Genomic DNA, 144179 nt, shown 5'->3' with positions numbered 1-144179 from the left:
CCTATCTTGTTAAGGAAGACAGTGAGCATTTACCTGGAAGAAATATTTTGTTTCCTTGAGGCAACTACCAAAAACCTGGCATCCAGGGGCATCTCATCCAATAACCCAGCCATTTTCTACACATATGGCACAAAGTACCACAGAATAATTCATTTGGCATGGAAGATTTCATAGGATTAGAAAGTTCAATTGGATGGGCAGAGAATCCCTCCATGCATGAAACCAGAGTAAGATTATTGACAATATGCATGAAACCAGTGGCAGATTATTCACAGTTTGTAGGGAAGGATGGCCCATGTTAGTACATACACATTAACCGAATGATTTTGCCTTGCTCTTCACAGAGCTCCTGGGAGATGGATAGAGGATTGTTCCATTGACACCACTGGCTAGACTGCAATAGAATCAGCTTAAACATATGCTGTTCTTGGGGGGGGGGAGGACAAATTTGCATTATAAAGATTTCACAAATTACATGCAATGGAATCAGAGAGATTTGAACTCCTCACCCCCTCCTCTTGGTAAGCTTATGCACAATTTTAGGGTAATTCTGTTGAACAGATTGGCATCAAATTCAAAACAAGCAAAAGGGTATCTTTCTAACCACAGCATTTAATTTACTTATGGAATTCATTAGTGTAAGATGTAATAATGTCAAGAGATTAAATGGCTTTTTAAAAGTAGTATTAGGCAACTCCAGGCAAGAACAGTCTCCCTCAGAATAGCAATAGCAATAGTAATAGTACTTAGACTTATATACCACTTCACAGTGTTTTTACAGCCCTCTCTAAGCAGTTTACAGAGTCAGCATATTACCCCCAACAATCTGGGTCCTCATTTTACCCACCTCAGAAGGATGGAAGGCTGAGTCAACCTTGAGCCGGTGAGATTTGAACTGCTGAACTGCAGCTAGCAGTCAGCTGAAGTAGCCTGCAGTACTGCACTCTAACCAGTGGTGGGATTCAAGTATTTTAACAACTGGTTCTCTGCCCTGATGATTTCTTACAACAACCAGTTTGCCAAACTGTTCAGAAAGTTAACAACCAGTTCTCCCGAAGTGGTGCGAACTGGCTGAATGCCACCACTGACTCTAACCTATGCGCCACCTTAGCTCTTTTTGCTATGCCATGAAACAATAGGCCCATCTTTGCAGCCAAGATACCCCAATTCACAGTGCCCTTCTTCTCCACATGATCGTATCTGTTGATCCTTCTCCAACCTGATACTCTTTAAATGTGTGTGGCGTTTGCAATTCCCACCTTCCACAGCCAGGTGGCTAAAGAATGAATTCCAAAAATGCAAGTTGCAATACATAAGGGTGAGGGTAGTTTTAAGAGGGGTAATCAGATACAGAGGCCATCTTCATACAATGTTCACTTGCACATTTAAGCTTGGTTAGCTTTAACTTTCATTTTAAAAAAAAATACTCTGGTGTGCAAATCCAAGCTATATGATTAGTTCCTAATACAATGAATAGTGCGAATCCAGAATAAGGGCTAAATCAGCAACCAGGATAAATACATTTCAAAACACAGTCAGGAAAAAAAGAAGAACCAGATGATTGGTTCATACATAAAATAAGGTGGTACAGTTGTGCAGCTGTGAATTTGCCTGCATTTCTTTTAGCAGCTATAAAAATGGATTTGGTACATGGCCTGGCCAACTTGCTGTATCTAAAAAATCATTCTCCCTACCGGCTGTTATCTATATATTTACATACCATATGCAGAAAGTAAGGAATGCCAACCAGCTTCCCTATCTCTGCTAGATCGAATAGAAGATAGGCTAGAATCTAGCCTATCTTCTATTCGATCTAGATAGAAGATAGTCCTTGATTTACAACTATAATGGAGCTTCCCATTACAGGCAGATTTACAACCTTCTTTGTGGTGTCCCAAAGGTGCTTTTTTCAGGAGACAACCGGACTTTCTTGTTTTTTCTTTTGAAGACTTTTCGCTTCTCATCCAAGAAGCTTCTTCAACTCTGAGCGGGGAATGGAAGGATTTATATTTCTTGCAGACAACAGGTAAGCTGCATCCTTTTAGTGGGTCATTGAAGCACGTTGAGGTTTATCTGTGCCCTCAGTAGTGCTGCTGGTTCATGTAGTCTGCAATTTTTCCTCTGGAAATCCATTCCTAGAATGGAAATCCATTCCTAGTCCCACACCATTCAAAGGGTGTTTATCCCAAATTGTATAGCTAAAGGTCTGTACTGATTCTCAGTCATCCAGGTCATGGTTGTCCCAAAGGTGCTTTTTCAAGAGGCAACTGCACTTCCTTGTTTTTTTCTTTTAAAGACCTTTTGCTTCTCATCCAAGAAGCTTCTTCAGCTCTGACAGGATAGTGGGGAATTTATATTTCTTGCAGACAATGGGTAATCTGCATCTTTTTAGTGGGTCATTGAAGCACTTCTTTGTGGTGGTTGTTAAGCAAATGCTGTGTTCCTAAAGTGATCTAATTCTTCACCATAGGCCAGTTTGCCCAAAATCCAGAAGTAGCAATAGCAATAGCACTTAGACTTATATACCGCTTCATAGTGCTTTTACAGCCCTCTCTAAGTGGTTTACAGAATCAGCCTATTGCCACCCAACAATCTGGGTTCTCATTTTACCAACCTCAGAAGAATGTAAGGCAGAGTCAACCTTCAGCCTGGTGAGATTCGATCTGCCAAATTGCAGGCAGCCAGCAGGCAGCAGAAGTAACCTGCAGTACTGCATTCTATCCACTGCGCCACTGCGGCTCTAGTAAATGCTAGTTTTGGGTAAAAACTTGTAACATGCAGTCACATGACCATGGGATGCTCCAATTGATTGTAAAAGTGGGTCAGTTGCTGAGCGCCTGACCTGCAGTCATGAGGTCATCATAACTTTAGAGCTGGGTCATAAGTACCCTTGATGAAGTCCATCATAACTTCAAATGGTCAGTAAGTGACCTATCATAAGTCAAGGGCTACCTGTACTACTACACTACAGAATATTCTAGCACTAGATTTCCTGCCTCAAGCATAAAATTAGACTAGTTTGCTTATAAAACACCGCACAATTTTATCATTTCATTGGATAAACAGCAATTTATCAATTGCTTCCCAGAATAATGACTATTAAATTCACCAAAACAGGAGAGGCATGGTGGCCTAGAGGTGAAGATGCTTTCCTTCCATTTGGAAGGTTGAGAGTTCAATCCTAGGCAGCAACAGATGTTTCTCTTATCAGGGCACAAAGAGAAAATATCTGCTGTGAACTCTGCATAGGCATCAGGAAGGGCATCCAGTGAGTAAACTTCAGTCACCCCCAACTTCACCCTGATAAAAAGGGATTATTAAAACAATAAACAGTAATAAAGGATTATTGATATTAGGGTCTGCCCTCCAACTCTGTTCTTTAACTATTGGCCAGCTTGAGAATTGGAAAGCCACCTCTTATACCTTTAAGATGTAAATACCTTTACACAGGTAAACTGACAGACATGTCAGATTCACACATATATTTCTTTCTCTGCAAACATTCTATAGCAGATTAGGGCCATCTGAAGCATTGGAAAAAGTAGTACCCTATATAGAAAGCAAAGCACCACTCAGGCATAAAAGTAGCTGCCTCTTTCGGAAGGGCTCCCATTTTTGCTTCAGAAGCTGTCCTTCCTGTGGGACTGCAAGTGAATTAAAGAAGCCATGAATGCATTCACCATATGCAGACAAAAGGGGACATCCTTTGACACAGCTGTATGAGCTCTCCAAAGAATGTGGCTGCTTTCATGTTTCAGTAACTACTTTGTTCTTATTGAAAACCCAAACAAAGAATATAGTCGCTTTTTTCTTTGGCTTCTCTATGCAAAGCAATTATTTCCAATGCTTTTACAATTTTACTACAGATTCATGAGTGTCTAGTGGTCATTGAAAAACAAAAAAGCAATCTTAATAGTCATGTGATCAGCTGAATGGATGGAACAGATTGCTCAGTTTCTGATCATTAGTATCAAGAAGGAAATGGATAGGTTACTTCCTGCCAGCCAGTAAGTTAGGTGAGCACAGCAAATGTGAATGAGACTTATTCTAAATCAGGGGTCTCCAACCTTGGCAACTTTAAGACTTGTGGACTTCAACTCCCAGAGTTCCTCAGCCAGCTCTGGGAGTTGAAGTCCACAAGTCTTAAAGTTGCTAAGGTTGGAGACCCCTGTTCTAAATAGACAAAGATAGGGTTGATCAACTAGTTTTTAATAGTATACTTAGGATTTTTTTTTAAAAAAAGCAATGATATGGCAAAAGATATACTTTCCCCTTTCAATTCGTATAGAATTTATTTAGGCATCAGAAATTACTTTCACTTATATTGTCTAGTTGTCCATTTTCCTTGTATCCTTGCAATTAACAGTACTCGAGACTCTTGTTCTCCTTGATATCTCTTGAAGAACACGGTAAGTTATGCTATTTGACTCTCAAATGATCCAAGACGCTGGCAGAGGGACAGTCATCTTTCCTCTCATCCATAAAAAAAGTTCCAAGGTCACAAATCCTTTGACTGTCTTACTTGAATGTATGGTTTTGGTAGAAGGAAGTCCAACCACTACAGTTTTACCAGTAGACATTTGTTGAAACATTGCAGTTCTAATTTCCTAATATCTCACCCTGGTAAATAATGGCTCATTTTTCTTTTCGCTTCTTGTTAAAGAAGAGTTATCATGCTTCAGAGCTCGCACTCTAGAAGCTAATCCTTTGGGGAGCTTTCTAGCACATAAAGAACACTGATCACAAAACATTGGGATACCATTTGATATATAGCAGGCAGAATTGCGTCCCCTATAATTTGGAATAGTACTAGTTAAGTGGGGACATAGAGTGCAATACCTGTGACATAAGAACTGAAGTGTTAAAAGATCATTTTCATTTGTCATCATGAAACAGTGAAGAGTGTGTTGCAGACAGTATAAGCACTTGAAAATTGCTGCCCAGAATAATGGCTACTAGACTCACCAATGAATTACCTCTAGATGTATCAGGCTACTGTTCCTATAATTTCTCTTTACCTTCTCTTCATTTTCAGGCTCAATTTGCGTGATTCGTTAAGTCTTTCTCTACAGAAAACTTCATCGCATCTGACTATCACCACCATTATAGATTCATAGCAGCTATTCCTTCCATACAGAGCAAAGTCTGAGACCCTCTGTGCAACCCCCCACCCCAGCTCTCCCAAATAGTACTGCTTGACTACAATTCTTAATGTAACTGAAGAAAAAAAATCACATGTGAAGATCAATACCATCATTTAATTTTCTTAATTTTCAACCCAAGTCTAAACTTTGACTTTCATTCAAGGTTCATTGAACCTCCTTGTCACCGTTCTGGTCCAACTTACTTGTCACTCAAAAGGCAAGTGCCACCTCAGTAAGATAAGCTAGGGAGCCCTCAGACCTCTAAAGAAGCTCAAACAACAAGGCCAATCTTCTGCATTTCTCCAGATGCGTTTTAATTCCCATGCCATTTCCCAGTAATGAAACACACCACAGGCACCTATTTAAGCCATAAAAAGACAAGCTTCTGACTTGTACTGTTCAGAGGAAGAAAATGATCTTTTATTGTTCTGGTGTCTTCAGATGAACCCTGTGTGGCTACTTGGAGACTTCCCAGCCTTTCCTCCAGCTTCCCTTGGCAAACTTAATTGAAGAGCCAGTTCTGCTAAAGAGCAAGGCTTCCTGGACCTTCAAGGTCATTCTAATTGCTCCCTTGTGTCTTAAACAGCCTCTGTTTCAACCCATTTTTGCAAGAATGATAGAATTTCTCAGTTCACTGGTTCAGATAATCCCTCTGGTCTCAGAAACAAACAGCAGTAATAAGAGACTGTAATGCCCTAGGAACTTATTTCAGATTTCTCAAACTTTCAGCAGGTTTCTCATTTCAGGGAGCCAAAATGAGAAGCAACTAACCTTGAAGGACATTCTTGCGGCACCATCCCTTGTTGCTTGGGAGGAGAGTGGCGATTTCCAGCATGCCTCCTGGTTAGTGCTGAAGCGGGCATATAGTGGCATCCATCACAATCGCTCCTTTGGGCAGCAGCCAGTCCCCCCCCCCCAGCTTAAGTGCAAGACAAAGGGAAATGGATCAGAATCAGGTGAGCAGGGATGAGAGGGAAGCAAGCCATGGAAAGAGAGGTCAGCCAAAGTTTTTCCCTTTGGCCCTGCAATGTTGGCTTTAAGCCAGTTTGCCCAGCTGCCGTAAATCAACCACCCCAGCAAAATGAAGCTAATATTAGGAAAGCTCATTCTCATTTTAATGTAAGCTTACCTCATTCCACGCCTCCGGATGAGCATAAGAACTGAAACCATCATTTCTACTAGCTTGTTTCACAGTGATGATGCCAATTCTTTTTGTTATTTGTAGTAGTTTTCTTGAACTTAGTTGAAATGGAATTGTTATTACCAATAATGTAGTTGTTGTGATATGTTAATTGTAGCATGACTGTTTTAATTGATGGAATTAAGATTCGTTTCATAAACTGCAGAGTTTTGTTGATATCTGCCAATCAGTAAATCAAAAGTAGGACTACTGTATATGGACTGAAAAAGACTGGACAACAACTAGATGGCAGAGAAGAGGTGTGTTATATACCCTTTACTACAAGAGTGAAATCTACTTACCTTCCCTACCGGTTCGGAAGTGCACGCGCACGTCATGTGTGATTTTGAACCCTCTGCACATGTGCAAAGTCTTCTATACATGCGCAAAGGGTAAAAACAGGTTACTTCCTGGTTAAAACCAGGAAGTAACGACATACGGCCAGGTGGGTGGAGCCTTGCGCTGCCACTGCCACCGGTTCTCCGAACCACCCGCCACCGCCGCTACCGGTTTGCCTGAACCAGTGCAAACTGGTAGCATTTCACCCCTGCTTTACTACCATCTAGTGGTCATCTGGAATTCTGAGTCGAGGATTGCTCTATAACTGAATTGCAGAATTCATTGTTGTTTAATATACATGGGTCATCACAAGTTTCGTCCTAATTCAAGTAATATATGTAACAATGTTAAGGATTTTTTTCATTGTGGCTTGAGTATATCTTCTGAAAAAGAAACTTCTGTTTCTCAGAACAATTGTAAAATCAGACCAAATGTGGACCATTCATTTCACATATATTCAGAAAGATGTACAATGGACAAACAATAAACAATCAGGCTGAATGAGAGCTCTAGACTGTGACTGTTATGAAATATTTCTTTTCTCATGATGTAAGAATTATCCCAAATCTGGGATACCAAATTGGAGAAAAGTTGCTATTCCTGACCCAGGAATAGAACTTACGTCATGAGAAATAGTTTTTTTTTTTTCTTTATCAGAATCACAGATTTGGATGTGTAAACCATTGTTTATTACATTTATGGCCATTAAGCCTCTGCAGACTTCAGAAGTGACATTAAAACAGCTGAACCTTGTTCAAACTCCTGCAGAAGCCTGGGAAAAGCTGCTGCTGCCGCTGCTGCTTTAAGAAATCCACTCATTAAGCCTGAAAAGGGTCTAGCTGCTCTAATGAGTAGCAGAGATCTTGTCCTTGCATATGGTTCAAAGCATATCCTTCTGAATCATTTTCAAAACAGCCGTAATAGCCACCATTTTCTAGGACACTGGCATAAAGAATACAGAATTCTGGGCTTTAGTTTGGTTTTTGTTTTGTTTTGTACACCAGTGAGTTTTGTTCACCAATTGATTATATCCACTTATTTCAGCTGTCTCACTCTTTTTTTTATTGATAGATGATTGACAGTTGCTGCTGCGATTTTATGCAGCCACACCATAATCACCAGGATTTTGCATCAATTGATTATCTCCACAGCACTCCAAAACTTTTTGGACATGAGTTTTTAACACTAGCATTGGGCAAAAAAAAAAAAGCAGAAGCCCGGATGTTTTCCTACCTGTTATCCTTATGACAATCCTGTGAAGTAAGTAAGATGGAGGAACGGAGAACAACATGTTCCCTGTGAATGACATGGAGATAAAACTGAGATCTGAGCCTAACTTCTACTTAGCAGATTCTAAATCAAGGATTAAATATTGTGGAAAGAGGTTCATCCTTTCTGGATGTTGCTTATTGTTCCATCTTCAGCTTTGTTTAGACCACAATCTCTAATTCAGATAGACACGACGGTACAGCTTTAGTTGAGAACTGATGGCTCATGTGATGAGCAGACTTCTCCAGTAACTGCATTTCATGGATAGGACTGTAAATAATGGAGAAACCCCGTTCTTCTCCGAATATATTCTTTGTTAAAGAATCTTTGTAGGGAGATGTTCTTCTATTCAAGAGGGGATGTAAGGAAACAATACTGCACATGAGTACATATGTCCTGGAAGGCTGTCAGAAGATGATGAGACTCTATTGCCTACTAGTGATGATATCTGGGTCAAGCTACAGCTGGTGCTGCTGACAAGTTTGGAAGATGAGCAAGTCCCTCCACCCCATAGCTGCCTCAACCTACTGGACAGGAATCCAAAGCTTCCTATGATATCATCACAAAAAGCAGCCTTTTGCATAGGAAATGGCACATGCAGATCAGAGGTGGGTTCTAAATTTTTTTACTACCGGTTCTGTGGGCGTGGCTTATTTTGTGGGCATGGCTTGTGGGGGTAATGTGATGGTGAGCGTGGCCAACTTTTTTTTTTTTTTACTTTTAAAAGCATTTTTTCTACAACCTTAAGAGGTTGCAGAAAAAAATGCTTTTAGAAACCTCTGACGATCAGGCAAATCAGCTGGGATCGCCAAAGGCTTTTAAAGGCTTTTAAACCTCTTCAGCCGAAGAGGTTGCAGAAAAAAATGCTTTTAGAGGCCTCTGAGATCCCAGCTGAGCTGCACAACCATCAGAGGCTTTTTTTTTAATTTTAAAAGCATTTTTTCAGCCGAAGAGGTTGTAGAAAAAATGCTTTTAAAAGTTAAAAAAAAAAAGCCTCTGATGAGGTGGGTGGGGTAAGTGAGCGGCGACCGGGATGGGGACCAGTTCGGGGGTGTGGCCAGCCAATGTTATTACCGGTTCTCCGAATTACTAAAATTTTTTAATACCGATTCTTGCAAATCGGTGCGAACCGGGAGCAACCCACCACTGACGCAGATCAAATATTTCTGTACTTCTATATGCATTGTACCAGTGGGAATTGTTCAGACAGGAGAGTCACACCTGAGGGTTGAAGCAATGCCTGGAGGCCCATCTGTCTGGCATCTTACTGGGAGTGAGTGCCAGGAAAAGTTGAATGTTTTCTTTGATCCATTAATCAGCAAATTTAATTGGCAATAACAAATTTTAATCTGCAAGGTAGAAAGTTTAAAGACACACTGATTGATATTAAAGCTATTTTAATTTGTAGTCCACCATGGTACTATAATAGCAAAATGAAAAAATAAATTATAACAAGGCCTTTTAACAATGAAGAGTAGCCTTTCTTTATTAAATGGTTACTTTATCTTAAGATTTTTTCCAGCATGCTAAAAGGTTTAGATGACATGAAGATTCATTTAAATTTAATTGATTACTTTAAAGGCAGGGATTAATAAGCAAAATCTTCTTTGATATTGGCTTTGTTATAAACATTCAGTGACTGAATTGCGATTATTGGGGGTAGTACTATTTCTGAATATTGTAGAGAAAAAAAATCATACTACCTTTTTAATTAGCTGCAGATTGAACGTATCTCACTGATATCTCTGAGGTTTACCTCTAAAAAGTTTCAAACTGCATTTGGAATTCATTTACGAGGGAAGGTCCATTGAACACAATAGGACTGATTTTTTTTTTAATTAAATATGCATAAAATTGCAATCACCCTAAAATGGGGATAGAGGAATGGAATGATGGATTGTCTTAATGCTGCATTTGAATAGCATCCAGGCTCTAAGATCTATTTTTAATGCCTAGTTTCAACTATGTAACATGTTAAATAATATATTTTTGAGCCCATGAAAACTGCCTGTCTCAGTGAGACATTTGATTAGTTAAAACGGTTTAATAGGTAAGGTGTGACATTCAGACAGGTGAAGGTCACTCTGCTCTTCATTGTGCAAGTACATCCCTTAATGTCAGTGCCTGGCATGGGTTTGTTTTGTTTTGTTTTCTATAAATACAGTAATCCCCTCTTAATGACAGTAATTGAGGCTGGAATTTTCATCACTATGCAATGCTGTTCTAAAGCACAATGTCACATGACCATATGCAGCTTAGTGATGGAGATTCCAGCAGTCCCCAGTTATAATCATTAAGCAAATCTCTGTGGGTCTTAAAGGAAGAGCCTTAGGTGACTGCAACTTCCAACTGACTTCCTCATTGAGTTTGTTGTGGGAAACCAGCAGGGAAACTTGCAAATTATGAACATGGTGATGGTCAGAAATCTGGCCCAGTTACTGAGTGCCTGGATCATAATAATGTGACTGCAAGAGTGCAGTGATGTCCAGAACATCAAGATTGGTTGTAAGTACCACTTGTTCAGAAACAAGTCTAAAACAGTGGTGGGTTCCTCCCAGTTCCGCCCGGTTCCGCCGAGCTGGTAGCAGTGATGATATGACATCACTGAACCGGTTCGCCCCCCTGCCCCCCCACCCCCCCCCCCCCGCATTATTCTTACCTTTTATTTGGCCCCACCCCCAATCTACTGCTGCCTCCTGAGTCCCAGCTGATGGCTAGAGGGAAAAAAACCTGTTTAAATTCTTGCCACAGGGCTTCATTAGCCCTACAGCTAATCAGTGTTAAAAGAAAACAAATGAGTAGACTGGTGCCTGCAAAAATAAACGGGTAGACCAGTGCCTTCAAAAATACATGAGTAGACCGGTGCCTGCAAAGATAAATGGGTAGACCAGTGCCTGGAAAAAATACATGAGTAGATCAGTGCCTGCAAAAATAAATGGGTAGATCGGTACAGCTCTGCAAGCAATTAAAAGCCTGGTAGACCAGTACCTCTGCTAAATCCTAAATAATTGTCAATGACCATCAAGCCACGCCCACAAAATAAGCCATGCCCACAGAACTGGTAGTAAAAAATTTTACAACTCATCCCTGGTCTAAATGGACACTGAATGAATAGTTATCAATGAAGAACCGCTTGTATTTTCTTTTCATTGGTTTCACATTTGGTTTTCCTGCATAATTTCTTCTCTGCCCAAAGAAAAGGGTGAATATTACACCAACTGCCAATGGATAACAGAGCCGTAATTATCTCCTAGGGCTTTTAAACCAATTTCCCCCAGTAATCCTGCCAGTAATCCTTGCTAACAAGACTCAGGTAGCATCACCGACAAGCAATGACATATACAGTAACTTATCAAAGTATTTTCAATGGCCCTGCTATTCCTGGTGCCTTTAAAATACACAGAAGGATGCTAGACCTTCAAAAGTTCAATAATAGAAGACAACTATTCAAAGCCACTGCTCTCATTGTTATACTCAATCCCACAATGATGAATCCTTAGAGCCCAAATATTATGACTGCAAATGCTACATTCAACTTGACTAGAAAAGTGAAGAGCTGGGGTTACATTATAACTGTGAGGTTGCTGTAATGTATGGCAGTGTTTCTCAACCTTGGTAGCTTGAAGATGGGTGGACTCCAACTCCCAGAATCCTGGGTATTCTGGGAGTTGGAGTCCACCCATCTTCAAGCTACCAAGGTTGAGAAACACTGATGTATGGGAAGTTCAGCAGAAGAACAAGTGATACAGAGAAGATATGCTGCTAGCCATCCGTTACAGCAATGCTGGGTTGTGCCTTTGGAAATATTTATGTATATATTTATTTGTCAAATTTATACGGTCACCCATCTCCCCTACACTCACCCCTGCTCTTTTCTCTCTGCAGCTCAAAGAAAAACAAAGTCCAGTTGCCTCTTGAAAAAGCACTTTTGGGATGGCAGTTAAAGGGGTCTTTGGTTATTCTGCCCTTATTTACCTTGTTCCTGTTTTACAGCCAGCACAATAGCTAATTTAAAAAAAAGTTCTATATATCCATCCCAATTTGCGCAATGACAAAAGAAGCCTATTCACATTCAGGATCTTTCTATCCTTTTTCAATATAGCTGCTGTAAATGTAGAGTCTTAATTACTTGACAACATCTGCTTAGCAGTAAATCAATGCACCCATATAGTTGATTTAGTCAAAGTCTCTGGTCCTGGAGGAACAGTTTCAAGGCACACTTGCCAGAGCCACTTATGGGCCAAGCAACATTAAAAGTCCTCCTGCTCATCCTGGGTTACCCAAAGGCGTCGCGTCGTAGAATAGGAATCAGTTCACGAGCTTGAAGTCAGCTTTCCCCATTAGAAATTCCAGATGTTTGTGCTGACAGATTCTTTTTATTACTTTTAATGGAGCCCAATTGAAAAAAAAAAAAACCTCGCCTCCTTCAATAGATTTTTAAAAGAGATTGGAAGTCAAGCTGTTAAGCGAAAGTGCCCTTGGGTTCAGCACAGGAGAAGTTGGGAGAGGGGTATCTCAGACATCTGTCAAACGCAGACCTTCGATAGCTTTTATCTTTCACAATCAGGTGCTTTGCTATGAAATGTCGTTCGATCTTTCATTTTTCCTGCCTCATTAATTCACTACGTACAGGCATGTGGCACTTTCCAATAACGGATCTTGAGAGATCTCTGCCCCGAAAGGTTTGCAGTTTGAAACAAATGCAGAAAATAATAAAAGAATGAAAATAGAGGCGTGGGGAATACTGTCTGATTGAGTCTTAGTTGATGATTGCTTAATTTTGGTTTGTTGTTTAACCAGGCAAAAGCCAACACTGACCTCCACATTTCAATGGTGTAATAACACAAAGACACAACTATCATCTCAAAGGGCCACAGATAATTGGAAGAAGCAAGAACAACTAACAATCACATTGCCCCTCTACAGGGAAATTGGAGCAACATTTCCTAAAAGAACACATTCTGAGCAAGTGCTTTTGTATGAAAACAACTTTTTATCAACCTCAGATTAACAGAGTTGGAAGGGACCTTGTAGGTCATCTAGTCCAACTGTCCCACCCAAGCAGGAGACCCTACACCATTTCTGACAGATGGCAGTCCAGACTCTTCTTGAAAGCCTCCCGTGATGAAGCTCCCACACCTTCTGAAGGCAAGCTATTCCATTGGTTGATTGATCTCACTGTCAGAAAATTTCTCCTTATTTCTAGGTTGAATCTCTCCTTGAGTCAAACTTTGCTTAAAGCAAACTTTAAGCAAACATTATTGATGTCAAAAGCTATGCAAATTCAGACCAAATTGACCTCTGGATGGGAGACCAACAGGAAATACCAAGAAAATATGTATCTATGTAATCCTCAAGTCATCTAATTTGGCTAGAGGAAGATTTCACCTTTTCCCTAAAAATGAAGGGACTGCAATCTTCTCTTAACAATTTATCCTCAAAATTAAGATCATTCTCAAGGAGCCTTACTTCAACATTTGTATAGTTAAAAGTGGGGCATTTTATCCCAATCATATAAAATACATTCAAATGGAATCTTTTTCTTGGCATGTTCTGTTTTCTTGTTTACCTTCTCTATGGTAGATCAATTTCACTATTATAGAACTATTAACTGAAAATGGACAATACCTCTGCTTGGAATAAGTATGGGACACAGTTGTTTACAATACAATACATGCAATTATGTACTCTGTGATCTAGCCAATGCAATTACCATATTGTGTGCATATTGGGGACAGAGTAGATTTACATACATGTAGATGGCCACATGTGTGGTTTGCATTATTCTGATTGTTAGATAAAGAATAACTACCCATTTCCTTAGGGCTCTTGTGTGTCTGACCAGGACTGAAGGCTTTCATCTGATTGGATGCTGTGAACATTGATCATGGATTGATGAATCTGCACTGTCCCACTGAGTAATTACAGGCCATTCCACCGAGTAACATCATCCATCAATGTCCTGATACAGTAAAGAAAAAAAAAAGCATGCTTGGAAAAAGCTTTTTCTTCCTTGTCCACATTTTTTCTCCTTCCTTACCCTGGCCAATCTAAATACATTTACTCTTCAATCATTTTATCCATGCAATTTGAATATATTTCTGAGTCTTTTAAAAGTAGGTTGGTTCATGCAGTGATCCACCTAACTTTGAATTCTGTGGTAAGAATATAAAATGACCCCCATTGGATCATATCAAAGGCTCATTTAGACCAGGATTTTATTTCCATAATGGGCAACTAAACAGTAGCAGGAAGTCCACAAATCTAGGGCTTGAGGACAATGAGGCCTGTATTTCCTTAGTGATTATAACCTAGAGATATTGGCTATTTCCAGTAATGAACAGTTGTTATAAATAAAGTCCAATGAATCTGTCCAAACTTTCCCAACTGATAACTATTGTTATATTATAAAGAAGCAAATTTAATAGATTAATGAGGTACTATGCAATGCAGTCATTCCTTGATTCCTGAATCTTTCATCATTGTACTGGATGTTAGTATTATTATGTAGTAAAATTTGCTTCTATTCCCTTTTTCTACCATAATCCTGACTCTGTTCCCAGGCATATGATATTTTAATAACTTCAAAAACTTCAAGCCTTGATCATTCTGGTCAACCTTTTCTGAACCCTATCTTTTTTTTCTAGCTCTAAATATATACTTTATGAGGTAGAAACTAGAGTTGTACTGAAAGCCATATATATTATACATACATTTATATTATAAATTTATAATATAAATATTATAAACACTATGGAGTTGCAAAGCTGGGAGTTTAATCTGTTAAACGATCGTTTCTGTCAGATGTAAATGCCTTATTCCCTAATGTGTAAATAATGTATATATGGGACATCGGGGGTTAACTTATTCTTAGATTCCTAATGTATTCACATTTCACCACTCCCATTCTTAGCTCCACCCTTTGTATATATAAGGAGCCACCTTCACCATTTTCCTTTGCTTCTATCTTGAATATTCAGCGAATATAGAATGCCTGTTATGATTAAAAAGAAATATATTTAAACCTCTAATTCTTATTATCATTATTGAGTCTGATCCTGAAAATATTGCAACAAGCTGGTAGCAGAGGATGGTTAATTGACTCAATAAATACTTAAAGATGTCTAAGAAAGATAGGCCCAACACTAGGGCCTACAGCAAAGAAATAGAAACTGAACAAGAAATAATCAACGAATCCACAAACGCGATTTCGAGAGAATCCGAAGAATACACCACTGAAGAAGAAGAACTAATAAACGAAAATAATGACCAGGAGGAAATCGAAATAGAAAATAACGAACTCAGGTCAGAGATATTGAAGCTATTAAAAAGCCAGAAGAATGATGAAAGCCTCATCGCGAATCTCCAAGAAATGCTGAAGAACAGCGGAGCAGCGAGAGAGAAAAACATCGCTAAAGAGAAATCCAAAGACCAAAAAACTGTGAGTGATATGACTACAGAGAAAGTCATTATGAAAAAGAAAAGATGTGATCCCGCGTGAAATTTTGAATGGCAGCCATCTTGGTTCCAACAAACCTCCAAAGAGAGCGAAGCAGAGCCAATCAAAATGCTCAGTTCAAAATTTCTGGCGCGAAAAACGTTATCAGACAACGAAAGTGAAAAGGAAGATTCAAACTCTTCAGAAGAACCAGAATCAGAAAGCGAAGACGATTTAACGAAATCCCAAGTAAAGTCAGCAATGAAGACACTTTTTGCTGCATTTGGGCCAAAATTAAAAATTTCCAAAGCGACAACGAAGAAGCAAGAGAACAAGCCGATACCTCAAGACCAGCACGCTCCCATCCTGACTTCGAGAACGACGACGCCCGAGCCCAGAGAACCATGTCGATTCCGCCCCACACCGCAAACCGGATCAAATACCAACGCACTCAAAAGAAAGAGAAGAGCAGTCGCCATCATCAGAACTCCTAAAACCGAGCCAGAGACCGACTCGTCTGAAGAGGAGCGGAGCGAGCGAGCTGCAATGGAGAGAACCTTCCACGACGACGCCAAAGAAGAAATGAGCAACGCGCATGTGCGAAACCACGTAGACGGTCCGGAAAGACTTGAACTGGCCAGAGAACCACGCAGACTCGTTGCGAGCATCCCCATGCCGTTTTGCAATTTCCTGCACTTGCGAGACCACGGACTACCTCAGGTTGTAAGTAATGGACAAAATAATGTGGGAAATTTACCCAGTGACTTCCCAAAACTTAGAGTTGATGGCATTAATTTGCAAGAATGGTATCAACAGCTCCAGGTTGTCTTTATGAAAGAAAATTTACTATTCTTTATCACTAGTCCTCCAAGAAGACCTTGGACTTTAAAAATAGATTGTTTACATCATAGAGCATTTTTCTTAATAATATCTAGCGTGTCTCCTGCAATGTATCATAGCATCAAACCAAACCTAACTGTCTCAGAAATAATTCAATGCATGTTTAACCTGTTTCACAGCGATAGTGTAGCTACTACTACAAGAATGTCTAAGGATTTCTTTTCTTCCAGAGTAAAACCAGGGGTTTCCATAAGTGAGCATTTGATATCTCTAAACAAAATAAGAGCTGAGCTGCACTTGAGGGGGGAAGTGATTTCAGATCAAACAATGAAAAGTGTTATTATCAATTCACTTGATTCATCATGGGATAGTTTTATGTCACACTTAGACACCATCAATCTAGGATATTTATCCATAGAAAGTCTATCTAACAAATTGATAGCAGAAGACAATTCAAGAAAAAATCGTTCCAGTAATCACACAGAACACAAATCTTTTAGGAAGGTAGCTTTCCAAGAAAAATATAATGAAGCTTTTAAATGCCATAATTGTGGGTCCAGGGAACACAATAGAAGAGACTGTCCCAAAAACTTAAAGGAGAGACATAGGCCAGAATATAGGAGCAGATACAATTATAGACAGTCTTCCACAGATAGACACAAATATAGAAGCCCACCAAATTACAGAGAAAGTAGAGGGGGTAGAGAAAATTCAAAAGAGAGAAAATCTGGGTCACTAAATGGATTAAATAAACAAGACAGCACCAAAACACAACAAAATGAGAACAATAATTGGCTTATTGATTCTGGTGCAACCAATCACACCACTAACAACAAAAATATATTGTCTTCATTTACAGAAGATAAGTTTGTAATAAAGGTAGCTAATCAAGAAAAGGTTCAAGTACTAGGCAGAGGAAATGTGACCTTGCCTGGTCTAGGAAAAATAGAGGGGGTATTGTTAATCCCAGAAATACCTCATAACATACTAAGTGCCATAAAACTAAGCAGAGATTCTGACATCAATATAGTTTTCTCAAAGGGGAAAGCAACTTTAGAGAAGGACAAAACAAATGTAGGCACTGTGATGATTAAAGGAGGCCTACCCTATCTGATAACAAAAGAAAGATGGTTACATAACATTGACTCAAATATGGAAGATTGTATTGAAGCAGATGATGAAAAAGTTAGTAACAGTGACAATGATGAATGTAAAATATCTCATGATCACAGAAATACACACAATGAGAAGAAACCAAGAATAGGTAAACCAATTCATGATGAGTGTGCTCACATCTTACATAGGAAGTTAGGACATGCAAGTTTTCCTGTAGTACAAAAAATGACTGAACACGCAGAAGGTGTCAAAATAAAAAATTGTGAAAATTATTTGGAATGCTCAGTATGTAAATCCACCAAACTAAAAACTAGTCCCAGACCAAAAAAATCCAACAGATCAGCTAACAATATTTTTGACTTAGTGCATATGGACTTAGTTGGTCCATTAACTCCATCAATTACCTATAGAAAACGTTACTTCCTAACAATAGTAGACGATTACAGTCGCTATGGTTTTGTTTACACATTAAAACACAAGGATGAAACCTTTCAGAAATTTAAGGAATTCTACAAACGCATAGAAACACAACATAATATCAGAATAAAACAAATTATGACAGATAGGGGATGTGAATTCATGTCTAAAGAATTCTCCCAATGGTTAAAGGATAGAGGAATGCTACATTTCACGTCTAGTCCATTTTCTGCGTTCCAAAACGGGATTGTAGAGAGAAAGAATTCCACACTACAAACCATGATTAGATGCACATTAGAGGATGCTGGTTTAGGCAAACAATTTTGGTCAGAAGCCTTACATTATTCAAATTACACTCAAAATAGAACCTGGTCCAGTATTGTGAATAAAACACCATATGAGGTGATGTATAATAGGAAACCTAAATTAGCACACATGCACATATTTGGAGTCACTGCAGACGTACACATACCTAAGCAGTTGAGAAGAAAGGGAGAAAACGTATCCAGAAGATTAAGATTTATGGGATATGAAACTGGCACCAAAGGGTACAGATTCATTGATAATAATAACAAATTTATAGTCTCCAGAACAGCTGTGTTCCATGAACAGGCCAATTGGTCTAAATTACATCTTAATGAAATATTTCCAAATAAATGCAAAGATACAAAATCTTGTGAGGAAGGGACAATAGAAAATCAAAATACCAACAAGAACAAAAACAAAACCAAAACTTGGACAAATAGTCAGCATAAAATAAAGACAGACACATTAACAAAAAAGGAAGCAAGATATCTGCATGACAACCATAGCAAACCTGAAAGAGCTATTAGAAACAATAGAAATCAAATACCAAATAAATACAGAGATTACATAATGCATATGGATGGTGAACAAATAACACCTAATACATATGAGGAAGTATTAAAACTCCCTCGTGAAGAAAAAGAAAAATGGGAACTAGCTATGAAAAAAGAGATGGAAAGTTTGCAAGGATTAAATGTATTCACACCTGCGATTGCACCTAAAGATAAAACAATTATAGGTACCAGGTGGATTTATAAAATTAAGAACCTAGAAGGAGGCAATACTCTATACAAGGCTAGACTGGTTGCACAAGGTTATGCACAAAAATATCCGGAGGACTATACTGACACATACTCCCCCACGGTGAGAACAGAGAGTGTTAAAACAGCTCTAGTAGTAGCATCTGCACTCAATCTTGATGTATTTCAATATGACATACAGACTGCGTATTTACACGCAAAGCTAGATAAGGAAATATATGTAAGAGCACCACACAGTCAATACACTAATAGGAATGAAATTTGGCTATTGAACAAGAGTCTATACGGATTAAAGCAATCTGGCAAAAGATGGTACGATTGCTTAGTAAAAGTACTTAAGACCATGGATTTCAACGCCACCACTGCTGATAACTGTTTCTTTGTAAAAAAGAGTGATGATCACATTGAATTTGTATTAATTTATGTAGATGATATTTTATATATAGGAAAACACAAGGAGAGAAGAGAAACCTTTGTAAATAAGCTAAACGAACACTTCTCGTTGAAATCTCTAGGTAAAGTAAACAAATACCTTGGTGTACAAATTAACAAAACTAGAAGGGGATTCAAACTTACTCAGAAAGATAAGATCATTGAACTTCTAAACAAATGTAATTTAAACAATGCCAAACCCTGTGACACTCCTATGCAAACTGATTTCCTTAGAAACACTGATGAATCTTCCCCTGAATTTAAGGATAATACATTTTATAGATCAGTCATAGGTTCACTCCTTTATATATCTAATTGGACCAGGCCAGATATTGCATTACCTCTCAATTTATTGTCAAGACATGTTAGCAAACCAACCATGTATCATTGGGAAGCTGTCAAAAGAATTCTAAATATCTGAAAAGTACATTAGACTTTTGTTTAGTATTAGAACCTAGTAATGATAAAGAACCAAAGCTTACATGTTACGCAGATGCAGATTGGGCTGGAGATACATCATGCAGAAAGAGCACTTCTGGTTATATTTTTCTATTAAATGACTGTCCAGTTTACTGGTACACTGGTAAACAAGAACTGGTAGCCACTTCAACCACAGAAGCGGAATATGTTTGTTTGTCCAAAGCTGCAAATAACCTTGTATGGTTCAATGATTTGATTTCAGATGTTTGGAAAAAACCTGCCTTACCTTTTGTTATGCATGAAGATAATAAAGCAGCCATTGAAATATCCAGATCCGATGCCATTGGACAAAGGTCCAGGCATATAGATATAAAATTTAAGCACGTGAGACAATTGTCTCAAGATGGATTCATCAAAGCAGTGCATTGTGATACCTCTGAACAATTAGCTGACATATTGACGAAGCCTTTACCTTCTAAACAGCACAAATATTTAACTTCTAAATTATATGTCTTATATTGTCCTGAATCTGAATGTAACTGGTGTTGTATAGCGAACCGGCATTTAGAGGGGGATTTGTCAGATGTAAATGCCTTATTCCCTAATGTGTAAATAATGTATATATGGGACATCGGGGGTTAACTTATTCTTAGATTCCTAATGTATTCACATTTCACCACTCCCATTCTTAGCTCCACCCTTTGTATATATAAGGAGCCACCTTCACCATTTTCCTTTGCTTCTATCTTGAATATTCAGCAAATATAGAATGCCTGTTATGATTAAAAAGAAATATATTTAAACCTCTAATTCTTATTATCATTATTGAGTCTGATCCTGAAAATATTGCAACAGTTTCTAAACTTGTTGCCATCACACTTCCCTTTAGTATAATCTTAATATACACCAGGGGTAAAATCCAAATGTTTTCCCTACCGGTTCTGTGGGCGTGGCTTGATGGGCGTGACAGGGGAAGGATATTGCAAAATCTCCATTCCCACCCCACTCCTGGGGGAAGGATATTGCAAAATCTCCATTTCCACCCCACTCTGGGGCCAGCCAGAGGCGGTATTTGCCAGTTCTCCAAACTACTCAAAATTTCTGCTACCGGTTCTCCAGAACCTGCTGGAACCTGCTGGATTTCACCCCTGATATACACACTTTTAAAAATCCAAACCAAATGCCAAAACAAATCAAATGAACAATGAAAACAATACAATGAAACTTTGGGAAAATAGGTTTATTGTAACAATCTAACAAGAAATTTCTGCACATTTCCCCTGGACTCTTTTGACATCTATCCAAGGCAGGTATGTCCCACACTTTGGAAAACCCTGTGTTAGTCCTTCTCTTGATGCTATTTTCAAACCAATTGCCTTTAGGCATTTCCCTTTCCTGGTCAGTCAGTGGGAACTCAGATCCAAACTGCATGTGTGTGAAATGGGGATTGTTGTTCCAAAGTGCCTGCTTTATTATGTAATTAAATGTTAAAAGTTATTCCACCAGTTGGTGAGATGAGAATTTTTCTAAAATGTATCTGAACCACTGTCAAAAAGGAATAAATAACCTTTTCAGCTAAGACTTTCCAGTCTTAGTTATTTCTATTAAGAACTTATAGAACATCAGAATTGGAAGGGACTTCGGAGGTCTTCTATTTCAACCCCACTCAAGCAGAAGACCCTATCATCTCAGACAAATAGTTGTCCAGTCTCTTCTTAAAGGCCTCCAGTAATGGAGTATCCACAACTTTTGAAGGCAAGCTGTTCCACTGGTTGATTATTCTCACTGTCAGGAAATTTCTCCTTAGTTCTAGGTTGCTTCTTTTCTTGGTTACTTTCCATCCATTGCTTATCTTACCTTCTGGCACTTTGGAAAATAAGTTGACTCCCTTTTCTTTGTGACAGCCCCTCAAATATTGGAACACTGCTGTCATGTCATCCTTTGTCCTTCTTTTCATTAAACTAGACATATCCAATTCCTGCAACCTTTCTTCATATGTTTAGCCTCCAGCCCCCTAATCATCTTTGTTACTCTTCTCTGCACTCTTTCCAGAATCTCAGCATCTTTTTTATATTGTGGTGAGCAAAACTGGATGCAGTATTCTAAGTGTAGTCTTACCAAGGCCTTATAAAGCAGTACTAACACTTCATATGATCTTGATTCTATCGCTCAGTTAATGCAGCCTAGAATTGCACGGCACACTGCTGATTCACATATAAGTGATTGTCTACTAGGACTCCAAGATCCCTCTCGCAGCTACTGTTATTGAGTCAAGTTTCACCTAATCTGTACTTGTACATTTGGTTTTCCTTGCCTAAGTGTAAAATCTTGCTTTTCTCTACACTGAATTTCATTTTGTTAGATAGGGCCCAGTGTTCAAATCTGTTGAGATCCATCTAGATCTTGACCCTATCTTCTGGGGTGTTGGCAATTCCTGCCAGTTTGGTGTCATCTGCATATTTGATGAGTTCCCCTTCTATTCCCTCATCTTATGAAGATATTGAAGAGTACTTGTCCTAAAACAGAATCTTGGGGTACCCCACTGCTTACATCTCTCCATGTAGATCTACTTTCATTAAGACTTACACTTAATCACTGCTTTGGTATTCGGGTGTTCTTATTGTTTTAAATTAGTAGTTTCCCTAAGTGCCCTATTGGCATAAATGCAAGATATACATTGTAACACCATTTATTCATATATTCCATTTGTATGGCCCCACTGCTTGTGCATTGTGAATCTAGCAGCTAATATCAGGTTAAAACAACAATTAAAAAATGTCTCCAGAAAAAAAATCACAGCATATCCAAAACCAATCCCACTCCAAGCAATATCCTTTAAAAAGGATCATCAAGTACCCTGACTCAATGTGTAGCATTTATTTATTTGTATTATTTCTTTATTTAACTGACTATATGTCTAACTATGAGATTTCTTAGTAGTTTACAATAAAAAACAAAACCACATTTTAAAGCAGACGTACCCAAAGCAATTAGAATAGCACTTTAGACACAGAAAGCCAACCATTAAACTCAGTGCTGAAAGACATGGTTTAAAAAAACATGTCAGGAGTCTTTTTAGTAGTGTGCACAAAATAAAAAATATGTTTTATTTTGAGTGTGGAATGAAACAGACAAATCAGAAGCATTGTCTTTAACTGAGCCCCATTGGAACAGGTCTCAGAATGTTTCCAATATTCTGGTCTTATGTAACAATGGAACTTGAAAAAGTTTAGCAGTAGATGAAGTGGAAATCCCTGCTGGCTCCTATCAGCCACTAATTGGCCAAAGGGATTATTTTTAAAAATATCAAGAAAATTCCCTAAAGAAAACAATAAGAATATAGCTATGGTCTCATCAATGATAAGTCAGTGAGTTTTAATTAGCTCCTCTTTCCTGGTTTTTATTTCAGTAGAGGAGTATTTTCATTTTTTTTAAAAGCCTGGAGATATACAAAGTAGATAGTCATATAAAAAAGTAGTCTTCATTTCTATAGTATTTTGTTTTAATATTTTTTAAAATTGTATTACAGTGCCGTTCTTAAAAAGAACAGTATAACACTATTGCAAAAAGAAGCAAGACATGCTGCCAGATTTTAGCCCTAAATTTTGATTTTGCAGAAACTTATTTACAGCAAATGCTCAGAGGGATGGATGGACACAGGTAGAAAAGCACATACAATCTGCCTCTTGCAGAATCCCAAAATCAAGCTCTATTTGTCTACCTACGACCTATCTACTGTATCTTCTCCAGAGTATAAAGTCTAATTACTTTTATCCCATCACTTTGAGTAAATAGACATTTGGTCCTTCTCTTCCTGACCTTGAGAATGAGGAATACCTGTTCAATGTTTACATAATGGTTCAGTCTAGCCTGAAAATCACTAGATTCCACCTCATCAGTCCCAGCTTTTACAGAAATAAAAAAAAAATATTGCCACATTCTTCAACTAATGAATAAATTTAAATATATCTAAAAGTCACGAGGATAAAATAATAATAAGAAACCTCAGCAACAATATATTCAACTCAAATAAAATCTTTACATTTATCAACTCACTTAGAACTCAATAAGGCACAAGCAACATGCATAGGATGCTTTGCCCGAAGTTCAACAAAGCATCCCAAAACATTATAGGAAATGTGTACTTTTACACATGTACTTTGTATTTTTAAACACAAGTTGAAACTCAAGAGGCCAATAGAGCATGCACATTGTGCACATGAACACAAAAAGCACAACAAATCAACTCTGCATTAAATAATTTTTGCATTATCACAAGTTTTTCATTGTGAACAATACTTGTCCATTATGCAAAGTACTACAGCTGTACAGACAAATCTTCACATCACTTGCTAACAAAATGAAAAGAAAAAAAAAAAGATACATACTACCCATCCACATAAACTCTGATTTCCCCGTATCACAACTTCTTTTTCAATAGCCAGAACTTGTCAGGAAGGCAGCTAGTCATGCAGCTGCAAGTAACTTTCTGTGCTTAACTCAGGGGTGAAATCTACTTACCTTCCCAACCGAAAAGTGCACATGCACGGACCCTCTGCACATGCGCAAACCCTTCTGCGCATGCGCAGAGGGTAAAAAATAGATTACTTCCTGTTTAAAACCAGGAAGTAATGACGACCGGGTGGGTGGGTGGAGCCTCACGCCGCCATAGCTACCGGTTCTCTGAACCACTGGCAACCATCGCTACCAGTTCGGCCAAACCAGTCCGAACTGGGAGCATTTCACCCCTGGCTTAACTGCTTCTTTACCTTTAGTGAATCTTGTATCACTCCATCCAGTCTAAACCTATACAATAGCAGCAGGAATAGAGCAGATTTTGTTGCTATATTGGTGAGGCTGGTAAAAAAAATGGGAAGAAAGTAGCCAGTCACAAGTCACAAGACATGAGCTCTAGAAGAGATGGAACAAATGAAATAAATATAGCTCAAAACAGCCCGGTTTGGTTCTTGATTGAAATACAACAGATGTTTCATTCTGACCTTGAATTTTATTTTTATTTTTTTAAAACCCTTTCAAACATTCACTTTTTGATTCAAGCTTGAAACACTTGAAGGACAGGGATGTTTTCATAGTGAAACATTTTGCATACCGCTTTGGTTTAAAAAAAAAAAAAAAGCAAATCAAGAGGCTAAACTCTTCCCCAAAAAATGTTCTCTTAGGAGTTCTGAAAGGAAGGGCCTTCTTTAAACATTCTCCAGTATTCACAAACATATGAGGCTTCAGATTTCTTAAGTGCTGGAGCAGGTGTGTCAAACTCAAGGCCCTTGAGCCGGATCTGGCCCCTGGGGTGCTTAGATCTGGCCTGTGGGACCACTCTGAAAACAGTGAGGGACCCTCCCGCGCTCTGTTTTCTCTGGCAGAAGATTGCAGGAGGCCATTTCAGCCAGAAATGGAGCTCGGGAGCCCGTTTTCACTGGTAGAGCACTCGGGCTGCCACAGGCGCCACTGACACGAGTGACATCGAGTAGGCCATGCCCATTCTGGCCACACCCATCCCGGCTTCCTGAAGTCAAGCGCAAGCCTGATGCGACCCTCAATGAAATTGAGTTTGACATCCCTTTGCTGGAGAATCTGATGAGGCAGCTTTTCTGGCTTTTGTAAGGGACAAATGTAAGAGACATGGGGAGCCTTGGCAGATTCAGTAGCGCAAAGCTTTGTAAAGGCTTCTGATCGCTCCACAGTGGCCGGCCAGCAGCCAAACCGAAGCATGGGATATCACTATCAGCCTCCTGTTGCTAATCCATGGCAACATCCCCTTTTTCAATAGAGTTGGTCTTTGGATATTCAGTTTATAATTCCCAGTAAGTCTCTCCCTCCATGGATTTATGGGTCTATCTTTTCATGTCTTTTCCTAATCATTTGCCATGACATTTGCTGTTCCAAATGTAGTCTTGAGGTTGGGTTGACTTTCAGCTGTACCTTAAGATAGTCTTTGAATCAAGCAAGATAATCGCATTGACAGGTTTCACAACAGGAGTAGATTGTGTCTGGAAAAAATACAGGGAGTACAAATCATAGGGGAAACCTCAGTTATCTCTTCTGCTGTTGCCACTGCATTTGGGGGAAAAAAAGTCTTTGGAAATATCCTACAAACATCTGACAGTAGAGTCCTTGGTCTCTTGAATAGTTTGTAAATGTTATTTATTTCTATGGATCAATTGATGGCTGATTTGCCTGAATGCCAAGCTTCCAGGAAATTCCTAGCGTTTTGAAGTTAGCTTGGTCTAAGGATGCTCACAGTTTCCCAGCTAAAACTATGGTTAGGATTAGTCTGTAGATGTGTTCCACAATTTTTATGGAGTTTTCATTCTGTCTTCTGATTGCTAGTTGGTATTCATGGATGTGTTCTGCTAGTTTTCTACCTGTCTGTCCAACATGGTGTCTGTTACAGTGTCTGTATGTCGTGGATGACTTTTTTCTTTTTCTTTCTTTATTTTCTTTATTTTTTATTTATTTAGTTTGTCAAGAATGTATGAGAAAATAAGAATAAGTATGAACATAACATATATACATATATAAATATATACACAAGAAATGACTACGAATAAATGGGAACAGTAGGACAGGGACGGAAGGCACACTGGTGCTCTTATGCACGTCCCTTACAGACCTCTAAGGAATGGGGTGAGGTCCACGGTAGACAGTTTAAGGTTAAAGTTTTGGGAGTTTGAGGATGTAACAACAGAGTCAGGTAGTGTATTCCAGGCATTGACCACTCTGTTGCTGAAGTCGTATTTTCTGCAATCAAGTTTGAGCTGTTTACTTTGAGTTTGTATCTATTGTTTGTCCATGTATTATTGTGGTTGAAGCTGAAGTAGTCATTGACAGGACGTTGTAGCAGACAATTTTGTGTACTAAGCTTAGGTCAGACCGTAGGCGGCATAGTTCTAGGTTGATCAGGTCCAAAATTTCAAGCCTGGTTGCATAAGGTATTCTATTACGAGCAGAGGAGTGGAGTACTCTTCTCATGAAATATCTTGCTCAATTGTATTAATGTCCATTATACAGTGTGGATTCCAGGCAGATGAGCTGTATTCGAGAATTGGTCTGGCAAAGGTTTTGTATGCCCTGGTTTGCAGTACAATAATACCGGAGAAGAAGCTTCACAAAATTAGGTTAACACTCTTAATACCTTTTTGGCAATGCTGTTACAGTGAGCTCTGGGGCTTAGATCTTTTGAAATGAGTACTCCTAGGTCCTTGACAGAGTGAGTGTCATCTACGAGATCATATCCACCCAGTTTGTATTTGGTGTTCTGATTTTTGTTGCCAGTGTGTAAGACAGAGCATTTGTTCATTGAGATTTGAAGTTGCCAATTGTTCGACCATTCTGACACATAGTCAAGGTTGCTTTGTAGGGCAGCAGTATTGTTAGTGGTGTTAAATAGTTTTACGTTTTCAGCAATTTCTTCAGCTAGTGGATCATTTGGTTTAGTTAAGATGTTTTGGAGGGCTTTAGTTTATTTGTGTGCTATGATGATGCCATGTGGTTGTAATAGTCTGTTCAGATGTTTATGCATCACACATTTACACACTATTCAAACAAGAAAATAAAATCCTAAGAAGGAAACAAAGGTAGTTTTATTTTAATTAGATATGGGCCAAACTATTTAATATTTTTTAAACTGTTTTTAAATTTTATATTTGTGTGTTTTATGCTGGCTGTACACTGCCCTGAGTCCCTTTGGGAGAAGGGCGGTATATAAAATAAATAAATAAATAAATAAATAAATAAATAAATAAATAAATAAATAAGGGAGCAAACTCCACACTCACTACCACTGATGATGTTATCTAGTTCAGGGGTCTCCAACCTTGGCAACTTTAAGACTTGTGGACTTCAACTCCCAGAATTCCTCAGCCAGCTTTGCTTTGCTGGCTGAGGAATTTTGAGAGTTGAAGTCCACAAGTCTTAAAGTTGCCAAGGTTGGAGACCCCTGATCTAGTTGGTTAATGAAATGTCTGCAGGCAAACTGCTCAGAGAGCAGCAAAGACTCCACAGTTCAACACTGAGTTACTTTTCTATTGAAATATCTGACAGCCTTTCAAAAGATAATTTCTACTTAAATGAACATTTATGTGCCTTTTTTAATGCTATTCTTTCCCCTGGTCTACAAAACAGCGTTAAACTATCTTCAGTTTTTTTAAAAAATCCTTAAGGAATTAAGTGAATTAAGCTATGTAAAGCAAGACAATAAAAACAGCAAAACAATGTTCATTTAAAATATTTGAAAATGTTCTGTGGATAATGTGGGAAGAAGAGCACTTTTCCATTAACACCATTCCTCTGCTGAACCTTTTGAAATTATGAAAGAAGTAGCACTTCTTTTTAAGAGCTTGTGCTATCACCTATGATGTTTAGAAAAACTTAAGAAAAAAGTGACTAAATCCATCAACAACATTCTGATCTCATATTCCATGCCTACAACATTTATCCACATGGGATTATTCTGACTGCAGTCTGTAATTAATGCTTGTTTCCACGATCATGCAGAGATATGTGAGCCATGCCAGCTTCCAATCCTATTCCCACCTATCATCATCCCTGGTGCATTCCGCCAAACTGCTCACATTTCCATTCCATCTGCCCCAAGCCAATTGCACTGGCTCTGGAGTGGAGTGACCCCCAGCTCCTGGCAGGAGTCCTGCAAATTAATTGTGCAGCCTTAATTAAAATTAAGTAATTTTTCATTTGTGGCTGAGCCGGTGCTTTCCTGATGATTTATTAAAGCAAGCCACGGGTAAATTAGTCACACTCTGACTGTCGTTTCTGTGTGATGGATGGGGTGGAACGAAGTGAGCACAGCAAAAGAGGGATGCAGGCCACCAGGACATAGCACGGCTGATCTTTCCCCTTCAAACAGGCATCTCTTTCTCTCCTGCCTCTTGCATATAATTGGATGGGACCTGCTTCTAAGGTTGTCTTCCACTACTCTGAGGCTCTGAGCAAGTGAGCTAAAATTTCTTGAAGGGTTGATACTCTGATAGTTGCATCCCACTTTGGATGCTACTAAGGAAAAGGTTATTTCAGCTCTGAAGGAAAAGACAGTTGTGGGCTGCTCTTCCTCTAGGATAAAAATTCCTACTTCTCAGCAAAGCTGACTTTTTAATAGAATACAAGTTTTTATTGGCCAAGTGTGATTGGACACACAAGGAATTTGTCTTGGTGCCTATGCTGTTAATGTACATAAAAGAAAAGATGCGTTCATCAAGAATCATAAGGTTCAACACTTAATGATAGTCATAGGGTACAAATAAGCGATCAGGAAACTATACCAATATGAATCGTAAGGATACAAGCAACAAAATTACAATACAAGCAAGAGTCCTGGTGGCGCAGCAGACTAAAGCACTGTTATTAACACCAGCTGCCTGCAGTTACTGCAAGTTCAAATCTCACCAGGCTCAAGGTTGACTCAGCCTTCCATCCTTTCTAAAGTAGGTAAAATGAGGACTCAGATTGTGGGGGCAATAAGCTGACTTTGTATAAATATACAAAAGTATGAAGGCTATTGCTTAATGCATTGTAAGCCGCCCTGAGACTCTGGAGAAGGGCGGCATATAAATCAAATTTAAAAAAAAAATTACAATCATACAGTCATAAGTGGACAGAGATGGGTGGTAGGAACGATGAGAAGATTAATAGTAGTGCAGACTTAGTAAATAGTTTGACAGTGTTGAGGGAATTATTTGATTAGCAGAATGATGGCATTTGGGAAAAAAACTAATACTTTTACAATGCTCTTTGAATACAGTATATTTCATATGCTGGATTATTTTTCCCTTGCATTAATTATACTTCATGTGGGTGACGATTCAGGAAATGCATACCTTTCATAAATAATAAATTACATGACATCAGACAGATTTGTAATAGCAGCATTCAAGTCCTGACTTGAATACACAATTGACCTGGACAATAGATCTAAAAGAATTCACATAAATATCTTGTATAAATCTAATTTTTATTGGTTTCAGCATTACTCAAGACACAACTAGATTGAGCAATCATGTGCTATCACATCAGTGTTAATTCTTAGCGACCAAATAAATATACCTTCTCTAGGACCATCTATACTCAACTAGTCCCTTTAGGTCTTCTAGTGACGCACTCATTATCACTCTGACTGGATCTATTCACCTTTCTGTTAATCAGCCTTATTTTCCTCTTTCCTTCCATCTTTCTCAGTATTATAGACATTTTCAGACAGCTAGGTCTGCATATAATGTGTCCAAAATATATCTGAGCCTGGTTTGTGCTTCAAGTGAGAATCCTGGATTGATTGGTTCTGTAATCTGTTTTGTTTGTTTACTTAGCTATCCATGGTATTTTCAGGAGTTGTCTCCAATACCAAAGTTCAAAATTGTCAATATGCTTTCTATCCAGCTTCTTCAAAGTCCAGCTTTCATTTCCATAGAATGTCACAGATCCTGATCTTTGAGGATATACTGTAGACATGTCACAGTAGATGAACATATATTTTTTCAAACCCTTCATTGCTACTTGATCAAGTGCTAATCTGCTGTGTATTTTTTGACTGCTGGTTGTTTGACTATTCATAGCTGAATTTAAAAGGCAGAAACTATCTACGGCTTCAGTATGTTCATTGTCAGTTCTGTATTATTTGCTATACTTGTGATTAGTTCTGCTTCTTGATATTTATACCAGGGGTGGGTTCCACTTACCTTTACTACCAGTTCGTAACAGGAGTGTACATACGGACTTGCTTAGCTCACTCACGCGCATATGCATGCATGCACTTATGTGCATGCACAGATCGTCTATGATGACATCAGGACGGGTGGCCTCCCACCGGTTTTACCAGTTCTATAGAACCGGACCGAACTGGGAGCAACCCACCACTGATTTACACTTGTAGTTAATCTAGACCTTGCAGATCAATGACTGTGCTGTCATCAGCATCAATGTTTCTTTCTCCAGTTTTAAAATCATGATAATTTTTTCCAATCCAGCCCATGAATAAGGAGAGAGAATGCTTCATTTACTCCTTTGCAACTGGAGTGAATCTGTTTCGCCATGTTCCATCTATTTTTTTTTTTATTTGATTTATATGCCACCCTTCTCCGGAGACTCAGGGTGGCTTACAATGCATTAAGCAATAGCCTTCATACTTTTGTATATTTATACAAAGTCAGCTTATTGCCCCCACAATCTGGGTCCTCATTTCACCTACCTTTGAAAGGATGGAAGGCTGAGTCAACCTTGAGCCTGGTGAGATTCGAACTTACAGTAATTGCAGAAAGCTGGTGTTAATCACAATGCTTTTAGTCTGCTGAGCCACCAGGTCCAGTGTCTAGCAGTGATCCCCAACCTTTTGGGCACCAGGGACCGGTTCTGTGGAGAAAGGTTTTTCCATGAACCAGACTGGGCATGGTTTTGCTTGCTGCTTGCATTCCATGGATGGATCTTTGCTTGTTTGTATGGACTGTTTGCTGGCCTGCTGCAGCCCGGTGCTGGTCCATGGACCAGGGCTTGGGGATCCCTGGTATATAGCATCACAGCAGGTCAACCAGCATTTCTGCAATTCCCATTTCCCTAGGAGTATTCTACACCTTGATATGGTGAACTCAGTCAAAGTCTTTCTATCATCAATGAAGAATATATTAACATTTTTCTCAATTAAGCTTTCTCAATTATGCAGTTGCTATCAGCAATAATGCTTCTGATTCTTTGCCTTGTCTAAAACCAGCATTTCCCTTTCCAGCATCTTCCTTTCATTATCTACATTGAACGATTCTAAACATTATCTTGCTATTATTTGAAAGCTTGCTCACTTTGTTAAATCTTATTTCTATTTCTAGATTTGCTGGCATAATTTTGTTAGAACCTTTGCTGATTCTTCTGCTGCTTGCCATATTTCTGTAGATATTCCATCAACCCTTCCAACCAGTAGTGAGTGGTGTGCTGATCTAACTTCATCTTCTAGTACTTGAGGTTTTTATAAATAGGGTATATCTTCTAAGGTTTCTTGAATGTTAAGATCTCTATTGTACAGAATTTTAATGTACTCCTTCCAAGTATTTGTTTGATACTTGGATCAATTACTATTAGTCCATTGGCATTTTTTAGCGTATCAATGAAAGGTTGCAACCTCCCTCTGAGTTTAGAGATCTTTTGAAAGACTTTCCTTGTTTTTTTGTATCTGTTTCCATCTTCAGTGTCCTTACAGAAGTTGTAATGCTGACTCCTGTTTCTTAAATCCTTTGTTAAGTTCCTTCCTGATACTTGTTTTTCTTTCTGGTTTTTGGCTTCCCTTCTCCTCTTGGCAATTTTTACTCTTTGTTCTAACATCCAGCAATTTCTTTTGTTTCCTGGTCTGTGGCAGTCCCTTTTCAAATTCATCCTAATAAATCCTTCTTTGATTTCATTCCACAGTTCTCTGGCTCCCTATCCGTGTGATTCAGAACTTCAATATGATTTCTGACTCTCTCTTTGCAAATCGTAAATATATGCTAAATATCATACTACGGAAACTGGTTAGCTTCATTCTTTCGCGGTAGCTTGACTTGAAGTTGCACATGAGCAGTTTGTGAATTATTCCATAATCAGCCTCTGGCCACTGTCATAATTGAGCTCTCCCATCTTCTTATGCCAACAATATAGTCATTTTTTTTTAAAAAAAATCCACATATTCCATCTGGTCATGTCCATATATATAGGCATTGTTTTGGTTGTTTGAAGAGCATTAACAATGAAGAAATAATTAGACAGGCAGAAATTGATAAATCATTCTCCTATTTCATTTCTGTTTCCTAGGCCATACAACTATCTTTCCTACTTCCTTCTTCCAACTTAAGAAATTCAGCCTCTAGTCATGCACACAGCATGTTTTCTGAATATGTTCTGTCACTTTCAGATTGAAGTTGACCATAAAAACCTGCCAGTTTCTTCTATTTTTGTATCAATAGATGGAACGTTAATTTAGGTAGTCATCATATTAAAGGATTTCCTAATTGGTATGATGTGGTTCACTGAATGCATTTGTTCCCAAGTACTGTCTTTGCTATTTCTTTTCTGATTATAAACACAGTCCCATTCTTGTTTGGCCTTTGTTTTGTTTGGGTTCTGGCTAGTAAACAGTATGATCTTCTGACTGAAAGGGTTAAAAATCCAATCCATTTTAATTCATGGATACTAAGATGTTAATGTGTGGTTGATTCATGCAATCTTTCATTCTGTTGAGCTTTCCTGTGTTCCTACTGTTTCCATCCCATTTTCCCTGTATAATTCTGCCTTTGTAGCTTTGGATTGTCTTTTCCTACCTGTCAATAGCAGGAACTAGATATCCTAAAGGCTTTAATCTCAGTCACCCCATAAACACCATGATTTTAAATATTTGTTTGCATTTAATGTGTAAAAAAAAAAAGCACATAAAACCACGAGCTTGTAAGCCAAAAAAAAAAAAAAGTATTGGAATTGCCATGCATGGAAGAACTATTTAACCCTCTCTGCCATAAGTAAGGGCTTAAGGTGAATTCCTGCTCTTCTGCAATTTAGGATGGTATTTTAAAGTCATTTCTGGACAGGGGTGACTTAGCTACAATACAGGGGTGAAATGCTCCCGGTTCGGACCGGCTCGGGCGAGTAGGTAGCGATGGCGGTGGGCAGTTCGGAGAACCGGTAGCAAAAATCCCTGCCCCCACCCCCCATGCCCGGCTGAGCCGCGCGATTATCAGAGCCTTTTTTTTCTTTTAAATGGCTCTGACGAGCCAAGCTCTGACAATCCAAGCTCTGATTATCCAAGCTCTGATTATCCAAGCTCTGACGATCCCAGCTGAGTTGCTTGCCGATCAGGCAACTCAGCTGGGATCGTCAGAGCCTTTTGAAAGCATTTTTTTTACATGTTTTTACATGTAAAAAATGGTTTTAAAAGTAAAAAAAAATTGGCCACGCCTCCCCAGTCACATTATTCCGCACCCCCCCCCCACCAAGCCATGCCCACAGAACTGGTAGTAACACATTTTAGATTTCACCCCTGCTACAATAGTTTATGTACTGGTAATCTTACAGTTTAAATATGTAATGCATAGTAGGTAATGCTGATTTTATACATGGTACAAGTACAGTAGCTATTGCAAGATGTATCTGCTAGGTTTGCTGTGTGTTCAGTCTAACCTCAGCTTTGTTACAGTTCTGCACTGGCTACTGATCAATTGTATAAGATTTTATATTAACTAAATACACCATAAAGCAGATAATGTCTTACCCAAAGAGTAACTTTCAACCTAACTAACAACCCTGACTCCTGCAAACCTTGCAACCTCCTATTCATGTTTGCACCTTTTTGTATATTCACTGGGCTTCATTATTGGGAAATCCAGAATGCAGAATACTTCTCTCAAAAGGAGAAAGCAGATAGCCACCTTATTTCTACCCTGTTTCCCCGAAAAGAAGACCTCTCCCCCCAGAATAAATCCTCCCCTAAAAATAAGCCCTTCCTGAAAATATTTAAATGCATTTACAGCTGGTCCCCACCATTCCCTATGGTTAGGGTTAGGGAGACAGAGCTGGAAATCAGTTAAGATGGAAGGAGGAGTCCCTTCTTGCTCCACATGCCCCAAAATGATAAGACCTCCCCAAAAATAAGGCCTAGCGCTTATTTCAGGGATCAAAAAGAAAAAAGAAAGGGTCTTATTTTCAGGGAAAGACAGTATTTAGGTGCATGTTTTTATTTACCTAGATGGATGACATTTCCTTATAGTCCTGTCTTATTCATGGCCAACTGATTTGTTTGTTTTGTATCAATATAATAAATAGTAAGATTTAAATGAGCTTTATTTCAACTTACGTAATAGTTACTTTAATATTGTACATTGTCTAGTGCTGCAGTGTTTGAAAAGCAGTGTAGAAAGATTTCAGATAATTAAGTTATGCCATGGATATGAATGGAGAACTTTTTCAAAATATACCACTCTGGAGAATGAAATTTTCTCAGCTGCACGTCAGTGGATGAAAATGGTGTATTTTCACTCTGCAGTTGCTATGAGCCTTAGCCCACCACAAGTGCAACTGCCATTAAAAGACTATTTAGCAACATGCATGGTTAAGTCTTCACTTCTCCCAGGCTTTGAGGCCACAGCAGGAGTGATAGCAATCTCACTGCTAGAAGAATGGTCTACTCTACATAGCACAGAGTTTTGCATCTTAGCGTGAGATTTTTTTCTCTACATCCCACACTTCTGCCTTTGTGTTGTTCGTGCAATGAATATTTAGTGTGGGAAGAGTCTGAGCAGATGCATTGTCAGGGCACTTTAATTTTTTTTAAAAGGAAAAAAATAATCAGTCTGCAGAATAGATGTAAAAACTGATCTGGGCTAGAAGTAAGCTCTACTACACTAACAGAGACAGACAACATAAACAGTGCAAAGGAGGCTCATGATTAGCACATAATAGGTAGGAAATAGAGTGGCTGGCTTTTCAGTCCTCTGTCTGAAAGCTATCAAAAGATCCTTCCACTGTTGAGTTACTTTCTTCCAGTTCTTGTGTTTGAAGGCGGAGTTCTAAAACAAGGAAGGGATGGAGGGCTCTCAAAACTACCCATTGAATAATATCACCTGGACAGACTGAATAGGCAAGTGTCCAAGCCACAGTGCTAATCCTCACAGCCAAACAAAAAACTAAATCAAGTTTTGCTGGCCCTCCTGGCATGAGGTACAGTAAGTATACAGGGCACATCTATAAATTAGTGGATTTCCTCAACTTTATTTCTTTTATTTATACGCCCCATCAAATATCACCAGACAGCCAAAAAACATCCACCAATCACTTTCTTTAAGTGGGATGGGGCTGGGGAAGAAATGAGTTTTATCACATGGCTACAGAGGCAGATTTAACACACCCTTTAGGATCAAAAATCACTTTGAGTTTGCACAAGTGTTTTGCTTGCATGCATTCCAAGTGTTTAGTGCTATTCCAGAAAAACAATAAACCCATGTTCCAAAGCAGCCAAAACAACAGGTCATAGGCATGGAGGAGATGTGCTATGATGAAATAAACATATTTTCTACCTTTAACTTAACTGTGCAGCCTCCTTCAAGCTGCTGTTAGGCTGATCCAGGTCTCTAATGTGGGATTTGGCTCAGGGAATGATGGGTACAAAGGGGAACTCCAACTCTTACTGCCCAAACCAGAAAGGTCCTGGAGGATGGTCCCCAGGATATGCTGCACCAACCTAAAATAACCCATAGGATCTGGGCCAATTCTTATTATAGGAGTAATCTGCCTGTATCAGCATCAGAATGGTTTATAAAGCATGCCAGATTGTATTGGGTAAGAAAGACAATATTACTTTAAGACTGAAGCAGCTAAGCATGACTTACAATTGCCTCTGGTATGGATGAGGACACAATGAAGGCAACCCCAAGAGGTCACAGCACCAAAAAAAGAGCTTTCTGGGAAATGCCCATGTCATGTTTAGGTACGTTAAGAAAAACTCCCAGTTTCCCTCATCAACAGCAAAAGTATTGAATTTCTACCAAAATCATAGCCATTCTTTCAAAATGTTTATCTATAAATGTAAATAAACATGTAAATTGTTGGTTCATTTTCTCCTCCTTGGCTTGAATATTTCTGGCATTTACAATGTGGTATTGTTTGCTAGTCCTAGTCCTTGCTTAACAATCATTCCCTTAATCACAATGTTCAAAATAACAACCGCCTTGGAAAAGTGCTTTACAATCTGTAAAGCACTTCTGATCATTGCAAAACATCACACCATATTTCCACGGTCACGTATTCCATCTGGATGCTTGGGACTGATTCGCATTTACGACCAGTTGGCAAGCACCTTGTGTTTATCTGATCACCATTTGCAATTTTCTCTGTCAGCTTTCCCAGAAAGTCAATAGGGAAGTTGGCAGGGAAGGTTGCAAGCTGCTGCCGCCTACTGAAAGAATTCCTTCTTATGTTTGGGGGTTGGCTAAAAGAACTCCGTCAAAGGATTACAGCTCCATGCAAGCAGACACACAGTTGAAATCATTTTCTTCCTGCCTCTTCATGCCCTTGGAGATGTAGGAAGAGAAGGATTTTGTGTCTGCTTGGATATCAGCTGCCAGAGAAAGTACGTGAGTCACATACTTTCGGGGGGGTGGGGGTAGTGAACAGGGCAAGCAGGCCGAAGCCTTTCTGGGCCTAATAGGGTGAGGAACAGGCTGGAGCCTCTCAGACTTGGTGGGTTAGGAACAGGCTGAAGCTCCTGAGCCTGGCTGGGGGAGGGGGGGAGGGCTGGCGGTGCAGGGACGGGTTGAAGAGTCCTGGGTTGCAGCAGTATCGCCCCAGCTCACATGTGGTCTGCACCAGGTCTTCCTGAACTCCCTTTCCCCCCTGTACCACTTAACTTCTCTTAACCACCACACAATCATTTAATGACCATAATTGGGAGAGTCAGGATTGCAGTCATTGAGCGAAGCTGTCACGTGATACCTTGCTTCATGACTGCTTCACTCAGCAACCAAGATTATGGTCCCAATTGTGGTCATTTAAAGGAGGATTATCTGTAGTAGGAAAACAGCCTTTTAAATTTGAGACGATACGCTGAATTTGCAGATTTTAGGTGACGTAAAAAACTCAGCAGTTCAAAAGCATGCAAATGCAAGTAGATTTATAAGTACCACTTTGGTGAGAAGGTAACAACATTCTGTGCACCTTTGTCCAGAGGTGGGTTTCAGCAGGTTCTGACCAGTTCTGGAGAACCGATAGCGTAAATTTGGAGTAGTTTGGAGAACCGGTAAATTCCACTTCTGACTGGTCCCGCCCCCATCTATTCTCTGCCTCTCAAATCCCAGCTGATCAGGAGGAAATGGGGATTTTGCAGTAACCTTCCCCTTGAGTGGGGTGGGAATGGAGATTTTACAGTATCCTTCCCTTGCCATGCCCACCAAGCCACACCCATAGAAGTGGTAGTAAAAAAATTTGAAACCCACCACTGCCTTTGTCGTATAGCTATGCTGGCCACATGACCATGGAAATTGTCTTCGGACAACGCTGGCTCCCTTGGCCAAGAAACGGAGATGAGCACTGTGCCTAGAGCTGGACACAACTGACAGGGCAACCTTTACCTCTTTTTTTTTTAAAACCATTATATATAAAGACATCCTAAACCCAGTGAAATAATGAGCTTCATTCATGGTGGGAAGCATCACAGAATTTCATTTGTTGTTGCAGAAGGTTGCAAGATCCATGGTATTTGAGAACCCTAAATAAGACATTATTCCTATTCCTAACAGTTGTCCAAGGTGGCTCTTTAAGAAGAAAGCTATGTGAATGTTCATATATGGAGAGGGAATATTTTGCCTTTAGATGAGAGGAGACTAAAGCGGCTGGCCGCCGCTCGCTTTCCCAAAAACCTCCTGCCTACTCTGTGTGTTGTGCTGCCTGGAACCTTTCCCATTCCCCACCTGTTTTGATTACCATTCTGCCACTGTAAGCAATGCTGATGAGAGCACAGCACTGTCAGTTGTGAAATATGGCATTAGACAGCTTAATGGCACAGAACTCCTGCAGCACTGTTTGAGAAACCCCATTAGCTGACTGATAGAAATGTAAGATTATAAAATAACTATTTATTTTGAGCCCAGTGACACAATTGCAGAGGCAGAGATAGCAGAGGGAAAGGTTGGCCCTTTGAGGAATAGCACTGGGCAGGCAAACAGATGGACCGGAGTGAAACATTCCTGTCGGAAGACACCACTGTGCCTCCTAATGCTGCCTCTAAAATGCACTGGATTTCAACAGGTGTTGCAGCGTGTGCAGATATTGTCTAGTTCAACACATATCTTCAGTAAAATCACTATTTTCTGGGCCACAGGTTTCTGGACTAAAATCAGTGCTGAGCAACATTTAGGTGACTGAAAATTTGAACAGATTTAGACAGAATAAGAGCCGTGGATAGCAAAGGGGGTGATCTTACATGCATACAATTTCCTCTTTTTCTATCTTGGGTCCATACACTGAAGGCTTTCCTTTTTTCTTAGTTTTATTTATCCCACTCTAGATCTTACTATAACTGTTTTATTATGATTCCCACCTACAAACAATGGGAAATCAGTTATTTTTAGCAAACATAGCACCAAAATCTGTCCCTGAGACAAAAGCAAGCCATGTGTGTACTTCCATAGCTATGAGGAATTAATACTTAGTCCAAAAATAACAACACTAGATTTTGTCACAAGATATCAATCCATCTGCAATGAGCTCACTTCATAAACCGGTCTCTTGTTTTATCATTGGCAGATGAACTTAAGGACAGCCCTTCCCAACAGACCATGGCTGAGAATCATATTGTGGAATTCCCTTTGACTGATGCTCAACGGAGACCTTGGGGTAAAAAAGAGACAGGAGAATCTATGGCTAGTAAATCAATGTTGTATGACAAAGGAATGGAAGCAGCCTGCTCAGACAGGTGCTACAAGAATAGTAATGAGTGAAGTGCAGTCACTAGAGAATGAGAGTAATTATCTGTGTTTTACTGTTCACACATTGCTGCTAGGTTAAAGCTGTGGTATGGCTGGCTGTCTTCTGTGAAGTTAATCAGCTGCCATGTGGCCTTATTTCTCTAACTTACCGAAATTCTCTCTCTCTCTCTCTCTCTCTCTCTCTCTCTCTCTCTCTCTCTCTCTCTCTCTCTTTCTCTCTCTCTCTCTCTCTCTCACACACACACACACACACACACACACAGCTCAATCATTCTCTTGTTGTTTTGAGTGATGGAAATTGTATTCCAAATATAAGTAATATATTTCAAATATAATCTAAACGGGCAAAAGGCCACAGTAGTTGAGTGCAATCCTATGAAAATAAATATGCTTTTTTGGGATTTTCTGCATGTTTGCAAATCTTTGCTAGTTAATATTATGGACACTTCAAGTGTGTGTATCAGTGTAGGTATGTCGATATGTCCTTTGATTATCAGAAGTTTTTTAAATTTATTTTTATTTATTTATTTGTCAAACATGTATAAGATAACAAATTTATTTATTTATTTATTTATTGGTTCGATTTATATGCCGCCCTTCTCCGGAGACTCAGGGCGGCTTACAATGTGTTAAGCAATAGCCTTCATACTTTTGTATATACCTGCTTAGTAGGGCTTTCGGCCCCCCCAAGCGGTGTTCTTTTTTATACAAAGTCAGTTTATTGCCCCCACAATCCGGGTCCTCATTTTACCTACCTTGGAAGGATGGAAGGCTGAGTCAACCTTGAGCCTGGTGAGATTTGAACTCGCAGTAATTGCAGGCAGCTGGCAGCTAAGTGCTACTTAACAGCACTTTAGTCCGCTGCGCCACCAAGGCTCTTATATAAGTATAAACATGATTATGAATACAGGAAATGGATACGAATAAATGGGGACAGTAAATTTGACAGAGTCAAATTTAGGGATGAGAAGTATAGTTTGAATAGAGCAGTCAAGTTTAAATAGAAATTAAGTAGAACCAACTCAAGGGCATCAGGCATAGTACACTAAATTAAAGTGGAAACCCACTAAAGAACAATCAGGGCCAAGGATAGCTCCAATACCACCCCCTGCATGGTAAAAGACAGCTGAAACCATACAGTGAAAGCTATTGTTTGAATGAAGTGAGCTTCCCAGAGGAGAAGCCAGTTGGATTGCTGAAGGGCCCTCACCTAATATCCAATTTCCGTGAGACTGGAGAGATGTGATATCTACCATAATTTCATTCTAAAAATCAGAAGATAATAGCAAGTCTGCATCATCTAAGCCAGAGGGACTGTCCATTCCCCAAGGAAGCAATTTCAGCAATATTGTTGTCAGAGTTTTCTGCTACATGATGAAATGTCTAAAAACCTTGAATCATGGCAGTGAAAGACAGTTGTGAATCATTTCATCAGACATTGCTTCTCTTTGAAACTCAAAGTAACACTCAAATAGGCATCACAGATCATGTCGCTGAATGTGTAATTGTAACCCTCAGAATGATAAGATATAGAATAGAGAGAAACTTGTTTGCATTATATGTGAGAATGTTCTGCTATATTAATGGCATCAGAAGAAAAAATATATTGGGAGGGACAAAATATTAGTTAGATTGGTAGTTGTATATTTCTTGAATATGGATATTAGAACAAATATCTGTACCACTAACTCTGAGGACAGCAAGCTAGCTAGTGGGCAAGTGATACTTTGATTGTCATACAATTGCAACTCCAGCAACTTCCATCTCCCAGAATCAACAATTTAAGACAGTGTGCTGGTTGGGGAATTCTGGAGTTGAAGTCCACACATCTTAAAGTGGTTAAACATTGATCTAAAGTAACTGTTTCTTTAAACTAAGATGAATATTGTACCGTAATCTTTCTGTACATCACTGGAATGAACCCTTTCCATGCATTACTATTGGTTTATGGATTGCAGTTGATTCACTTCCGCTTCTGCTTTGCATCATATAACATAGGCTGTGCTCATTAAAGGTTCATATGATTTAACAAATATTAGCCAGAGGGATGTGCAAGTATTTTTTTTTTTTGCAAAAAAAATATTATTTTTTTAAACAAATATATAAAAAACAAATAAAAAAACATCTTCAAGGTAAATACAAACAGTGTGTCAGTTGGTTACAAGTCTTTTGTGCATCTTCACTCTATTCACATATATCCATATATTATTATCTTCATTAATCATATGTTTAACTATGGCTATTTCTTCCCTCAGTTCATACAGAATAATCTAAGATTTAAGTTAATTTGTATTGTGCCCTTCATTCTCCTAAATCATTCCAATAACAATACATCTTTATATTGTATTTTATATAATTCTACATTTCTTGCATTGGAAAAATCTCTATCATAATAATAATAATAATAATAATAATAATAATAATAATAATAATAATAATTTTATTTCTATACCGCCCTTCTCCCGAAGGACTCAGGGCGGTGTACAGCCAATTTAAAAACACAAGACACAACAATAATTAAAAATTAAAATAATTAAATAAATTTGGCCGATTTAAAACCCCAAAAATTTCATGAAATCATATTTCATTTCCATGACTTTTTATCTAACCATTGGTAAAATAGATCCCATATTTCATAATATTGTTTATCTTCTTGTTCTCTAATTTCAAATGTCAATTTACTCATTTCTGCAAGGGATGTGCAAGTATTGTGGGTTCCTTGTGGAAGGTTGTAGGCAAGAATAACACACAAACTGATCGCCGTGACAATTTCTTTTATCATATTATCAGTGAGTATAAAAAATTTAGTAAAGTAAGAGGATGACAACAAGGAAAATTATTAAGAGAGAAGACTTTTTCACATATAAATGTGATGTAAATATTAATAGGAGGCACGATCCGAGTAGAGTACTGCTTCATATCCTTTAGTGTCATCCAGACTTTTACACACCATAAATGGCACCATAACTGGAAGGATGGTTTAGTTCCATTTTCAAGTCATACTGCAAATTCCTCCAGTGTTAGAAAAACCAGCTATCCCAATGAAATCCTGTCATACTAGAATAGAATAGAATTCTTTATTGGCCAAGTGTGATTGGACACACAAGGAATTTGTCTTGGTGCATCTGGTCTCAGTGTACATAAAAGAAAAGATACTAGGTAGTTTGATTTGCGGTGCTCTCAGAGCCATGTCAAATAAAACATTTTTTTAAATATAGGGTAGTAGAATTATTCTCATATGGTGTAAAAAAAAAAATACATGTCTTGAATGGACCCAGTAATGTATCATGAACACACACCTTTCTATAAGTTTGAAGCACTTTCCATAAAGAAATAGATTCACTAATTACTTGCTACAAATCAAACAGAAATGAAACCCATAATGTATGAAGTAGATCTTAATTCTGTTTGAATCAAACAGAACAAGAAGGAAGGAAGGCAGGCGTTGCAGGAAAAACAAATCACAGGAGGTCATGACAACTTTGCTTCCGTAAACTAATTTCCACCATCATCTGATGGTTGGTCTATAGCTATTTGTGGTGTGCCTTTTCCATGACAGAAAGCCTGGGGAAGTGATGAGCGTATCTGAAACATTTGACAGCAGAGGGCAAGTTGTAACAAGTAATTAAAGGGAAATTAAAGTTTTACTTAGGATATTTCAAACTAATTATTGCCTTTCTCCAAAGATATTGTAACTCCAATGACAGACACAATAGAGAATATCCTGTTATTCTGTTAGCTCTATAGGCAGTGACATGAGCTGGATGCTACAAAGATGGTTGAACTGGTCAGGCAAATGCTTCACTTCAGCAGCATGTGCAATGGAAGTACAACCCCCTATGCTGTTCTGTCTGCCACTTAATCAAAGCCACCCATCTTAGAGAAATATCAGTGATGATGTCACAGATACATAAGGTAAAAGTAAAGGTTCCCCTCACACATATGTGCTAGTCATTCCGAACTCTAGGGGGCGGTGCTCATCACTGTTTCAAAGCTGAAGAGCCACCGCTGTCTGAAGATGTCTCCATGGTCATGTGGCCGGCATGACTAAACGCCAACGGTGCACGGAACGCTTTTACCTTCCCACCAAAGGTGGTCCCTATTTTTCTACTTGCAATTTTTACGTGCTTTCGAACTGCTAGGTTGGCAGAAGCTGGGACAAGTCACGGGAGCTCACCCCATTACACAGCACTAGGGATTCGAACCGCTGAACTGCCAACAAGCAGTTGATGATCGACAAGCTCAGTGTCTTAGCCACTGAGCCACCATGTCCCTATCACAGATACATACAGCTGCCCAAATGATGAGAGCCAGTAGAAAAAAATAGACTTGTAATGGTGGATTAAACCACTTTTGGATTAATATACAACAGACTTATAATAAAATCAATGGGGGAGGCTAGCAAAGGGATGATACAGCACTTCCTTTTTGAAATGTTAAATGCTTGTAACTATGCTGGGGTTTTGTAATTAGACAGGGCTCTCCAACCTCAGGTATACGGACCAATACCAGTCCATGGCCTGTTGGAAACTGGCCTGCACAAGTGGTGGCCAACTAGCCAAGCATGTAGAACTCCATTTGCACATGCACAGGATTAGATTGCATGGACGAAACCATCCCCTCCCTCCCCTGCCATCTGCAGGTGGTCCTCAGACCTGGAAAGATTGAGAACCACTGTTGTAAGATAGAAGCTGGCTTCTAGTTCAGGAGTCTCCAACCTTGGCAATTTTAAGGCTTGTAGACTTCAACTCCCAGAATTCCTCAGCCAAGCAAAGCTGAAGTCCACAAGTCTTAACATTGCCAAGGTTGGAGTTCTAGTTGGCTCAGCTGGTGGAAGTTCAAACATTGCACTTGGGCTCAGTTCTGAGCTACAACTTCACCCTGTATGGTTTCTCCATTGACTATAATGCAAATTTTTCAAATGCTTATATAGTCTGGGGAGAGAGAAATTTGCATGCAATTTTTGGGCTTGATAATCTCTTCTGGAGAATGAAGCCTGCCAAATGTCCAACTGTTGTAAAAGCGGTGTGGGTTAATATATCTTTTCAGGTTGTTTTATTTTAGGTTTTTTAAAAAGAAAGTTAATGAATGCCTTTGGGGATGCTTTGGAATATGAGGCAAGACAAAATTCACCTTCAGAATGGAAAAATATTTTAATATCATCTGAGCAAAGTCATCCCACTGTTTGCACCCCCAGTAAAGTTTCAAAATAATTAACGAATGACTGAGCAATGTATTTGAATATCTACGATTGAATTCCCATCACATTCACTTTGTAACTATTCTTTTTCCCATTTGCCTGACAACATGTGAATAAAATGTGCCTTATCAGTGGAACAGAAACAAGTACTTCTGTTTCGATCTGCCTGTTGAATTTTTCATACCCACCTTGTAAGGACAGCCATGGTAATCTCTTGTAGCAGAACATCAGGATTGTTCTAAGTCAGCCAACATCTTCATGGCTTGCCTAGAACAATGCTTTCTCAACTCTTGTGCCCAAAGCCCTCTCTTGCACAGTACTTGAGATTCATTGATGACATTTTCATCTGGACCCAAGGGAAGAAAGCTCTCATCAAATTATATCATGACTTCAACCATTTTCATCCCACAATCAACCTCAGACTATTGTAGACCTTTAGAACAAGTCTACTTTCTTGAAGTAAAGCTACACAAAAAATAGACACAAACATCATGTTATACAGAGAACCTATAGATTGCCAGGCATCCCCATATGTTTCAGCTTCCACCCAGAACATACCACTAAATCTGTCACTTATAGTCAGGTTCTGTGCTAAAACCACATTTATTCTGACCCACATGGTAGAGATGCTAAGCTGAATGAATAAAACCAGACATTCAGGATACTCATCCAATAAGATCAATAGAAAATTAACAGAGCCAGGCGGATTATCAGAGAGGACCTATTAAAAGAGGACCCCAAAAGCAACACAACAGAACACCGCTAATTATCACTTACAACTCGAATCACTCATATTATTAATAAACTACAGCCCATATTGGACAATGACCTTGTTCTTTCTTTCTTTTTTTTTTAATAAAATAATCTTTATTAAATATTTACAATAAAATTAACACACAATAATGGTTGAAAAGCAATATAGGAAGTGAAATATAGAAACACATAAACACAGGACTAAAACCAAACAAAAACATGACTAACCGAGAGTTAAGCTCACTCTCCAATTAATATTAACTAATATCATCCTAGCCAAACATTTAAATGCAATCAAGTTCTTTTTACTAACTACAAAACAATTGGTCTGTTTTTATCAAAATTATAAAGAGTTATAAAGCCTAGTAAATATCTAGTTAATCTAATTAGACAATCTTATCACCCTTCTCCTAAATTTAACCTTCTTTGGCATTTGCTGAACTGTGGAAAGAATCAGATACGCCCCCTGACCATCTGATAATAAACAAGATTCTTCGATGTGCTGAGATGGACAGGCTAACATATATCTTAAAAGACAAGAAAGATTCAGTATATAATAGAAGTTGGGACAGATGTTTTGTTTGGACCTTGTTCTTTCTTAGACATTGGGTAGCAGGCTTATACGTGTAGGCAGACAACCACTCAGCTTGAAGCAAATTCTCACAAGCAGGACAAGGACAGGACAAGCCTTTCAGCATTCCAAGATAGTCTTTTGCAGCTATGTAAATGACTGGAAAAACAAGACTTTAAGAGCATCACTGAGCAAGAGATTGCTGAACATCTAAAAACAGCCATTTTGATGCTGATACATCAAAAGGTTTTAGGCTATCTCAAAAGTCTCAACAAAATAGGTTTTTAGTATGTTAACAATGTTAATTGAGAAGGTACTTATGATCTATCTGACATGTAATCTGCATTTGCACAACTCAGCTGTCTCCCCTTCTCCCATCTCCCAACTATAAATCCTACGAACCTGTGAACCACTCTATACCAGTGGTGGGTTGCCCCCGGTTCAGACCAGTTTGTAAGAACCAGTAGTAAAACCGGCGGGAGGCCCCACCCATCACCCCGGATATCATCATCGGTGATCTGCGCATGCGCAGAAGCAAGCGCGTGCGCGCGATCCCGTTGCGAACTGGTAGTAAAGGTAAGTGAACCCACCCCTGCTCTATACATCTAATGAATTCAGCTGCAGTTGATGAAAGTTATGCTTTTTAATAAAATGTGTTAGTTGAAAAAAGCACTATTTGACTCCTGATTTTGGACGCCCACCTAGGCCAATATCTCTAAGTCTTGCCACGCAACCCATGACATTTGTCCAGGACTTCACAAGCAACGAATCATGGATGAAGGCAGTCTTAAATTGTGGCAAGGCTGAACTAATCCATAGGAATTCATACTCACTGTAAAGTCTCCCATTTCGATCCTTTAAAACAAAATATGTATCATGTTCTCAAAATGAGTTTAAATGTATTAAGCAATACATTTTAAACCCCACCAGCCTAAGAGAGTTATAAATATATTTCCTTTGAAAGGCATTTCAAGGGAAGCATTTCCTGGGTGGTGTTATACCCTCATCTTTAGCTATAGAAAAAAAAATTTTTTTTTCCGAAAATAATATATGCAAAGTGATCTTCAGGGTGCTGAATATGAAACATGCTGATGTCAGGTTTTGATGCCGCAAGTCGTAAAGGCAAGGCGATTGTTCAGAGTCTTTGAAATGAACACACTGAAAAGCTTCAGCAGCATCATGTCTGTCTTAGGGGTGGGTTCTACTTACCTTTACTACCAGTTCGCAATGGGGCCACATGCACAGAAGCTTCCTGATGATGTCAGGGTCGGTGGGCGAAGCCTCCCACCGGTTTTACTACCGGTTCTATAGAACCGTTCCGAACCGGGGGCAACCCACCACTGGTCTGTCTAGAAAAATAAGTGTTGTTTTTCCTTCATGTAAAATAAAATAGTATAGTTGCTCTGGAAGAGAATTTTTAACTTGTACAATGATATGCAAAAGGCAGCTTGAAAACAGTCCACTCATCTTGGATTGTGATAGCTGATCACTGCGTGTCTCACGGCATTCTGGCTTTAGCTCTGCTCTGTTTGTATCAACTATTATTATTCCATCAATAAGAACTGAGGAATGATGCTTACAGAGATGATTGGCTGGGCTGGAAGACAGAGAAAGCAATTTAACACTGAAATTAATCAAACTCCACACAGGAGATCATCCTTAAGACAGAGCATTACTTCCTTCTCTTCCAAAAGGTGAAATGAAAAAGCAGTATGTCTTTCCCAGTCCAAGTTCTTTCATCAGTGAAAGCAGATCGATCCTTGCAAGAAGAAGCCCTTGCCTCCCACTCCCACTTAAATCTATTAGGAGGAACAAGAATTTAATTACAGAGTACTTTATCAGGAGTTTGAGTTGTGGCCTATGAAACACAACAGAAGAGTCATTGAGTAAGAGAGATTTATAGAAATTTCTGGGTTTCTTTCTCTAAAAAAGAAGCTGAGAAGACACCAAAAGAACAGGATGAAGAGAGGAAAATGGCTTTTTCAGATTTGGGAGTAGAAGTTGGCCACCATATGCCAGGACTGCTTAGAATAACATGAAGAGCACAGCCTGATCAGACTGCCTGCATGTAGTTCAGCATTGTACAACAAATATTCTCAAAGATATGCATGGAGTCTTCATCATATACAGGCAAGACAGATTTTTGCTGGGGATGCTCCAGCCCACAATTCCTATAATGAGTGGGAAATTTTCTAGGTAGTCCAGACAATAAGCACACACAAATGAACTAATCCTACTGTATTGTAAGATTACAATAATAGAATTTTGCAAAACTTCCCTCCTTTATTTTTTTTCAGAAAACTAGGGGGAGGTGTCTTTTCTGAAATACTTCCTACACCCCTTTTCCTTCTGTGGATCGGGATACCTTTGGCATGATGTTTGTCTAGACTACTACTCTTTCTCCTGTCTCCCAGGGTCATTCCTGCAAATGATTACAGGACTTTCATCTCTGTATTTCAGTGGTTAGTTTTCTTTTTATGGTACTCAAATGCCAGGTGATTTAAACTAAGAAGTAATCTGTAAAGGGTGAAAAACCTGCCCTGGATTAAATAAAGCATGTTTCCAGTTGGTCTGGCATGCAAATAATTGCCTCTTTGTCTTCCATTCATTTTCATACAATCCATTTTCCATATCACTTCTAAGTTTTGTTAAAGAGCAACTGAGTTGACTTAAGTTGGAGTGCTTTGTTTTATTTTATTTTTTTAAAATCTCTTTTTTGACTGTTTAGTGCAAAAAATGTGCAGGTGACCACATGAGTTTTTGTATCTGGGTTGCTTCAATCCAGATGGTCAATGATGATGAGAATGACGATGACGGTGATTAATTAAATCCATGGTTTAGGACCTAGGTACTTACAGGACCGCCTTCTGCTGCCGACAACCTCCCACTGGCCAGTACGCTCCCATAGGGTGGGGCTCTCCCCCGGGGTGAGGCATCTCAGTGGGGGCTCCTGCCCTCTGGAACAAGCTGCCCCCGGAGATATGGAGGATCCCGGACTTGCGCACCTTCCACCGTGCCCTGAAGACTTTGTTATTCCAGCAAGCCGGGCTAGCCTAATTTTAACGGTTTTAAATTTTAAATTGGATTTTAATGGGATGTTTTTAATTGTGGGCCAAAGTATTTAATCTGGTTTTAAATTGTTTTTAACTTTTATATTTATGTATTTGATCTTGGCTGTTCACCGCCTGAGTCCTTCGGGAGAAGGACGGTATATAAATATAATTAATAAAATAAATAAAATAATAAATAAATAAATAAATAATTGACACTCAGCTCTCAAGGACTCCAGGAAACTCACAATAATCAAACAAAGAAATTTCAATCAAATCAATAAAATATAAAGATGGCAAGTGCAACAGACCAGATAGAATGAAGTGAGGGGCTTCACTCTCCCTTGCCAAAGACATGGGTGAAGATGCCAGGGGCATTGCTACAGGGAACTACACTTCAGGCATCCTAATACATGACATTGTTTAAATTACCAATGTGTACCAATCCTGGAGTATCAAACTGGCTGCGCAGATGCTGTAGGAGACAGGGAGTTGTTTAAGTAACCACTCTGTATCATGTATAGGCTGGTCCAGGGGTCTCCAACCTTGGCAACTTTACGACTTGTGGACTTCAACTCCCAGAATTCCTCAGCCAGCATTCCTTAGTCAGAGAATTCCTCAGCCAGAATTCCAACTCCCATCAATTCTGGGAGTTGAAGTTCAAGAATTGATGGGAGTTGGAATTCTGGCTGAGGAATTCTCTGGCTGAGGAATGCTGGCTGAGGAATTCTGGGAGTTGAAGTCCACAAGTCGTAAAGTTGCCAAGGTTGGAGACCCCTGTGCTGGTCAATAGAAGGCCTGAACTACCATTGTTCAATTTAACATACTCGCATCAAAGAGGACTTGAGCCTCCCTTGTGATATAGATGCCACCCGAGATGAAAAAAACTTGCTGAAAAGAAAAGTAAAATAGATCACACAGATGATGTTGCAACTTTACAATTTAGGCAAGATAATCTTTTATGCTGGCATTACAGAAAAGATAAGTAGTTTTAGGCTCAAAGCCTAAAGCTTTGGCGGATGGGGGTCATGTATATATTACAACTGTCATGTTCTACAAATACAAACATATGGAGCTCTCCTCCCAAAAAGGCATCTGGAAATGTTTGGCACCATTTTCCACAGCCAGGTCTACATATCTTCTAGCCCTGGTGCCAGCAAGCCAGATGGTCTGAACAGAGCACCGCTAGAGGCACATGCTACATTAATGCTGCGGTGTCTGCATTATTTTTCATATTCCTTCAGTAACAGTTTGTGGTACTTCTTGATTGATAGAGCCCACAGCAACCAAACCTATCTAGCAGCCGCCTCTGTAAATTTACTCTCATTTCTAACTCTGAACAAGTGCGCCCTCTTGAGGCTAAATGCATGACGTTAAGGGATCATCCCTAGCAAGTAAGGCAATGTTTCTGGTAGCTAAATAAGTAGACAGCCATGGGGTTTGGGGCTCCCTTTTCTAATTAGGCTTTGTTCAGCTGTAGTTGTGTTAGCTGTTAGTCAGATATTTTCTCTCTGTATTGCGGGAACCCTCCCATTTGGGATTCTATGAGGTTATTCAACGGACTGAAAGAAAGGATTGTTACGAAGACCTAACCATCATTATGAACAGCTCCTGTTCCATAAATGTACTGCTCAGCATTTCCAGGTTGGCATTATCTGAATATACTGTATTGGATTATAACTTTTCAGTCTGTTAATATAGTTGGAGGGATATAGTCTCAAGAAAGCAGCAGCTGTTTTTGAAAATATGCACACTTTCCTTCTTTCTTTGAACACTTGTTCAGGAAAACAGGCTATCTCAAAGTTAACTTTGCATAGAGTTGCCAGAGTTTTGTGCACTAACTTCAGAGAGAGCACAAAATACTTCGAAAGACTGTTGTATGATTTTAAAACTAACAGAGAAATACAGAGAGAGAGATACAGAGAGAGGGGGGAGAGGGGGAGAGAGAGACATAGAGAAAGATACAGAGAGAGAGGGAAAGAAACAGAGACATACAGAGAGAGGGGAGAGAGGGGGAGGGAGAGACATAGAGAGATACAGAGAGGGGGAGAGAGGGAGGGAGGGAGGGAGAGAGAGAGAGGGAGGGAGGAAGGGAGGGAGAGACATAGAGAGATACAGAGAGGGGGAGAGAGGGAGGGAGGGAGGGAGGGAGAGAGAGGGAGGGAGGGAGGGAGGGAGAGAGAGGGAGAGAGAGAGAGAGAGAGAGAGAGAGAGAGAGAGAGAGAGAGAGAGGGATGTCAAAGGGGTTTTTTGGTTCCCGGTATTTTTTAACAACCGGTTCTCTGCCCTATTGACCGGCTGGGTAGGCATGGCTAGGGGTCATGTGACTGAGTGGGAGTGAGTGACGTCAAATTGGCCATGCCCACCCAGGTTTTGTGGCTCCCGGTGTTTTCTTTTCTGTGGGAAATGGGTCCAAATGGCTCTTTGAGTGTTTAATGTTGCAGACCCCTGGTGTAGGTTTATAAAAGGACTAAAATGGAAGTCAGAAAGTATGAAGCTGTGTCTTCCAAATTGTAGGTATGCCCTATAACTTAAACCCCACATATATTGCTATGGAAATGATTTCTTTTCAATGGATTGCATCAGGAGCTGCACAAGTGCAATGAGATTTAAGGGACTTGTAGTCAAACCAATTAATTTCCCAAAAGTTTGTGCTGGCTAGATGCTCTAGTTGACAATCTTACATTGGAGTTGCAATGTGTAATTTTATCACACTGACTGCCATAAGAAGGTTGTTATAAGTCACACCATTAATGTTAATTCAAAAGTTAACATTTCATGTCAAAAGCAAATCAAACAGTTTATGGAATGTACAGTATATGATTAATTTCTAACCAGTACAATTCTAAGTTTAGCATGGAAACCAGATGATAGACAATCCACATACTTCTTATTAGCGGTTCTTCCCAGTCTTATCCAATATCTGAAACTCAGGTCTCTCTTCCTTAAAAGATTGCTGTCATGATGTATTGTAGGTGTCATGATGGAACCTGGTGATGTCATAAACCACGCACAATCCATCTAACCTTTCCTATTTAAGGATCTGTGGAAGGTCAGGGCCTAGACTGAATCTGGATCCCTGGGAATTCAAGAAGAAGAAATGAAGTATTTAGAGCTGGTAACAACAAGAAACATGGTATCTGCTGCTACAGGAGCTGGGGCTATTTTCCTGGTGGCCAAGACCATCATGGAAGGGATCAAGAGTCCTCCTCATAATCCAGAGCCTCTTCCCTTAGCCAGTGAGTAATATGGATTCAGGGAGATGTCAATGTATTTTGCTCCGTTTCAGAAGTGCTTGTGATAAACAGTTATTTATCTATATGGCAGTTTCTCTGAAGACTTGGTTTAACAGTCAGCTACCAACCAATTGCACCTGTGGCTGTGCTTCAAATAAATAGTATCAAACTTTGCCAAGCCATATGAAGTGTGATACCATGTGCTATGAATCTGACATAAAATTGATTTTTGGATTATTTACCAAAAATTGACTCAATTTAGGCCTTTCCCTTTCCCTATACAGGTAGTCCTCGACTTATGACTACAACTGAGCCCAAAATTTGTGTTCTTAAAGTGAGACATTTGTTAAGTGAGTTTTGTCCCATTTCACGACCTTTCTTGCCACAGTTGTTAAGTGAATCACTGCAGTTGATACGTTAGTAACCCGGTTGTTAAGTGAATCTGGCTTCCCCATTGACTTTGCTTATCAGAAGGTCGCAAAAGGTGATATACGTGACCTTGGGACATAGCAACAGTCATAAATATGAACCAGTTGCCAAGAAACTGAATTTTGATCATATCATCATGGGGATGTTGCAAAGGTCATAACTGTGAAAAATGGCCATAAGTTGCTTTTTTCAGTGCCATTGTAACTTTGAACGGTCACTAAATGAACTGTCGTAAATCGAGGACTACCTGTACTGAAGCTGATGATTTACTATCTGAATCACATCTATACCAGTTTTTCTCAATGTAATTCATCCCAGATGTATTTAACTATAACCATCTCCAGATAGCCCATGATCAATATCCATGTGTCAGGGACAAAAAATCAGGGACCAGGGATATTCAAATGAGTACAAGTTTTTTCTATGCTACCTCTAAATAAGAATCTGAACTATTAATGGTCAAGGCAAATTGGTGGCAGAGAAAAGTCAATGGAATTCAAGGAGGGCTGGACTTAGATCCCTTGTGGACGACGTGAAGGGACTCCAAACTAATGATGTATTTGACCCTTCCTCAAGCTCAGGCTGATCATTTCCTACACTCCTTTTTGGAATTGCAGTCCAATCCATCTGAATACTGCCAGATTGGACAGAGAACATTAATATATACAACCTCTAAAAGAGAGCAATGTGGTTTCTTTTATAGCAATGATTCTCTCTCAGGTTATGTATTACATTAGGGCATGGTCTAGTACTGTGATGGCGAACCAATGGCACGCATGCCACAGGTGGCACATGGAGGTATATTGGTGGGCACGCGAGCATTGCCCTAGCTCAGCTCCAGCGTGCATGTGTGTGCCGGCCAGCTGATTTTCGGGCCTTCTGGGCCCACCGGAAGTCGGGAAACAGGTCATTTCCTGCCTCCAGAGGGCCTCTGGAAGGTGGGGAAAGCTGTTTTTGCCCTTCCCAGACTCCATGAAAGCCTCTAGAGCCTGGGGAGGGTGAAGAAACGGGCCTACCAGACCCACCAATAACTGTTTTGCCGTCGCGTGCTAAAAGCGGGGGGAACGTTGAACTATGGGTGTGGGCACGCATGCATGCGACCCCCCCCCCCCCGCACAACCCCCACTTTTGGCACGCGATGGCACAAAGGTTAGCCATCACTGGTCTAGTAGTTCCTCATATTCTGTTGCCTAAACAACACTAGTTCAGGTCATACATAGAGCAATGTTAGAATCATGGGTTAGAAACTATTCTTCATGACATGGAAACATAACTAATTGTTGTTTATTTAATAAACTCTGTTTAAGATGCTTCAGCATTTTGTGTGAACTCAGTGTTGATTTTATCTTAGTTCTGCCCATCACTCTAAATGAATCTGCTTTGTTCTGCTGCTTAGAAATTATGCAGTCCAACATGTTGGGAGGACACCAGGTTGGAGAAAGCTGATCAAAGTATATCACCAGTTTTACTGAGTCTCATCTATATTCCATTCAGTTCCACTTAAGTTCCCTGATCACTTCTCATTTTTGTCTTCCTCCTACTCTCCTCCCCTTTTCACTCTTAGAACTTGCTTTAGCTCACCAGAGTAAAGCTGAGGTGGATTCTGGAGAACTCAGAGGACTTTTGCTGTCTCTCAATCCAAAGCTAGATGCTTACTCTAAGAATATGATACTCCATGGAATCACCCGTTGTGTTTATCTATTGGAATCAGAGGTGAGAGTCCAGAATGATAAGGGTATAATACAATGATGGAAGACTGAGCCAATTGGTAGGGTTTTTTTTTAACTGACATAGTTAAGCATAATTAGGCAGAACATTATTTATTGTTTGCTGCATGAACTCCCTACTTCTTGAACTCCATACTTCAAGAAATTTATTTCACAGCTATCATACTATCATAATTAAAAAATAAATTTAGTTGGCAAGCTTCAGACTTCTGTTCCTTAATTTGTTTGACTCTTCTCATCTTTCCTATTACCTATCTCCTTATCTTTTTATGATTATAACTTGGTTGCTTATATCTTGCGATTTATAGTGTTTATTTAGTAGCCTAGTATGATTTATGTTGATTGCTTATTTAGTATCCTATGACTATCATGAAGTGTTGTATCTTAAGATTTACTATGAATGTTTGGAAACCAGAATAGCTGGTTAAATAAATAGGTAATAAGAAATAAATAACTGGTTACTTCACATATTTTAAAATTTTAAAAAATCGGGTCATTATTTGAATGTGAAAAGTTACGAAGTATTAAATGGAATTGAATATACTTTCATACGCTTTGATTTAACTTAGCAATACATGTATTTATACACACACTAATTCTGATTTTTTTCCCAGGCTTCTGCATGTACTTATGAGGATATTAAACTTGTGGCCTCATTCCTGGATGATTTGGATATGGGTGTCAAGATTCAGACAATGCATGCTCTCAAGGCTTTTGCTGGCATCTGGAAATTTAGAATCAGAATTCAGGTGATCATTTATATAGTACTGTATGTCCATGCTAGACACCTACATATATCAGTATCAATTCACATGTGAATGATTGTCATTTGATATTATGGTCATTGTCATCTATAAGCTTAGAGCTACACCTGTGAATTTTCTCCAAAGATAAGCATACAAAATACAGAAGAGCTGTGAACTTGCTGGCCACAAAATTTGATCAATGACGGTGTTTTCATTAAAAACAACTAAAATAATCACTATCTATTTATCAGTTCATTTGTAGGAAATGCAGGAAGCCAGCACTATTTGAAAGTTGTTGGCTGAGAATACCTGTAAGAACCATTCCATAAAGAGAAAGAATCTCTTTCTCACTTCAATGGTATCAAAGTCATTTGTAATGGATATAACATCAAAAGCATCAATTAGGAGACCCACAAGGTAGTTGTGAAAGAAACCATGGACATATTTGAAAATACTGGTTATTCTCCCCCACATGTCTCTTCCATACCTGTAATATGATTGCTAACAGGGGTGAAATCCAGCAGGTTCTGACAGGTTCTGGAGAACCGGTAGCGGAAATTTGGCCCCAGAGTGGGGTGGGAATGAAGATTTTGCAATATCCTTCCCCCTGGAGTGGGGTGGGAATGGAGATTTTGCAGTATCCTTCCCTTGTCATGCCCATCAAGCCACACCACACCTACCAAGCCACGCCCACAGAAAAGGTAGTAAAAAAATTTGGATTTCACCACTGTTTGCTAACCATAATGAATCAGTCTTTCCTTACTATGGAAGAAGATCCCACTTGCTATTCAGCCCCTGGTTAGATGTGTCTTCTACACCAAAGCTGTCAAACTCCCAGCGTGCGTCATGTGCTGGCCACGCCCACACCCAGTTTAGCAAAGGAGAAAAAAGTTCCAATACATCACATGATGCCACTGTGATGACGTGAGTTTGACACTCCTGTTCTACACTATATACTGTAATACTAGGGTGTACAGTTTGCAGTGGATTTAGTTTAAATGCATTAAAAATCAAAACAAAGCATTTAGCATACGAGTGACATAACTTTTTTTTTACTAAATATGTCTAATACAAGAAACATTTAGAAAGAGACATTTCCAACTGTAATTAATCTGGCAACAAATAGGTTATGTACAGTATGGGAAGTTTGATTCTTTTTTTCAGCTATTAAATTATGTTTTGAACTCTCAGAAAAATACAGAGTTTTTTTCCCCACAGCAAAAGCAGGACATGCAGGATATCCTTAGGAAATTGAAAATTGATCAATGTTCATAATATATTTGGAATACAAATAAAATGTTCATGGGCCAATGACTTAGCAACAAATAAATTGCTGGGGGGTGGAAGGGGAGGGAGGGATGTTTGTTTATCTCCCGGAAAAAAAACTATCCAAATTTTCCAAAGGGATAGGCTAGTTGCTGCATGAAGAATAAATCATAGAAAGCTGCATGATTTTAATCTGCATAATCAGTAGTTAGGCATAACATAAAGTACTCTATCACCAGAAATTAGTCCCAACAAGAAATGTCAAATTGGTTTTGATTTCAACCTTACAATTTGCAATTAATGAACCCTGCCCTTTATTAATTGAGCTCACAAGTACAACTAGAAAAATATTACATCAATAAATCATACACAAAACACTTCTCTAAATCTTGGAATCTCTTCCTCTTTCAACTGGATGGGACTGTTAGATTCATCATCTGGTCTGCTTAAGATTTATTCATGATAAATCCAGCTATGATCCTTGGTCACTACAGCAATGACACTGAGAGAAGAGATCTACCATAGCTTTCTTGGGGCAAGTTATAAGATGCTTTATGTATAAATGTGCCAGAGTAATGCACTGGTTTAACCACTGGCTGATATTGGAATGAGAGCCCCATTTTTGTTGATCTGGTTTATAGGTGACAAATATTTTTTTTTTGCCAAAACCTTAGTGTTTTTTTGTGTCCCACAAATATCAAACTTGGTGACAGCTAGAAAATGACAGCTGTAGGTGCACTGTGGTTTACCCTGCACAGCTATTGTCTTTGCAGCTTCTCTCAAGAACAGGAAGTCCTGTACCGTCCTAATACCCTGCATATTTTCAGAGTCTGCAAGAGTTTGTAAGTTGTTTACTAATGCCATTTATTTTACATGGTCTTGGCATTTTTGTTTCCTTTCTGGCTCAATGGAGACACTGGTGCTGCACTTAAATTGTGGGAAAACACTGCTATTAATGTCCCTTCAAGGAGCTCTTGGGTTCTCCAAAGAAATCACTCCTTTCCTTTCATCACCCAACTATAAGGAGGAATAGATGATGTTGCAAGATGAGTTGCTACATTCCTCCTGTGGGATTCCATCTCTTTTTCCCTTCTTTTTCTAAACTCAACTTCAGAAGCTGGTGTTAGAAGGATACTATTCTTCTCTAGAAGGTGAAACCAAGAGTGGAAAACATGTTTCCTCCCAAAGGGACAAAAAATAAATTCCTTTTCTTGGCTTGTTTCTCACCTGAAATTAAACTATTCCTCTGATACTCTCTGGTGCTCAAGAATTGTTCTGTTTATATTTTATCTAACACTCACCTGGAATAGTAAATAATTATTAAGCAATGAAACAATTCCAAGAATAAGATTTATTATAGGACTGCACAGCTACTATAATGCACTCAAAATGAATCATCCAGTATGTTTATGCTTTTTTTTGATTTTGGAAAAGAAAACTCTTTTTAAAAAAACAAAAACCATTATTTATAGTAAAATATTAGTGCTTTAATGATTTAACAAAAACTGAAAGCATCAGTTCTTATACAAATGGTGTTTGCAATGATACATAGTAAGAAATATATAACCTGAGGCTCACTATCAGTGTATGCAGCATCCTCAGAGAGCTCTAAATGTTATCAAATTGTAATTATTAATCTGATTGAAGGGGGAAATTATGAAATGCATGACTTGAGGGTAATCATATTAACTGTATTTAATTAGAATGTAAGTGAAATGAATCCAGTTTTATTTTTTTGTTCTGATCTCGCTCACTACTTTTTGCAATGCAGCCTCTGGCTCAGCACTTAAAGGCTACTTGTAGCACACCTCTGAAACAAAGGATTTCTGCCCTATTACTCACAAATATAAAAAAAAAAAATGCTGTTTGGTCTTTGCAGGAATTCATGCCCAAGATTCTTGAAATGATCACTGAATTCTGGGACACCGATATACATGTTGCTGGACTGAGATTACTGAATGGATTGCCATGGCCAAGTCACATGCAACCTCTCCTGAAAAAGCTCTTGCCCACTTTAATGGACATTCTGCAGATGGGGACCAATTTGGCTCAGGTACTTTGGTTCCTGGACTGTCCAATATGCTCTACTCCAGGGATGTCAAATTTGATTTCATTGAGGGCCGCATCAGGGTTGTGTTTGACCTCGGGGGGACAGGGGGACGACTTGGGTAGGCATGGCCAGAGTGGGCATGGCCAGCTTGACATAACTCATGTGGGGGCATTTCTGCTGGCCCGAGCATTCTGCCAGCAAAAACGGGCTCCTGAACGCCATTATCAGCTGCGACGGCCTCCTGCCGCCCTCTGCCAGTAAAAATGGAGCTGGGGGGGGGGCACGTGCAGCCCTCCGAGCTCCATTTTCACTGGCAGAGGGCGGCAGGAGCTGATAACGGAGCCTGCCCTCGTGGAGCTGATAACGGAGCCTGCCATATGCGGCCCTCCCAAGCTCCATTTTTGCTGGCAGACGCATGGGCCAGTCCTTTGCTATTTCTAGGGTGGCCCCATGGGCCAGATCTAAGCATCCCACAGGCCGGATCCAGCCCCTGGACCTTGGGTTTGACATCCCTGCTCTACTCTAAGCCCAAACTCCTAATATCATCAGCTTTTGGGGGGCCATAATGAAGAAGCCATGGTGTACATAAGCACCCCTACCTTTACTGATTATATGGTCTGAAAGTTTTTGTGGTTTTTTTTCAGGTGCAGATTCTAAAATTCCTTAGCACATTAGCCCAGAAGGAGGAACTGTTATTTGATATCATGAATTGCCAGGTAAAGATTTCCTCCCTGCCTCCACAGGGATATTTGGGAGAGGAAGTAAAATACTCAAGATCAAAAGTAGATTTTAAGGAGTTATTTAATCAAACAGACAGAAATAAATATGTAAATGGAAGGTACCCTAATGTGTGTCTTCCAAACATGCCGACATTGCAATTCCCATTGCAATCTGCACATTCTAGGGATTGCATCCCAACACGGAGTATGTCAGATGTCAGAAAACAAAATACATCTTTCCTGTCATGAGATAATTTCTTATAAAAGAATCTGAAGTCTGTTACCCTCAAAAGATGAAATCAATTAGCCAGCAGGACATGAACAGTCTGTTAGATACTTATTTTATCTTTTTCTTTAAGGTTTACATTTCATGACGTTTCCTTTTTTTAAGGTGCATCCAGAATTCCTCAGCCTACTCCAACCTTCCCAGCTGGGAAGCCTGCTCTTTGAGCTGCTCGTGCTCGTGGAACGGCTCTGTGAGGGTCGCCTGACTCCCCATTACCAATCAGGGCACTGGCAATACAATGAGTTGTCACTCCATGAGGTCCTTTTTGGAATCAATTCTCGGCTAGCTGATTGTCTTCTCTCCCTCATCATTCATCCCGAGGAAGAAGTGCAGATTCAAGCCTGCAGAGTTATTCTGAAACTGCAATTAAATGAGGAGGGGGAAATGGCTGGTATCCAGAGCACCAATTCTTCTTTAAGCAAATTCTTCTGTGAGATCAACATTGACGGCCCCAATGCTGAATCTATCTATTAGATCCTTGCAGAATTTAACACAGAATTAAATTATCTTTAGAAATATAGAATGAAAATAATTATTTTGAAAAGATAAAATCTTTTAAATTGGAAAGTGTATATAGGAGAAAAGCAGGTTGATATTCAGTCAAGGGGCCAAACAATCCTAGTGGCCTTGCACCAGTAAAAGCAGAAAAACTCTTCCTCAATAGTAATATCCCAGAACAGAGCAATATTGACAGCATCCCTTAAGGAGGTCCAACTGGTAGAACCAAGAAGGGCCTTCTCTGTGGTAGCTCCCTCCCTGTGGAACATCATCCTTGCAGAAATAAAATTGGTCCTCACCTTGACACTCTTTCAAAAGGCCCTGAAGACCTGGTTTTGCCATTGGGCCTGGAGACCTCATGGTGGTTGATTTAATTGTTCTTGCCAGGGGGATGAGGGTTTATTGGATGTTGTATTGGGGTTTTTGTAAGACCTGGAATCACTGTGAATCGGGTGGTCGCATAAATTGCCTTAATAAATAAATAAATATGACCTCCAGCATAAAAACATAATCAGCGTAAACCAATCACAGACACGTATTCCTATGACTGAGAGTCAAAGAAAATGTAAAGCTACTCTAAAGCTACTCAAGATGCAAACATGGAATTTCCCTGTCCCACCATTTATATAACATATAGCATGGGTGTCAAACTCCTGCTATATGTTATAGTCACGGCAATGTCACTTGATGTATCGGAACTTTTTCCCCCTTCGCTAAACCAGGCGTGGGTGTGGCCAGCACATGACGCATCCAGCTCATGGGCCACAAGTTTGACAGCCCTGCCATATAGTATAATCCATCCAGGCGGAGGATGACCTGGTGTTTTCACTGCATGAATTAATGAAGGACAAATAGGAATAAAGCAACTAGAAGTTCTCATACTTTTAACACTTAACACTTATATTCGTCCCAGCCCATGCATATTTCCTTTGGATTGAAAAACAGAAATGGAAGAACAAGCAGCATAATACAAGATCTGAAAATTCCTGTAGTTGGAGGTTTGCATATAGAATACAGTAAAAACATGAACCTCCTGCTCAAAGGCCGCCTCTTTCATAATCTTCCAAACTGATATGGACAGAAAGAATAAAGATTAGTCCTAATCCAAGATTTTTAACAAGATACTTGTCTTTCCTCCCTAATATATTCCATCTTGAAACAGTCCAATGTAGACTTTGTGTATTAACTTCTGATAAATTAAAATACTCATGGGGCAAAGTAAGTTCTTTGAGTTGACCTCTTCAGAAATCCGTATGCATTATGTTTATAAATTTAGCATATAACTGCCCTTTTTGTGCCTCAACTATCAGTGATGTTCCTATTTTTGGCTATTTCACTGGCAAAGTTGCTTTGACATGCAGATATTTTAGTGTGGAAGTGCATCAACATATCTATAGAGTTACACGTTTTGTTTGTGCTTGGGGGGGTGTCACTTTTCCACACCCCTGTGGTTTTCTAGACAATGTATCTGGAAACAGGAAAGGCTTGTGGTGTTTTCAAGAGCAGCTATTCAGAAATCTTCTAAATACATTGACAAATCATTTCATTTCAGAGTCCATCTCAGGCAAGAAATTTCCTCTGCTAAAATAGTCCAATCAGATATTTTACATTAGAACATTTATTTCTCAGAGAGAAAATATAGTTTCAGACAGTCAGATTATAGTAGGTAAAATTAGCATTTTTCTTTACAAGCATAGATTTTATTACCTCTTATTTCATCTGATATAAACAGTTCTAGAAAGCAAATAAACTCACTTTCTACAATAAATAGAGCCATCTGTGCTTTACAGCAGACTGACAAGTCACGTTTAGGTCCCATAGCAACAGCAGGATATTAGCCAATTCAAAACCTTAAATTGTAATTTTTTTAAAAAAAAATGGAAGAAATTAAAATGCAAGATCTTAAAACAGTTAAACATAAACCACAAGTCCACAGCCAGGCTACAATCTGGGAAAATGTATGTTTCTTTAAATTAATTATATTGTATGCATACAAAAGACCCAGCAACACAACTGAGGACTTAAAGATTAATAATTGGCCTGAATAATTTAGAACAGTAGTTTACAATTATGTACAAAAGTTCCTTCTGTAACCACACTCTTGAGATATTAACTATTTTTTTTTAAAAAAGATTCCTATTCATGTTCTGTATGTTACAGATATTTCCAATATCGTGTGGTTTTATGTCCCAATGTATTAAGATGTGGTTCTTGAAAAAAAGACCACATAGAAATGGCAGTGATTTTCTCACAATAACATTTGTCCCACAATCTCTTAATAAGAAAATAACAACAATAATAAAGTTAAAAAGGGAGGGGGGGGACAATGATTTTCAAATTACAATCTTGCTCTGTACCTTTGGTTTGAAATTCTTAAAGAAAAAAAAAACTTCACAAAATCAAACGTTACCTATGAAATGCACTGTCAACTTGCAAGGTTCAGCTCTTCCTCTTTTTGTAGCATATGCAAGTTGGAAAAAAAAATAAGTTTCTCCAAGGGGTTGTGCTCTATTTTTAACAGATCCCAATAACGGAAGCTCAGAGAGCATGAAAGCAAGCAAATACTGAAGTGTTTATGGGGTGGCCAAGAGTGACGGTAGGGAATTCCGGTGAATAAGATGACAAACACATTCCAATTTAATTCTCATTTCTTCGGGTAAAGGGGAACCATGGTTCTACATGATTGCCCTAGTCCAGAGCTGCATATGTCAAAGTACATATGGCACTCTATATAAGCAGATACTTACTACTGAAAGCTGGAAAAAGCTCTAAATGTGCAATGTGATGCTTAATGGCCCAAACCTAAATAGGGTGATGCATATAAGGAAGAAATTTTTTATGCATGTTCCCTTGTAAATAAACAAGAGGCTGCTTTCATGCCTAGAAATCCTACAAAATGGACAGGATGCTGTGATTTTCTGAAGAACAGACATGACAAGTGGGACAAGGCTTCAATGTCATTGTTCATGAACAGGGGCAATGTGGGGGGGGGGAAATGTTTTCGATACCATAAAGATTGCTTTTTCCTCATTTCACAATAAACCTTCATATCTAGCAACAACATTCTAGCAGCATAAGTATTTGTAAAATAACATTTAAAATATTACTTTATCAATTTTCAGAAGTATACGAATCTGAAATTGAAATGTAAAAATCACAGAAAATATCTCCCAAGGGGTTTCTTCATATTTAAAGCTCTGTGAATGTGAGCATGAGGCAAAATCAGGAAAGGGGCATTACCCCAAAATATTCTATCTTTCTTTTTTTAATTGTAATCTCTAACATAAAAACATATACAAATTTAGAGACTTCTACACAGGGTTGCAAATATAATTGCATGGGGAAGGGGACCAGTGTTTTTCAAAAATAACTTGAAAATATATGGTGAATATTAGTGAACATTTGGCACCCGAGAGTCATCAAAAAGACCCTCAATTCATAACAGAAGCAATAAGCTCCACAGCTGCTTCAGGACTAGCTGAAGTTTAAAAACTCAAGAGTCTGGTAGGGCTTCTTGTCCAATCAGCAAATTATCTAAGATTCTGCCAGGGTTGCAGCATTAGAGTGTAGCTGCTCCTGACATCTTCTTACTAGGTCAGGCTGCTACATCACTTCTTTCACTCCTGGATCCTTTGGGAAACATGTTCAGAAAGAAACCAGGCAGACTTTTTGGCACATATCAAGTATGTAACATGAACTTTTCCTACTGTTAGAAATACCCTGTCTCTACTAAGAATGCAAATGTGGCAATTACATCTTCTTGCAGGCAGGAAAATCCCATATTCCTCAGGTCATAGTTGATCTACTTTGCCTGTAGATGCAGACCTTACTTCCTACAGGATGGGTAGAGCAAATTTCCTACAGATAATTGGGTGTGACGAAAGGATGGTCTCCCCGAACACGGCTCATATGAATCATTGCACGATCATATGCAACCTGGACAGACTTGCGGATACTGGTTTTCCGTCCTTCCAGCATCTTGAGTTTATCCACAGTGTCATCTACTCCAAGAGGAAGAACTTTTTCTCGCGGAAGCCACTGCCTACAGAGAGAAAGAGAAAGAGAGAGAGAGACAGAGGGGGGAGAGAGAGGGGGGGGGAGAGAGAGAGAGAGGGAGGGAGGGAGAGAGAGAGAGGGGGGGGGAGAGAAAATGTTATTATGGAGACAATGAAGAAATCAAGAGCATTAAAAATTGTACAAATCAACCCTTCTATGACTTTTAAATCTTCAGGTTGCACTAATGCCTGATAAAGAGTTAGTAAATGTAAATGCAAAAATAAGCTAGAGTGCTTAGTGGAGTTACAAACAGAAGACATACTTATGATTCACTAGAAGAAGAATGAGTTCTTGGCTTGCTACTCAGTTAAATAGACCGAAACTTCCCTCAATCATCAAACAAGCTTGCTACATTAATTAAAATAAATACTTGATAGTCGATTGTCCAAAGAAAATAAGTTATTTGCCTTCATTGGCTTATTTTACTCACCATGTCCTCTTGTTGTCAAAGAAAAGGACAAGGAAAAGTTTTTCTCCAGCTTCCGCTTGCTTCTGCTCACCTAATTTTAGCACTTCCAGAGGGGGGACAGGGATTGGGACTCCATTGTGAAGGAGGCCCTCTTGCGGCATTTCAGGATCAATGATCTAAAAGCAAAGAGCAAAACACAGTGGTGATTTAACACAAGTCACAAAAATTTAGCTCATAGTCCTTTGTTGTAAAATCCCAGGATGCTTGAAACAAGAAGCTTAGATGGCATCTAGGTTTTGGTGGTAACATGGGCATTTTGTTTTGGCGAGCAAATCTTAAATATTTTTGCACAAATTAGACCAGCGTTTGTTTACTGCTTAAAGGGGGAGAATGTATTTCTCTAAGAACATATTTCAAAATTCTTGGCGCCAGCATAAAAAACAGATTAACCCTGATAATCCCTCTCTTGTACCATGAAAGCAATTTATTGAAATTGTTGTATAAAATATCATTCGTACACACATATATATGAAGCGCTTATGTATATAAAATTTTGTTGTAATAATTTATTTTATATTTTCATTTTCACATGGAACAAGGCACACTTTTACATACCCTGAATCTAATATCTTAGATTTCTGAGATTAAATCATGGAATTTAACTGGATCTGGGAACTCACTTGAAAGTATTAGCATTTATTAAGTATTAGCATTAAAACATGGAATGAAGTTAAAAAAGACATATTAATATGGGAGAAATTACAATTGTTAGGGAGAATTTCTGTGATAAAAATGAATGACTTGTGTAGAATGATGTTTTTGTTTTAGATAATATCCGCTTTGACAACTAATGCACCATTTTAAACAATGGCAAAAGGATATACCGTATTTTTCTGAGTATAAGACATACCTTTTCCCCCCCTAAAAGGGGGTGAAAATTTAGGTGCGTCTTATACACCGAATGTAGCCCTGCCTACCCACTGGCCCCTACCCTTTGGCCTGTGCCTTGCAGCAGTCACCTCCTTGCAAGCAAATAGCAAGAAAAAATAGCTCCTTTCAGCTTTAGCATAGACTAATTAGCACAAGTTGATTAGATCAGCCTCCCGACTCTCAGCTGATTTGCTCTCAGCTGTTTTGCAGGGCTCTGCTGCTTGCTGCAAAGATTGCTGGAGCAGATATTTTTTTCCTTGTGCTAATCAAGCTATGGTGAAAATGAAACTGAAAGTAAACCAGGCTGTTTGCTGTAAGAGGCAAAATTAGGCAGAGGCAGAGGGAGATTACTTTTTTTTCTTTTTCCTCACCAAAAAAGGTAGGTGCAAACAATGGGAAATTTAGGGCAAAAGAGGAGAGTTCAAGATTTTAAACACAAAAGAAAAAAAGGAGAAAGAAAAAGACAAAAATAAAAATGGGAAGGGAGAAAAAGAAAAAGAAATGAAAGATAAAAATGTTATACATATTTAGAATTGAAATATGAATAGTAGTAAGAAATAAATGGGAAATCATGATTGTAAAAATGAAATGAATAATAATTGGAATATTTATCTTTGTATTTTTGAAATCTAGACAATGATAGATTATTTCTTTTAGAAATATGAATAAGTATAAACTGTAACAATTGAAATACCTTTAATGGTATATGATGGTGAAAGTAAAAAGGATTAAATTATAGCTTGGATAACAGCTAGAACATTTTTAAATAGGGAAATTGTAATGATTGAAATATTTTTAATTATATATTGTGATGAAAGTAGAAATAATTAAGTTGTGATTTGGAGGATTATATGGGCAAAACTATGTGGGTTATTGGAAGAGTTTAACATGTGAAAATGAGTAACATAAGAGGGAAAAATTATTTGGTTTATTATTATTGGTAAATATAATTAATTGATTTGTAAGATATTGGATTGCATGGAAATAATTGGAATATTCATGTTCATATATACAAAAAAGATAGTTATATAACTAATTGATTTATATTAAAATGTTGAATTTGTATTAAACAATTGTAATATTACATAATTAACCAATGTGAAGATGGATATAAAAATAGATGACAATGGGAAGGGGTATAATATAGAATAGAAGGGAAAAATTGAATTTGATTAAGATTAGAGATGAGGATGAAGGGTAATATTGGTTTTTAAAAAAAAATAGATGAGGAATAAATATGGCAAAAAGGAAATATAGAAATTGTAATTTCTATATATTTCAATTTAATTGAAATGACTAAACACTGTTTAAATTTGTGAACAAGCCAAATACTCTGTTCAAAGAAAATACATTGTACATTTGTATGTGTGTTTGTCTAAAAAATAAAAAACAACTTAAAAAAAAACAACCAAAAAAGGTAGGTGCATCTTATACTCCGTGCGTCTTATACTCCGAAAAATACGGTATTTAACTTTGTGTGGCAGGGGGGGAAACCAAATGTTAAATATATGGTATTAGAAGATGCAAAAGAGAGTATTGGATTTGTAATTGTATTTTGCAGCATGGCCGCAGCTGAGAAATAGAAGACTTTTGGAGTTAGAAGGACATGACCTGAGATTTGTATTATTTGTTATTTGTAGTACAATAAAATCAAGACTAATGTGGATCTTAAAAATTGTTATGTTAGATATGCCCTGTTGAAAATAAGAAATAGAGTTAAACCCACAGGTTGTGTTCAAAAACACCTTTGTGAATCTGACACAAGCAGCATTTATAAATGAGAAATAATAGGCAAATACTAAAAATTCTTGATGGGCTTTTTGTGCAAAACAGAATAAAATGAATTTATGGTTTATGGTTTTGATGATAGGCAGGGCAGATTAGAGAAAGAGAATCACGATGTAACTTTAGAGAAGTTTACTTAGAGAAGATAGACATTTATAATTATATTTATAACCGCTATAAAGAAGATCAGAAGCCATTTCTTTGTATTCTTTCTTGAACTTTAGCTTTTTTATTTTTCTTTCTTTCTTATTTTATATTAGTTGTATTAGTTTTTATCTTTATCTTTTAAAACATTTAATAAAATTATTTTTTTAAATAAAAAGTATTAGCACTGTATGCTCTCTGTACTTCTTCTCATTTATGGTATTGGAATTTATATAATGTTACATCATCATCTACCTTAAGGCAGATATTATTTCAAATCTACTTTGTGAAAAGCAGAGTAAAATATTATAGAATAAATGAGTTAATCTGGCATTTTGCTGTCATGATCATGTATGTTTTAAAGTAATATTTTAAAATTCTAGAGACTTAGAGAATGAACTATTTAGTAAACATAGAGAGAACTCTAACTCAGAAAAGTTAAAAACAGTAATACATCTTATAAATATTAACTCACAATGTGCTAAAATAATAAGAAACACAAGTTAATTATTAATAATTTAATTTACTATTTATTATTTAAACTCAATATATTTTGAACAGAAAAAACATTAGTTATATATATAAAATGGAGACTTAAGAATATTCAGCTACATATATGATTTTTAAATTGAAGGAGAAAAATAAACAATTCATAAACACAAGTAATAGTTAAACTACCAAACTGAATTCTGAAAATTCAGATCTAGCCCAGATAATCTTAAAATATTTAGAGGCTGTTTGATGTTTCAAAGTAGGTGCACTATTTTGCCTTTTAGCATGAAGTAAATACAAAAATACTTAAAAATACTGAGTGAGACTGTTCTTATGCACAGTTCTTCAATAGAATTAAAAAGAAGTTAACTTCTTTTTCCAAGAAGAAGTACTGCTGGCTTAGCCTTAAATACATACCAGGGCTGGGTAAGAAGGATACCCACGACATTTTGCCCACACAAGCTCCAGAGGTTCTAGGTCAGCGTGTTCCTCAAATGACATCAGCAAGTTTCTTCCTAAGAAGTGATAGTAACAGACAATTTAGAATTATGTTGTGCTGTGCCAAATTCATCAATCGTAACACTGAAGATTCAGTGCTATTGCTATGGAAGCATAGACTGTACACAGACTAGACTGTTCTAGGTCTTACATACTAATTAAAAATAGATATAATAAAACAAAAATTGAACAAAACTAAAAATAGCATATTAGGGAAAGAAGGCAATAACTTATAAATTATCCTACCATTTTCTTCTTGTAAACTGATAAAAGAGTCTATAATAATGGATTTGGTACAAAAGAAATATACTGCAAATTAGGCAGGACAATCCTATTATGTTATGATATGTCCCTACAATGCCAGTGAAACAACTGCCCTATTCAAACCATCCTTAGTCTTCTAAAAGGAGAACAACACAAGATACAAATCTTCTATAGCACAGGAATGACTGATAAAAGAACTGTCTTATGTTCTTGTATATATAACCAACATTTTCACCTACAAATTTGGAACTACAGTTGGTCACCAACTTACAACTGACCACTTAACAACAGATTCAAAATAAGTTACTTGCAACTTGTCCTCAAAGTTACAACTGCCATATCACTCCCACAATCAAATAATCACATTTTGGGCATCATGTTTTGCAACTTTTTTTCTGGCAAAAAACACCCATTGGATAAGCTGGGTTTGGATTTATGACCAGATAATTCACTTAATGACTAACTGTTTTTGCAAAGTCTTGCAAATTTCTAATTGTTTAGTATAGTAAAGCATTTTGTACTGTGAATACATTGAATAAGATTTTAAATGTCTTTCTTCTGCATTCCTATATCCGTATTCTGTTCCCCAAAGTAACTATATACCACAATGTATTCTGATTATATAATGTGGAATACCTAAATGTATCAAGTAAGGGGATTTGGGAGCTGAAGCTATGTCTCCTGAGATCCTTCCTAACAATATCATAGGCCTCTGCTGGAGCAAAGGTAATTTCTCCCCATCCCCTGCTGTCCTTCTGAGATCACTCACGTCTTCGCCTTCATAGCAATAGCGATAGCACTGAGACTTACCGCTTCACAGTGCTTTACAGCCTTCTCTAAGCAGTTTACAGAGTCAACATATTACCCCCAACAATCTGCGTCCTCATTTTACCAACCTCGGAAGGATGGAAGGCTGAGCCAAGCTTGAGCTGGTGAGGATCGAACCTGGCAGCGAACAGCGAGTTAGCCTGCAATACTGCATTCTAACCATTGTGCCACCAAGGCTCATGACAAATGGCTGAGAAGGGTAAGGAATTCAGAAATGAATTCTGGTACCTGTTCAGGGAAATAGATTATACCACTTGCTTCATTTCAGAGGCTGCAAGTTCTGACATCGCTGGTTTAAAGAATCAATTGACAAACTGTTCTTATAACTTATAACTATTCAAAAGCGAGCACCGCTGAATTTGGTAGTCCTTAACGCCACAGCAGTATGCAGAGAACCTATTCTCCTGTGGCACAATCAACATGAAAAATAGCACCCATATCTTACTCATATTAATTTCATGTGCAAATTTGATCTCACCTGAGTTGCTATATGCCAAATCTTTATTTACACCATCCAGAAAAGGGACCCGTATAAGAGCAGGCTTTCCTCGGCTACGTTTGTGTGGTGGCGGACTACTGTGAAAAAAGGAGGCATGACAAGAAAGTGAGATACTATAATACCATTTGATAGTTAGCTTCAGTTCAGTTCACATAATGTCATGAACTAAAGGAAACTAAGGAGCCAAGTCACAAAGGAGTGTTATTTTCTGGGATGGTCACCATGCTAGTGTGAAAGCCATTCCTCTGGGCTTGATATGCAATTTCAGCATCCTTCTCCAGCGGGCCACAAGACCTTTACATGAGATGGATATCTGCAGGGCAACTGAAACCACATGAAGGAAAATAAGGGCAAAATAATTGCCGATTGATTGAATATTTCCTATTTCTAAACTGCTCATTTCCCTCAGAGAGGGGCTCTGTTATGTCTTTAAAATAATGATTAGCTGCTTCCAGGAACTGCATAGGAAGAATGAGGAAGCAAGCAAATGCCAAGGAGGCTTCACATTGTTGGGAAAGATAAAGAAAGACGAATGACAAAAAAAGGATTTAGATGTCTGCTGGACGAGGCAAACCATTCTTTTTGTAGGGAACTTTCCTAACATTTGAATTTATTCTTGACCTTACAGTACCCATATATCTTGAAATCATCAGGTAAGTTAATTTTAAAATACTAGTGCAAAATGAAAAAAGGATCAGAAAATAAATATGCTAAATAGGCAGGGCTTCCCCAACTTTCTGCCAAACACCTGCCATCACATTTCCCTTTAGTGTAATCTTATTTATTTTATTTATTTATTTTATTGAATTTGTATACTGCCCTACTCCCGAAGGACTCAGGGCGGTGAACAGCCATGGAATAAAACATATAAATACAAAATTTAAAATAAATTAAAATGAATTAAATAATTTGGCTGAACAAATTTAAAACCCCAATTATTTAAAACCAGATTTAAAATTTCCATTTAAAAAGGGGAAAGACTTAGGTCAGGCCGGTTTGGTGAAATAGGAAGGTCTTAAGCGCGCGACGGAAGGTACGCAGATCCGGGATCCTCCGTATCTCCGGGGGGAGCTCGTTCCAGATAGTAGGTGCCCCCACAGAAAAGGCTCTCCCCCTGGGGGCCACCAGTCGACATTGTTTGGCCGACGGCACCCGGAGGAGCCCCTCTCTATGGGAGCGTACTGGTCGGTGGGAGGCTATTGGTGGTAGCAGGCGGTCCCGTAAATAACCAGGTCCTAAGCCATGGAGCGCTCTAAAGGTGATAACCAAAACCTTGAAGCGCACTCGGAAGACCACTGGGAGCCAGTGCAGCTCGTGCAGGAGAGGTGTTACATGGGAGCGCCACGTCGCTCCCGTCACCACCCGCGCGGCCGCACTCTGCGCCAGTTGGAGCCTCCGAGTGCTCCTCAAGGGGAGCCCCATGTAGAGAGCGTAATCTTAATGTATATACACCTCTTATCAAAATCCAAACAGAAAAATGGACACAAATATACAATGAAAATAATACTATGAAACTTTGGAAAAGGTGAATTTGTTGCAACCATATATTGTAACTAAAGGGTTCTTCATTCCTCCCCTGGACTTTGTCTGTACCTTCCCAAGGAAGATATACCTTAGACTGGGAAACCCTACTATAAGGTAAAATGTATACTGCACATATGAGATCCAGCACTACTACTGAATTGTATGTTGCCCAAAACATAAGCCAGGAACAATCACCTTGAAATCTGCAAAACCTTCTACAGGAAATATATAAAATTAGTAGAATTCTAATTATTTGAATGCAACCACCCAAAAGGGGTCTTACCTGCAGATATCAAATGAAAGACCGCTGCCACGTCCAGAACTACATTCTGAGTCAGACCCACTTTCTATATGCTTCCTGAAGCCATTGGTCACAGCTGCTGAGAAGACAGATGAGAATAAGTCTAGTTACACATAATAGTCTTCTTCAAAAGATATTCAGAGATTCGTCAAGGAAAACTCAGAAACACAGTTAGACATTCCAGCTAATGAGATTAGTTGAGCACGTTCAGAATGCATTTAAGATTTAAGGTGACAATTGGCATGACCTTCCGAACGTTTGTGCAGAGTGGCAGCCCAGGAACATTTTCCATCTGGATATGTGCAACTATTTTTGATTCTAGAGAACTGGTTGTGCAGTAAAATGAACTTAATCTAGCTGTTTTGGCAGCCAGAGAAGTGTTTAGGAACATACACTATTACAACTTCATCATGCTTAAGGAGACTCCTGTGTGGGCGTAGGAGAACTTATAATGTTGCTTTAGCTTTTCAAATCTGAGCCAGATTCACCAGCATCCAGTGAGTTCTGAATTTCATTTATGATGCCATTGCATTGAACCCAATAAAGCTTAATGCAGTTAACATGTAGATTGTGTTAATCCAGATAGAGTAACTGTTAAGAAAAGTGAAATATACGTAAGAACCCATTTATTAAATGATGCACATTAGACTCTGGGGAAAATGTGAGCAATTTTAACTCCTTGTCCTAATTGCAATATAACATTTGAGTATGAAGCCTGATGGAGATATTTATCAAAGTAATTATTCTAGGGACAATCTGATTAATAGAATCCTACATTCCTTTGATCCTCTCAGATGGTATTTTTCCAAATTAAGTTAAGAGGATAACACTTTTAGTTTTATATGCACATTTTGCTTTTCGCTTTATTTCCCAAAAATAATAAAGAAGCCAATTAGTTCCAAGTTATCCCTTCAAACTAATAGAACTCATTCAAAATACATGTTCACTGCGTTTTCAATTGCATTTTTTTCCCCAGCATAAAAGTCACTTCAAGGTAATTTTGTCTTTCTTCATGTGCATTATTATAATAGAAGAAGTACAGTAGTAGAATAAAACAGATAATTCAATACAGTAGGTTAGGGGGGTATTTCAAGGATTATATTCTGCAATTTTATGCAAGTGCCTGATCATTAGGGGAATCTTGCGTATACTGAACTAATGTTGAATCATTTGTATGTATATTAATATTTACTGTCTTTCTGTAAACATCTTTTAATTCATAGAAAATATGTAAATCATATTTTCTATGAATTAAAAGTTATTTTGGACCCAGATAACTAAAAGAGAATGAAAACATATAGCATGCAAACCTAACATTATATGGATTATAGGTAATCCCTAACACACAATTTTGAGCATTAGTTTTCAGTATGATTATAAATATAAAGAAATATAAAGAAATACAGTTCATATTGAATTGTATACTTAATGTTCTACATATAGGTTTATTTTGGTTTTGCCTGAATATAATTATCCCATAAAAATAGTACTGTGTATCAGTAATTCTATCAGTCTCTCATAGAATTAATTTTGGAATGGTCTTCATTCCAACCATTATCCCATGATTTTTCAACAGCTACGTCTTTTATCCCTATCCTTTTAAATTGTTGTATTAAATTTTGATTCTTATATCCATTCACACAAGAATCCCTTAGGCACCTCATTACTTTTCTTCTGAGAATATGTATTCGTTTTAGTCTTTATTTAATCCCAATAGATTATTATGCATTTGTATTATAACAAAGGTGCTACTTTTCTCCCTACTGTCATTTCCTTTATTGTGACGATTCTAAAGGGAAAAAAAACTGTTTAGCTATCTTCTATATATTCACTAATACCTGTTATTATAAGCATTATAAGTATAAAGGTATAAAAAGTAGTAATATTCTTGGTTCTAGAAGAAGGAAGGCTGTACAGAGGAAGAGAAATTTTAACATGAAAATGATATAAACATATCTTCACTTTTGAGCTTAGTTCTTATTGAATAATTCTTATCCAACTAAAGACACTGAAATTGGGAATAAAATTTACAATGATGCTACAAAAGGAAATCCCCCTATAAAAGCAGTTGTCTTGGGAGTGATTAATAATAGCATCACCACGTTCTGTTTAACTGCCCTATGTAAAAGGAGTTTAAATGCTTTTAGAGATATCACTAATGCCTTATCTGCCTGATCTGTTTGAGGTTTACATATGCTAAAAGTGTTCCAGACCTACTAAAATGACAATCTTTGCCATTTTGTTTCAGGTTGTGTATGATCTACTATGTTTTATGATGATAATGAATTTTATTTAACTAGAAACAAGATTGAGCAGTAAAACTGCCAAAAAAATTGCCAACACCAAAATTATTCCTCTGATATAAAATGCTCCAAAAGGATATCTTTAGATGTGGTGAATTAGCAATTAAATGGCGAAAATGGTTCAAACCATCATAAACTGATTAAACATTAGATTGAACAGGAACGCAATCTCATGGTCATAGATAATTGTGGAGTAACAATCAGAGGGACAAACAGAAACTTGGCTCCCAAATAAAATGCATTCATTGAAATACATCAACCTCAAGAAGACTCCCTATGGATGTTATTTTTTAAAAGAAAGGTCCACATCACCCCCTCAAAATATAAGGATGAAATCATTCTATTTTGTAAAGGATTACCATTGACAGTAATAAACTATCTGATCTTATTTTCTGCCAATTAGTCTTCATTCTTTTTCTTAACAAATGTGTCCTTATAATTATTCATGAGAAGAAAAGCAGAAAACTCCCTTTTCTTCTATATAATTTTCTATTCACGAACAAAAAGATAAAAAGGATGGAGTCTAAGGGGGAAAAGTCTGAATGAAAACAGTTTTCAGCAGAATATTAGAATCTTGTAGTAATCACTGAGCTGTCACACAAATGCCTCAAATGGGAAAAATAACCGCTGCGCTTACTAGTCAAACTAGAATATGAAACTACCCTGATAGTTTATTATTTTTAACAAGAGCTGCTATGTAATCCTAACACACACCAAGATGATTGCATCTGAACTCAAAAGCAAACAGGGTTAAGCTTAATTAATATTTGGACAGGAGACCTGCAGGTGATATCAGAGCTATTGTGCATAAGCTTTTGAAATAAGACTACACAAATGTATAAAACATGGATGCAGGCACATAACACACATCACTGATTATGTGACCACCATATATCATTGTTGACTCTACGCAACCACGAAGGTATTCTCCATGACAATCTGTCCCTAATATGCTCCTTCAACTCTTCCAATGGCACCCTCATTGTTACACAACTGAACCCTCAACAACCCAAACACATAAAAATCAAAATACCTTGGGATATACCTAAGTGGGAGATTTCACCTGCTACTAGTTTCTCAAAATTGGATGCTCCCGAAATATGAGAATTCTCACAAAACGTAACTCTCTGGTACTAGGTTGAAGAAGACAGGCCCATGACTTTAACATTATTTGCTGCTACTTAAGAAAATGCTGCATGCACCAGTTATCAGAGATACTGTATGTACTACCAGTACTTAAGAAAACATGTCTTTGATCCTGCAATATATTAAAATTACTGATATATATTTTGTCTCTTTTAAACAGTTTTCAGGGGAAATTTTGTTATTCATAGGATCATTCTGTTGCTTTTTACTTGATTATTGTATGCCGCCTAGAGTCACATCTTGTGATATGGGCAGCCATATAAATTTGATAGACAAATAAATAAAAGTACTCTGTGGAGCACATAGGTAAAAATATTGCTTTTGGAATGGTTAAGGATAATTTGATTCTCTCTCTTTTTAAATATTGAAATAATATAATGGATCACAGATCAATGTTCACTGTGTAATGATTGCAGCATCAAATATTAACTGCCACATGTGAATAAACTATTAAACATAAGCATCATCGGCAGAACTTCAAATATGAAAATTTTCAAATATGTTTTTCAGGGAAGCCTGATCCCACAGTCACTTGTGAGTCATCACGTGAGCCTTGAATTCAAAGACACATTAAGAGAAATGTTAGAACCTGCTGTTAAATATTTCAGATCTTATAAATAAATGAAGCTTTAATACTATTGCATTCTTCCAGGCACCATCAAACTTGTGTCTGGCACATTATTTTGTTCTATTCTAAAAGCAGTAGAGAAGATTCTGGTGTTAAATGCTTACATCAAATGTTCACTGAAAAAAAAATCTCAATAGTATCAGGATTCATTCCAATGAAAGAGTTATAAAAAGTAATATACATAGTGACCCTCCCCCAAGCAAAAATATGAAAAGAGATCTAGGCAAAGGGAAACATTTTGGGGTGAAAAAAAAGAAACTTATACCCCTTTCTACTCTCAAACTCTCAAATGTTCCAAATCCTCCTAAAAACAGTCCTAGCAACAGAATAAATAATAATAAAAATAATCTAATCAATTACAAATCAAAAAGTCAGCATATCTTCCACAACTCAGGCTAATCTTCTGTTTGGAGCCCATAGCTTTCTCTCAGCCTGGTCTGAAGATTCCTATGATAGATACTGCACAAAAGCCAATTATCACTCAGGGAAATCTTGATGCTATGGAGATAAGGACATTTCTTGCCAGCCAGCAAGCAGATACCCTTACTCTAGAAATCTCTGACTTTCCAAAACATCAGAGGAATGAAAGCTCAGGGGAGTCACCTGTCACTCCTGCCTGCCTGGGGGATTTCTCGTCATCACTCTCGCTGAAGCTCCCACTCTGTGGCTGTTTCCAAGATGGCTGCTCACCCTCTATGCTGGAGGGGGAGAGCTGCCCACTTTGGCTGTGGTCCTCTCCATTCTCAAGGGGACAGTCCAGATCTCTTTGTAGTTTCACCCCGTTCTTGGCTTTTTTAAAAAGGACAGAAGTCCGCCTGCCCACGCCACTAAACGGGGGACTGGCAGAAGTGCCCGTAGCCTGAAGGGCCAATCCATTCAGGGTGTTGTCGCTGAGCAAGTGGTGGAAGGCGTGGTGGCTCTCCCTCTGCAGCGTCTTCTTATCAAAAAGCTCACCCTCGGACTTCAGCCGTTTATGCAGTCTGTTCAAGGACTTGCTTTCGCTAATGGGTTTGAGAGTTGGAGGGTCCTGCAGAGAGTCCAGCTCCGATAGGGAGGGTGCAGGTCCTGTGGGCTCCAGGGTAGGGGGAAGTGGGGGCTTGGTGTCATCTGCTAAAGAGAAAAAGAATCTGCTTGAACATTTTACAAAGTATTCCCCAAAGTAGGATCACAGCTTTCTGTTTCCTCCTATGATTGCAAGCCAATGGTACATCAGTTAATTAACTACTTTTTGTATTATGTATTTAAGGGAGGCATTCCAAGAATGGGAGAACAAGGCAGAGAGAATCTTATCTAAGTCTTCAGAAGAAACTATTCTGATTCTCACAAGAGCCAGGAAATACATCATTTATCCTATGGCATTATTTAGGATGGAATAAATATGCAAAATTTCTTAATCCCCCACACATTACATTTAGAAGGATTTACTTCTGAGTCAATATGCTGAAAACACTGAGCTGCATGAAATTCATTTTCCTATCTTTCTTTACCCATTTTTTCAGATTCTAATACTTTTCAAATAATCTGACCTTCACACGATTCCCTACATATGAGAATCCAGACATTTGAAAAGTCTAGTGTAGAGATTAAAGAAGAATTTCAAATGCAGTCCAAGTCTCTTTAAAGGGATCAAATCCAGTTTCGTGCACACTAAAAGCAGTCACTAATGTATTTTTTTTATTTCAAACAAAACAAAACTGTCACTGTTCCTTGCACAGTCACCAAAACATTCAGAACAGTCCTGATGTGACATATTTCTTGTTCTCTGACACGACTGTAGTATGCTTGAAACTCATAACAGAATGAAATCACACTTGCATTCTTCTCCCATTTAAGTTCTCTTTCCATCCAAACATTCAGTCTAAGCTAAATTATTCACTCCATGTCCTAAACCATATAGCTTTCAACATAGATGACCAGGGCAGAAAGTCAATACAACAGATGATAAAACATGCACGATGCCATCACACAAAAACAACATACAGAGTTGTGTCAGAGACTAGGACACAAGTAGGTAAGGACAACATTTGTTTGATGAAATCATTGGATTTATGCTGTCATTTTATCATCTTCCTCATGCTATTCACTGACCATTCTCACGGAAGAAGGAATGACTCAAGAATTTCCTAACTAAATTAGAGAGTGCTGACTGAAAAATACCATAGTATTTTATTTCTCCATGAATAAGAATGAGAATAACACTTAAAACACTGCTAGAAGATAGCAACATTCTGTAGTTGCTTCACTAACAGTAATTTAGTCCTCCTTGGGGAACTGACCACAAGTGTGTAATTTCTGGGAAAAAGTATGTGGAGAAGACAACTCGAAAGTATCCCTGCAATAGAAATTAGAAAGGTGAAAGTCATTTCCAAGGTTTTCTGTGCTGCCTTATCTTTCTGCTGGTCTGCAGAACAGCTGTTTCACATCTTCTGTTCTTAGACTTGGAGTGCTATTTGAATAACAATAATTCTCTCTCCAGTTATTATTCCCTTGCAGAGAGCTACAGGAGTCTAAACATCTGATGTGTGACAAAATACTAAAAATCTTCAAGTCTACATTTAGAAGAGTACACATATTTTTTATATTACAGGATTCTAGGAAAAAAATACATTTAGCAATTTATGAACCAAAAACTAGAAACAAAGACACATGGAATGAACTCACCCTTAAAAAATTAAATACCCTTCTCACTTCCAGACTAGTTTTTAGAAAGAGCAAGGAAAGATGTTTCTCTGTCATTTTCTCTTCCAGCATGTAGTAATACTTACAAATCAATTATAAACCTTGGAAGACACATGTTGTATTTTTAAAAAAACCACATTATGCTACTAACCATGGACAAAATGGAAGTGGAAATAGCAAATGGACATAACATTCTGAGTAGATATGAATAGGACAGCAAAATCTCCATAATCCTAATCAAGTGGTGTTATTTTTTAATGCTATTTCTAAAAAGCAGGCATGCATTTGTCTCTCATGTCAGTCGTGAAAAATGTAGGAAAAGAGGTAGAAACTGATTGTGTAAATTTGGATTGGCTACACGCCCGAACTGTCAAAAATGCTGCATGGGAACACAAGTGTCACAATGCAGAAGGAAAATAAACTACAGAGCAGAAGTATAAGCAGTCCTCATTGCTGAGATACAAGTTAGGGAAATACTGAAACTGCTATATAGGTAGTCCTTGACCGTAATAGAGCCAGGAATTATGATTGTAAATCATGTTGGTTGTTAAGCAAGTTATCCTGTAACCATGTCTGATTTGATGACTTTTGTGGTAGTCAAGTGAACATAGCAGTCATAATGGAATGTGAATGAAATAAACACTGGTTTCCAATAAAACATGTGATAAATGACAGTCATCTGACTGCATGATGCTGCAAACGCCTATAAAATGTGGGCCATTGTTAAGTGCCCAAAATGCAATTATGTGACTGTGGAGGAGGAAAGCAGCCCTAGAAATTTTGAATCTGGGTCATAACTGTCGCTAAGTAAACAGTCATAAGTCAAGGACTACTTGCAATTGCTTCAGAATGTACACCAACTTATCCTGTTGCAAGTTTACAAAAAAGAGATGGGCAAAAATTTGTCATGCTGTGGCTGGATAGCTGAGGAATTCTGTTCTGAAACCCTGGATGTGAAAAAAATTAGCTTTGCTAAATGGAACTTTATTCTGAGGAATACCAAAATGAACAGAGACAGGAAATTGTAATATGAATAAATCAGATCAGCGGTAGACAGCTACAAGGTTACTTTTGTGAATTAACAGATGCCTGAATATTTTTATTGCAGAAAGAGGACATAGAAAATGTAGGTAGTCCTCGACTTATGACCATGCCCAAAATTTATGTTGCTAAGTGAAACATTTGTTAAGTGAGTTTTGCCCCATTTTCCGACCTTTCTTGCAAGAGATGTTAAGTAAATCCCTGCAATTATTAAGTTAGTAACATGGTTGTTAAGTGAATCTGGCTTCCCCATTGACTTTGAGTGTCAGGAGATCACAAAAAGGGGGTCATATGACCTCGGGACTCTGTATAAATATGAGCCAGTTGACAAGCATCTGAATTTTGATCACATGACCATGGGGATGCTTCAACAGTTGTAAGTGTGAAAAGTGACTTTTTCAGTGCCGTTGTAACTTTTAATGGTCACTAAATGAACTGTTGTAAGACGAGGACTTCCTGTACTCTAACTGAACAGTTAATAACCTACTATACTGTGCAGTTTAAGAGTAAACAAATATAGGAAGTCCTTGACTTACGACCATTTGTTTAGTGACCATTCAAAGTTACAATGGCACTAAAATAGTGACATGACTTATATTTTCACACTTATGGCCTCTGCAGCATCCCAGAGTAATGCGATCAAAATTTAGGCACTTGGCAAGTGGTAGATATTTATAACATACTGTCCTGGGATCATGTGATCACTATTTGTAACCTTCCCGGCTGACTTGCACAAGAAAAATCAATGTTGGAAGTCATATTCACTTAATGACTGCATTGATTCGCTTAACAACTGTGGCAAAAAGGTTGTATAATGGGGCAGAACTCTCTTAACTCTCTCCCTTACTTAGCAACGCAAATTTTGGGCTCAACTGTGGTTATAAGTTGAGTTCTATATATAACAACAACAACAAAATCCACTGAAGAAAATGTAAGCTATAAAATAAGTAGGCTCACTATTCTTGTAAGAATTGAACAATTGTAACATCATAAATTAATTATTCTGATGATGGATTGGGGTTTAATATAGAATAGAAGGAAAATTGGAATTTGGTTAAAATTAGAGATGAAAATGAAGGGTAAAATTGGTAAAAAAATAGATGAAAGTGAACACTATGGCAAAAAAGAGGTATGGAAATGGTAATCTTAGTTGTAAAAATTAAAAATTGTTTAAATTTTTAACCGGCCAAATACTCTGATCAGCAAAAATACATTGTATGTTTGTGTATGTGTATATGTAAAAAATAAAGAAAAACTTTTTACAAAAAAACTCCCCACATGAATTGCCCTTTCACCTTTCCTCACTAAGTACAATTGATAGTTTCTTTTCACAGACAGACATATATTAAGGCTGCAATCAAAGTCAACTTGAGAATAATAGGGCTATACTGTAAAATATCTTTAAAATTATATCTATATTTTTCTCGAGGGTAAAGAGAAATTTATTTACTTCCACAAAAAGGGAAGAGATGGATGTTGCACAATACACAGTGCTAAGAATTCTCTATCAGGAAACATCCAATATGGGTTGTCCTCGACTTACAATCATTCGTTTAGTGACCGTTCAAAGTTACAATGTCACTGAAACAAGTGACGTATGACCCTTTTTCACACTTACAACTGTTGCAGTATCCCCATGGTCATGTGATCAAAATTTGGACACTTGACAACTGGCATGTATTTATGATGACTGAAGTGTCCTGGAGTCCCATTTTGCAATATTTCAACAAGCAAAGTCAATGGGGAAGCCAGATTCACTTAACAATCATCTTAGTGCTGTGATCACTAAACAACTGTGGCAAGAAAGGTCGTAAAATGGGGCAAAACTCTCAACTGCATTGCTTAGCCATGGAAATTTTGGGCTCGACTGTGGTAGTACGTTAAGGACTATCCTTACAGCAGTAGCCAGTTCATGCTGAATTTACTGATGACTATTATTTGTAAGCAGGGACGTGATGGCTCAGTGGCTAAGACGCTGAGCTTGTCAATCAAAAGGTTGGCAGTTCGGCGGTTTGAATCCCTAGTGCCGCGTAAGGGGGCGAGCTCCCACTACTTGTCCCAGCTTCTGCCAACTAACAGTTTGAAAGCACGTAAAAAATGCAAGTAGAAAAATAGGGACCACCTTTGGTGGGAAGGTAACAGTGTTCCGTGCGCCTCTGGCATTTAGTCATGCCGGCCACATGACCATGGAGATGTCTTTGGACAGCGCTGGCTCTTCAGCTTTGAAACGGAGATGAGAACCGTCCCCTAGAGCCCGAAACGATTAGCACATATGTGTGAGGGGAACCTTTACCTTATTATTTGTAATGTATTAATGATATCAAACCTCAGCTACACTATTTTTAGGAAAGGGAAGCAAACAATGTGAGCAGCTCTTTTTGTACTATTGCCATAGCATTCTATGTAAATCCCTGAATAGCCCAGCTCAGAATCAGCTCCTGCCTGCTTTTCTATACACAGTATTTTCCATTTTCACTGTCTCAAAACATATTTCACATCTTTCTTTGGGAGAGAACAATCAAGTTAGTTACACACAGTCAACTAATGTCACTTGAAAAAAAAATAATAACAGATTAAGACGCTTGCTAGCTGAAATCACTTATGGCTTTAAGTCATGATTCATTTTGGTGATGGTTTATTGAACCAGTCATGGTATTCTGACTCATTTAAAAATCCTTAAACATTGTGTACATAAATCACAGTGTTTCGTTTTATGTATTACACATAGACAAAATAGAATCTATTTTGATTCCCACTGCCCACTTGATCAGAGTTCAAGATCCCTTAAATTCACTTATTAATTGGAGAATGTGTGTATAGTTTCCTTGGAAATCTCATGGTATAATATTCACGGCTCATTTTTACAGGTAAGAACACAGTTGCAAAAGACTTCTTTGTCACAGAATAATAGACAGGAAGGGAACATTTAAGCCATCATGCATAACACCCTGCTCAGCACAAATTGAAACATCCTCAACAAATATCTGTTTAACCGATGTTTGCACGTACTCAGTGAAGGAGACCCTCTTACCTTCTCTTGTTATCTGGTTCTGTTGTCAAATGCTTTTAACATTAGAATTTTTCCCCCTAATATTCCATTGGAATAATCTTCCTACAATTTAAACCTGCTACTGCGTGTTATGTCCAACATTTCAGAACAATAGAAAACTGACCTTTTTGGATCAGTGGTGATTTCTGAGCTTGCTTTTCTTCTTGCAGACATTTAATTATTAGGCTAGGTAACATCATTAATGCATGAGGGAGTGAAGTCTTCTTGCTGTTTAAATATGGTGGCTTGTGGTACCAGCCTCCATTGGGGTATTGTTTCTGTCTCAACTGCTCTTTGAATTGAGTGTAGATTCTTCCTTGATTGTTCCTGTTCAGGTTCTAGTTCTTGCTTTTCTATGTGTTGGTTAATGTGTTGTGTGATTGATTGTAACACAATGTACATAACCTATGAAAAGGATAGCACTACCACAGGTATCTCCAACCCCCAGCACCAGTCCGCAGCATGCCAGAAACCATGCCACGCAAACAAGCAAAACTCCACTGCCGGGATGCAGGCAGCACGTGAAACCACATCCCCTCAGGTCCATGGAAAAAACTTTCTCCACAGAACTGGTCCCTGGTGCCCAAAAGGTTGGAGGCCGCTGCTCTACCACACATTAAAAACATCTTAGAAATTACTCCCAGGTTGTTCTGCCCCAGCTACGGACCCCAAAGAATGTAGCACACACTAAGTCTGTACAAACCTTAGTTTACTAAATTAAATCAGTCTTTTTCAAACAAAGGCTGTTAATTAACTTTCTTAACAGCCTACAAGAATCCAAAGAATAAATAATCGCAATCTTACTATGGTTGGCAGAAAGCCCAGAAGCAATTTGCAGAGAACTAAGATCAAGACGCAAAGGAGAGTGAACAAAGTTGTTCCCTGCAAATTGCCTCAGTCGTCGTCCTTCCTTAAATAGGCTAAGGGAGTGGCCAATTAGCCCCAAGCCTTACTCTTGAGGAGACCTCCTCCTGAGGAGCCACTTCTGCCTTTTGGCAACTCTGCGCACCCGTGCATCGAGAAGAGGCTCCTCCTCTTCTTCCACTTCACTTATGGGAAGGCCCTGGCTGAATCCTCGCCTCTGGCACCACATCTTCTCCAGCCTCCTCATTGTCTGACTCGAGTGCCAGCTGCACAGGCTGCTGGTGCAGCACCACACCAGCCTCCTCACTGTCGGAATCAGCTACTAGCTGCACAGGCCACTGACGGGCCACAACACAGGTTAGTATAACTTGTTGGCATTACAGCAGCCCCTAAATCATCAGTATCTATCCAAAGCATCCAAAGCAAACATAAAGACACAACAGCCAAAGAAGACAAAACATGTCAAGTGACAACATACAATGCACGGACCATGCAGATTGCTATACAGGACAAATTGGCAGTATGTAACCATGAAAATCAATTGGCAGTCGGAAGACATGAGGAAAATTCTTTAATTTCACTACATACTGACAAGTACAGATGGTCCTCGACTTACAACAGTTCACTTAGTGACCGTTCCAAGTTAGAACGACACTGAAAAAAGTGACTTATGACCATTTCTCACACTTACGCCATTGCAGCATCCCCATGATCATGTGATCAAAATTCAGATGCTTGGTAACTGACTCATATTTACGACGGTTGCAGTGTCCCAGGGTCATGTGATCACCTTTTGCGACCTTCTGACAAGCAAAGTCAAAGGAGAAAGCAGATTCATTTACTAACTTAACAACTGCAGTGCTTCACTTAACAACTGCGGCAAGAAAGCTCGTAAAATGGGGGGGAAACTCTCTTAACAACAGTCTCACTTAGCAACAGAAATTTTGGGTCATACATTAAGGACTAGCTGTACAAACACAATTTCAATTGGGAAACTATGAATGTTTTAAGCCAGGCCAGATCAATTTATCACATATAAACAGATAACAAATTTCAGTGCCCCATGTACTAATGATTTCACCCAGCCTGGGAATGAAATATCTACAAGAAGCAAATGGAAGCTCAGAGAACACCAAGAGCCCAAAAATTCAACTCTCAGCTACATATGTTCTCTATCAGAAAACAGGTCTCAACCTGCTTTTCTTTAAAGCCCTTTTAGGTACTTGAATAGTGCTATTATATCCTCCCTTAATTTTCTTTTCTCAAGGCTAAACATACCCAGTTAACTCAATGCCTCCTGACAGGTTCCTCTTTATACCAGTTTAGGTTTTCTAAATTTGTTTTGAATTGTAATACTCAGAACTGGACACAACAGCTGAGATGGAATCTGAATAAGGCATAATAACCAAAAGCCCACTATTGCTTTCCTTGAACTGAATTTCTACTACTGAAAGCTAAAACTGCATTTATCTCTTTTGCAGCCACCTACTCTGATGATTCATATTGATTCATATTTTTTCTTCCTTCCTTCCTTCCTTCCTTCCTTCCTTCCTTCCTTCCTTCCTTCCTTCCTTCTTTCTTTCTTTCTTTCTTTCTTTCTTTCCCCTCCCTCTCTTCTTTTTTACCAAAGAACTATTTAATACTTGTAGGATATGTGATAGCACACAGAATGTTCCAACCTAGTATTCCCTATAGATGCTACAGAGATACATATTCTGGGCTGCAGCCAAGTAGATTCAAGTTTGGCAAATCTGATTAGTCTTGGTTGTTTTCTTCCAAACTCACCATTTTATCATGAGGTACAATTTGTACTGTGCAGTATGATAAGTATCACAAATCCTGAAGACGTCTCTGACTCAATGTTTAAATAATTTTGGTATGCATTATTAATAGCAATAATTATATCAAGGATTCTTCTAACAGACTTGTGTAAGATGAATGTGAGCAGATTCCTGGGGGTATTTTCAATTACCCGGCCCAGCCCGGCCCAGCCCAGCCCAAACTAAATCTATTTCCTCACTGACTTATTGAAATCTACTGAAGTCTCTCACCTTTTTCCCTATCTTCATCACTTGGCAGCATTTTTTCCAGACCTTCTTCCCATGGAGCCGATTCTCCATTTGGCATGGCTTTATTCTGCTGCTGAGCCAGCTTTTGCCTGACGGAGTTGATTTCCCGTCTCAAGAGTCGAACGCGACGAGTTCGGGCACCGCTTGACCTCATGGTGCTCACTACGTCCAGCTTTTCCAGTAGTTCCTTCAGTTGTACTTCCAAGGAAAGATGAGCTCGGTTCTCGGCAACAAGAATATTGTCAACTGCAATTAGAAATACTGGATGTGTGATAACAATTGAGAAAGTTCTCTGCATCTCAAGACAGACCTACTCACCATTCTTACCTAGCTGAACATTATACTACATTATGAACATTATACCATAGGCAAGAAATTCATCACTTAAATCTGTAATCAGTTAAATATTTTTGTATAAGACACTTTTCAAAGTGACTTCTTAAGTTGCTTTACATTTTTATATACATGTAGTTGTCTTTATTACATCAGAAATAGCTCAGAAACTTACCATCCTCCCAAGAAAAACGATAAAAATCTTCTGTCTTTGGAGATTCAGGCAAATGAATCCCCACTTGGGGGTCAAAGCCAATATTCTCAGCTTGCCGTCGTGCATGGCGTAATATTGAGCCTCCAAGGTCTCTGAGCCGGACAGCTGCTCGATGGAAAATTGTGTCTTTAGAATTATACCTCATGCAATTGGCAAGGATAAGGTTAAAATCTTCTTCAAATTCATCCAGTGTTTGGTACTGGTGGGACTCCAGCTTCTTCCTCATGGTAGAAAAATCCATTGGCTTGGAAATGAATTCCAGGTAATCTGGAACCTAAACATATAAAACCTGTACAATTACAAAAATCATTAACTAGCCAACCAGGGTATACCCATCATAAGTATTCTGTATGTCCTCTTATTGGCACTGGGTTTGAACATAAAGTTACAAGAATGCCACTTACTTATTTAATTACATTCCCTTCAGCTCTCGTAAACAGAACTATCTTGCTAAGAGATAGGAGTCCATTTCCATATAGACTGGCTGGGGGATTTTGGGAGTTGAAGTCCACCCATATTCAAGCTTCCAAGGTTGAGAAACACTGATATAGACAGTACTCAGGTTGGGACAGTTTGGTAGCTCTTTGCGCAAGCAGTTTATTCTTCAAAAATACTTCATTTTATGAAACAGTAACTTGAAATAATCAAGTAACAAGACTTTATTGTTGCAAGTTGTATTTTTACATTGTCCAAGAGCTGTCAGAATTTTATTTTTTTCAGTTGCTGGGCACTATAAATGCTTTTATTTGATGATAAAAGAACAAGAATATTGCACTGTTTATCTCTGTAAAAATGAGAGAAACTTTGCAAGAGCGATAGTTTTTGTGAAATTTCAGCATTTTGCACCCCTCAAACTCTTTGTAATATTGCAAGGTTATCTTTAATTTGTGGGTCCTGAAGGAGGTTTTTTTAATTGTCCAAATGATTCAATGCTCCCAAGTGCTGCATTGCCAATCCCTGATACAGCCATTCCTCTAAACAGAGTCTTTAGATCATCCTAACCAGGTATCTAGGTACTTGCCTCACTCAGGTTTACAGGATCTGCAAAGATCTGGGCTGGATCCTTTTCCTGCAGTAAATCCAGTGTTGTGCGCAGAAGAACATTGAATGGTGTCAGCTGTAACTCCATAGCAGCTTGCTGAACCTTTACCTGAAATCAGAATAATACTATTATTCAGAGATACCAGAGAGAGGAAAAAAAAGAATATTTCCTTTTCATATATAATAAATCTACAAAGCTCACTCATTCATCATATAACACTGTAAAATGGACTGTAAACAAATCCCAGGGAGTTATCCAATGTATGAAATTGTCTGATAGTACATAGGAGCATAAATTTCAACACGACCAAATTTACTCTGCTCAACTTATATCACTTTGTCAGAACAAGACAGTGATTATTTAAAGCATAAAACTGCAAACTAAAGCAGATACTAGCTGTAAAATGGCATTTTACATGACTATGAAATTTAGAAATATAGCTTTGTTGAAACCCTTAACTTAAATAACATATAGTTATGCCTTCCCATCTTTATACAGATACATAAAGATCCATTATTAGACAAGTGATAACTGGTGAAGGACCATGGCACATCCTCTCCAGGGAAGCTCATCCAGGCAGCCTGCTGATCTTGTAACACCAAACAAAAATATTCATATTTCCCCAAACAATCAAATGTGCCCTAAAACATTTTTTAATCACACAATTTCCAATCCATTTCCAGATTTATCTTTGGCTGCAATTATATGGCAACTTAATACAGTGTGAGTCACACTAAACAAAGTGATGTTTGATTCTGAATAAACATGCTTAGAACTGGAAATCAGCATAGAAATAATTAATATAATCCCCTTTCTTGGTCTAATCAACATGAAATATTATTCATATTTATATGCCACCTGGAGTTGTTTCAATATGAGATGAGTGGCAAATAAATTTCATGAATTAATTAATTAATGATGAATTAATTAATCCATCCTTCAGTAGCTATAAAAATCTATAATGCATATGCAACTTCAGTAGCAATTAATATACAGAAATGATGCTAAAGCACCATCAAGACATGCTTCTATTTACCTGTTCACGTTTGAGTTTCTCACGTTTACGAATTAATTCAATGAGCAGCCGTGCTCTTTCTAGGTCATGTCGAAGTTTCTGCCAATATTTAAGCTCTTCTTTTACTGCACTAGTCTTTTCATCCTGCTCCTTCTGTGGAGATAACATTTTATTGCTACAGATTGTATTCTGTCACTTCACATCTCGCAATTTTCTTTTTCTCTCCACAATAATTCACAATTAGGATCTACCTAAAATGCAGTATCTAATGCTTAACCATAAAGATTTAACCCAAGTGAATCTTAACTCTTGGTGCTAGGTTGCTTATGTGATTGTCTTTCCCAGGTTATTTTTGATCCATCCATTCAGTCCAATAGGATGCTCTGGGTCCTGTCTGTTTTAGAGTGTCGGCCAGTGGGGCCCAAGAGAAGAGCTTTTTCTGTTGTGGCACCTGCCGTCTGGAATATCATCCCTCTGGAAATTAGGTCAGCCCTCTTCTCATTGGTCTTTTGTTAAGCCTAGAAGGCATGGCTCTGTGCTCGAGTCTGGTATCCCAGATGTGGATCAAGTCCCATTTCTCAGTTGTGCTGAATGTCTTGCTTATTGCTTTTATCATTTTTGTGGTAGATATGTGTTTTATGATTTTTGTATATATACATATATATATATATATATATTTTCTTTTCTTTTTGTAGGCCTTTATGTGTATTTCTCTTTAGCCAGGTTCTTCCTACGTAAACCAAGATTTTTATACAGCCCTAGTTCAGTGAAATCACAATCCACTAGTTTCTAGGCTTTTTTCAGGCAGCCAGCAAGCACCCTGTTGCCCATTGGGAGACCAAGGAGACTAAGATAGAAATAGATCTAGGAAGAACCTGGCTAAAGAGAAATACCTCTATCATCTATCTATCTATCTATCTATCTATCTATCTATCTATCTATCTATCTATCTATCTATCTATCTATCAATCTATCTATTTCCAGGCTTAAGGAATAGTTTCATGAATGTATCTCATCTTGGTTTTGCCTCTTTTCTATATTGTGTACTGTGTTTCCCTGAAAATAAGACCCTGTCTTATATTTTTTTGAACCCCAAAATAAGCGCTTGGCCTTATTTTCGGGGAGGTCTTATTATTTTGGGGTGCATGGAGGAAACCAGAGGAAATGGCGGGGACCAGCTGCGCATGTGTTTAAATATTTTCAGGGAGGGCTTATTTTCAGGCGGGGCTTATTTAAGCGCATGCGCTCAAAAGCCCAATTGGGCTTATTATCAGAGGATGTCTTACAGAGTAACAGAGGAAACAGAGTAATATAAAATTTTGATGATATGCAACCATAACTGATAGTAAAGGAACTATGCAATGGAAGCATCCAGTAAGAGAAGATTTAATGATTGCATTACTACTATTCATTCAAACTTTCAAAGTTAACTAACTTATTCTAACTAACAATAGCTATTCTAGAAAGGATTGTTTTCATCCAATTCTTTCCTAAACCTTCCCATTCAGTTTACCAAACATTTCTCTTTCATACTACTCCAGCAGCACTATTATGATGAAAAATTTTTATACCAGTTCTGCATTTCTTTGGGACTGTAAGTGAGAGTGTAGCCTCCGTATCAGTGGTACACCATTTCTTGACTGACGTTTCAGTAGCCAATAATTGTGCAGCCTCTGCATGAACTGATTCTTTCTCTGGAAGTTGAGTCCACTGCAGATTTTATTCAGCCTGGGGAAAATAATAGCATCAAAAGAGCTTATCCCTTATTAAATCCAATTTCAGATTCCGCAAATCCACATGAGGCATGGTAAGTCCTCTACTTCAGGCAATATGGACCACTGCCTAATTCTCTAGTCACATGAGCTTTAAATACAAACTATGCAGTATCTCAGATTAGAGGATTTTCAACTAGAAAATTAATGCCACTAGAAACAGTTGTACAGATCCAGTTCAGCAGCAGTAATAGTAAAATGAGCTATGCCCATCCACCAAATGAGCTCAAACGAACAAAATTTACTTCACACTTTTAATTAACCAAAGCAATTTAGTATTTCAAAAAACATTTTTGTACAATATAAACTTCAAGAAACAAGGTTAGCTGTGGGCTGGGGCTACAATCAAACACATAATAAGGCTGCCTCATTCATCCCGAAATCTGTTAGATAAGTTTTTCTAATTCCCCTCCCACAGGGTTGCTACCAACAACCACCCTGTAGAATGATCCCTAAAGAGAGAGACATTGAGAGAGGGGAAGGAAGGCTAGACTTCGCTCCCCCTGTTCTGGCTATTTAGAAGGGACCCTAAAAGTTTATTCATTTGCTCATTTCAAATAATATTTATTTTTATCTGCCTCTTTAAATGCCTTATAAGCCATTTTGGAGGGATTGTTTATTCTACAGTAGTGGCCGAAATTGTGGAAACCTTTTGGGAAAAGTGTATTTTTAAGGTTTGATGGCTAATTAACACCATTTTTGTTTTTGAGTTTTAAGATAATCATATTCCACTGCTGGAATGGCCTTGGAATAGGCCAGACTTAACCCAATTGAAAATCTATGGAGCCGACTAAAGAAACTTGTTAGTCAGAAGCGACCCAGCAATAAAGCGACCCAGTTAATAGAAGCAATCAATTCAATCTTGGTTTCACATTATAACAGCTGCAGAACTAAAAGACTTGGTTCACTCCATGGGAAGACGTTGTAAGGCCATAATTCATGCTAAAGGATACCCAACTAAGTATTAACTGACATGGTGATAATTTTTGTATATTTCATTTTTTCTATGGTGATAATTTTTGTATATCTCATTTTTTTCTATGTGTTTCACTTTTCTTTATGCTGTAACTGCTATTCCAATAGCAAATCCTTAATAAAAGATTGCATTACATTCTTGATTAAGAATATAAGAATTAATTATAAAATTATTGATATATAATTTTATGGTACTACTCCAAAAAAAAAGTGCTGTTATTAGCTAGTTTTAGAAAATACACTTTTCCCAAAATGTTTCCACAATTTTGGCCACTACTGTACAAGGAAGGATGTAAATAATTGGAATCTGTACATAGGTTAAGTCTGTTGAGATGGAAGCAGAAACCAGGGAAGATAGACTACTAGGCCATGGATCTATACTGAAACAATGGCTGGAACAGCTGTGCCACTCACCGGTAAGAAGGGATCTGTGTGACCATTAGCAGAGGTGCAGAAGCACTGTTTTCCTTTTTCACCTTCTGCTTCCAATTTACTTTGCTTTTATTTTTGGGACTGACCCTCTCCATTGTCACATTCTTTACAATGTCCTCATCTCCTTCATGAGCAGTAGTTGCATGTCCTTTTTTCACAGTGCCAGGAGGGGAATGTGCCTCGCAATAAGCAGTTTTGCGCACAGTAAATGTAGTGCCGTTGAGACTGGTCTCCCTCATGGGCTCAATCTTCATGAAGAGACCAGCTCTCTGGGCACAGGTAACATGGAAAGCAGTGTAGCAGTTCATTTTGTGGCACTGTATAGCTGCTCCCATGCCCTTCTGCTTGCAGATGTAGCAAGTTAGTTTCCAGCGGGCAGGCGGGATATTTTCTATTCCCTCAATGGGTTCCAGAAACACAGTGTTTGCAAAACAGATTTCTGGGATCCAGATGGCACAAACAACATGAGCCCAGTGACCATCACTGGTCTGTTTGAATGCTCCACCTTTGTTTGGACACAAGACACAATCAACAGGGTGGGAAGGGGATTGTAAACAGCAGCGACAAAGCCATTGTCCCTCAGGGATGTAGGGAACTCCATAACACTCCTGGTGCACAGCCAAGTTGCAAATGTCACAAAATAAAATGACATTGCTGTTATGACATTCATCATCCATGCAAACACAACAAACAGCATCCTCATCTATCATAGTCTGTTGGGCTCCATTATTACGACTCTCCAAATACGACTCTTTCTCCAGACGATCCAGTAGCAATTCAAAAGTCTCTGCAGAAATTGACCCATACCCATCACTCTTCCTTTTGTCATTGATCATGTCAAGCCAGGCCAAATCCTCCTCATCCAAATCATACTCCACTTCAGCATCAACATCCTCGAGTGGTTTCTCAATATATTGATAGTAAGCTGAAGGCAAGGGTGGTGCATCCAGCTGGCTGAAAGAGTCAATCATGCGAAAGCTGGGCTGTGGTAGATGAAAAGATGCTCCCGAAGCATGTTTGGCGCATGTCTCCTTTTTTTTACCTTTGCACTGATTTTTCTTAGATTTTGAAGGAAAAAGGGGTTGTTCGCTGTTTTCTTTGTTACTGTTGCATTCTGTGATGTCCTGGGCGGTTAGCTCATCCTCGGTAATGATCTTTAGAGGATCATAAATGCTGATGCGATGGAGACGGCCATCAATATCGACTTCCACTATTCGCTGAGCCTGGGCGTATGTCAGGGTCTCTCGGGTGGGTGAGCATTTCAAACTGTATGGTGAAGGAGAACGTCTTCCCTCTAAAGACTGCCTGGACCTCCTCCGAGGTTTCCTCATAGCAGCAAGTTAGAAAACCTATAGGATAGTACAACAGAAAATAGTTTGAACCCACCACTATATTCAAGCATGTGGACATCATTTTAGTACATGGAGTCTAACTTATTAGCTGATGAATTGCTTGGAGTGATTTCTAATTAGTGGTACTTAGAAACAAAGCACACCCAACAGCAGTTTAGTTAACCATAGTTTATTGAATAAAGCACAACTGGTCAAATTTTGACAATATACTGTATAAGCTATAAACCAGGGGACTCTATCAGGGGTGGGTTCTACTTACCTTTACTACCGGTTTGCACCAGGGCCGCGCACAAGCGTTTTGTTGATGTCGGGGTCGGTGGGCAGAGCCTCCTGCCGGTTTTACTACCAGTTCTATAGAACCGGTACGAACCGGGGGCAACCCACCACTGGATTCTATAGACACCAGTTTGTTTGTTTAGAAAACCTACATGGTGGCTTATCTTTACATGGTCATCCTTTGTGGCTCACAAATGACATCTAACAAAAACAGAATAAATATGATCAACTAAATCTAGAACAACACCTTATATCCCAATTTCAGTGCCACAACCTCCGATCAAGTGTACAGTTACCCTTGCATTTGCTAACCTCACTTTTATCCTAATCCATTGCTGGGGTGAAAATTTTCAAAGTCATGGGAACCAAAATTATTAATATATATTCACACAAGAAATCTTGCAAGTTTATCAATATTATTTAAGTGGTTAGCGATTCCCACAGTGACAAGATTCTCATAATAGCCTACATCAAAGCCAAGCAAACCAAATTATGATTATAACACAAGCTGGGATCCAGGCAATAAACAGGTTTTATTTAATAATATATCATCTCACTTCCTTCAAAATCAGTCTCTCCTGACATTTTTGTAATATTCCTGAAGTTTTTCTAATATTATTTGTAATATCACAATATTCTTGGGATTTAAGGCTGCAGATGCTTCAAAGCATGCTAATTCTTTTTACAAATAAATGAGAATGACTAAACTATTGGCGCAGCCATAATATTCAAATGGGTATGGCTATCTTTTGGACATTAGAAATTGAGTTTCTTTGCTACTCTAAAGAACACAGCTAAATATTTTAACCTAAAAAAATCATGAATACCAACCATGGCTAGATTAAAACATCTACTCTTCAAATCATGATTCCTGAGGCTAGTTTCTTTAAGATACATATCCATAGTTATAACGATGCTACCTATTCTAGGCAACATAGAACGTTGCAACTAACTTCAACTGGATGGTTTCCAAATACTTCCTTTCCTAACCAGACCGCAAACCAGACTTGCTGTGGCTTGTATATATATTACACTAAACCAGTTTGTCTAGGTTCCAACATCACAGCAACCTACATTTAATCTAAAGCATAAGCAAATGTTTTCAAACTCCTTCCAATTGAGAAGCTGAAGAGCTTAAAGCTCACTAAGATGACTCCTTGTAACAAAAAGAAAACTTAGTATTCAATGTGAGCAAAACCTTTTAATCAAAACAAAACATGAAAATTAGGAATTATACTTTTTGACTAGAATCTAATCAAGTTTGACTCTAATGTTTGAAGCACAGTAAACATTATGAAATTAAATAACAGTGCCAAACAGCTATTGTCAGATAAGGCTCCTGTTAAAACAAAAATCTCCTAATGTAGATTGGCCTACAGTTTCGTTTTGCACAAAAAGCAAATCCTGGCTCCCAGGCTTATTATTTTGAAAGGTGTAATCATTATTCAGGGGCAATTTAATTTAAATAAATGAGCTTTCTAAAGCTGCCAAACCATTAGAAGTAGAAAAACCTTTAGAAACTAATTGCCAAGAAAAATATGTGAATACAGACACATAGGATTTTTTTTTTCTATGTCAATAAGTATTATATTGGGTTTTTTAAAAAATCAGTTTATAACAAGCTACGGTGTTACTAGTAGAAAACAAACATTTTGGCCACTAACTTGTAACTTCTGAACTTAATGTATCTGTCTTCCAAGGGAAAAAGGATTGCCAGAATGTCTATGGAATCCAAGGTTTTCATTTTTGTAACCACATATAATCACAAGATAGTTTAGCTAGACTAAACATAAAATGTTCAGCATACACAGCACCCTGAAAGACAAAGAAAGCATCAACTACCACTTTATTGTATACAGGTACATACTGTTATAAAAAACGAGCTTTTTGCATGTGTTGGAAGGTATCCTTTTTAGGAACTTTTTAATCCTGTTTACAGCAGCAGTTACACATACATTGCTTGTTTAGGCAGAAAATTACCATGGGACACTATCAGTAATACAGATTTCCTAGAAAATTTTTAACTGTGAAACTTTCTGCTGCTTTAAATCAAGCGAGATCCAATCTCACATTACTGACTTCTATTTAATATTGTAATTTTACTTCCGTGTAATAAACATATAAAAAGTATCCTCCACCGATACTCTGTAGCATATAAAGATTTCTCCTGTAGCTAAAAGTATCAGAATTGATTTGGAAATATCTAAATATGATGTGATTTCCACATTTCACCTCCTCCATCCCCAAAAGGGGAAAGTCCATTTCCAAAGATTATGTTGGAAATTAATGTTCTGCTTTAGGATTCTACTACCTCAGCAGATGGCAGCACTGAGCTGAATTAGTTTACTCTCAGAAGTGCTAAAGGGCTGGCTGTGGTCTGTAGGTCTGTCTTTCTGTCTGTCTGTCTCTTTCCATCCTACTATCCATCCTATTTATATGACCATCCATATCACAAACCATGATTCTCTGCAGTATCCAAAAAAAAAAAACCCATAAAAGGGCAATATTAAAAATATTCCACAATTTAAAAAATTATTATTAAAAGGCTAGAGGAGAATGTTAAATGTTACAATCAATGTAGCCACATCATTAAATCACCAGTTAATATTGTAAGAGAACCACAATGGAATTTTAGGTAACTAAGGTGGGGAACTGAGGAAAAAAGGTACTTTTATCACGTAGTCATAAAAACTGCCTGTATGTTGTCATCAAGGGTTAAATTCAATAAGAGAATTTAATGTCTTCTTTTATAACAAGGTAAAAGATATCTAAGGATATAGACTGAAATGTCTATAGACAATACCAGTGATGGCCAAACTTTGGCCTTGGCATGTCAAAAATTCAGAAAATAACATAATAACAGAATTGGAAGCAACGGACCTTGGAGGACTCCTAGTCCAACTTCTATACCATTCCAAACAAATGGCTGTTCTTAAAAGCCTCCAATTGAGGCTCCCACCCTCACTGAAGAAAAAACAAAAAAAACAAAAACCCAATTCTTTACACACAGTCCTCGACTTAAGGCCAAAATGGCTATTGCTAAGGAAGACAGTTGTTAAGTGAATTTTGCCCTGTTTTATTATCTTTCTTGCCACAGTTGTTAAGTGAATCACTTAAGTAATCACATGATCCCGGGACACTGCAATTGTCATAAATATGAATCAGTTTCCAAGCATCTGAATCAGGGGTGGGTTCTACTTACCTTTACTACCAGTTCGCAGTGGGGCCGTGTATGTGCGCTTGCTTCGCTCACACACGCATGCACTCTTCTGCACAAGTGCAGAAGCTTCTGCGTATGCGAAGCATTTTGATGATGTCGGGGTCAGTGGGCGGAGCCTCCCGCCGGTTTTACTACTGGTTCTATAGAACCGGTGCAAACCGGGGGCAACCCACCACTGATCTGAATTTTGATCACATAACCCAGAGGACGCTGCAATAGTTCTAATAGTTTTCTAGTGAAAAATGGTCATAAGTCATCTTTTTTAGTGTTGGTGTATCTTTGAATGGTCACTAAATAAACTGTTGTAAGTCGAGGACTACCCGTATTTATTTTTAAAAAATACAGTCCAACTATGTGATCTCCAGATTTGTGGCACACCACTTACCTTCAGGCAGTGTTCTCTTTTATTGGCAGGCCTACCCAATCTATCTCCAGATTGCACAAGGCCTTTGTTCTTTAAGTAGCTTCACACCATATTCTTGTGCAGTCTCCGCAACCTCCAAAAATCTTGTGAGAATGAAGTGTGCTTTCAAGAATAGTTGTTGGGAGTTGGTGAATGGTGGTGTGTCAGCCAAAATGTCACGGCCTGTCACATGGGTGTTGTAGATTCGCCATCATTGGACTACACTCAGCTTTCTCAATCCTCTTTAATCAATGGCTGAACTTGGCTCCAGTAATCAAATAGAATAAATAAACAAGGGCTACCGGATCTCCGCTGCAAAAATCAGATAATCTGATCGGCAAAAAATAGCATTTTCTTTAGATGCTCTAATAATATTCAGATTTTTGAAGCCTAGATCTGATAGCCATAAAATAAAGCTTTAGGCTACTTCAGGCAACATGGAATAACTTTATATGGTGCACTAAGCACTTATGTAATATGTTTCTGATGTTACACAAAGTGGTTTAGTTATTATGACTTAGCATTGTGTAAACCAAGCCAATATCACTTGTTCAACAAATAATGCTTAAAACAAATGCAAATAATGCACTATCCAAGCCATTTAGTTACTCTGCCCGGTTAAGTAAATTTTAACCAGGAGATTGGATTCTCCCTAACAAATTATTTATCATTTGGGAGTGCTCTTGGAGCTGGTATTGTCATTTGGGTCAACGTAACCTTAAGCGTATTTATCACATGGATATTCCAATACAAATTTGACATGGACAGAGATACTGTATTCAAAACAGAATGAAATTGTTAATAAGGATGGCCATTATGTTATCTAACTGCTTTGTGTTATTCAACAGCTTCCAGCTGTTTACGGAACCAATTTAAAGACTTGATGTTAAAACTACCAGAGTTAGGGACAAATTATCAGAAAAATTGTCTGAGATTGTTAAATTATCTTAAGTATCTTTCTCAGAATGCTTCAAGCAAATAAAAATAGGGTACCCCCAAATTCTTTGGCTGTTAATTTTTAAACACAGTGTTAATGTTTTTCTAGAATCTTTCTACTTTTTTAGTGCTCTGCTGTTGGTCTTATTTTTATTCTGCAGCTTTGTATGTGTTTGTTAGATTTTATCTGTACTCTTATTAATTTCTGTCTAGAAAACTCCAAATCTTTGATGGTACTTAATGTAATGCATAAAAGGGATATCCAGCATTTGTCTAATAAATAAAATATAGCAGTTTTTTTACATTTCTTGGCCTAAAAATAATCAAAAAGCTATTATGTAATTCCCTAAATTCATTAATCATATAACTCATCTTTCAGTATTTCAGACAACTACAAAGATAACTGCTTCAAGAGCAGAGGGTAAGGCAATCAATAATATATTATTTAATTGCATGCATATAACTCAAAGCATTTCAATTTCAAAATAATTTTATGAAGTGGATTTGGATTAGCAATAACAACTTATTCCAAGTTACACGGTATTTAATTCTCACATTCAAGCCTCGTATATTTAAGTGAAAACACAATAATACTCCCAGCAGAAAGAAATAACTCTACAGAATCATTTCATAGTGAACAAATTGGTCCAAATATTAAGAATAATTTTTTTTGAAAATAAATGAAATTCTCAGCATTCAGTTTCTAATATTCAATTAGTACCTAGTAATCAGTTCTCACTATTAAACTTAGTCTAGCAAGGAATATGACTGACTGATCAAATCTTATCCACACATATTAATTATATTAGCTTTTCTATGCTATTGCGGTTTTCTGTGATTGATTGATTTTTATTATCCTACAGGAGAGTCAGTTTGTACTAGTGGCTAAGTTATCAGGCTGGAAACTAGAATTCTAGCCCCTCTTTAGCCATAAAAGCCAGCTGGGTGACTTTGGGCCAGTCATTCCCTCTCAACCAATGACATCAGGCTCGAGCGACAAGCCAGTTGATCAAATCCCATTGTAATCAATAGATCAATATTCAGTTGATTCAAAAAAAAGTTGACCCTACACTTGCGGGAAAACACTAGGAAGAAAATAACGATATAGCACTTCATATTATTCTGACTATAATACTAAAGAATAACCTAAAAATCTGTTCAATAAATAGTAAGGGGGCATAAATTCATAAATATCAAATTAAAAGATATTTATAATACATTCTTTATACTCCACAGTCAGATCTCTGGGGCATAGTCTGCCTACATTACTGAACAAAAAATAATTCTAAGGAATCAAAGAATAGTGTTGCTGATAATTCAAGGATTGAATTACTTCATCAAATAAGCAAACATGAAACAGGAGATTAGTAAGGGAGTCCAAAGCACTTTTCTTTCTTTTTCTTCTTCCAATCTAAGCTAGTAATTAGGCAACTTCCAAAAAGAAATGGGGTGGGAGGCTTCAAGCAAGATGGCAAGAGAGGGAAGCATAGTTGTAAGGTGTGTACAATATTTCTCTTCTGAATTCAATTGTACACAAACTATACTTGGTTTGTGCTAGTTTGCAGATGAGGGGAAACTGGGAATGATAATTAATACTTTAGTGAAACAAGATCCAAACTATATAGATAGATTTGAGCACTCGTCCAAAATGAATGCTACAGAATGCAATAGGGTGGACCAGGATGACCTTATTGATCATACATTGAACATGTACCAGGAGTACGAGGCAGCTGCTAAAAAGCAAATATTATCTTTAACAGCAGTGCAAATCCAAATCATTGTCCTTCAAAAGCAGCTGTGACAAATTGGATCGAGTTCATAGGAAGGGTATCAAGATGGTGGAGGGTGTAGAAAATAAACCCTATGAGGAGCACTAAAGGATCTGGGTATGCTTAGCCTACATAAAAGACCGAGAGGAGATATGATAGCAGTCTGTTTGTTTCATTTGAAGGCTACTCAACTCCAGAATTACTCTGGATATTTTACCATTTAAAAGCAGAAAAACAATAGAGGAAGAATCTGAAATATCCAACTAACCAAATTTCATGTTAAAAAAGAAGAACCCCAAAGAGACAGGCAGCACAGCTAACCTATCACCGAACTTGGGAGAACAACCCAATGATTTTAAGGACTACAACAGAACTTTCACACAGAGGGAGTGGAATTATGTTTAACAGCTGTGGTGATGCAGTACTTCTACTGACTGCCAGCTTCCAGCAGTTTGGCAGTTCGAGTCTCTCCAGCTCAGGGTTGATTCAGCCTTCCATCCTTCTGAGGTGGGTAAAATGAGGACCCAGATTGTTGGGGTCAATATGCTGACTCTGTAAACCGCTTAGAGAGGGCTGTAAAGCACTGTGAAGTGTGTGTGTGTGTGTGTGTGTGTGTGTGCGTTTGTGTGTATATACGAGATCTGAATGAATGAAATAGCCTTATTAAATACTTTGTTCTTTACATACAGTAGTTTATACACTGCTCAAACAACTAAAGGGAACACAAAACTACTGTAACACACAAAGTATTTAATAAGGCTATTTCATTCATTCAGATCTCGGATGTCTTCTGCTTGTGTTCTGCTTTATTTTTTTGAGCAGTGTATATAAGTCTAAGTGCTATTGCTATTCTATTATTGCTCCAGAGGCAGGACCAGAAGAGTGGGTTAAAACTATAAGGAAAAGCTTTCAGGCTACACATTAGGATAAATCTCCCAGTAATATGAGCTGACTGCTACTGGAACAGATTGCCACGTGAAGTGGTGAGTTCTCTTTTGCTGCTATTCTTCAGAGATTGGATATTCATTTGTCAGAGATGCTGTACGGGGTTCCTGAACAGAAAAGAGGGTAGGACTACATAACCTCTAAGGTCCCCTCAAACTCTATAATTCTCTGCACTTGCTAAAATATTGGTTGGTGCTTTTGCTAGATGTATTCATGTTATATAGAATTGATTTTAGATTTAAAAGTAGTGATGATGCTCCAAAAACTACAAAATACAGAGTTGGGTAATAGCCTTACTAAGAACAACTAACATATATTACAAAATAATGTGCACATTTTCTAATACTTGAACATTCTGAGAGAAAACAGCCAAAGTACATAAATTAGACCACAAGGCCTGAATTTAAACAGTGATGGGTTACACATGTCAGTGTGGGATTTGTAGCTACTGTGCAAAGCCAAATGAACTATGATTTATTAAGCCAAGTATAGATGATAAATCACAGATGACTACAGCTCATTCCCAAAATGAAGACTGCAGTAGTATAAATTTGTGAATGCCAGCAATTTTAAGTATCAGGTTCAATAGAAGATTCTGAAAGATGAAGAAATGCCTGGCGCTATGTATAGAGTTAGGGTTAGCCATTAGTCAAGGAGTTTAGTTATTGAATAGTTAAATGTAATTATCTCATTGCTTAAAAGCAACATTTATAAGAAACCAATATTCTGCTTTACTGAAGGAAGGACTATAAAGCTTCAAAGATTCCAAAGCAATTTTTCCATTTTACATTTCTCCCTTCATTCCTACCATGACAGCAGAATATTTTATAGAGGGGAATGTAAGAACTGTCCAAGATTTGATGCACAAAAGTCTATCAAATAGCTGTATGAATTCAAATGTACCCAATGAGATGCATTAAACTGATTCCATGATTTAATTAGGTAGTTTGATCAAACTGAAGCTTCACAGAGTTCTAATGTGCTTCTTACAGGGCTATATTCCATGACTTGATGATATGAGCTCTGATCCATGAAAGGTAATGTGAAAATGGATTTGTTACTGTTTATGGTGTCACTAGATTTTTGTTTATACAGAAGATGCAGCAAAGGAATGTATCCTTTAAAGTTTCTGTTAAAGAAGGAAAAAAGGAAATGGAAAGCAAATGCGAGTAAAAAAAGTGAAATCATGCAAAGAAGTGGAGGAAGGGAAAGGCATAAGGTAAGAGCAGCATTACCTACCGGTATCAGGTGATTTCCAGAAACTCTGAGAATTATAGTACTAGTGGCATCAGATTGTGACTGGCTGACTGAAAACAATTTTTTTGTTCAGGAAATTTTTTTATTCATTCAAGTAAAGGTTTACAAAATAGTTACTAACCATTTATTTTTCTAAGACTTGTTCATCAGGGAGAAAAGTTAAAGGTCCCATAAAAAGGAGAACAAAAAAATCATGTATGATGATCAATCCATGTTTTTAGAAAGCATTCATAATCTAGTTGTGCACATGAGCTTCATAATATACAGAAATTTTATTAACTTGAACCAAAGAGCTCCCATAATTTGCAACCAATTTTCTTTTCTCTCTTTTATAATTCTGGAAATATAAAATTAGAAGTTAATAGCAAAACTGCTCAAGGATGATTCAGAAACAAGCAAACCTATTACTAAAAGTCAACATGGCTTTGTTAAAAACAGATCATGCCAGACAAGCTTTATTGCAATCTTTGACAGTGACAAATTAGTGGACCAGAGAAATTCTGCAGACATAGTATACTTGGACTTCTGTAAGGATTTGACAAAGTAGACCAATCTACTTCTTGATACATTAGAAAAATGTGGGATTTTTCTAATGTATCAGTTCACCACCAAATGGATTTATAACTGGCTGACCAACTGCACTCAACATGTAGTCCTCAATGGAACTACATCTACATGCAGTGGGGTATCCCAAGTTTCTCTCTTAGGCCCAATATTCTTCAATTTTTTTTATAATTGATTTAGATCAATTTAGAGGATAAAAGGGAAACTCATCAAACTTGCAGACAACACCAAGCTGGGGGGAAAGGGAGTAGTCAACACTTTAGAAGATAGACAGTGCATCAGCACTTAAAACACTGGGCCCTATCCAACAAAATGCAATTCAGTGGTGAGAAAAGTAAGGTTTTACACTTAGGAAAGAAAAACCAAATGCACAGCTATAGAATAGGTGGTATGTGGCTCAACAGCAGTAATAGTGAGAGGGATCTAGGAGTCCTGGTTGTCAACACTTAAATATGAGTGTGCTGCAGCTGCCAAAAAACCAATGCGGTCCTAGGTTGCATCAACAGAGGGATAATATCAAGATCCCATGAAGTGTTAATACTGCTTTATACTACTTTGGCAAGATCACACCTGGAATACTGCATCTAGTTTTGACCACCATGGTAGAAAAAATATGTTGAGACTCCAGAAAGGATGCAGAGAAGAGCAACAAAGATGATTGGGGGCTGGAGGCTAAAACATATGATGAATGGTTACAGGAACCAGGTGTTTCTACCTGTAGTTTAACAAAGAAAAGGATTAGGGGTGATATGATAGCAGTCTTCCAATATTTGAGAGGATGTCACAGAGAATAGGGGGTCAACCTATTCTTCAAAGCACCTGAGGACAGGACAAGAAGTAACAAAAGGAAACTTATCAAAGAGATCCAACCTAGAACTAAGGAGAAATTCCCTGATAGCAAGAAAAATTAACCAGTGGAATGGCTTGCCTCCAGAAGTTGTGGGTGGTCTGTCACTGGAGGTTTTTAAGAAGAGACTGAGTAGCCATTTGTCTGGAATGATATAGGATTTCCTGCTATAAGTACCCTTATGTACTGCTGTCGCACTGCTTTTTACAGTTATTTTTTTTTTTTTAATTTTAATTTGATTTATATGCCGCCCTTCTCCGGAGACTCAGGGCGGCTTACAGTGCGTTAAGCAATAGCCTTCATTCTTTTGTATATTTATACAAAGTCAGCTTATTGCCCCCACAAACTGGGTCCTCATTTAACCTACCTTAGAAAGGATGGAAGGCTGAGTCGACCTTGAGCCTTGGAGAGATTCGAACCAGCAGTAAATTGCAGGCAGCTGTGTTAATAACAGGGTGCTTTAAACCACTGTAGTACCAAGGCTCTTGGTACTACAGAATAAACTAACAGAATAAAGTTTTTCCATTGCTGATGGAAAAGATAATGCTAAATTAAAATGATACATGCAGTAGTACTTTATTCTGTGTATCATTTTAATTCAGCATTATTTTTTTTCCATCAGCAATGTCCTTCATATCCAAGATCATCCTCACAAGTAAGTCCCACTTAGAGACAAGATTCTGGAATTCAAAATGTACTGCCTGTAAATTCTGCCTGTTTTATTGCTTCCTGTAGACCCTAGCTGAGAAATTCAGGATGAAAGCAAAGACAGCTGCCCCCTGAATAGCCTCTTTTGACTGTCTATTTTTGTGAAAGGGGGAAGGGTTCTCCATGGCTCCAATCATCAGTATTGATTTTCGTGTACTCAGTTGGTCAAACTAAACATAATATTAAATATATACTTTCTTTGATTTCCACAACTACAACTACAGTGGGACCCCAAATACAGCTATGCAAATAGGAGGGAAGAGTTTTCTTTCCAAAGAAACTACTGGTCCGGGAAATAGTTTGGACAGATAACAATTGACATTTTAGTGCCAGCATGCATGTGATTTTTAACAATTTCGTACCAAACCTCATAACAGAAGAGAATATCTGTAGCTCATCAAGGACTTCACCGTGTTCAAGCCTACAATACCTATTAATTATTTTAATATCTAACATTGAATCTAATCATGCATTTCAGATCTTAGAAACTTGAATCTTCTAGTTCAGTGTTTCTCAATGTTGGCAACTTTAAACTGTATGGACTTCAACTCCCAGAATTCCACAGCCAGGTACATAAAATATGGTTAAAAACAAGGTTCAGAACTATTTGTATGTATGCAACTTTAGATTTATCCTTACGGTGAAATCTGAAATCTGGTTTATTTTTTTTATTCTTCTACACTTTGAATGTGATTGCTCATAAACCACATTAAGGATTATTTATATAGGAACTTGCAGTTAAGTGAAGGTTCAGAGAAGGTAAGGGGCCATTTTGACTTTTGGGGGCCAGTGAACTTTTATTCTTTCTCATACCATGCCTAAAATCTATATAACATTTTCTTCTCAAACATTACAAATCTAATGGAGTTATAGAGGTTTATAGAGTTATACTTCTTCTCTGTCACCCCATATTGTATTGTTTCTCTCATTTAAATATTCCCAGATATGGAGAGAAAATGGTTAGGGAAAACTTCATCTACGTATTTAATTATATAAATATTACAGTTTAAGGGCTAGTAAAAGCATGTCCAAGCTTAATAACAACATGAAAACAAAAAGAATATACAAATACTAAATACATAAATATTGCTTTAAGTTGCAATAATATTTGATTTACAGTTGAATACTGTAATATTTTCTATTTAATAAGGAATCTACTAAGGCTTTCAAGCAATTTTATCAGCCTCTTAGCTACCCTTCCAGATTTTAAATAAGATATGATATTTGCTAATGCCAATTTACCTAGGACTAGTGATATAGTTTTCAAACACTTCACACTCCCCTTCCTTTGTATTGCACAGCTCATTCATCAATCGGTAAAAGTTGATATATTGCCACAACCCCCCCCCCTACCTTTTGGGATTTGTGGAAAGCAGAATTTGAAACAAATACTTTTCAGTTCTAGATACTGCAAATCTGGTGGGTTTAAATGGCATACTAAACCTCTAAGTTCTTTTACCTCAGGCCCCAAAGTTAGACATGGGAGTTAAGACAGCAGCATGTACATCCTTGTTAAAGCTAAAGGACTGGAGTTGGGCTTTACTAGCAAAAAGGAAACAGGCAGCTAAGGGAGGAAACAGATGTTTGGATCTAGACACCATAATATAGAAAATCTGCCATTCCTGGTATTTACAGGTACTAAAGCATTGGGACATGTAATATATACGACCAACAAAGGAAGGGGAAGAAGTGGAGAACTGTTTTGAACTAATTGGTGAAATATGTGCTGATGATAGGATTCATATTTCCCAATATATTATTATTTGTGTAATGCACAGTTGACTATAGTCATGCCTGCTTTAGCCGCTATAATACCTGTTTGTGCAACAGATTTAAATCAAAACTAAAGAAAACATTCTTGGATTTAGAATGAAGTATCAATGCAGCCAATGAATCAGACATTAAGGCTATACTTTCACAGCAGGACTTTTCTGCACCAGACAAAACCAATCAAAGCATTGCATGCACAGACTTACAAAAAGAATTATGCTTATGTACTGTGTTCCACTTTGTTTTTAAAATGCCCTATACCTCAGAAGAAATCAATTGAGCACTGATATATATTCAAGTGGCAGGGTTTTCTCACCTCAAAATGAATATACTACTTCAAACAGGGGGGCTCATTTTTGTTTTCATGTCTGAGAAGCATTATACTGTTGCCATATTTAATTAACTGGATGGTTATCCGCCTGAGATCCTGTAATGGCACATTCTTGCAGAGGGTCAGTCTAGATGATCTCTAAAGTATATCCCAAATCTTTCTTTCTACAATTCTACAGAAAGATTGAAAGTAAGCCTAAACTGGCATTTTACTTAATTCCATTCTACCAGTCATTTATATTCAAGGTAACGCATGAAAGCTTTTCTGTCAACTCGGTGCATCTTTTCCAAGACTCATGTAACTCTACCCTGTACTTTCAAGGAGAGAAGCAACCTAGAACTAAGGAGAAATTTCCTGACAGTTAGAACAATTAATCAGTGGAATAACTTGCCTCCAGAAGTTGTAAATGCTCCAACACTGGAAGTTTTTAAGAAGAGATTGGATAACTATTTGTCTGAAATGATATATAGAGTTTTCTGCCTAAGCAGGGGGTTGGACTAGAAGACCTCCAAGGTTCCTTCCAGCTCTGTTTTCTATTCTCATTCTTAATTCCTAATTCTATTCTATTCTGTTGCCTGAATACAGAAGGGCAGCCATGAATTCCGCCAAGGCTTTCTCGATTCCTTCAACACAGTAGTGACTCTCTAGCAACTAACTGATATCAGGCAGTAGAAGCGTGTAACGTTGGACTACTACAGGCATGGGCTATATCTAGAAAAAGCTGTCTTGGTAGAATCCTCGCTGCCAATTCTGAATCCTCTGGGCGGAATTTGGGTTCTACGCAAAGCTTTTTCCACCGAACGAGGCATTCATTGCACGACGTCAAGTATCGGATCCCAACCCAAAATTCCCCCAGGCCCCTCCAACGGAAAACACTTTCCCAGGGGAACGGTCTTCATTAACCCTGTTGGAAGTGAGGCTCTTGTCACGTGACCGACCGACAAGACAACAATTTTGATCTCTCAAAACGCCAGCCCGCCTCACTTCCTTCCACAGATTAAAAAAAAAAAAACAGCAAAGGGACGGGGGGGGAGGGAAGAGGGGAGGGAAAGGAGGAGAAAAAGTGGGCCTGAATATGAATTTATCAATGTCTCCAAGGCCCTGGGATGGGGGGGGGAGGGGAAGGGGGGAAATCCCTCCACTAATTGCATAGCAGGTAAAGGAATCATCCGTAGTCGTGTTCGGATTGGAAAGCGGCGCTGTCCATCATCCGTCAATGGAATCAATCGCATCCTCCCGGTTCCAAACAGGAGCGACGTGTCCCTGCCTCGACCAATGATGAAGGGGAAGGTGGGCGTGGCCAATGATGTCCCGGTTATGAGGGCAAACAAGATGGCGGGGAGCGGGTTCCCTCTTTCCCCCGCGTTCTCAGTTGCTCTCCCTTTTCCCCTCAAATTCGGTATAAGGCGTTGTGGAAGGATCCCTGCCCCGCATCTCGGAGGGCTCCAGGCCTTTCTAATTCTGTCACCCAGCTCCCGCCCAAGCCGGTCACCTTCATGCGATCCTAGGGGGACCGTGAGGAGAAGGGAAGGGGAAGGAGGTTGCGACTGCGGCGGCACGGAGAGGGTGGTGAGGGGGGAGATCTTGACTCTCTACTTGCCTGGGCCGCCTCCTTGTTCTCCTCCGCGGGGGCCCCTGGCTTTCTGCGGGGCGCTCGGGATTGCACCGTCGGCAAAGGGTGGGTGGAGTGGGGGGGGGACAAGATGTCGGCTCAGCCCGTATCTCCTCAGCGCCGCCCCCTCATGCCTGCGATTCCCAGCCCGCTCGGCCCCGCTGCCTCTTGCCTCAGTGCCTCCGCCGCGGCTCCGGCTCCTGTTGCGGGGTGGGTAGGGGGGAGGGAGCGAGGAAAGGCAAGATGGAGGCGGCGGCGGCAAAAAAAAAAAAAAAAAAAACAGGAGCGCAGCCCGGCCAAACGATGGAGAGGAAAAGGGGGGAGGGAGGGAAGGAGGCGGCGAGGGAGGGGGCTGCAGCCGCGCTTGGCTCTCTCGGGCCCCCCCGACAAGGACCGCCCCCCCTCCGCTTTTCCTCTCCGGACATAGAATTGGGAAGGCCTGGGGGTAGCGGTGGGACTGGAGGGGGGGGAGTGACCGAGATAGGCTAATGAACCCTGTGTGGTGGCGGCTGACAGACACACTGGGGTGGGAATGGGGGTGGGGGGCTAATTCTTGAAACTGGCTGCCTCAGGAGGCCGGTTTGGGGGACTAAGTTGAATTCTGGCGACATGCAGGGAGGAAAAGTGCTGGGAATCATTCTGAGGCAGCAAATGGAAGAGCTTGTTCATACCTGATCCAATTCCTACAGGGAGAGTCACTTCCGTGTAAGAACGTGTGTATCCCATATGTAGATTGGAGCATGTGTGCAATTTGCTGCAGGCTTATGCTTTGGGAGGCCCTGCCCAGCAAAATGACAAGTGTCTGAATATGGCCTGGTGAACTACACGTGATGTTAACATTATGTGCCACACTGTAATAAATGAGCCTGTTTCCCATAAATTTAAAGAACCTGGGTCTGAGACAGTCTCTTCAATCTGCTCCAAAAGTGCCTACCCCCCCAATACTATCACTGGCATTTTAATCCAATATATGTGGGAAAACACCAGGTTGAAGGTGGCAGTCCTGGATTATACCATTTGGGTACATGGAAATAGGAAAGATGTATACTGCTGTGCTGTTTAAACTTTGATTTGTGAAGAGGATGGATTTTGCATGTACAGAACTTTTTCCCCATTGCTAATTGTTATAATTGCAATAAATAAATTGCAGCCATATGCTATTTACAAGGATTCCAAATATATGAGTTAGCTAGTGACATAAAGAAGCCGGACAGTATAAGCTATGTGATTCATATGAAAAAAAAAAGTTACATTGCAGTGGTGTTCAATTCATGAATGCTAAGTAGAAGGAAGAGGAAGAACTTTGGGTACTCATTCTTATACTCTTATTAGCAAGCTACAGCATAAAATGATAAATTGAAATCGTTATATAGTTTGCTCACCAACATGCCTATACCTTTATGACAGGCATAGTATAATCATTTGGCTAAAACTACTCATGCTATTACTGAATGCAGATTCAAAATGAAAATGCACTGCCTTAAAAGGCAGCTGCTATTATAGAAAGAGAAGTATTCTCAGTCAGGCTGTAGTAAAGTAAATATGGATACTCAACTATCCAGAACTTGCACTCTGGCAATTTAGAAATTTAACTTCTAATCTGGTTTTTATTTTAAAAAAAATTCAGCTTCTTTTCAGCTCTGAATTTTTATGAAATGTATACAACTTAATAAAAGTTACTTTAAAATTAAAAAACAATCTTGTTATTTGTTGCTATACTCCTCTCACCTGTATTATTTATTTACTAGAACGATATTCCACCTTTTGTGCAAGAGTTTATAAAAGGCACACCATACAGGATGTGCTCTATCCTTCTATTTTCCCCCCAGCAATTACCCTCTGAAGTAGGATTTGCTGATAGCAAATTATTTCCTCCAAATCAACCAATGAGCTTCAGTGGCTGAGAGTTAAGCTTATTTCCTCAATACCAGTGATGATTTGCTTCCAATGCTCTGAAACAGATTTGGAAATACACATTAAGAAAATGTTCCACTGATGCAATGGCATAATTTAAGTTTCTTTGATAGCAACTAACAATTGTTAATACTTGTTTTCTGTTAATAATTGGTTGATACTGTTTTTTCATAGATATTTCTATTGAACTAAAGTAAAACTAAAATTAGGTATCAAAAAGGGATAATTTTGAGTTCCAAATACAGAGTAGAACAAAGAGTTCAGAGAAATATTTCCAAATAATTTCTGGAGAGAAAAGTCATTTCCAAAATAAGATTGGTTTGCAACTCAGATATTTTTACTGCCAAGGTGATAATTGTTTTGTGAAGAATAGAATTAATACATAACTCGCGTCCTGCTTTCTCATTGTGTGGTGGTGGTATGTGTCCTTGAGAGATGAGCAAAGAACACCAGGAGTGTACATTATGAAGATAGATTCCTAACAAGTTCATCGAAAATGAGAAAGCAAACAAGTAACTGTATCAGGCCACTTGAGGTGGATGATCACTTTAGTGACAATGGCAAAGGCATTTTGTATTGCATAAAAGAAAGCAATGGTAAACTACTGTAGTTAACCAATAAAGGCACAGAGATAAAGTAATTCTGTGCTGGATTTTGAGTTTCTTGGGTTGATGGCACTGCATATGTTCCCAAAGAAGAGCTGAGGCTCTTTGGGAGTACCACCGCTACCAGTGTTCGTGGCATGGTTAGATGAAAGCCTTAGGAACATCCAATTGCTGTGTTGGTTTATTGTCATGCAGGAAAAGTAAACCCAAAGTTACAGAGACATTACAGTGGGAACCGAACAGAAGCATAAACATGGGAAAGTTCAACACAATGAAAGATGAAGTGAATTGGCTTCATACTGACATTTTAGGCATCAGAAAATTGACAATTCAGTTTACTACCCGGGGCACAAAGATCAAGTGGTGCTTTAATAGGAAGGATGGAACAAGAACTATTTGGGTACAATGCAGTCAGTGGCTGAATAATATCAGACTTCACAGACAACTCTGACATAGTTATCTATGTTTATGTTCCAGTCACATGTAGAAGGGGTTCTGATGTGTTTTATGGTCAGGTTCAATCTGACATCAAGAAAACATGTAAGGTGTGCTTCTATTGGAGATGAATGCTAAAGTTAGAAATTGTAAAGAAGAAAATCTGAAAACATTATTTGCCTAAGAAACAGAAATGGATCTGGAGAAAAACTTAGCAGTTTTTGAATGATTTCATTGTTAACACAGTTTTCCAACAAGCCTATATACGTGTACATTATCAGATGGAATATCTAAAAATTAAAGTGGCTGTGCAGAAGTTATATTGATCTCTACAAGGAGGTGTAAAAAGACTGAACATGGTATTGGGAATTAACAAATAATCTCTGAACTCAAATGGAGGTTCCATGCTTGAATTGGTATACTAAAAAACACCACTTAACAGATAGACCTGGCTCTCTGGAGGAGCCTAATACTGAGAAAGATGGAAGAAAAAGTAAGAGGACAACCACCAGCAGACTGGGTGGATTCAATTTCAATGGCAATGGGTGCAGCTTCAAAAGATCAAATAGGCAAAATGGGAAATAGATCATGCTGGAGAAGTTCTATGTATGAAGTTGCTAAGAGTCAATGCTGACTTGAGGCACATAAGCAAAATAATAAAAACTAATACATTAGCTGCACAGTGTAAATAATTAGTGCCTACTGTCTGAATCATGTCTTTACAGCAGCACAAGATGAATGTTCCTAGAGTTTTGTTGTCTTTTATCAGTACACAAAATATGACAAATGCAACAAGTTGAATGCTGCTAAATTTCAATGCAATAGTTCAATGTAACTATTTGTAATTATTGGGCCATCTCAATTTAGAATCATTTTTTCTATTTCTGAAACTCTGTTACAAATCAGTAATAAAACATACTGGAAGGAAAACAGAAAAATTACAAGATTTCAACACTGAAATATATTGGTCACTAGTGATAATAGAACAAAGTGTTCATAAAGAGAATAATAAAATTTTTTGAAAGTTTTTTTAATGGAATCTTCCGCATTTCCAAATAAAAATGAGGGGTGAGGAGACTTTTGATTAAAAGATATTCTGCAGTTTGATTTTCATTTTTTTTTCTTAGCATTTCAAGTTGGCAGAAGTGAAAATAAACATGGATTATCATAAAATGCTTTTGAGAATTACAGTAATATGAAAGTACCCTTCATTTCATTGCATTATACATTTCAATCATTTTAAAGTACTAAATTTTGCCAAATGAGTCTGATCTATAATCCAACAAGCTATTCAGTTCTGCTTTTTATCTTAAATTGTAAATCCTTGGCTCTCCTATATGTGTGTGGGAGTGTGTGTGGGAGTGAACATGTGACGTGCGCACACATATCCCAAATCCCATATCCCAAATTAAATAACAATAATAGAGTTAACATTTGCAAAGAAGCATACTGGGATATTGGTGAAAATCATGGCAGTTGGGAATTATCAATGCTTAAAGATGTAAATATTAATACTTCCCATTTGCAATACTATAAGACCAATGTAAGGCCATTAAGAAGTGAGAGATATGTTTCAAATGTAAAATATTTAGTCAGAATGAATCACAAGGAACATAATGTAACTGCTCTTTGCAACTGTTCCTTTATTATATAAATATTTTTCTTTTTTGAAACATGCTTTTTTATTTAATTGGAGATATTAGGAGAAAGAAATAAGATTTTATTCACTTGTAGAAATATTTACTTTAACTTTTTAGACCAAGTTTATGGAACCAGTTACAAAAAGTACAAGAAAAGGAAAAACATAGCCATCACATTTTATCACAAAGAGATTTAATGAGAATCATTTCGACTTGTGGCACTCAAGGTTGTTGTATCACTCTGATGTTCAGAGCAAAGTTGGCCTCTGTTGATTCACTATTATTGTGCTATATGTATATGGCCTTTCTCATCCTGATTTATATTTACTCTTCTTTAGGATCAAAACACCGATGGTTATGTATCATTGGAAAGGTCAATCAGCGCTAGACATACAAGAGTCTATAAGGTCATTCCACTTCTCCTCTTGGAATCTTTCCGAGCAATTGGGCTGAATGACAGTATTTCACTGTAAATATGCCCTTTAAAGATAAGCAAAATTTACATACATGTAAGTGCATTTTTGTTCAAACAATAAAGGCACGCTGAACACATTTTGGTAGACCATAATGGATGGAAGATTGAATGCAGCTGAAAATACCTGTTGCTAGCCCAGTATAATTTTTGAACAGCAACAAAAACAATAGTAACAGATGGCAACACTTCATGTTATATCGGCCTTCCTAAACTGCTCAGTTTTTTTAAAGGTTGTAAAAGATCAATTCTTACTACCAGTAGTATCCCATTCTATTGAATTTCACAAAGAGATGAGTAATTTCTCCTGCTATATTTAAATGATATTTAAAAACATTATTATAGGTGGCATTATTTGTTACTTTTATTAGGTATGGATTTAGTTTGCTAGCTGCTTTTTAAAACCTAATTTAAATGTTATAATTTTATGAACCCACTATATTGAATTGTATATTAGACTTATACTGCTTTGACTGCCACCCTGAAGATAACAGGCAATAAATGGCTAAGAAATGCTTCCGATATGTGAATACTTAATAATTAGATGTGGACTAAAAAAAAATGGACCTGTCATTATTAAACATCTATTTGTTAGATTTTTTTTTTTAAATTTGATTTATATGCCGCCCTTCTCCGGAGACTCAGGGCGGTTTACAATGTGCTAAGCAATGTGCTAAGCAAAAATTTATCAGTTCATCTCTTCAGTATAAGTGTTCTAGCTTGTCATTCCATATCATATACCCATGAATGTACCCATGCAAAGTGGGCTGTTTCCTGCCTTTATTAAGGTTTCAGAGGAAAGGATTATAAATAAACATTTGCTTCTTTAAGTTTTCAACTTATCCTTCAAACTAGGCCATTACCTGCTGTCTCTTACTTTTATCTAATAGATTCATTTTTTGCTGCATAACCCCAGGCTTAAGCAGTTAGGGTTATTTAACTTCTAACATTACAAAATGTTCTATTATGTGAGGAGTACTCCAAGTATGGTTTATCCATAAATTGCCAAGAATTTTTCTATCAGTCAGAAAATAGAAGAGTGCCTCATTTCCTTTTTCACTTCCTAGAAAGATATCACCAACCAGTTCTTAACTATATTATTTCCATACATGAAATTTAACATCCCATTGTTGTCAACTAATCCAATAACCATCATGTCCTGTTCTCCACAAAATTCCTAAGTTTAATAGGAGTTTTTTTTTTTTAAAAAAAGTATTCTGGTGAGCTGTTTATGGCATATAATTTAGTGGTATCTTTAGAAAGAAGGGTATTCCTTTTATTACTCATTATTTTTTCTTTTTCTTTCCCCCTTTTTAATAGTCCCTGGTCTTTATTCTTTAGGAAACTTATTTCCCAAGTGCTTCTTCTTGACACAGTTTTAAACCTAAAATGAGAAATGTGTTGGTGGATTAAGTATCCCTCAACACAGTGACAACAAAATGCAGTGTAGTGATGTTTCCATATTATATTAAAGTATGCTGAATGTTTTGTGTTTCTTCTTACCCAAAAAAGTATGGACTAACTAACAGCGGTGAAAAAGAGTGGGGGAGTTACCCACATAATTTTTCTTAATTAGTATTTGTGTAGGTCAAGTTGAAGTCTATACTCCTAGTTATGAATTTTATCTACTTCAGAGAGAACCTGTACTTCAGTTCAGACTATATTCAACATTAATATAGCTAGTTATTATGTGTGCAGGAACTGGGCGACTTCAGGTTCCTAAACTCTGATGAGGACTGCACTAGGGGCAAGGATATATTAAAAATTGTCCAGCTGAACTTACTTCTCCATTCATTTATTGAAAGCTTTGTACTCCCTATGGAATCATCATAGGAGTGCTGGGCTTCTGTCTCTTCCTCAACATCTCTGAATGCATCGAAATAGGAATGGGCCAGAGCCTGGGTTGCTGTGAGTCGTTTCTCTACATCGAGCTGCAACATTTTGTCGAGCAAGTCCACGGCTACAAGGAAAGATATAAATATTGTAAAAATTAAAGAACGCTGTAATTGTTTACTGTAGGAAGGATAAATCTAAAGCTTAAGATGGCTGCTGAATTAAATTGGCTATATTTGCTTCATCCAGTTTTCACATTTCAGTAAACAAATATAAGTTGCTCACTACTGTAGTTGAAACGTACTGTAGAAGGAACTTGAAACAATATCCTTGAAAAATCTCAGTATGAGATGAGCCCAAATATAGGTCAAGTCACTTGACCTATATATGATAAAGCTTACAACATAGTTAAATTAGATAGAAGGATTCAGCTTGATGGATTGTAAAGTGGCCTGTAACTTCAACAAAGTCCAACTTTTCAAACATCTTTGTTGAAGTTCCAGGTCACTTTGTAATACATCAAGCCGAATCCTTCTATCTAATTTTTTTTTTTTAATTTGATTTTTATGCCGCCCTTCTCCGGAGACTCAGGGCGGTTTACAATGTGCTCAGCAATAGCTGAGCTACATTGTAAGCTTTGTCATTTGGAATTTGAGGCAGGGTGAAACCCAAGTGACTTGATGTATATTTGTAATCTTTACCATTACATTACAGGTCAGTTCTCACCATGGAGCCACTGAAGAATTTCTTCTCACTACAAGTAGAAGTTTTGGAAAAGTGCTCTTATCTAGACCGTAGTGGGGAGGCAAGAGTAAAATTTAGAAATGTGTAAGAAATGGGAAATACTTTTTATTTGAAAGTCAGAATAAAATTCAAGTGCTCTTGAAATTAAACAGTGAAAATGGGACCACCTGACATTCCCTTCAAAATCACAAAACTGTACCTCACTTATTTTGGCCATGGCATGAGGGGGAATTCACTGGAGAAACCAATTATGACTGGAAGACTTAGCTGTAAAAGGAAACAAGGCTGCCAAAGAACATGATGACTGGACAATATCAAAGCTGACACCAGTCAGAGCTTAAAACAACTCAAAGAAGTAGTGCAAGATCAGAAGATGCAGAGAGACCTGGCCCATAGAATCACTAAGAGACAGACATGACTGAATGGATAACATAATCATCATTATCATCATCAATGTTCCCTTGTTTTTTACCACAAACCTAAGAGGAAATTGCAGTGCAGTGCAGTGCATACTGACTGCTACTAGCCAACTGGCAGAAAAAATGATCAAGGTATAGTTTTTTTAAAAAAAACAAATCCCCCACTTAAAACAAGAATACAGCACTGCTCTTATCCACTGAGCAGAAAGTTACAGTTGTTTACAATATGTTAGCAAAATCTACACCTTGTTTCAGCAGGGAAGTTTCTTAAAATAAATCTTGAGGTACTGAGCTAATCTCTGGTATTCCTTTCAATTAATATTTTTTTCCAATCTGAAGACGTAAGGCGACCAAGTATACAGACTCTATTTCCATAAATCCCTATCAGGTTTCCTTAATGTTTTCAATATGTGCCTTCCAAACATCAATAATCCACAACAACATTATTTTATTCATTGTTAAATGTATTCATGATTATATTTATCTGCTGCCCATCTCACAGTTTGAGATGGCTCTATGCATGTAGCAATCTGATAAAATTATGCTAGTATTCTTAATGTTTACCTAATATCGATATTGTTAACAAAACTTGTGTGAAACGTACGCAATACATATGCAGATACATTTGGCTTGCCTGCTTGCAAAATTAAGCACAGTATGCATGAACCTTAACTGGGATCCATTCACTTGTAAATGTTAATTTCCCTTAACAGTTTTATTTTAAAGAAAAAAAAATCAGATTGGGCAATCATCTGGCTCAGATCAATCTTTTGTCTGCTCATGTGCTTAACTGCTTCTCATCACTCCCTCCCATATCATCAGATCCAGTCTATGCAAATTGTAGCAGGGACATGATTGGTTCCTGCTGTCATACTGGCTCGACCAGAAAACATGTGGGTAAGAAAAGGCAACCCCCTGTCACAAGGCATAGAGCTACCCAGCTGGAGAGCTAGCAGTACTCGGAACATTCCAAATGACACTACTTGAAATGGTAAAATTTTACTCTGGGATCGGATCCAAACTCTTGCAACTCATGTTTTGTTTTGAATACCAAAAATGCCACTTGTGGCTGCTAAGCTAGAGAAGACTGGCATGTAATAAAACATTTACTTTAGGGTATTTCCCATTATACTCAAGGGAATTTATTTTCACAACAACATCCAGAGGGTAATACATTATTCATGCTTAATTACATTTTGAAGATTTTGTTGTTATCAAAGTCGCACAGAATATGCTGGCTCGGCTAGAATCATAAAAGAGATTGTTTTGACATGTTCATCTGTCATCCGAATAAAAGTTAAATAATACATTTCAGTTGTATAATCTTTCTGAGGAATATTAGTTTTGTCGTAAATTAAAACTTATAAAAGAACTTACCCATAGGACTGGCTTTGGGTAAAAGCAAAGATAAATCCATTTTGGGAATTTTAGGAAGTGTCTGTATGTAGCTTTTAGCCTAAAAAAAATAACATTTTCATAAAGCCATATAAATGTCACCTTGAAAAGTTACATCATAATCTACTCTTTATAGATTGATTAGAAGCCCACATATTGGCCATACACTTCTTTTATACAAAGTAAAAGGTCCGCATTAGCCTCCTTTGAGCTGTGTTGTACATAAGACAAAGTAATAATTTTACTGTAGTAAAAATAATAATATGACTTCATGGCTCCTAATAGTTGCATCTCTCTTTATATCAAGATGGAAGCTTGTAATCTAATGTATAACATGCTGCCTAATTTCATGTAATGAGAGAGTACAGAAGGCAGACAACTGGGAGAGAGACTATTCAGCCATCTAAAAAGAGCAGCCTCTTGCCCCTGCTAGTTAACTAAGTAAGGAGGGCAATAGAGAAAACGAAAGAAAGGGCATCTTTGAGGAAGAGAAAGAAAGGGCATCTTTCATTCATATCTGGCTTTGGTGCTGCTCATCTTAAGAGCAATGATTGGCACTTCAAAAAATACTTTTATGGTTCAGATGACATTTTTTGCCTGTTTGTTCTGACTTCTTCAAGTAAATAAGGTGCAATACTAAAACAAAAGTCAAACCAAAGTAGTATTTGCATCTAAATAAACATGCATAATACTCCATTTTCAATTTATGGAAACGAAATATTTCAGTTTACTGATCTCTGAATATCTACATTCATTTGTCATTTTCATAAGAAGAATTTGTCTGTCTATAAAGATACTTTTTCGTGCTATGTTTATAGCTAGCACATTCCAGCTTATTTTGGCCTTTGTTCAACAGTTTTGTCATTCCTTTTTTCAATTTTTATAATGCAATATCCTTTCCATGACAGGAAAACCTTCCTATACTGGCAGGGAAGCTGTCTTTCATCAGGCTGTGTACAGAACAGGCAACCCAGGTCCATTTTTCCCTCCCAGTTCTGCTTTAGAGAAGTTGTTCTCCAGCTGTTACAACCCCAGTATTTCATTTAATTTCAGAGTTAGTGTTCAATGGTTTTTGTCAGGAGCTGAGTGCACCCAACAATCCTCAACAGCAATGCAGGAATAAACAAGTACTAATGAATATTAATAATGCATGTTATAAAACTCAAAGATTATTAAAACAAAATGCTGGTATAATATCATTTTTTTTCTTGTCAGAGAAGCTTACAAGGGTGGTCATTTAAAGTACTAGATTAAAGCTAGGAAGATACCCATCACATCAAATTTCTCTATTTTATCTGACAGGGTTTTGGAGAAGATTAATGGGGCTATGAGAAAGCACATTACTTTGAGTTAATTGGAGGAGTGGTGGGATACATATGTACAATTACAGTTGACATCATTGATAAAAGTTGGGCAGAAAGTTAAACTTTCTAAAACAATAAGAACATATGAGTTTACCGCTTTGTCTTCCAGTTTTTGCACAAACTCTTCTCCAGGGCTTCCCGTCACTTTCAGGATCTGGGTGAGCTGATCAAGATCTGACAGGCTGAATCAAGTATTATCAACAGAGGCCAGACATTGAATTTGACAAAAAAAAAAAAAAAAAAACCTTCATAAATGGCTCCATTTACCATATATTTATTCTACTTTTTCTATAAAAGGGCAAGATATATAGCTTGCTTCCATCATACCTTGTTGTTGGCATCATTAGGCTGAGAGATACTGAATCTTTCCTGCTAGATCATTGATAGTTAGGGAGAATAAAACCTGCAACCCCCAATCATTTGTGTTAAAGTATAGATAGTTCTCCACTTACAACAGTTCATTTAGTGACCGTTCAAAGTTACAACAGCACTGAAAAAAGTTACTTATGACCATTTTTCACACTTACGACCGTTGCTGTATCCCCATGGTCATGGGATCAAAATTCAGATGCTTGGCAACTATATTTATGATGACTGCAGTGTCCCGGGATCATGTGATCTCCTTTTGCAACCTTCTGACAAGCAAAGTCAATGAGTAAACCAGATTCACTTAACAACCATGTTACTCACTTAACAATTGCAATTATTCACTTAACAACTGTGGCAGGAAAGGTCATAAAATGGGGCAAAACTCACTCAACAAATGTCTCGCTTAGCCACATAAATTTTGGCCTCAGTTGTGGTCATAAGTTGAGGACTACCTATAATAGGAACAACTTCAGAATATCAGTTTATATCAGAAATGTCTAAAGCATAATCTATGATCTCCTGCCTAAACATTTAAACGCCGCTTCATCAACAGAGATAAGTGTGCGGTGTGCATGTCAGTTTTCAGACTGCTGAAGAGATTGGCAAAAGATCCAAGCAAAGAGCAGATGTAGGCTGCCTCATCTGCATAGAAACAGCAGGCCTCTTCCCACTTCCTAGCCCCCTCCACCATAGGCACCATCAAAGATTTACTGACTATTCATACATGTCTTGTTTGAAAGAACAGCAGTTGCTAGAACTCTTGTGTATATAGTAACCTTAGCCTTCCTTCTAGTGAATCTTGGAACTCTGTGGAGAAGGAAGCAGAGAGAGGAGATATTGGAAGTTGTGGCTATATTTATAGAAGAATTTATAAATAAAAAGGTAGTAGAATTGTGTCATTTCACAGAAAAAAACTTGTTTGGTTTAAGGAGCTGCAGACAGAGCTGTGAAGAAATTGAGATGTGATGGGTGAAATGTGATTTGGAGCACATGTGGACATACATGAGGGCGTGCATGTCAGGAGCACCTTCAGCTAAGCATGGCTTTTCCCAGGATCATGCATCAGCTGCTGAGGGCAACTCCATAAAACCTAGGAATAGAGTCAACAGTTTTAAACTGTTGCTAACAAATACAACATGTGCCCCCATACTTGTTCTTAATCCCATTCCCCCCTCCCCCCCCAAATCCTAATTTCTACCCAATTTGAACAGACAGGAGCTATGTTGGCGCTTAATGCTTCCTGAAGTAATGTTTGCTTTTGAAAGTGAAGCCTTGCACAATCTATTTATACATTGTCTTGAACACAGCTAAAGATCCACCCGTGATGAACATCAAGCATCAAAGGGAGAGAGAAACATTAAATAACCTTGTTTGACACAACTATGCTATTAATTAAAATCCCGCAATATGTGAAAATAGATTTTTAGATTAAACACTGCTCACAGTACTTATTTTTTGCAAGCATAAGTATTTTGAATTTTCATACTAGATTTCTTCCTACCAAAAACCCTCTATGTTATCTATATTTTCAGTCCAAACTATGAGAGCATCAGTTTCAGACAGGGGCACAGAGAAGGATACAGTCTTTACCCTTAAACAGAGTTTTCCCAGTCAACATTTCTGCCATGATACAACCAACAGACCAGATGTCCACTGTTTGAAAAAGAGAAATATACAAGAAAGGATTTAATGCTAAAGTTAAAATAGCGGCATTGGAAACTAAAATACACATTTTATGCATGCTTGTAACAGATCTTCTTGTTTACAAGTTACATTACTGTACCTTTAGCTATCAGAGCTTGGGTGCAAAAATCCAGACAAGTTGCAGTAAAGAGATACAGAAAAGTCTAACTCTTTGTTGCCATCTTGTGGTCATCCAGATTTTTTCAACATAAAACTGATAGTCCATCTTGTAATATTATCTTTTATTATTCTTATTTTATGGTTTTGAAATCCTCTTTAAATGCTATAAGGCAATGAGCTATTTTGCACAAAGGAAGTTTTCCCCCAACTTGCTGCACACACACGCGCACACACACACACACACACACACACACACACACACACTGGGCTATGTCTAACATAATTCCTAGCCAGCAACTCTCTGATCGTGCTTGTAGAGGATCGGGGTGTTGAAGAGCAATCCATTTTGAGGACACTATAATGGGCAAGCGTGTATTCAGAATTTTTCTATCCTAATTTGGTTACACAAAATATATGGCTGGCACTTATGGTTTTTTCAGATATTTTAGCTTCTTTTTATTCAAAGGTGTTATTACAGGAGAAATGCATTAGACCAGGGCTGTCAAACTTGTGGCCCGCAGGCCGGATGCATCACGCACTGGCCATGCCTACGCACGGTTTAGTCCCGATACGTCAAGTGATGCTGCTGTGATGATGTGAGTTTGACACCCCTGCATTAGACTAACGAAACAACTTTTTCACAATAGTAATAGTTTTGTAAACAGCTGCATTTGAAGCACATGTGTCCACATATCACAATGCAATTGAGTAAGAAATTACTCACGCTGATCAATTAACCAGGAGACACAGAACAAGATTCTGTTCTATTCTATGCAAAATCATCGGACTGAATTAATCTGAGTTTTAGAAATTAATAGTGGTGAAAATAAAATTATATAACACAGTCCATGGTAGCTGTCTGCAGTTTATGGAAGGTGAGAATTCAATTTAGATGAAATCTTTTGTGCATCTATCTGGGTATAGGCATCACTGAAAAGAATACAACTTCTCAGTAAGCAAAGTAGGAGAAGCCATAGTACTTTAATTAATGTTTGCTTGAAGAAAAGCAGACTGCATACTTTGGGCATTTCATTTGCAAAGCTATATACTATGTTTTACAAACTAATTATTGGGCTCGTGCAGTTTGAATGCCACAGTTTAACATAATCTGAATCAGGTCATGCTGTGAGGGTTTGTATTGTACTTATTGAAAAAAGGGGGAAATTAAATACATTAAACATCACATAGAAACTTCAGAGTTAGCCATTAATCCACAATTTACTAAGATTTTCCCAACACCCCCCCTCCCCAAATAAAGAATTTAACCCACCAGTCTGGTTGTAATGCATCCAGTTCAGAATCACTTCAGGTGCTCTGTACCAACGAGTTACAACATAGCCTGTCATCTCTGTGTCTGTATGTCTTGCTAAGCCAAAATCCAAGATCTAAAAACATGAAAAATTGTTTTGTGCAATGAGAAATGTACAGAACAGTGTTGCGATGTATCCACAGCAATAGCAAAATAATAATAATAATTTTTTGTTTTTTTCAGAAGGCTCCACAAAGTTTCTTAAGTGCTTCCTAGAAGCAATAGATTGCTATTACAAAGCCATCTCTTCTTTTTAACACAGTGGTGACTAAAAGCACGTTAGCTTTAATGATGTCAGCTGAGGGCCTTTCCCCATTGTTGAGCCAAAAGGCAATCCACCCATCTTTGAGTCAGCAGGAAACTACACTGGCTTGAAATGTGCTGCCTAATTACAATGCCTAGGCTGCCTCTGTTGCCATCTGTTCTAAGTCACCATCAACTTGTGTCATCTTGATGTTGTGGGTACAGCATGTGATAAGCCAACAATTAGTTGATCCCTCTGGCTGTGCTGACCTCCCTCTTCAGCATGTCACCAGTCACAGCACTGCAGCAGGACAATGTTTGTCATCTCTCCTACCTGTGCCCTATCCTCTGGCATCCCATTCTGTCATAATCCATGTGGAATATTAAAAAAAAAAAATAGGCTGGGATCAAGAAGAACTCTGAGTCAAAAAATAGCACTTATTCAGGGCTGCCCTCTTCTTCCTTCTTTAGATATATCACAAATGCCAGTTTTCAGTGTTCTGTTATGAGAGGCAATCCTGATCCTATCATTCCATGCTAATTTTGCCTTGGATCAAAGTAAAGGCATAGAATTAAAGAAATTTCAGTACTGCGCAGTGCTATTGTGCAATTCTAATAAGCCAATGGCACTACACTAAGATGTCCAGCTGCTCGAGCAAAACTGGTGCAGAAAAGGGTGACAGGATGGGGGAGGATGTGTCTTCATCACCTGAAATGATCAATCATAATTCTCTGAACACATCTTTGATCTCTGTCATACAGTGGTGGAAAAACATAACAAATTTTGCCCATCTTAAGACTGTCATTGGATGCTGTTGGTATAAGGGGAAAACACTGCTTTAGCTGAGGATAATTTAAACCAGCCTCAGTCATGGGCTGGGGACAAGAGGAAAACAACCTAATGGGAACAGAGAAGCAAGAGCAGCATTGCCAGGGCATGTTTATAGCATGACTAAGTACAGGTGGGAAAGGCCTGAGGGAAACCAGTTCTCTTTCATTTTTTTGAGTGTTATAATCTTGATAACCAAGACTCAGATACTTTGCCAAAACTCATGTTCTAAAGATTTGCCAAGGCTAGCTATAAATCAAGGGCAGAAAATATAGCAATAACATAGTCTTTACAGTGCTCTTTGTGTGGTTTACAATCCCGGCTTATTGCTCCCAACAATCTGGGTTCTCATTTTACTGACCTCAGAAGGCAGAGTCAACCTTGAGCCCCATCAGGATTGAACTACAGGCTGTGGACAGAGTTAGCCTGCAATACTGAATTTTAACCTCTATACCACCAGGAGTCTTTCTTATATACTCCATTCTACTATAGAAAGAGTACTGACAAATCATTCAAGATGCCATTACAGTGCAAGTCTAAAACTGAGAGTGGGATGTAAACTTAATATTACCGTGCATTTGAATTCTGAGGCTCTGCAGTATAGGTTTAAAACAGAGAACATAATTAAACTCTAATTATATGTACTGTTACGTAATATAAGGATTCTTCTAGGTGAAGGCTGTTTGCGAACATACTTTTTTTCCTAATTAATAAAAAATAGATTTTTTTTTTGAAGGAGAGAAGATAGTTGGAGGAAATAATAGGAAATATGGGAAATTTAGATGATGTCATCTAAAATTCCATTTCAAACAAAGCAATTGCTTAATAAAATGAAATAAATATGTTATCACCCAGGTGCACTTTAAATTGGCTGATTTCAATGAATCTATCTTTAGATATCCCATCAAAATAAGTAGGTGTTATTTCCAAATAATGTGTTGCAGATGAAGGTGCACTGAAGATTCAGAATAACATGATCAAACCAACAATGCAGTCTACTTTTTCATTAAACAAAAACAAAAATCCTACCTTTAATTCACAGTCTTCATTCACTGCTAAATTGCCTGGCTTTAGATCCTGCAGTATACAAAATTAGAAAACTCCATTGTCGCTATCACAATTCGATCCTAGAGTAAATAATTACATAATAAGCACATTCTTTCCTCCCATCCCAGAGCCACGCATCGGATTTGCTCCCTAACAAGCACTTAACATGATCCAGGCTGTCCGATGTCCACTTGGTCCTCAGCACTGAAAAAGCAGTTTCCCTGGCTAAAAATTTGAATGTGACCAGCCACAATATTCAAATGAAAAATCTGCTACTGATTAGTATATAGAATGTCTACCAGGGACGTGTTGTAAGGTTTAGTCATTCTATTCCATTAATCTTTTTTATACTTTTTGATTCAAATGATTGTTAATCTATTGACTTCATGACTACTGGCTGCCACCAAAGAGGTTGTTTTTCTTAATTGCATGTTAATGGTCACTTGGATTTGTACAGCCTTTATGCACCTGCTCCCCACATAAATATTACTGAAGCCAAATATGTTAATGTGTATGAGACATATGTTGAATTATAGTGTCTCTTACATACATCCACATCACTTCTCTCAAAATGTTTGTGACCCATGGATCTGTTGGCTAGTCACCCTTTCAAGCCATCTGCCACGTTTGGGTCTCTTTGCTGACATCTCATTGTTAACTGGATCTGTACATGCAAACATCACTGTACGTGGAAGCCATACCTCTTCTAGGTTACATTCTGGGATGGGGTGAACTTTTCAAAGAACATCCTGTGAGAAAGAGAGGCAGGGCTTCCCCAAAAGCAGGCTGTCCATTGGGAAGGGGAATGTAGGCTGCAAAGGTGCAAGAGCCAGGTCTATTCAGTTAACCTTTCAGTTAGGTGCATTAAGCCAGGGATAGGCTAGTCAATTTGAGGTCTTTACACAGTCTAGATTGGCCAGGTTTGGCTAAAACAGCACAGAAAATATATGTGCAACCCACATGAAGCAGATGAAAAGAAGGATCCCACACCAGAACTGCCAACCCAAAGGTACTGGAGAAGGGAAGGAAGGTAATACATGACGTCTGTCTGCCGAAGCAATGGGCTGACTATGAGATGGAGGCTGTCCTTGGGGAAACAGTAATGGGGTATGCTTGTGCTACAATAAGGAACTGTGTGGATGAGCTCTTAAACTGTAATCCAGTTCCCACTAATTTAATAATTTTAAGCTCAAAAATTGGGTACAATTTACATTGCACTCTTCTTGCTGGTTGACAGAGAGTTTTTAACTCGCTTAACAGCTCTAGCAATATTTTGGAGGGAAGAACACCAAGCAGGAATCTTCCTGCTTTGCCTGTGAATGCTCCACTGCCATAGATGGTCTACCAATAGAGCTGAGGGTGTCACAAAACAGCAGTGGATTTGCCAGAACCAAATTTCCTTATTCTTCTTAACAATTTTCTCCCAAACACCCGATGCCACATTGGCAAATTGCCTTCCACTTCACTCAACAGGAGGGGGGCAGGGAAGAAAACCTGTTTTTCTATCTCTCCCTGTTGTTGTGCTGCAGCAGCAGAATGACAAAACAGAGAGGATAGTAGTCATTCTATTAAGGCCTTTCATTTCCCAATTCCTCTGTTGTAATTATTAAGAACTAAATTCCTCCCCTTCTCCACAATTAATGAGAATGTACCGGTAAATATTCTCTGAGACTCCAAGTATTGCGCATTTGACTATCTCTGCAATTGCATGATATGTACTAATAGGACAGTGTGAAACATTTCTGCTAAATGTGTTCAACCAGGTAAATATTCTTCCTCTTTGAAAGGTACTTACTGTGTTTCCCCGAAAATAAGACCCTGTCTTATATTTTTTTTGAACCCTGAAATAAGCGCTTGGCCTTATTGCCATGCACTCAAAAGCCTGATTGGGCTTATTATCATGGGATGTCTTATTTTGGGGGAAACAGGGTAAAAGTCTCTCTCTCTCAGTTCTGTAATGTTTTCATTGGATTATTTCTATGTTTAAAAACTGGCCTCAGGGCATGCACGAGGTCTGTCTAATGATGTCTTCTGCTTGGGTGACATGTAATATGTTTTCCTCAGGCAGTTTTCAACTGCCATAGAAAAAGGTGAGCCAACAAGTTGGATTACAGGGTTTGATCCTGAAATGCATGAGGGAAATGTCAAATGAAGTATATCTCAGTGGGGATAGAATGTATTTCCTAAGGTGAGACATGCCATGTAGCTACCAGCTTCCACCTGCAGCAGGAAACTGGAGAGACTGAAGAGGCAGAAATTCTTACATGAACATTGCACCAAAACTTATGTTTATTAAAACATTGGCCTGAGCGTCATGTGGCGTATGATCTTGGCCCTGTTCCTGACCGAAAAAAGTTTTGGATTGGCGCAATGATTTTTTTTTCTTTTCTGAGGGCAGATATGTACAATTGGCCAGCATTGCTAAATAAATCCTGATTTAATTAATTAATTCTATATTTGTAAATATATGGAAGGAGAACATCTTAATTCTTCTGTTGTTTTCCAACTACTGAGTTATTTTATAAGGAAGAATCAGTGGGCTAAGAAAGAATTTAGCAATTTCACACATCCCCCCTCTCTCTATACTCTTGCAAATATATATATAGCAAAATATAAAGCAAAAATATTTATATTGTAAATGTGTTTCTCCACATTAATGTTAACAAAGGAAACAAGGAATTTCCAAAGTTGGAGGTAGGATGATATCAGCTGAATAGGATAAGAGGGGCTGTAGTTGTAGTCTAGGCCTAGGGAGATGTGCAGGTTCTCTTCTGGGGGGGGACAGAAAACAAAGGTCATTTGGTTTCAGCATAGCAATAGAGATTAGGTGATCTTTTTACATACCAAAGAGGCTTGAAAAGGTTGACAACAAAAGAACTTTAGCAATATGCATTAGTGCAGTCTTCCATAGCTTGGGGCCAGAGGCGTTTGACGCTGGGAGATTATGGGAGCCACACCTGGAAGGCACCAGGTTGTAGAAGGCTGCACTGGTAAGCTGTACACTCTAGAACAGGAATAACTTTAAAAAGAACATACCCTGTGAATGATTCCAGCAGAGTGAATATACTGCAAAAGAAGAAAAAGACAACAGGAAGATTACAGACAGCCTCCTCCATAGTTGATATTAATCAAGATTCCCTGTGATAGAGCATGTTCTATAGCAGAGGTCTTCAAACTTGGCAGCTTTAAGACTTGTGGACTTTAACTCCCAGAATTCCTCAGCCAGCATTCCTCAGCCAGAGAATTCCTGAGACAGAGAATTCCTCAGCCAGAATTCCAATTCCCATCAATTCTGGGAGTTGAAGTCCACAAGTCATAAAGTTGCCAAGATTGGAGACCTCTGTTCTATAGGGTACACAAAATATCTTTCTATGTGGATTAATTATCTCAAAACAACCCTTAGAAAGTGGAAACACCCTTTCTACCGAAAAGAAAAATAATCCAATAGAAATATTCTAGAATTCCTCAGAGCTTCTTGTCAACAAGCACAAGGAACCCCGATGAGGCCTGTTGTTTTTTTGTGAAAGTGATTCTGGTGAAGTAAACTCTTTCCTTGCAACTTTCTCCTTTTCCTTATTTTTGCTAAATCATGAGCTCTGGCAATCTTCCATTACTGATGACCTTTTCATATGCTGAACGGCTAGCCCCAGAATCCCCAGGAGGTGTGGTCACCACTGGATGGGCATGATAGGAGGTGTGAACCAAAGTGAGGACACGGATAATGAAAAATTCAATACAGAGATAATAGCCATCTTGCTTCTAACCAAGCTATCTTGGCTACAAGCCAGATGCTGTGGATGGAAATGATTTGTACTTCAGAAATGGGAGATGCTTCTGAGATGAGAAACTCCAGGTCCTGTAAATGATGAGGTCCACCTCATGTGGACATCAATATGCAAAGCAATAGGTCAAGCAAACCAAGGACTTAAGTGTATCAAAATTCCAGAAAGTTTAACAATCAGCTCTTGCAAGCACATCCCTGGATATAATCATGCAAGAGATACATGGAAGTTCAAAAGGCTAAAGCACAAAAGAATTTTAAAGTAATAAGGGAAGTAAAAGCAACAAGAAGGGTTTTTTTCTGGCCGCCATTTAAATAGTAAATGAAGAAAAAGGAAAGAGCTGAGACCACTTGTTAGAGAAATGGTAATGTAGTAGCAGATGACAAGCAGAAAAAAGGCCCCTTTCAATCTCTTTTTTTTTTCTCTTTCATCTTCCTTGTGATATTTTTATTCCTTGCTCTATTAAAAGACAATTCCCTCGAGGAAGGAGTGGCAATCCGTTAGGGAGCATGTAACTTCTGTGAACATGTTTAAATCTCCAGGTCAGACCAGCTGCATCTGAAAATCTTGAAAGAGCTTGCAGATGTTACCTCCAAGCCCTTGTCTGTGATCTTTGAGAAATTATGGAGAATGGAGAAGGGCAAATGCTGTTCTGATCTTCACAAAGGAGTAAGGTGGGGGAGGGGAGAGGAGAGGAAGGGAAGGACCAGAATAATTACCAACCAGTAAGCCTGTAATTGACACATGATAAAACTCTGCAATAGATTATTAAAAAGCTGATTAAGGAGAATTAAAAATAAATAAATTACTTGGCAGAAGCCAGCAAGTGTTCATCAAGAAGAAATCATGCCAAATTAAGTTGATATTTTTGGACAAAGTGGTTAATTTATTTGATTGTAGGAATGTACCTTGATTTCAGCAAACCATTAGCCCAGGCTTGTCATAAGACCTTAATAGAGAAAATGGCACAAAGTTGACTGGCTTATGCTGTTTTTAGACAGAAACAGAGCTTGTACAATCATACTCCATGGGTGCCATCATGCCAGTGACTCCCTATCAGGCTGGAAGGAATTATTGCAGGGGTGCATTATTCTTTTACTACATCTGCTTTCATTTTAATAAAGCTTCCTAAAGAGAAATTGGAGAGATTCATGTTTAGGAAAAATCCCTTTCAGATAAGGCAGCTATCAAAAATCTGATAGACACAAAGGGTGATTGTGTGTTGTGTTGAGGGAAAGTGTCAAGTGGCATATCACCAGGGTTAGACTCTGTTTGTCAAAATATTTATAACTGTCCAGAATGAGAGGTTAGAAAAAAGTAATTATCATATTTGTAGATAATAAATATATAAGAGATAGCAAATGCCTTAGAGGACAATATCAAGATTCAAGAGCATCTTGAAAAATTGGGGAAATGGGCAGAAACAAGCACAATTAATTTCAACTGGGACAGAAGTAAAATCTTTCATTCATGTAGGAAAAAAACAAAGGCTTGGTTATAGCAAATAACAGAGCATGTTTAACATCAGGACATGGAAAATAATCTGAATGTCTTGGTGGATTTATTATAAAATTATTATGAGCCAAAAGGCATCTGCCCAAAAGAAAAGCTACATCAACAGATGTAGCATGTCAAATCAAGAAAATCATTCCTCTCTATTCTGCATTGGTTAGACGGCACCTTGAATAGTTCTCAGTACCACATTTTAAGAGATTTATTCACAAAACAGCAACCAAGACAATAAGATGGCTTGGATAGAAAAATATAGGAGGAACAGCTGGTGCTGGGTGTCTTTAGCTTGAGAAGAAAAGTTTGCAGAGAGATATGATACTGTAGCTGTCTCAATATTTGAAGAGCTATTGTATGGAAGACAGGGCAGAATTATTTAGAGTCATTCCAGAAGACAGGATAAGAAAAACTGGTGTACGTTACAAAGAAAGACTACAGTAAAATTCACCAATGCACACACTGCTTGATTGGAGGTCTTTAATGGAAGCTGGATGGATTTTGGTCAGGGGTGCTAAAGTACAGATCCATGTACTAGGCAGGGAGATAGACTTTATGATCTCTAAGGTTTCTCTCGCTCCTTTCAATCCTATGATTATATGTTCAAAATCTAGTAAAAGATGTCACTACAAAGATGCTAAAGAAATGGCAAAAATGGCAGAAGTTTATTTCTCTTCTGAATTTTTCTGAAGTTACTTACCTTCAAGCCTTTCAAAACCTGGTAGATCAGATATTGAATCTTTTCCTCACTGAATTGGTGTCCCATTATCTTTTGTAAGTCTGTCTGCATGTATGGCATCACCAGGTAACTAAATTTTTTTTAAAAGTAAGTATCAGAGAAAGATATAAGGTATAATGGAGTTACATAGTTCACCAGAAATAGTAACTAATTCATGCTAAGACTCTTACTGATTTTATAAAATCCCATTTTTGAAATAAGAGTGCAGGTGTGTATTTTAGAACCAGGAATGGGAACAATAGGTTTATCTCATTAAACGAAATACTATAGCAAACAATATTATTGTAACTTAATCATTTTACTGCAGCCCATAACAAAATCATCTGAACTTCTCTGAAACCACTATATCTATTGTTTTAAATAAGCCTATTGTCAATTTAATAGTTTAGTTGATGTGAGACTCACACTGCTGGGTTTGCAGATCCATTTAATTTATGCTTTTCAATTTCTGGCACTGTGTTTATTCACACAACACAAGGGACTACCAGATAAAATAACTATTGACTGGCAGCTAAGTCCCACTTGATTTGCACTGACTTCTTATGTAGTTACTAATTATATAGAAGTAAGAGTCATCTTTGAAACCCTTAACTATGATACAAACCATATCACAAACATTTCCTTATGATATTGCTTTTAATCCCCAATGACACCTATGGCAGCTTAAAGTAATCTTAAAGTGAACTGTTTCAACTTAAACTGTTGTTCTCCATCTCCTCCCAACACAATTCTTGCTCTGGATACATTCTAGCATGCTTCATTGATGATATGGGTGATGGTCAGGATTTGGAACCTGTCCATCTTCTAGTGGCCATCTAAGCTGCTATGGGTTAGGTTAGCCTCTCACCCTCAAATCACGGGGACTGCCCTCCATGGTCATTTCAATTTGGACTGCAGTAATCAGCAGAGACAAAGCTTCCACGGAGGTACTTGTCTACAGAATGTCAATTGGCACTTCCTGAAATATTTGTCAGATGTTATGCAAGCTTCTATAAAGACAGGTTTAGTGCCCTTTTGAAAGAACACTAGACTTATTTTTCAAAAACAAAATTGCTGCTCGGTGCTGCAGAGAAGGTTGACTTAATCTGAGGAAGAGAGTTGGATTTTGCTAGTTGTGTCAACATTGGGTGCATTATGGATCTTCTGCCGATGGGTATCTTGTGTAGTTCTGTATGTTATTGTTTCTATCACTGGGACAAGGGGAATGAGTTCTATTTTGACTGCTTCTTCATTATTTTGTCTACTTCTGAAAGCCCTGTTGACAGCAGTTTCATTCTCTCTTATTACTAATTAAAACCAATTATTGATTGTCCCTTCCTATTTCACTCTATGCCCCACTTCCATCCAATTTCAGAAGAATGCTAGACCCATGTTTCGAAATAGTTGAACTGGTAAGAATATCAGAAAACAATAGCAAAATTTTTAAAAAATGTACTCACAAGTTGTACTCTGCACAAAGTGCATTAAACATGTTGTTTTATATAAAGACTTTTAAAAAACAACTAGCCCGTTCTTACATATATTTGAATATTATAGCTTCATATTTTGCTTTAGTGATGCTGATATGTTGTTTTTCTTTTAAATTTATATGATTAGTTTAGACTTTGTGCAATTGTTTAGTATTCATTGTTCCATCAAGGAATATAAAAAGGACAGGTGCATAACATTACCAGAAAGCAATCCTAAGCTAAATATTAAAAGTAACTGTACCAATTGTTTATGGAAAAAAAATAACTGCCTTGAAATGTGGGGGGGGGAGGCATCTCTGTAGATTTTACTCTGCTAGTCGTTGCCCTAAATGTGGTAGTCTTTATTAAAGGCATTTATGTAGAAGCTAGATTGTGTCAACAGAGTGTAAAATGTTTTGCATTTTAAATCATGTATCAAGCAAGTTTCATGAGACGACCTCTAATGTCTTTTCCAATTATGTTTTATGATTAATTAATGAACATATTATAAATACCTCCCCAATCAATCATCTCAGATTTTATTAAATATTGCCCATCCCATAATACGGATTGTATTCACAGTCCTGGTTGGTTTTTGTGAGACACAGATTGCTCTCAGCAGGCAATTTTTTTGTATAAATATTAAATATTAAAACATTACAAGGATAAAAGGTTGTTATGGGATGCCAATTCTGGCAGAAAGCATATTCTCCTCCCATGTCATCTATTTTCAAATGTAAATCTCTGTCATCAAAGTTCCATTGGAAAAAATGCACGGCAGGGTGAAAATACCATTTCTTCATTTGGGAAATTGAGATCCAGTGGGAGCATTTTAAAAAAAACGTAAACAGAACATCTGATTATGAGTAGCAATTGTTCCACTAGTTTGGCCCCAGAAAGTTTCTAATTTAAAAGCAACAGTTAAAGACAGAATTTTCAGGATGCTAAATTGTATGTAAAAAGTGTACTTTGCACTAACAGCAACAAAAACAAACTAGGTATTGACAAAATGTCCATCTGTCAATTGTGAAACTCCACCCTGCTTGTATCCACACATATACTATGCTGTTACATTACAACAAAAGTTTTTGGTAAGAACTCGATATGTATGAAAGCCAATACTAATTAAAGAACTGGCAGTTGTGATTTCATGTTTTTGTGTAATTGATAATAATGAGCACTTTGTCTGTGCTGTGGTCCCACCAGTTCTTGCGTGTGGATAAATAGCAATATTCTATATTGCCATTTACATATATTAATATATATATATATATATATATATATATATATATATATATATATATATATATATATATATATATATAATTGCAGATATCCCAATGCACCATTCTTGCCACTTTATCATGTTTGTTGTTAGAAAATGAAGAAACTGAAGTATCTCGGACTTCAGATAAGCCATATAACACCATAAATTTAACAAATTGTTGATTTAAAAAAGACAAAAAAGCCTGGATAATGGAGATGGCAGTACCTGAAAATAGCAGAAGAGAAGAGAAAGAACTGGAGAAAATTACAAAATACGAAGACCTGCAATTCTTTTGACTGTGGCAAAAGAAAACAAAGATAGTACCAATAGTAGTAGCCACCTTGGATGCAATACCAAAACAATTGGAGCACCATTTAAATATCAGCATTGTCAAAATCGCTATCGGTCAATTGCAAAAGGCAGCTTTACTTGGAACAGCTTACATCCTGTGACAATATCATTAATACCATCAAACAATGACACCTGCCTATTCCAGGTAAGGACTTGATAGATGGATAAAAATATATCAATCCAGTATAAATATCTGGCTGACAATGCGACCAACTGTAATACCATCAAGCAACATCTGCCTATCCTAGGTCCTTGGGAAGGACTCAGTAGGTAGATAAAAAATGCCAAATCCAATATAAACATCTGGCTGACTATGCAACCAACCATCATCATAATAAAAACTGAAGAAACAGCGGAACACCTAATTAGCTGCTGCAAGAAAATCACACAGCCTGACTACAAAGAATGGCATGACAAAGAAGTAACAATGGTGCAGTGGAATATCTGCAAGAAATACCATCTGCTTGCAAGCAAAAACTGGTGACATCACAAAACAGACCAAATAATAGAAATTGAATAAATTGAAACACTCTGGAACTTTAGAATTCAACCAGATCAACACCTGCCATACAACACCTTAGACTGTTGATAAGCTGATAAGAAGGACAATAAAATCTAAATAGTGGATCCACTATTTAATAGCAACAGCAGAATAGAATAGTAGAGAAAAACTGGAGAAAATCACAAAATACAAATATCTGCAAATAGAAGTAGAATGACTGCGGCAAAAGTCACCCTTGAATACAGTCCCAAAACATCTGGAGCATCACTTGAAAACAATCAACATTGACAAAATCATCATCACTCAATTGTAAAAGGCAATTTTACTTGAAACTGCTTACATCTTGTGACATCATCTTTAATATCATCAAACAACAACACCTGCCTATTCCAGGTCCTTAGGAAGGACTCAATAGGTGAATAAAAATGCCAAATCCAGTCTAAACTTCTGGCTGACTATATGACCAACCATAATTTATTAAACCTGTATACCACCCGACTGTCAACTATTCATAATAATAAAACATTACAATACGATCACTAAAACATAAAAGACAAAGATAAAAATGACAAACACAGTGAAGTAGAGGTATTACTCTTCCTAACCAAAGGCCTGGAAAAAGAGTCAGTTCTTCACAACTCTTTTAAACAATAGTAGGATAGGAGCCATCTGTGCGAGCTGCACTGGCTCCCGGTGGTCTTCTGGGTGCGCTTCAAAGTGTTGGTTCTCACCTTTAAAGCGCTCCATGGCTTAGGGCCAGGGTATTTACGAGACCGCCTTCTGCTACTGATAACCTCCCACCGGCCAATACGCTCTCACAGAGAGGGCCTCCTCAGGGTGCCGTCAGTCAAGCAATGTCGGCTAGCGGCCCCCAGGGGGAGAGCCTTCTCTGTGGGGGCACCCACCCTCTGGAATGAGCTTCCTCCTGGAATACGACTGATCCCAGATCTCCGCACTTTCCGTAAGGCCCTGAAGATGTTTTTATTTCAGCAGGCCGGCCTAGCCTAATTAGGTTTTTTATGGGTAGTTTTTAATTGTATAGCTTTGGGGTTTTAAATTGGGGGCCGATTGATTTAATTTATTTTAGCTATCTTAACTTTTATATTGTATGTATTTTAATTTTGGCTGTTCACCACCCTGAGTCCCTAGGGGGAGAAGGGCGGTATATAAATTCAAATATAAAATAAAATAAATAAATCTGGATCTTGGAATGCACCTTATTCAGAGGGCAGGAACTGCTACAAAGAAAACATGCTTCCATCTATTGGAAACGTGCTTCCAATAGATGACATTGTTTCATTGAAGGAATCTGGAGCACATCAAGATTGCAGGATTGAATCAGCTAAACCAGTGGTTCTCAACCTGTGGGTCGGGACCCCTTTGGGGGTCGAACAACCCTTTCACAGGGGTTGCCTAAGACCATCGGAAAACACATATTTTGAGAGAAAACGATTAAGGGACCAAGCTGTTGTGCCTTCTTTAAAAGCAATTATTTTAGAGTGGATCTACCTATTCTTCAAACCACCTGAAAGCAGAACAAGAAGCAGGGGATGGAAACAAATCAAAGAGGGAACCAACTTAGAACTAAAGAGAAATTTCCTGACCGTTAGAACAATTAATCAGTGGAATGACTTTCCTCCAGAAATTGTGGATACTCCAACACTGAACAGATTGAACAACCATTTGTCTGAAATGGAGCAAGGTCTTCTGCTTGAGCAGGGTGTTGGATTAGAAACTCTCCAAGGTCCCTTCCCATTCTGTTATTCTGTTATAATTCTGCAGTAGAGCTATAATATATCATAGGGTAGAAAATGCAAACTTACAAGTCCTGGAATCCATCAAATGAAGTAGCTGAAGTGAAGACATCAAGTAATCCAATAACCTGCAGCAGAGGTAGACTCGGAATGTTAGCTTACACAGAGTACAAGAACATATCTATCTAACATGATAAAAACATTCTGCTTTCCCAACCAGAGACCAAGCCATGTTAATTGGCAACTTGAGGCCTTTCCAAGCAATGAGCTGGGAAAGGGGAAGTCTTATATTTTGTGATGTTCTCATAGGAAGCTCCAAGACCAGGGAATAAATCCAGGGATAGTTGTACAGAATGTACGTTTCAAATTCTGGATGCATCAATATTTTATAGATTAATTAGAGCCTGCTGCACCACAGGTGACACTTTACTGTAGCTGGGAAAACAGCAATTATAGAAAACTGCCAGCATATCTGTTTGCACAGGTTTCATTCTTATTAGAACTCAGGCGGGAGTCCCATTCCCAAAAGACTACTGAATTTAGAAAAGAAAGACATTTCCATTAACAGAGTGTCATGCAAAATGATGCTGCACTCTTCCTATCTAGTTCATGTAGAGAATAGGAGATTCCAATACACTAGACTGATGTCAAGAAGATGCCATGTAATAGGGATGTGTCATGTCTCTCCTTGCCGGAATCATGTGCATAGGACTTACATAAAATAAATCAAAGTGTGAGACACAGGAAAGAAGGTGTCAGGAGTGGAATTTCTTAGATGTCATTTGCAGCCACTTATGACTATGTTACACTTGCCCTACAGTAAGTTAGCAATTGATAAAACTTTTGCTGTGCTAGTTGGTACAGAGCTTAGTTAAATTAAAACAACAACAACAACAACTTGTAGTTTAATGAATGCATAGCATGAAAGGACCAGATTTCTACCCAAACCACAAATCAGGCAGTAGCATTAAACCTGAAGTACAGAAATTCAGTACCTGTATCAGGCAGTAACTGCAATGCCTAGCTTGTATACAGTACTATAAATCCACTATTGCTAGAAAATTGGGGTGGAAGGATGAAGGAAAATGGGCTAAGAAGTAACTATTACTATCAGGATGTTAGGAACCCATCAGCAGAGTGTGAAGAAGGCTTGTTTTTACACTTTGGGGCTGCCTGGAAGTATTTGATTTATTCATAGCATATTGTAGATAATTACATTTTGCCAAGTATAATTTATCCAACCAATTATGTGGCTCTTCAATCTTTCAGCAAAAACTGAAATATGATTATCAGTAGGCAGACCAGGGCATTCAGCTATGTTAACATCATGACAAGTTATCCTTGTTATTGAAAATGAGTATTAAAAACTTCTCCCTCTTTTCATCCGATTGACAGAACGTTTATTGCATCTAATTTTAGCCTCAGACGTACCAGGGCTACAATTTGCAGAATTCCAAAGCATCCAACATATCTCAAACTCAATCAGGTTGAAAAAGGAAATATTAGAACATGACTGGCTGGTTGTCTTCCATCTTTGCGAGTATGGTTAACTGATGGTCCAAACTTAATATGGCACCAATTTATAACTTTCGAGTCAATGTAGCAACTTGAATGAATGAGATCCGTCTGTCAGATGCAGGGATGGATCTGTCATTTCAGAGAAGCTGGTACTGCAAGCTGTTACTCTTCTGGCCATGCATATTTTGCTATTTATTTGAATTTTTGTCTCAGATTAAGATAGAAATTATGCCTTTTCTTTCTTTTCCCCCTTTCTTTTCCCTCACTTTTCTCTTTCCAATTCAGTTGTTATTTGTGTAAAACACAGAGAACTCTTTTGGACTATTGTAATGCTCTCTACATGGGGCTTCCCTTGAAGAGCACTCGGAGGCTCCAACTGGTCCAGAATGCGGCCGCGCAGGTGGTTATGGGCGCAACTCGTTGTGCCCACGTGACACCCCTCCTGCGTGAGCTGCACTGGCTCCCAGTGGTCTTCCGGATGCGATTCAAGGTGCTGGTTACCACCTTTAAAGCACTCCATGGCATAGGACCCGGGTACCTTCGAGACCGTCTTCTGCCACCAATAGCCTCCCACCGACCAGTTCGCTCCCACAGAGAGGGTCTCCTCCGGGTGTCATCGGCCAAGTTATGTCGGCTGGCGACACCCAGGGGGAGGGCCTTCTCTGTGGGATCCCCTGCCCTGTGGAACGAACTGCCCCCGGAAATACGTAAGATCTCCGACCTCTGGATGTTTCGCTGCACACTGAAGACCCTGTTGTTCCGCCAGGCTGGGCTATCAACATAATAGTTTTAAATTGGGGTATTTAAATTTCTGGGGTTTTAAATTTGAGCCAAATCTATTTAATTATTTTAAATTTTAATCACTGTTTTGTCTTGTGTTTTTAAATAGGCTGTACACCGCCCTGAATCCTTCGGGAGAAGGGCAGTATGGAAATAAAATTATTATTATTTATTGGTTAATCTTTAGTGAGATTCACAGCCTTTGAGGCTGGTTAATAGCTCAGCAGCTCGAGTCCTAACCAAGGACCTAGGAACTGTTAAGGTATCGTCGGAGGATGTAAGCTGTTCCAAGTAAGGTGGTTTTTTGTAGAGTCAAAATGTTCAAGTCCAGCAAATTTAGAATTTCTAAATAGCGGGGTAGCCCTTTGGGTATTGCTCCGAGGGCTCCAATTACAATCGGGACAACACACGATTTCTTTTTCCACAGTCGCTCAACTTCAATTTGTAAGTCCCGGTACTTTGTGATTTTTTCTTGCTGCTTATCTTCAATTCGTGCATCACCAGGTATTGCAATGTCAATGAACCATACTTTTTTCTTTTCAACTATTGTTATGTCACGTGTGTTGTGGACCAAGTGCCTGTCAGTCTGAATCCTAAAGTCCCACAAGATCTTGAGTTTCTCATTCTCTAAAACTTTCTCAACCTGATGTTGAGTATGGAACTAAAATTATTATTATTATTATTATTATTATTATTATTATTATTATTATTATTATTATTATTATTATTATTATTACAAGCAAACATACACAGAGAAGTAGCTACTCACATTTTCATGCTGCATGTGCTTTAGCAGTGTGAGTTCCCGATAGGCTCGTTTGGCAAAAATCTCAGACTGGAATGGGCGACAGAGCTTCTTGATAGCTACTTTGTCTCCTGTTTTCTTATCAATTGCAGAACTATGGCAAAACAAAGAAAAATATTCAGAAGGAAATTACATGGAAGCATTATGCTGATCTGTGAAATCCTAACCATATTTATAGGTAAGAGAGTTTTTATTCAGTGAAGTTTATGGTCTAGGAAGCATAACTAGGACTGCAGCTTTAGCTGTACTGCTGCAGTATTTGGATGAAAATTCAATGAATTTCTGGATATATCAATATGCATAAGGACACTGCCATATAAACTTAAGGCTTTGTTCTTAACACATAGTGGTAAATGTATTTTCCATTGCATTTTTACATGATGAAGAACCAAAGACTGCAGATGCTTCCTGATTTATTTAACCATTCTGTTCTGGAAAACTGCATAATCTAGTTTTTGTGTAGATTCATCTACAAGCTCTACTAATTTGCATTACACATGAAAAATGCACTTTTATGCATTTTAGATATGACTTATAGAAACATTTGTATAAAGTTGAGTCTACATAAATTGGCTCTTGTGTTACCTGGGGAGCATATCTACATAGACACTTTTATTTCCGAATGCATATATCTGTAAAAACTCATTTGTACATATATGTTATAAACTAAATGAATGAGGCTCTCTACTAGTCCTTATCAACTGATGCCTTCTAGAAATTTTGAAATTACTATAATTCTCTGCCAGCATTAGTGTATTGCAATCTGGAGAATATTAGGTTTGGGAACCACAACCTTCCCAAATAATGGGACACAAATTCAATACCAAAAATTGTAACTTTCAAAAATTCTTCCATCTCTCAGGGAACTTTGTAATATCACCAATCAAAAAGTTCAAGGGGAGATTTTAAACTGTTGAACTATAATTTCTTAGCATCTAGTATTAATATTCACTTAAAACTTAATAAATATATAACTCTGTATAACTGGGAAGAAGAGCAGGAAGAGGAGGATGAAAGTGGAATGTGAACAGCAGTATTGAAAGTTAGTTTCTAGATTAGAAATCCTGGCTTGCATAGAATAGTGTGAGAATTCTGGAAGTAAAACTGAGTTTTGATTGTGCTTGTGACATTCTGGCCAAATTGTGCCTGAGTTGACTATTAATATCCTTACCATTAGAAAGAAATGTCAATGAAGGTGAATGAGGTAGGAATGAGTTACTGAAGAAGAGATCGTAAAGCAAGAAGAGATAGGGGTAGGGTTAAGAATGAATAGGTGATGAATTAACATAAATTGAGTACAAAATGATCTGTTGAAATCATGTACGCTCAGACGTTTTGTCAAATGAGGAATGAATGCATATGGAAAAATAATTCTAAATCAAGGAAGAGTATGTGAGCAGAGAGAATGTTGTAATTAGATGAAGTTGATGAGATCCTGGAAAAAAAAAAAGAGATGAGAATCTTAGAAAACAAAAGACAATGTATGGACTTATGTATGGATGTGGTGGAAAAAAGAATTTAAAGGCAGTTCAAAGACAGAAAGGTGTGGAGAGCTTTAGTGTATTATGATGACCTCAATTACATTTAGATTTCCTTCTCTTTTAATTTCTTACCTTTAATATTATTATTTAACTCACTGGTTTTCACTCTTTGTCTGAATTTTCTTACCTATAATGTTTATAACATTTCTTACCTAAAAGAGGAATAGCAGGATGTACCTTTAGAATACAGGACTTGGATTGGTTTTAATAGTTAAATAAAAATGATTGCTATTCATTATTATTAAATTATAAATTTAATTATTTCATTTAAAAGTCACCTGCAATCTGGATTTATTTCTGTTTTAATTAATATTCTGTATGTTTATTGCTATTATTGTTGATAGATTTTTGACACTATTCACTGGAAAGGGAATGTATATTTTACATGCCATAAACTTTTTTTTAAATGCAATGAGTGAAGCACCCATTTCATTTTTCAGAAGAAGCAGGATAAAAATCAGTTTTGTATTTCCTGTAATGCAGTATTTGCTGACCAATACTAAAGAAGCTAGCCACTCAATGAACCTGTCATATTTCATTCATTGCTTCTCATGCAAGATTGGGTCTATGTGGGACAGACAGACAGCTTCCTTAGCCCTGAGAAAAAGCAATAGGGTCTTTCCCCAAAGGAATTCCCTCCAACATTATTATATTTGAAGTTAATGTTTGGCAGTGTTACCTGGCATTTGTTCATTTGATTCTGAGGAAGAGATATATATCCAGGAATTTGAACTCTGTTAAAGATCCAAAATAAATGATTGCTCTTTTTATTCCCTTGATTGTAAACACAAAGGAATGGCTATAAACAAACTATTTAAATGCCTTAAATCTGTCTAGGATCCGCCTGTAGCTACAAAATATTACATTTGACATTAGTCAGAATAAGTCAATACACAATTAACATTTCAAATTAGGCTGTCATGTGAAAATATCTGCAAAAATCATGGATGTAAATCTTAACTTTAGATACATCTCGCTCAGAAGCCAGCATAATATAAAGAAACAAAATCACCCCACCCCACATATATATTCTATGTGACAAAAGCATTGACTCACTGGCTCTGGCTGTTACAGCATGTCTGCTCCAGGCATTTCAGCCCAAGAACCTGTGCGGTGTAAAAGTCATTGCACTTTAACCAAAGCACAGAGGGTAGTTTAGAAAGAATAGTTTAATGTAAACAAGATTTGTCTGATAACAGTAGCAACTGGGACTGTTGGACTCTGTGTTGGGAAGTACAAAAGGAAAGAGTCCCTTCCTTCCTCCATATCATCTTCTTATTTCATCTCAACACTCGTCCCAGGCCCTATAACACTTTGACCAGCCTGGAGGAAAATTGTGGGAGTTACCACAATTTATTCCCAGCTCGTAAAGTGTTTTTCATATAACAGCATAGCATAATCATACTGCAAATCTTTGGCAGATTACTATCATTTTTCTCTGGCTATAAATGTTTTGTGAAAAGAAGACATCATTCCATGCATTGCTATAGTCACTTTCTATATGTCAAATACAGTATATACCGGTAATCCAAGTCCAACTAACTTGAAAAAGTGTAGTGTGGAAACTGGAAGGTTTAAGCAGATTTCCTTTACTAAGAAAAAAGGAAACTGTGTATTTGATCCCCGTGAACTGTTAAGTGTTCCTTCACATTTTCATAGTAGAGTATTGGAAATAATTTAGCTACGTAGTTTCTAGAAATCAAAAATGACTTGATGGCACATAACCATTAATTGAAAATAAAATGGTGCTAGAAGATGCGCCTTATTAATTTGTCATGCCAGCAATATCTGAATTGTTTTCCTTCCAACTGCAAACAAACAGCACAGCATAGTATTTGTGCTTCACCCTGTTTAAAGATCAAGATACCAAATAATTGTAAAATAAGGGGCTTTGCAGAAAAAGAACCATTGGAAACCCAGGTTTCCATACGCAGATAACTTTCAATATCTGATCAGCTGACGCTTAGAATGACGTTGAAAACTGTGGCCGGAAGGAAACCAAATCTCTTTTCCAGAATGCAAATGTATATTCACCAGAGTTAAATAAAGTGATTCCCTGTGATTCCTCCTCAAAATTTAGGATTCCAGGATCCTATATATCCATCCCCACTTCCCATTTTGCCAAAGCCCTGAGATCCAGAAAGTCACTCACCAGACAGAGCCATAAGCCCCAGATCCTACAGGGATGATAGCAGTATATCGTCTAGGAAGTTCCCAAATTGTCTTGTTTACTTCTTGCCTGAAGAAGCCTTTTCGCCTGGCAAAGCTCATCTCCTCTGTGCCTGGAGTAGAACTCTCCAGTACACCAAGTTCCAAAGAAACTCAGGGCCAATCCAGATTTTACCACACGCAGTCAGGCAGACAACTTCTCTTAGGAAAGTCAACTGTAGATTTCCTTCTCAACTGTGTTGTGAACAATGAGTGTATACGAGGAGACTTATAGCCCGCCTCCTTCTGCCCACACATCAGCTCAGGAGGAAGGAGTCAGGTTTCAAATTAGACACTCCCCTTGCAGGTACTTTCAAAAGACTCACCTTTTCTATGTGAAAGGTAGCCTTTATAGTAATAGAAATAGCAGCCATGCCTGCCTAATACAGATTTACTGCTATTACCAATACTTTTTTGAAGTCTTAATAAACTTGCAGTATAAATGAGTAAAGACAATACTGTAACTTACTTTTATTCCTTGGATATTTTTTTTAAAAAAATTCTTTAATAATTTTATTAAACTTATCAAAGTATAAAATACAATTAATGCAACAACAGATAATACTTGTTGATGAGAGAATGTTGGAAGTTTAAAGGCAAAAGATAGTTTTCTGTAGGAAAAATTCTGATATATGAAATTTATAAGTCTATTTGGGATACAGTTGATTGAATAGGCAATAGACAATACTTCTAGTTTAAGAGAAATGTGTTCTCTTGTAAGAGGTGGACAGCCATGATCTAAAGGGCAAAAGCTAATCAGCTGACAGGGTATTACTTTCCTGCCTGTCATCCATTGCTGGTAGTTGTTTTGAGTTGCCAGTCATGTACATTTCCTTGATCACATAATCACATGCCGATTGCGAGAGCTTGCAATTAGGTGGATAAATTAATGCAGCCTCTCATTATGAGAGGTTTGGTCATACTGAAAAATGTGTGTCTGCAGTTAATGGGTTCCTGCAGAGAATGACAATCACAGACAATTTTGTCATGCTCATGGACTGTACCATCCTTGTTCGTAAACTGAGGACATCTAGTGCTTTATAAAAGGCACACCTTATACTAACATTAGCATGTGTGTAGGCCAGGTTTTTAGAAGACTGTCATGAATGGAAAGTTTTTTTTATAGTCATGTAATATCTGAATATCTAAACTGTATCCCAAAGGCCAAATAAACTAAATTTATTTTTTATTCTTGGGCTGTATTTTCGAGAATTTCTGCTTTGCAATTGAGTGAAAAGGTCTTTTTTTTTAGTCTACTTTATAGGCAACAAGTGCCTTTAAAGCCAATTTTAAATATAAAGGAAATGTTTTATATCAGCAGGTGGCAGCACCTGTAAAATCAATATGCTCAAGTGGAGACTCTTCAGGCGGTGTGAATGTTGAGGCCGGCCCATTTGCTGGTATGTCAGCTACTACCAGAAACATGTACTAACAATGAATTATTTTTGGCCAACAACAAAGAAGGTGGCTTCATTCTGGCAACTTAAATTTTGATCTAGACACGGAAGCAGCAGCAGCAGCAGCAGCAGCACCTGATTGCCCTTGCTTGAATTCCAAAGCTAAAATCACACCTAGTTAATTCTTGGAGGAATGCAGCCAGGAAATTCCAGGGTTGTAAACTTAACAGGGAAGTCGGGTAAAAACACCTAATGGAAAACAAGAGCATACCCTTTCCACACAGTTGCCAGCAAAATTGCAAGGATATTTCCAAATATCACAGGTAGCAGTGCTACTGTTGAGTTTTGTGATGAAAAACTGGTTACAAATACTACTTACGTTCATTATGGTATTTTTTTTTAAGCTTCATAAAATATTCTGAAATTTGTTATAATGGTGTGTGTCTTTAAAATAGTGATTTTACTGGTTAAAGAAGTCTTAAGTCAGCAATTTTCTGAGATCCAGAAGCTGGAAGGGAATCGCACACAGGAGAGATCTTGAACACACAGGGTAGAACTGGTACCAGAACTTATTTCCAAATTGTCTGGGTTGAGTGCAACTGTGATCTTTCAGGACTTGGATATGGTCTTCCAGAGATCCAACCTTGGGTGCCTGGGGGATAAGCCCTTCAGCTTGGATCATTTCTGGGCCTGCTGGCCCAAAGGATTGGAGCAGCCTTATAATGCAGGGGTGAGATGAGAGAGACTGCCTCTAAGGTGGGGCCTGATGCTCAGAAGCTATAGGGAAGGCAGCAAATGGGCTCATCTCTCCCATTGAGTAGTGTTTTGAGTTTTGTTAATAAAAATATTTTGTTTTGTGAGACTTAAGTTTTCAATCGTTTGGCTTGGTTTATGGATTGGAATTTGATTAGTGAGCATGGTGATGTGTTATTTTTTTAATTGGCCAAGTATAAACATTGTTTTGGGGAGGGGTAGGAAGTCATCACACAGCTCCATTTGTCATTTTATAGGGTTTAATCACTACAGATGTTTGAAGAACTTTCACCCTAAAAAATTATAATCCTTTGTATGCTTATAGTTTGAATAATATGGATAGAGCAAATGAAATATTTTGCTTTTAATGATAAGATTTACATTTATTTATGTTTAAATAAGCATTCATCGAAAAAAGAGAAGCCAAGTTACTTTTGACAAATTTATGACAATGCCAAGGATTAGAAATAGGAATGCA

At 38.0% G+C, this 144179-nt stretch overlaps 3 protein-coding genes across 3 annotated transcripts; 1 reads left to right on the top strand and 2 right to left on the bottom strand.

Annotated features, from left to right (window-relative positions):
• The first annotated feature begins 51790 nt into the window (after positions 1–51790).
• On the top strand, positions 51791–59623 carry ARMC12 (armadillo repeat containing 12). Its single transcript, XM_070941463.1, has 6 exons — positions 51791–51929; positions 53920–54068; positions 54697–54831; positions 57974–58147; positions 58789–58860; positions 59255–59623. Exons 1-6 carry the CDS (start codon positions 51791–51793, stop codon positions 59621–59623), a joined length of 1038 nt encoding a protein of 345 aa, XP_070797564.1.
• Positions 59624–61249: 1626 nt separating this feature from the next.
• Positions 61250–92284, bottom strand: BRPF3 (bromodomain and PHD finger containing 3). Its single transcript, XM_070941462.1, has 12 exons — positions 90922–92284; positions 89332–89488; positions 87782–87913; positions 86725–86853; positions 85665–85977; positions 85139–85402; positions 76409–76561; positions 71360–71456; positions 69532–69629; positions 67881–67978; positions 64134–64288; positions 61250–63689 (listed from the first exon to the last, which is right to left on the bottom strand). The coding sequence occupies exons 1-12, from the start codon at positions 92268–92270 to the stop codon at positions 63506–63508; spliced, it is 3129 nt and encodes a 1042-aa protein (XP_070797563.1). The 5' UTR covers positions 92271–92284; the 3' UTR covers positions 61250–63505.
• Positions 92285–111659: 19375 nt separating this feature from the next.
• Positions 111660–141694, bottom strand: MAPK13 (mitogen-activated protein kinase 13). The gene is made up of 12 exons (XM_070939692.1): positions 141496–141694; positions 137767–137896; positions 134769–134827; positions 129339–129447; positions 126387–126416; positions 123333–123380; positions 121193–121307; positions 119701–119772; positions 117845–117924; positions 116369–116447; positions 113779–113955; positions 111660–112003 (listed from the first exon to the last, which is right to left on the bottom strand). Exons 1-12 carry the CDS (start codon positions 141612–141614, stop codon positions 111924–111926), a joined length of 1098 nt encoding a protein of 365 aa, XP_070795793.1. The 5' UTR covers positions 141615–141694; the 3' UTR covers positions 111660–111923.
• Between the last annotated feature and the right edge of the window lie 2485 nt (positions 141695–144179).

This window comes from Pituophis catenifer, unplaced genomic scaffold, assembly GCF_029215685.1.
Source record: "Pituophis catenifer annectens isolate HBS135680 unplaced genomic scaffold, rPitCat1.0.hap2 SCAF_3, whole genome shotgun sequence".
NCBI lineage: Eukaryota > Metazoa > Chordata > Lepidosauria > Squamata > Colubridae > Pituophis > Pituophis catenifer.
The sequence above is the reverse complement of the archived record's forward strand: the minus strand, read 5'-3'. Positions and strand labels throughout refer to the sequence as shown.

Bases quoted from the DNA above. Each gene is read 5' to 3' on its own strand.
- ARMC12 (XM_070941463.1), top strand. From the start codon at position 51,791: ATGAAGTATTTAGAGCTGGTAACAACAAGAAACATGGTATCTGCTGCT. The intron at 54,069-54,696 runs GTGAGAGTCCAG...TTTTTTTCCCAG, and splicing joins TTTATCTATTGGAATCAGAG to GCTTCTGCATGTACTTATGA. The intron at 58,148-58,788 runs GTACTTTGGTTC...GTTTTTTTTCAG, and splicing joins TGGGGACCAATTTGGCTCAG to GTGCAGATTCTAAAATTCCT.
- BRPF3 (XM_070941462.1), bottom strand. From the start codon at position 92,270: ATGAGGAAACCTCGGAGGAGGTCCAGGCAGTCTTTAGAGGGAAGACGT. The intron at 86,854-87,781 runs GTAAATAGAAGC...TTCTGATTTCAG, and splicing joins AGAAACTCAAACGTGAACAG to GTAAAGGTTCAGCAAGCTGC. The intron at 85,403-85,664 runs GTAAGTTTCTGA...TTCTAATTGCAG, and splicing joins TCGTTTTTCTTGGGAGGATG to TTGACAATATTCTTGTTGCC.
- MAPK13 (XM_070939692.1), bottom strand. From the start codon at position 141,614: ATGAGCTTTGCCAGGCGAAAAGGCTTCTTCAGGCAAGAAGTAAACAAG. The intron at 119,773-121,192 runs GTGGGTTAAATT...TTTTTCAAACAG, and splicing joins GATGCATTACAACCAGACTG to TGGACATCTGGTCTGTTGGT. The intron at 112,004-113,778 runs GTAAGTTCAGCT...TTATCTTTAAAG, and splicing joins TTCAATAAATGAATGGAGAA to GGCATATTTACAGTGAAATA.